The sequence below is a fragment of the Mesocricetus auratus genome, unplaced genomic scaffold, assembly GCF_017639785.1.
Source record: "Mesocricetus auratus isolate SY011 unplaced genomic scaffold, BCM_Maur_2.0 Super-Scaffold_100007, whole genome shotgun sequence".
In the NCBI taxonomy this organism is placed as follows: Eukaryota; Metazoa; Chordata; class Mammalia; order Rodentia; family Cricetidae; genus Mesocricetus; species Mesocricetus auratus.
The window spans coordinates 800,448-937,032 of NW_024429191.1; the positions used below are offsets into that span (position 1 = coordinate 800,448).

Here is a 136,585-nt window from a genome sequence, read left to right on the forward strand (position 1 = left end):
TGAAAAATTCCTCAACCACATGAATACCATGGCACACATGCATCCACACAAGTACATACACACTCACACAAAAGAAATAGAAATCTAATTAAAAATTTTTTAGGTCCTGTGCACTGGCTGAGTCTGTAGCTCTTAGCCTTCATCAAAGAAGCTTTATTTCAGAACTGGAAAGATGGCTTAGTGGTTGAGAGCACTGGCTGTTCTTCCAGAGGACCTGGGTTCAATTCCCAGCACCTACATGGTAGCTCACAGCCATCTATAATTCATGTTGCAGTGGATCTGACATCTTCATGCAGACATGCATGCTAAATACCAATGCACACAAAGTAAAAAAATGATAATCTTTAAAAATTAGTTTTAGACGGGCGTTGGTGGCTCACGCCTTTAATCCCAGCACTTGGGAGGCAGAGGCAGGCGGATCTCTGTGAGTTCGAGGCCAGCCTGGTCTACAAAGTGAGTTCCAGGACAGCCTCCAAAACAATACAGAGAAACCCTGTCTCGAAAAACCAAAAAAAATAAAAAAATAAAAATAAAAATTAGTTTTAAAACGAAGTTTTTATTTCACAACAGATAAAGGCTATTGCTAAGATTCCTAACTGGCCAAAACACAGAGAATAAGGAACTATGGGGGTGCCCAAGTACAAATAATAAATCTGTAATACAACCCCTACACCTAGGTAAGGCCCAGGGAAAATCATGGGAGAGGGGATGAAGGCCTAGAACACGTGATGCTAGATGGAGTACCCTAGGTATGAAATGTACACATGAAATGCCTCTCCTGCCTCTCCTGCCCTCGCTGGGAGTTGATCTCAGGACCTCTGGAAGAGCAGCTAGTGCTCGTAACCACTGAGCTATCTCTCCAGCACCTGTCTCTTTGCTTCTTAAGACAGGGTCTTAAATAGCCAGGTGTTAATCCTAGCACTTGGGAGGCAGAGGCAGGTGGATCTCTTTGAGTTTGAGGTCAGCCTACTCTACAGAGGGAGTTCCAGGACAGCCAGGACTGTTACACAGAAAAACTTTGTCTTGAAAAAAAAAAAAGAAAGTAAAAGAAAGTCTGGAATTGTGCAACTGTGAATAGGTAATGATTTAGTGCCAGATGCATATTTGACAGGCTTTCCTGTGAAGCAGGATTTTTGAAGAACTGTCCTGTCTTGTCTTGGCATGACATGGCAGTCACTCTCTTTTGTGTCCTGCTTGTCCAATTTGGACAGCATGCTGTCAGCAGTCGAGGAAAGGGCACTTCTTGCCCAGTGGCTTACTTTTGCCACAAAGTAAGTAAACTCCATGTGGCAACAGCCTGGCCTTGCTTTTCTTTTCCTAGGGGGTCCTGGGTAGGGGTATTTCGCTTTTTCTTTTTCTTTTCTCTCTCTCTCTTTTTTTTTTTTTTTTTGGTTTTTCAAGACAGGGTTTCTCTGTATTGTTTTGGAAGCTGTCCTGAAACTAGCTCTCATAGACCTGGCTGGCTTCTATATTTTTGGTTGTGAGCTTAGGCTTTAATGGCTGAGCCATCTCTCTAGCCCCTGGCTGGCTTCTAATTCACCACCACCACCACCACCACCACCACCACCCAGCCTGGTACTAATAACTTTCAAGGACTAGAAATTTGCATTACATTGTTAAATGAGCTGTATAGGTACAATACCTCAAATAAGATCATAAATGTATGTGTAATATATTTTAACAGAATTAATCTCAAATTTGTATTAATATACAAAAAATTTTTGTGTTTTTGTTTGTTTTTGAGACAGGGTTTCTCTGTATTGTTTTGGAGGCTGCCCTAGAACTAGCTCTGCAGACCAGGCTGGCCTCGAATGCCGTGCCCGCTGTGCAGCCTGTATCCGAGAATGTGGCGAGGGTGTCGGGATTGATGACACAGAGACCAGTCGGTGGTGTAAAGAAAACTTTATGCTCCCCAAGAAGGCTCAAGACTTCCCAAGAAAAACTCCCCTCCAGAAAAGCTTCTACCCCCTTTCCCTCCCCTTGGCTGGTTATATGTCCCTGACACCAGAGTGGTGGTGGTGGTGGTGGTGGTGGGGGAGCGAACTTATTGCTCAGGTAAACATTTCTTAGGGCACTAGATTGTTTTCAGTAAACATTATCTCACAGCTGCCTGCTCCCAGGCTGATGGGGAAGTGGGCCTCTGGCCAAGGTCTGTTGTTCCACACTCGAACTCACAGAGATCCACCTGCCTCTGCCTCCAGAGTACTGGGATTAAAGGCATGACAGCCTCCAAAACAATATAGAGAAACCCTGACTCATAAAAAAAAAAAAAGGCATGCACATGTAATATACAAAAGTCCAATCTAACATAAAATATTTAAAACTAGTAGTTACTTTTTAGAAGTCAATTCAATAAGGCCGGGCGTTGGTGGCTCACGCCTTTAATCCCAGCACTTGGGAGGCAGAGGCAGGCGGATCTCTGTGAGTTCGAGGCCAGCCTGGACGACAGAGCGAGTTCCAGGACAGCCTCCAAAGCCACAGAGAAACCCTGTCTCGAAAAACCAAAAAAAAAAAAGTCAATTCAATAATCTACTGTTTAATCTCATCATATCTATATCTTCCCTTTTTTCATTTCAGAGTAGATTCAATAATCTACCCCTTTATCCTATCTGTATCCCCCTTTTTTCTTTTCAAAACAAGAATCCTGAATGTATCTCCTTTGTTTTGCTTTTTTCCTGACCATTACCAATAACAACTTGTAAACAAGCCCCTTAAACAATGACAAATATCCATAATCTGTTGAATGACCAAAACCACCCACCATACCTCTTAGGAATGTAGACATTGTGTTCTTTTTTTTTTTTTTTTTCAAGACAGGGTTTCTCTGTAGCTTTGGAGGCTGTCCTGGAACTCACTTTGTAGAACAGGCTGGCCTCGAACTCACAGAGATCCGCCTGCCTCTGCCTCCCGAGTGCTGGGATTAAAGGCATGTGCCACCACCGCCCGGCTTGGAGAGAAACTTTTGAAGAGAACTTTAGGGGAAAGAACTTTTTTTGAAAAATAAAGAGACACTATGAGAATGACATGTGTATGAGTTAATTCCTTCTCACTCAGATCTTTTTATCTAGCCTTACCTGGCTGATATAAGCCTGGACCCCGAGACTGGAACTCGGATGCTCTCCTTATTCTAAGGTGATTGACAGGATACCAGGCTGCCTGTCTCTCCAAGTCAGGCAATATGGGCTGCAATTTCCCCTTTTGTTTCCAGGATCATTGGGTATTGTTTAATCTGGATGGGGTAGCTGAACTAGCTAGCTGAACAATTACAGGAATTTAGTGTTGCACCAGTCTCGGGGGATTAGTTTCTGTCCATCCTCCTGGGAATCTTTGTTGTAAATCTGAGAGGTAGTCCAATTGTATCTTTTGATTAGAGGCAGAACTTTCAGCTAAGAGATATTCTTCTGACAGAGGGTAAGACACCAAAATCTTGCTGGGTATCTGTAGGTCTGTGTCTCACCATCAGAGATGGTAACAGTGGCTTACAGATTATGCAAAAGGCCTTGTCCCAATCAGTTCTTTGTTGTTAAACACATTTGAGCCCCAAAAAGGTTCAAGAAAACTTCCTAAGAAAAGCTCCCACCAGAGAAGCTTCTGCTCTCTCCTCTACCCTGACTGGTTCTGCTCTGACACCAAAAACTGATCCGGGCGTGTCAGAAGAGGCAGTTAGTCTTTGGACGAGGTCGAGGTCAGGGCGGTTTCTGTGGGCAGGCCTTTTCCAGGAACTTATTGCCCCTGGGCATTGTATTGTTTTTAGTAAACATTGTCTTACAGCTGCCTACTCCCAGGCAGAAGGGGAAGTGGGTCTCTGCTCAAGGTCTGGTGTTCCCACACACAGACACACAGACACACAGACACACAGACACAGACACACAAACACACACACACACACACACACACACGTGCGCGCGCGCTCGTGGAGTAAAGACACTCTGGGAGCCACCAAACATTCATACATTCATACACTTGACAGACAGGGGAAATCCAGTGACATCTCCCATTGTCACTGATCACTGGTTTCCTCCCACCTCTCCTATGTGTCCAAACAGAAGACAACTTAACCAGACTTACTTCTGGAGTAGACGGACAAGGCAACTTTCTAATTTGTTCCATTTTGGGGTGGAAGTGTCAGACTTCTCTGAAGCCTTGGGCAGTGATTGATCAAAGGGAGTCCTGGAGACCTGTAATTCAGGTTGTGCACCCCCTAGGAGTCTCCTGACCACTACACTCTACCCTGAAAGACCCCGGCCCAGCCTACACAGGCAAGCTGAGGCTCATGGAAAATTCCGTTTCCCCCACAGCTCAGCTGAATAGTCATTTCTTTATCAGAAGGGAACTCTGCCCAGGGACACAGGTGTCTATAGCCAGCCCAGCAAGACTGGGCAAGCACAGAGACCTCCTATTGTTCCTCAGATAGGGCCAAGGCCGAGACTTGAGTTCTGAGAGAAACCTCAATAGCCCTCATTCTGTGAGCCCCGGCCTCATTGTCCAATCAGGGTCCTGTAACTAGGCTTCTTGCTTCTGTACTCCGCTTTTTGCTATAAAAGGACCCCTGAGTCCCCAGCTCGGGGCTCTCAGTCCCGAGACTGAGATGCCCCGGGTACCCGTGTATCATCAATAAAGCCTCTTGCTGTTGCATCCAAGCTCGTGGTCTCGGTGTTCCTTGGGTTCGGGTCTCCCTCCCGTGAAAGTCCCCCGCTTGGGGTCTTTCAACCCAACTCAGGGGTTCTGAGATCCCTGATGTCTCAAGGTGTGGTCTTTGGGAATCTCATTGGGGCCTCCAGAAATGTGGGGTTCCCACTAGAGAAGACTGCTTGGACATGGGTTTAAGCCAATAGAAACTTTTTGTTAGCTGGATGGAGACTACACTGGATGTTGGGAATCCCATGGTAACTCTGAGCCTTTCTCAAAGTGAGCTTTTAAGCACAAAAACCATATTCTGGGTTTACATAATTCAGGTAACAATAACAGCCAGAAGCGAAACTACAGAAGCCAAATACATTTAGAAACTTACTCAGAGCTGTGAACTTTGATGGATTAGATCTCTGTTTTCATTTTGGTAGGTAACATCTACATGGTGAGTTTTACAGCCTGAATGGTACTTTCATCATGGAGTCAATTGTGCTAAGGTCTGGGGCCCTGTTACAACTATCATGAGAAGAGTAAAAGCCAGGCTCTTGGGCATACAACATGACAAACAGTGTGTTAGTGATTTAGAACACATGAACCCTGCTTTCTGCAGAATGAATTTCTGATGAGTCACCTGGCTTCTTCTGTGCTCTGTATTACTGGGCTTTACATGCAAAAAAAGGGTGCAGCAATAGTCATTTCCAGCACACACAACAGCTATTTTCAATGTAATCAATGAGCTGATTCTACCTGGTGATGTACTACTTAGACATCTTTTTTTTTTTTTTTGGTTTTTCGAGACAGGGTTTCTCTATGGCTTTGGAGGCTGTCCTGGAACTAGCTCTCGTAGACCAGGCTGGCCTTGAACTCACAGAGATCCACCTGCCTCTGCCTCCCAAGTGCTGGGATTAAAGGCGTGAGCCACCAACGACTGGCTTACTTAGATATCTTTTAAGAGTTCATTTATGCTGATACAGGGTCAGAGCTGTCCAAGGTTCTGGGTGCTCTCTCCTTCAGAGCCACCATCCTCTGAAATACCAGAGACTCCAAGGAGAAGGGCTTGTTAACACTGCCTGTATTTCAGCCCCAGAAGACAAGGTGGCTCTTCATACAGAAAGGAGGTATGCTAACTGAGGGGAAAGGGTGGTTGTGGGAAGCCTTTCTGATCCCTGGAGAAACCAGAACAACAGGTTTTTGTAGGAGTTCATTGAAAAGGTGGCTCACCCACTGTGATTCCTATCCTGGCATTACACATTCCAACAGTAGTAGCACCTGATACCAATCCACTTTCCTTACACTTTTTTTTTAAAGATTTATTTATTTATTATGTATACAGTGTTCTGCCTGCATGTATCCCTGCAGGGACAGAATAGGGCACCAGATCTCATTACAGATGGTTGTGAGCCACCATGTGGTTTCTGGGAAACGAACTCAGGACCTCTGGAAGAGCTGCGAGTGCTCTTAACCTCTGAGCCATCTCTCCAGATCCTCCTTACACTTTTTATTAATCTTGAACCCAGTACGGTTTTCTCATTGATGATTTGTGAGTTTAGTGATTTATTTCCTCATAGATATGGGGCAGGAACCAAACAGATCATTTTCTGTAAACCTGGCTGTTCTGGTACCCACTATGCAGCCCCAACTTAACCTGCACTTGAAGAAATCTACCTGCTTTAGCCTCCTGAATGTTAAGATCACAGGTTTGAGCTGCACTTGGCTCCTTATGATTCATTTTCTCCTCTACTTTCCTGCCTGCCATTCATACTAGCAAACTATATACCCTATGATACAGATTACAAAAACACCCACAGTGGGACTGGGATTTGGTGATGCTCAGATAACTGTGACCTTGTTAAGAACAGTCACTGACTTGACTGAAGAGGTGAACTGTATAGCATATGGACAACAGCCATACAAAGATGTAAACACCCAGCACTCGGGAGGCAGAGGCAGGCGGATCTCTGTGAGTTCGAGGCCATCCTGGTCTACAAAGCGAGTTCCAGGAAAAGCCCCCAAAACAATACAGAGAAACCCTGCCTCGAAAAACCAAAAAAAAAAAAAAAGATGTAAACAACCACCCATATAAAACCTCAAAGTTAAATCAAATACTGGAACAATTTATCACAGTATTTGTTTCCTACAGTGGCAAAAAGCTTGCTGTGTTAAGAAATTAAGTAGCAAACACAGACTCCTCTGTTCATTCTGAGCCATCTGGTTCTAGAGCTTTTGGGGATTCTCCAGTCTCCAATCCCATGGAAAACACATGGGATTACAGACTAAGACACAAGTCTGGTTTTTAGGTTGCTTTTGGGAATTTGGACTCAGATCCTCATGCTCAGACTCAATGCTTTCTGCACTGGGTCATCTCTCCAGACCCCAGATTTCTATGAATTGTTCAGAGTAGACTATTAAAACTTGACAGGGGCGGCCGGGCAGTGGTGGCGCATGCCTTTAATCCCAGCACTCGGGAGGCAGAGGCAGGCCGATCTCTGTGAGTTCGAGGCCAGGCTGGACCGACAGCCTCCAAAACAATACAGAGAAACTGGAGATGGTGGAACATGCCTGTACCAAGTCCTAGGGAGGTGGAAATAGAGGATCTGCTGAAGGCCATGTTCTGCTATGTAGCAAGTTTGAAGCTAGCTAGCTTGGGCTACATGAGACCCCATTGTCAGGGGATGGGGTCAGCATAATGCCTGGATACCAACAACACCTATTCCAAAAGGCCACACCTCCTAAAGACTGTCAGGTAGTGACATTCCCTAATGACCAGGTATTCAAATATATGAGCCTATGGGGACCATTCCTACTCAAACCGCCTGTCTCAGTTAGTGTTCTATTGCTGTAGAGACACCATGACCTCAGCAATTATTTTTTTGTTTTGTTTTGTTTTTGAGACAAGGTTTCTCTGTGTAGCAGCCCTGACTGTCCTGGAACTTGCTCTGTAGACCAGGCTGGCCTCAAACTCACAGAGATCCGCCTATCTCTGTATCCCAAGTGCTGGGATTAAAGGCAGCACCACCACCACCATTTGGCTACCTCAGCAACTCTTACAGAGGGAAACATTTAATTGGGGCTGGCTTACTGTTCAAAGGTTTAGCCCATTATTGTCATAGTGAAAGCAAGGTGGGCATGCAGGCAGACATGGTACTGTGAGAAGAGCTGAGAGTTCTGCAAACTGCATTGGCAGCAGGAGGAAGAGAACTGGCTTGAGCTTCTGAGACCTCAAAGCCCACCCCCTAGTGACACACTTCCTCTAGCAAGGCCACTCCCTATGGACAAAGCATTCAAGCACATTAGCAATTGGGGCCATGCCTATCATACCACCATATTACCACACCAGATGAAAAAGTTAGATATGAGGCTGGAGATATGGCTCAGTGGATAAGAGTATTGCCTGCTCTCCTAGAGGTCTGGGGTTCAATTCCCAGCACCTATATGATGACTCACAACATCTGTAACTCCAGTTCCAACACCCTCTTCTGCCCTCTGTGAACACTGGGCATGCACAAATATACATGTGCTCACACACACATTAAAAAAACAAACAAATATGCAGGCTGGTGGTGGCGCATGCCTTTAATCCCAGCACTCGGGAGGCAGAGGCAGGCGGATCTCTGTGAGTTCGAGGCTGGGCTGCACCGATAGCCTCCAAAACAATACAGGGAAACCCTGTCTCGAAAAATCAAAAACAAACAAACAAACAAATATGATGATGTGAATCTGTAATCCCAGCCTTCCTACATTAAGGCAACAGGCACTGAAAAATGGCACAATTTTCCAGACAGCTAGTGTAGAAGTGCAAAGCATGGCAGAAACAAGAAAGACTCTGTCTCACAAGATGAAAGGTGAGAAGAACTCCAAAAGTTATCCTCTGACCTCCACGTATGTGTTGTAATTCTCGAGCGCGAGTGCGCGCACGCACACACTCCAATAAATAAAGTTATTAGTTTGTACATCAAAATTCCTGAATGCTTATAAATGCAGCACCATCACTCTACACTTCTTTTTTTTTTTTTTTTTTTTTTGGTTTTTCGAGACAGGGTTTCTCTGTGGCTTTGGAGGCTGTCCTGGAACTAGCTCTTGTAGACCAGGCTGGCCTCGAACTCACAGAAATCCGCCTGCCTCTGCCTCCCAAGTGCTGGGATTAAAGGCGTGCGCCACACTCTACACTTCTTATGTGCATTTTATTTGTCTAACTTTATACTAGGTGGTGGGAACAAAGATAACAGACCCCGTCCCCAAGTTGCTCACTTTTGGCTCAGTGGTATTTGTTAACAAGCATTTCTCTTCCCTGCTGGAGCTCAGTCTGGTAAAGCAATGCCTTTGAAAACTAAAGGAAAGTCAGCATATAGCACATGTCTACAGTACAAACACTGGGGATACAGACATCTATCTCAGGTTAAATAGTAGTTGCTCTTGAATTTACAGGGACCCTCCTGCCTAGGCCCTCGTTGCTACTGGGTTTACAGTATTGAACTAACACTCTGGGCTCAACAACTGCTTTTCCAAACAACAGTTTGGAATTTTTGACACTTCAAAGAAACTGTTAATTCAATTGGTTGTTAACAGCGAACATTATCACACTGTGGTTGGAAGACTGTGGAGTTACTCCAGTCAGCAGCAAGCAGATGTTGACATTTTCTCTGGAGTGGACTGAAGAATGCAAATCTTGAGTGTGAAATGGATTTATTAGAGACACAGACTAAAAGATTAAAACAGTGGTGCTGTACAGTTTCCAGTGGTTTAGAGCAGAAGATCTTGAGTTCAAGTCAGCCTGGGCCATACAGCCAGATCGTGTCTTAAAACACACAAGAAAAAAAAAGTCATCTAGAAAACACTAATTAAAGCTGAGTGTGGTGGTGCACTTGCAAACAATTACAGCACTGGAAAGTGGAGATAGAAGAGTTAAGAGTTCAAGGCCAGCCCCGGCTTCATCTGTCCCTGCTTCAGACAAACAAATTCAACCCATCCTAAAAGAAAAAAAAATCCCAGTTTGAGGGCTTGCTTTAAAAAGTAACTGAGAGTGACTGAAGAGATGGCTCAGAGGTTAAGAGTTCTTGAGTTCAATTCCCAGCAACCACATGTGGCTAATAACTATCCATAATGAGATCCAGTTCCCCCTGCTGGCATGCAAGCATATATGCAAGCAAAACATTGTATACATTTTTTTTTTTTTTTTTTTTTTTTGGTTTTTCGAGACAGGGTTTCTCTGTATTGTTTTGGAGGCTGTCCTGGAACTCGCTTTGTAGACCAGGCTGGCCTCGAACTCACAGAGATCCACCTGCCTCTGCCTCCCAAGTGCTGCATTTTTTTTTTTTAAAGTTACTTAATGAAAGGTTTAAGCATTACTCTGGCCTTGCCCTGCTACCTGGCAGGACTCATTCAGGCAGTTCTCTGGCCTGCCCAGAGTTCCATGAGAACCAGTCAGCTCGCAGGTACAAAGGACCCCTTTAAAGGTCAGACCCTCCCCACTTACACTCTCTCTCATCTCTTTTTTTTTTTTTTTTTTTTTTTGGTTTTTCGAGACAGGGTTTCTCTGTGGCTTTGGAGGCTGTCCTGAACTCGCTCTGTAGACCAGGCTGGCCTCGAACTCACAGAGATCCGCCTGCCTCTGCCTCCCGAGTGCTGGGATTAAAGGCGTGCGCCACCAGCGCCCGGCTCTCTCTCATCTCTTAACTCTTCTTACCTTACTCTCTTTCTCATGTCTGTCTTACCCCTTTCGGTTTCGCTATAATAAACTATAGTTAACGTGCTCTCCATGGCTTGTGCTCCGTCCATCCTGGTTCCATACCGCACTCGTGTTCCTTCCTCCACCCTTTCAAATTTCTAATTTCTAACTTTAAACTAATTAACAACACTGAGGGCTTTGTGTTTAGCTCTCTCTTTAGGCCAAAATCTCACTTAGCTCCTTCAAAATACAGATGTTTAAAGTCAGCATTCCAACTTAGATCTAGATTTTAAAAAATAACCTAAAGTCCTTAAAACATTTTTTACACGTTATTACATAATTCCCAAGCAGGTTAGTTGCATTCTGTCTAGACTCTTTTCAGAGGAAGTGAAATTAACAACAGTGTGTTTTTCTCTGTCTTGGTCTCCATAGGTGAATTGCAGGAGAATTTAAAGGTACTTAGAACCTTTTTCCTACTTCCTGCAGTAATGACTAAAGGTGAACTGTATTTCTCCTTGCTTGTTACTTTCCCCACATTTACTAAAACGCACCCTGCAAGTGTGATATGTAGTTATTATTAAAGTGCTGTGAGTCAAGTCCACAAATCCGGCCATTCAAAAGGAAACTGCTTCACCTAATGGCGGATAAGGAACTGGAAGCATCAAGATAGCCCTATTAGGTACTGGTGGGTACACTATGAAAAATGACAATCATTATGAATTTGTAAATCTCCTGGCAGAGAGGAGTGGATGGGGAAAAGTTTAAGTGAGGGTTTTTAATAACTAGTCAAACATAACGTGAGTCATTAAAAACTTCCAGTCAACAATCCTTTCTTCCGACACTCTGGGCCCATTCCTTTATGAGCCACACTGTAGTTTAAGCTCTAAGGTCTCACGGTTGGTTTTACTGCCTCTTCACAAATAAATACATAAAAGGAAAGACGCTCCCCGCCGGCTTTGAAATGTGGGGCAAACTGGTTGGGGGTGGCGAGAAAAAGAACAAGGCAGAGACTGAGAGGCAGAGAAGGCAAAAAGGGTGTTCAAAGTGGGGAAGAAAAAAATGTTTTTCCCTAGGTTAGGCCTACAGTCGGTGTCCTCACAGGCTGGGGTGTGGATCCTCGCCGCGTGTTGAAGGTCCCGGCCCACCGCCCTGCCACACCAAAGCAGGGCCTGCCCCCGCCCCCGCCCCTGCCCCCACCCTGGGACAGATGGGGCAGCCGATCGGCCACCAGACCTCTGCCTCCTCGCGTTGCTTGCCGGGAGCTCCAGCCGCTTCCGGTGACGCTCGATCGCTAAACTCCGACTCCCGTCAGTCCCCGGGAAAACCGCAGCAGGTCTTCGCGGGTGCTTTCGGAACTTGTAGTTTAGCTATCGGCCGAGCTTCGTAGGCGGGAACGGGGGCTAACATAGCCGAGAACTACCGAGGCGAAGGTACGGGTAGTAGCAAGAGGTCAATCCACGCCAAGCGTGGGGTTGGCGGTGAGGCCGGCGGCGGTAGTTGGAGTTGGGTGGGAGGAGATCTTTCGCACACACGAGGAGGGTTGAGCCGCTGTCGCTGCGGTCGCGAGTGCCCAGTCCGGACAGCTGCTGCCGCCCAAGACGCCGAGAAGTGAGTCTTTGGCCGCTGGCCCCTCTGTCTTGTCGTCCTCTCTGGGTCAGCGCGGCCTGCTCCTCCCCGGTCGGCCGCCCCCGCCTCCATTTCCCGCCCTCTGTTCACCACACACACGGCCCCCCCGATCATGGATCCCGGCAGCGGCGGTGGCGGCGGAGGCGGTGGTGGCGGGAGCGGCAGCAGCAGCGACTCTGCGCCCGACTGCTGGGACCAGACGGATATGGAGGCCCCCGGGCCGGGGCCTTGCGGCGGCGGATCCATGGCCGCGGTGGCCGAGGCCCAGCGTGAGAACCTCAGCGCGGCCTTCAGCCGGCAACTCAACGTCAACGCCAAGCCCTTCGTCCCCAACGTCCACGCCGCAGAATTCGTGCCGTCCTTCCTGCGGGGACCGGCCCAGCCGCCGCCATCCCCAGCTGGCGCGGCCGGCGGCGACCACGGAGCGAGCAGCAGCGCGGGAGACCCTCCGGGTAAAGGGCCGGAATGGGTATTCCCGGGGCATGGGTGGCTGGCTGGGGCCGGAGTTCGGCGGTGGCGTGGGTGGCCCGGCCGGCCGGCCGGCCGGCACGTGGGGCGCTGACAGCGGCGCCGGCTGGTCTGGGTGGGGCGCCTCTAGTCCCGGAGCTGCATGGCTTGGGGCACCCGGGCTGGGAGGGGTAGAGACCCGAAGACCCGGCGAGGCTCGCCCCTCCGCTGAAGGCCGCGGTTCACCGCAGACAGAAACCGTATGGGACCGGGCAGGCCCTCGATCAGTCACTGCCACGAGGCCCCAAAGTGGGGACTGATGGGGCCTCAATTCCCGCAGGTGGGCGGTATGAGAGCCTAGGAGTTAGGGGCAAGACCTGGCTCCTCGCCTGACGCAGAGAGCCGCTCCTGCTGCAGTTTCTACTATTGGAACTATAATTGCGTTTTAAATATCTGTGGCACCGGCCGACCTGAAGGAATCCCAAGATGCATTGCAGCCTTGTGATCCGCCAGAAACTGTTGGGTGTCAATACAAAGACCTTTTTTCACTCTTAACATTTTGAAACGTAAAAAGTTCAAAAAACATCAGATAGATTCCTTAGTAGTAGTATGTGGTAGGAAACTTCATTGGCTTTTGTGAGGTTTTTAAGTGGGATTTAAGGCCATCCTTCTGAGTGGCATGTTTAGACTTTAATTGCTTTATAAATGTTGACCTTATACTGCTGCTTGCTATTAAAAGCCTAGTTTGTGTTCGTGTATTGGTAATGTAGTCTGTTACTTGAGACATTTGGATATTTCTGATAACTTAATAGTTGTCCCACGCAGGAACTACTAGATATAGTTTATGTCGTTTCTAGTTTCAGTCTTTAAACATCTATTTCCAGGCTGGCTGTGTGGTTGGTAGCCTGCTTTCAGGTACGGATTTTGTACCAATGTACCATGAGTGAACTTAAAAGTATTGCCTTCGCGCTGGTGCTTATTTGAGTAAATACGGTCTTGTTTTAAGGAGAAAAAGGAAAGGGAAGGAAAAAGGCTGATTTAATAATTTAGAGGGCTGTTGGTGTGTCACATCGTTTGAGCTCATTGCAAGTGCATGGTGATGCCTATAGTTCCAGAACTCTGGAGGCAGAGGCAGAAGGATGCCTGGGGAAGGCTTAGAAAACAAATTCAGTATCACCTAGCCTCCTCTTTCCCAGATGTGGTGGTCCTTGTCACTAACCTTGGGACTCAGAAGGCTCAGGCAGGGATATCTTTAGATGAAGGCTACTGGAACTGTCTGGCAAAATCCTCAAAACAAACAAACAAATAAATAAATAAACCAAAAGTTCTCTTCGAAATGAGTTCCTTGGGAAACTTGCTTCAGTTTGCTCTCCAGAAGTGAAAGGGTGTTTAGGGAAATGATTTTGTGAGGAACATACATATGCAGTTTAGATTAGACTTTTTGGGTGGGGGGGTGCACAGTGAACTTTGGATCAATATTATGCCAGAGGGATTTAACACACTTATCTGCCCTTCCCTGACCCTGGGGATTTGACTGTTTTATTGACTGGCATTTCTTTTATTTGTATGTAGTTGATATTTTCCCTTTCAAACAAGGAAACTAAACTTTTATTTTTCAAGACAGGAGTTTCTCTGTCCTTGACTGGCCTGGAACTCTATGATCTGTAGATCAGGCTGGCCTTGAACTCACAGAGATCCGTCTGCCTCTGCTTCTCAAGTGCTGGGATTAAAGGTAATGCCTGGTTGAAAATTCTTTTAATTCTTATGACTGGTGGGAGACTGAGTTCCAGAACAGCTAGGCCTGTTACACAGAGAAACTCTGTCTCAAAAAAAAAAAAAAAGAAAGAAACTTTATACTAATAATACTAAATAAAACTGCTACAAAGGTTTGTTCCCAGTCAAAGTTTCTAAGTTTAAACAGCCACTCAACCTAACACTAGGTAATATTCCCTAAACCCTCAAACTTAAGCTGTCCATATTCGTGAAAACATGAGTCAAGAACCAAAATCTAACCCCCATCACTGTGACGTTCTAGGAACAATACTTACCACTAGTTTCTTCCTGCCATCCTCTACATGATCTTCCAGTGAGGCCTACCAATGTCTTTACATCAACAAAACCCAAATCAAAAACATAGGTTGGGAGGCTGGGCAGATGGCTCAGTGTGTTAGAGAACTTGCTATATAAGAGCTGAGTTTAAATCCCTAGCAATCACTTTAAAAGGGCAGCCTAGTAGTGTAGGCACAGATGCTTATAATCCCAGTGCTGTGGGGATCAGAGTATCAAACAGAGACAGGAACATCAATGGGGTTTAACTGACTGCCAGCCTGGCTCCTGGTTCATAACAGGTCTATCTCAAAGGAGTTATGGCAGAGAGGCTGAGGCAGGAAGACTGAGAAGATAGCCTGGGCTGTATAGTGAGACCTGCCTTTAAAAAGAAGTCTAGACTAGAGAGATAGCTCAGGGCTTAAGAGCACTGGCTGCTCTTCCAAAGGTCCTGAGTTCAGTTCCCAGCAACTACATGGTTGCTTATAACCATCTGTAATGTGATCTGGTGCCCTTCTCTGTCATGCATGCATGCAGACAGAACACTATATATAAATAAAAAATCTTCAATAAAATAAAACAAGAAGAGAAAGGATAGGGCCCAGTTGTTAAGGGTGTATGCCTAGCATGCACAGATACCTAGGTCTGAGCCTAGTTACATGTACACCATGTAACTTGCATGCAGTGTGACAAGCCTATAATCTTAGCACTTGGGAGGTGGAGGCAGGAAGGAGAATCAGAAAAGTCCAAGGTCATTCTTGGCTATGAAGCAATGGGGAGAACAGCCTAGGCAATATACCTTGTCTTAAAAAACAAAATCATTAAATGATAATGGTTGCTTAACTTTGAGAATATATTAAAACTTAAGTAAAGAATTTCCAGTCATTTTTAAGACCTATATTTTTATTGATAGTCACTAGCCCAATTTATTGGGCTCTGCAGAAAATTGGACTTAAATGGATTATGCTTAATAACACTTAAAATAATTCCACTTAATCATTGTTAGGAATTTACTGTTTTTACATTTTCAGAGAGAACAAGGTCAACAATGGGTCCCCAGTTCTGACTCTGGATGGTTGAAGATGGGCTTATCTAACAGCCTTTCCAGGAACATGTGAAAACTCTTGGCACCAAAGCCCCTTCCTCTACTGCTTGCTTTAGGCAGCACTGCATTTCCAAGGGAAACAAAAAAGACAAATCCTGTTTCCAGGAGAATGGAGAGATAGTTGTCATTAGCAGGCACACCCTAAAAGTTATTCTATAGTCCCACTTTCCATAGCCCTTTGACAGTTCTAGTAGAAACACCAACCACAGACTGGTTTGATAACAAAGGAAACAGGCTACTTACCTTCTGGACCATTTCCTCACCATCAAAAACATTTGGGTTCCCCTTAGAGAGTTACAGGCTAGGTGCTACTGCCATTTTGTTCTTTCTGCTTTCCCCAAGCAAAATTCACTGATGGCAGCATTTTATGAACCCAAAATCCCCACTCATATTCAGACTCATACCCGGAATTCATGGAAATTTCCTACCTCAGTATTTTAAGTGTTGCAATCACACAACAATTTAAAAAAAGTGTTTTTGTTTTTGAGACAGGGTTTCTCTGTAGTACCATCTGCCCTAGAACTAGCTCATGTAGAACAGGTTGGCCTTGAACTCACAGAGATACACCTTCCTCTGTCTCCTGAGTACTGGGATTAAAAGCATGTACCACTGCCTGGCCATTGTAATATTTTTTTATATTTTACCTCTTTGAAATTGTACAATATGGACAGGTCAGGCAAGATGGCTTAATAGGCTTAAAAAAATTTGCCAAGAAAGCCTGATGACCTGAGCTTGATTCCTGGAACCCACATAGATAAGTGGAACAGAGAGAAACAGCTCCACAGAGTTGTCTTCACACATAAGCATGCACACACACAATAGTAGTAGTAGTAAACAAATTTTGAAAGTAAAATTATTAGGGCAGGTGGGGCATAGCTCAGTGGTAGAGCACTTGCCTAGTAATCAAAAGGCCGCAAGTTAGATCTAGATCCTTGGCACTGTAAGGAAATAATACCAAATTCTCAAGACAAGTTAGGGAAATATTGCAGATTTGCTTGCTTTTGTTTGCCAGGGAAGAAATATATTAAAAGTGTTAAAAATAGAATTATCTTTATGGCTAAGGAGAAAGAAATGAGAAAGACAGTCAACTTTTGGGGCGAGTTCACATAGTAGAATGGAATTTTTTGAAGTGGAATTTTTTTGCACAGATATCATTCCAGCATTGAACAAACATTTGCCCTGTCTACTGAATGTAGGATGCTGTGCAAGGCATCGAAAGGAGGCGCTGGTAGGAACACCAACATAATGAATTATGGTCTTTGAAAGGGTCTAGGAAGAAGCCAAGTGAGTTTACTGTAGTGGAAGAGTGCAGAGGATGTGGCGGCAAGAGATTGGTGAAGATTTGGGATCCCTCAGTAAATGGTTTCAGCCTTGTTATCCTAATTATAATGCCTTGGTTATTTGTTTTGTTTTTGTTTTTTGTTTTGAGGCAGGATCCTACTGTGTTTCCCAGGCTGGACCAGAGCTCACCTGTCCTTGCCTCAGCCTTCCAAGTGCTGGGATTACTTTTAAGTTTTTCAAGAATTTGGCAAATTTAGCCGGACGGTGGTGATGCACACCTTTAATCCCAGCACTCGGGAGGCAGAGGCAGGCGGATCTCTGTGAGCTCGAGGCCGGGCTGGACCGACAGCCTCCAAAACAATACAGAGAAACCCTGTCTCGTAAAAACCAAAAAAAAAAAAAAAAAAAAAAAAAGAATTTGGCAAACTAGAACATTACATGTCGTATTTGATTTTTTTTCTTACCAGAGAGCAGTGGGTTTGGTTACCTAAAAGTTTGTCCTTGTTTTCAGTAGATTTTAACTAAATAGCTTGACAGTAGATAGTTTTATTCATAAATAGCTTTTTTTTTGTTTCCTACTGTAATTCTTATTTCAAGAGGAAAAAAACAGTAAGAATTTCCTAAGCATCTTCCATTACTATAGTTTATTTCCAAAATAGGTTCCAACTAAGTGATTGAATGTCATTTCACTTGAAGAAAAAATGCATATTACTGAGCAATCTATATCCATCTTTGGGTACGTGATTTTGGTAGCAGGATAATGTTTTCTACTTTTGTACCTTACTGACGCTATCTGAAATGGTTCTAGTTTATGTATTTTAATTATTTTTGAAGTAGATGAGACATACATTGTTAATAAGACCTTTTCAGGATTACTTGAAAAATAAAAATGTGTTTTTTTATGACACAGAAAGTCATATCAGGTTGATATGTGGCATTCCTTTAATGGTATAATAAATAGGTTCTTTGAACATTAGGGCTGAAAATGACTCCAGCAGAAATACAATCTCAGTTTTGAAAAAAGAAATTGTGTGCTAAGTGGTTGTCTGAAGTCACTCCCAGAGTTAGTGACACAATTGAATCTGGTATCCTGATTTCCAGCTGCTAGTGTAGGGCTCTTTCTGCCCTACCATGCTGTTTAATAGTGAAGAAGGGACTGCCCATAGCCAGTTTTTATAACCAGCTTGGATTTTCTGAAAGACTTCCTGGAATTTGCCTTTCTAATGTTTTCATTCTTAAAGCATTTTGTAATAAGTGCAGGACTCTGAAATGCTTGTTGTGAATTTATGGAGCAGTTACTGCAGCTTACCACTTAGACTTGACAAAACACAGTACTTGGATAGTGCCCGCCCATTTTATAGGTGTAGAAATTACAGGTTAAAAAAGTTAAACATCTTAGTTAAGATTATACCCGTGAATAAATGGAGGAGCAGGCTCTGGTTTCAAAGCTTATTTTAGTATTAGTAACTACTAATTACAAGGAAAGGTCTTTGTAACATTCTCAACCTTTTATCCCAACACCAGTGAGGCAGAGGCAGGTGGATCTGTGCTATTTTGAGGCCAGCCTGGTCTGCAGAGTGAGTTCTAGGACAGCCAGAGCTACATACAAACAAACAAAAAAATTAATCTCTTTGAGACCCTCTTTCAAAACCATCTTCTGTCTCACTGCTGTAGTTTCAAGTAATATAACTGCCTCTTCCTGCATTCAAGAAATAGTCACACAGCCGGGCGTTGGTGGTGCACGCCTTTAATCCCAGTACTTGGGAGGCAGAGGCAGGCGGATCTCTGAGTTCAAGGCCAGCCTGGTCTACAGAACAAGTTCCAGGACAGTCTCCAAAACAATACAGAGAAACCCTGTCTTGAAAAACCAAAAAAAGAAAGAAAGAAAAAAAAAGAAACAGTCTTTGAATAGGTTTCTTTACCTTTGTACCTGTGTTCTTCCCCTCTCTTCCTTTCTCCCTCCCCAACTCCTTCCTTTCTTCACTTTGACTCTGTTCATGATGCCCAGGCTAGCCTTGAACTCTTGAACTCGCATGATCCTCCTGCTTTTACATTCTGAGTACCTGGGATTTCATGTCTTATTGCTTTACTTTGCATTTGTTTACAGGGTCTTGCTGGCTGTGAAGTTATCTGTGAATCCCAGTCTGGCCTCAAATTCAATGACCCTCCTTTCTCACCCTCCTGAGTGACAGTATGGGCTTGCTACAATATCTAGCTACTTTTCCATGTTTAGGATGTTTGAGAATTAAGACAAACCATGGTGTTTTTTATGTGTTCAGCAGACTTTGTTCTGTTGTTTCCTTTCACTGTTTTCCAGTATTGCCTATAGGAGAAAGATAATCTCCACTTGCAGTTTTAGTGAGATTGATCTCCTGAGTGGTGGAGATGTTTAGTTCCTTATTTAAGTAATACTTCAACCTCCTGAGTAAGGCATTTCCATAACCCTCTGTTAGATAGCTGGCACATCCATAATGGTTTTTACTGTCTTTGATCTTAGTAAAAATTCAAGACAAGTGGTGGTGGTGGTGATGCGTACCAGTGCTTGAGAGGGGGGTGCAGACAGAGGTCTAGGCCAACATGGTCTATATAGTGAGTTCTAGGACAGCCAGGGTTACAAAGAGAAATCCTGTCTTGGGAAACAAAACAAAAAACCCAGAAGTGGACCAGGGAGATCTCGACTCAATAGCAGGTAAAAATAAAGCAAAGGACTTGCTATATAAGCCTATCAACCTGAATTTGATCCCCAGAATCCATGTTGGAAAGCCAGATTTTGTGGTGTGTGTCTGTAACCCCAACATCACTATTGCAAAATGAGAAACAAAGACAAGAGAATCACTCCAAAGCTGGGCCAAGCTAACTTGGAACACATAGTCCAGCAGATACAAGAGAGATCCTTCCTCCCCTCAGTAATGTATAATGAAAGAACCAATTCTTAACCATTGTTTTGACCTGCATGCATTTTTATATTGCCACTGTAGTATCTGCTTGTACACACACACACACACACACACACACACACACACACACACACACACACACACACACACACACACACACACACTATCAACCAGTCAGTACATACATGCATATCCACCCTGGCATGGTGGCTTGATCTTGGAATCCCAACATTTGGAAGGCAGAATCAAGCAGATAGATCTCTGTGAGTTCAAGGCCAGGTAGAACTGCCAAAGTTGACTAATTAAAAGTTAAATATTCGCCGGGCGGTGGTGGCGCACACCTTTAATCCCAGCACTCAGGAGGCAGAGGCAGGCGGATCTCTGTGAGTTCGAGGCTGGGCTGGACCGATAGCCTCCAAAACAATACAGAGAAACCCTGTCTCGAAAAACCAAAAAAAAAAAAAGTTAAATATTCGCCGGGCGGTGGTGGCGCACGCCTTTAATCCCAGCACTCGGGAGGCAGAGGCAGGCGATCTCTGTAAGTTCGAGGCCAGGCTGGACCAATAGCCTCAAACAATACAGAGGAATACTGTCTCGTAAAAACCAAAAAAAAAAAAAAAAAAAAAAAGGTTAAATGTTCGATGGGCGATGGTGGCACGCGCCTTTAATCCCAGCATTCGAGAGGCAGAGTCTGGTGGATCTCTGAGTTCAAGGCCAGCCTGGTCTACAGAACCAGTTCCAGGACATCCTCGAAAGCAATACAGAGAAACCCTGTCTCAAAAAAAAGTAAAAAAAAAAAAAAAAAAGAGTACTTATTGCTCTTCCAAAGGACCAGATTCAATTCCTGGCAGTTCACAGATGTGTGTAATTCCAGTTCCATGGGATTCAACACCCTCACTTAGACATATATGCAGACAAAACACCAATACACATAAAATAAAAATAATTTTAAAAAATTTAAGCATTCTAGCTGGGCAGTGGTGGTACACACCTTTAATCCCAGTGCTCTGGAGGCAGAGGCAGGCACATCTCTTGAGTTGGAGGCCAGCCTGGTCTTTAAAGCAAGTTCCAGGTCAGCCAAGGCTATTAAACCCTACCCCCCCCAAAAAAAAGGTTTATTTTACTGTATGTGTATAGATGTTTTGCCTGTATGCATGTTTGTGAACCACATTTGTGACTGTTAGACCCCCTGGAACAGGTTTGGTGATGGTTTGGTGTTTGGGTGACTGTCCAGCAGATAGTTGTGAGCCATCGTGATTGTTAGGAATTGAACCTGGTCCCTCTACAGGAGCAAAAAGTACTTTTAACCACTGAGCATCTCTCCAGCCTCTTTCTCTGAATTTTTGAGACAGGGTCTTACACTGAACCCAGGGCCCATTGATTAGATTAAACTGGCTAAGCCAGCAAGCCTATGGTCTGCCATTCCCATGGTTGGGATTATAGGATGTCCACTACACTGGGCTTTTCATGTGTCCACTGGGATTGATCTTAGGTCCTCATACTTGAGCAACAAGTGCTTTTCAGACTCAGCCCCAGCCCTAGGAGAATCATTTTAACTTGGGGACACAGTTGCTCTACCACTGAACTGCACGTCAAGCAAACAAACTCCAGTCACCAGGCTTGTATGCTAAGTCCTTTCCTGATGGGCCATTTGCCAGCCTTTCCTTTTTGCTTTTCTTTTTCAAGGCTGAGACTGACCTTGAGCTTTCAGTCCTGCTGCAGCCTCTGGTGTGGCTGGAGTTACTGATGTGTACTCCCACACCTGGCCTTGCTGTTCTGTCTTGGGAAGGAGGTAGTCACAAAGCAATGGTAGGACCCTAAAACTGAGCTGAATTTCTGGATCAAAAAATTTTTAAGTTATTTATTATGTATACAGCATTTGCATGTATTCCTGCACACCAGAAGAGGGCACCAGATCTCATTAAAGATGGTTGTAAACCACCACGTGGTTGCTGGGAGTTGAACTCAGGACCTCTGGAAGAGTAGCCAGTGCTCTGAACCTCTGAACCATCTCTCCAGCCCCCTGGGTTGAAATTTTACTGGCTTTTTAAACTACTGGTTATAAGGTATAGTTATTCACTAGAGTATTGAAAAGATAGGCATACTGAGAGGATTGAATGAGATACTGGCACCTAATTGATAATTCAACAGATGTTACTTTTCACTGTCAATGGAAATTACCTGCAGCTCAATTCTATCAATTAACATTTACCAAGTATCTATTATGGGCAGGCAGGGACTCAAATCCATAAAATTTTGGATTGGGAGTAGTAGTAATTTACTCTAATGTCAACTATTTTGTTGTTGTTGTTGTTGGGTGTGTTTTTTTCCTCAGTTAGATCAGGCTGGCCTGGAACTGAGCATTTCAAAATCAAGCAGTACCTTGCGCTTGACCACTTAGGTCCTAGTACTAACTATTTACACTTAGACTATGTGTCTGAGACTGTAGGGGACTACTTAGGAGAAGAAAGTATGTCTTGAGACTGCCTCCATGGCTGAATAATACAGCATAACACCAATCCTTACATGGTTTTATTTCTCAAGCTATTCTACAGTTTATGACATTTACCATCATGACGTTTACAGAGGGCAAGAAAGCATTGTCTTTATTCTGTGCATCATTGCTGTGAAGAGACACAATGAGCATGGCAACTCTTATAAAGGAAAACACTGGGGGCTGGCTTACAGTTCAGAGGTATAGTCTATTATCATTATGGCGGGACATAGAGGCAGATAGGCAGGCAGACATGGCACTAGAAGAGCTGAGAGTTCTATAACTGAATATGCAGACAGCAGGAAAAGAATAAATCACACATCCTCCAACAAGGCCACACCTCTTAAGAGTCCCACTCCCTATGAACCTATGGGGGTCATTTCCTTTCAAACCAACATAAGCATCAAGTGTCAGAATTAGTGTAGTATTTAATATGCATGAAATGATGGGATTAAAGGACTCCAATGTAAGTTGCCATAGCTTCCCACAGTTATCCATGAAACTTTCAGACCTTTGATCACAAAAGCCTAATGGCAAGGGGTGGTTAAATGTTTTTGGAATAAATCATAAAATGTTCTTTAAACATATTTATACCCAGTTGTCCCAAATGTGCAATAAATCTTGGATCACTCATACTACTCTGGTATTATTCATACTGTATATGATATAGAAAGTCTACTGGCTACTAATAAGCTTGAACTTAATTTTTCTAGATTCAGAGTCCATTTGTTGGTTCATGGTTACACAAGCACTGGGGTTTACTTTCCTGAATCCTGCATTGTTTAGATCTGCTCCTGAAAGCAGCTAGAGAGCATTCTAAGGAATGAAGTTAAGGCTTCAAGTTTTCCAGTAATATCTCCATTTTCAGAAACACACCTTTTTGTTTTATTTTTCAAGGCAGGGTTCCTCTGTGCAGCCCTGGATGTTCTAGAACTTGCTCTATGGACCAGGCTGGCCTCAAATCAGAAACACACTTTTATGAAGTATTTTCAAATGGACTGATTCTGTCTGGGGAGTAACTGAGTCAGTTTGCTTTGTTGCCCCAAGTTCAGCCCTCCAGAAACCACATAAAAATGCCGGGCATGGTGAGATGTGCAGCCCCAGCTCTGGGGAGGTGTTGACAGGAAGAGCCTTGGGGCTCACTAGATAGCTCCAAGCCAATGAGACACCACCTCAAAGGAGGTGGATGACATTCCTGAGAATGACACCTGAGGTTTTCCTCCAACTTTTACACTCACCCTGTGCATACCTGTGTGTCTACTCACATACATCTAGAAACGTACTTGCATTTACTTGAAAGATGAAATAATTCTATGTGGGGGAAGTTGTTGTACATATAACAGTTGTGTCCCAAATTAAAATGATTCTCCTGGAGCTGAGTCTAAAAGCACCTGCTGCTCAAGTATGAGGACCCAAGATCAACCCCAGTGGACACATGAAAAGCCCAGTGTAGTCCATCCTGTAATCCCAACCATGGGAATGGCAGAGAATGGGCTTGCTGGTTTAGCCAGTCTAGTCTAATCAGTGGGCCCCGGGTTCAGTGACAGACCCTGTTGCTCTTGCACAGGGCCCAGGTTCAATTCCCAGCAGCCAGCCACATGGTGACTATAACCCTTGTTCCAGGGGAATCCCACAGTCAGGCATGTGCTGCACATGCATGCATGCTGGCAAAACATTCATACACATAAGCACCTAGCAAGCACTAGGTCTTGGGTTTGATCTCTAGTGCTGACAGACAACAATAGTTGTAGTCATAGTGATAGTAAACTTGACTACCCTTTATCAGGGACAGGAACTTTTGATGGCATTAAAGGTAGGGTGTTTGTTTTTCCCAAGCACAATCTCCTGTAACCCAGGCTAGCTTTAGATTTGCTTATTAACTGAACTGATCCTCCTGCTTCTATCTCCCAAATTCTGGGATTAGAGGCATGTGCTACCACATGCATTTTACTGTATTCATTCTGTATTTGTTAATGCATTCTGGGCAATAGTTTTAAAGATGCGATTTGTAGGTTACAATTTCACTATTAATGTTGTATGTCGTATGACTTTAAGTCCTTTGGTGTTTCCACATCTTGAAAAATCTTTAGCAGTATCATTTGTACTGTTCAGGGATAAAGATCTCTTGATCAGACTTGCATATTTGGGTAACAGCATATAAATTTCTCCTATAGCTCTACAGGGATGCCATAGAACTGTTGCTTGATCTTAGAAATCTAAGAAGAATGACTTCATCAGAATCACTTTAAAAAAAAAAGCCAGATAGTGGTAGCACTGGGAGACAGAGACAGACAGATCTCTGTGAGTTCCAGGCCAGCCTGGTCTACAGAGTGAGTTCCAGGACAGACTTGAAACTACAGAGAAACCCTGTCTTGGAAAACCAAAAATAAATAACAAGCAAATACATAATAATTTTGGTCAGGCGTGGTAGCACACACCTTTTTTCTTTTTAAGTTTACATATTGATCACAGCTTTCTTTCACCCCCTCTTCCCATTGCCATCCCCCCATCCACTCCTCTACTTCTGCCCAGAACGGGGCAGGCCTCCCATGGGTGTCAGCAAAGCGTGACATGTCAAGTTGAGGTAGGACTAAGCTCCTCCTTTTGTACTAAGGCTCCCTAGCTGTTGGTTCAGAGTTTGTGAAATCCTATGAGCCCATGGGTAGCACACACCTTTAATCCCAGCACTTGGGAGACAGAGGCCAACTGGGTCTATAGAGTGAATTCCATGACAGTCTGTCTTGCAACAAACAAAATAATAGTTTTTCTTTTTTTTTCCGGTTTTTACAAGACAGGGTTTCTCTATTGTTTTGGAGGCTATCGGTCCAGCCCGGCCCTGAACTCACAGAGATTGCCTGCCTCTGCCTCCCGAGTGCTGGGATTAAAGGCGTGTGCCACCACCACCTGGCACAAAATAATAATTTTGAGACATGGTTTCTCCATGTAGCTCTGTCTGTACCAGAACTACAGAACTAGTGATGTAGACAAGGGTGGACTTGAACCCAGAGATCCTGAGTGCTGGGATCACATTGGGCAAAAGTCACCATTTCTGAATATGTTTATGTATTCCAGAGGCTTCACATGATTGCCATTTATCTTGTTTTGTTTTATTCAAATTAGAAACAAGCTTGCTTTACATGTCAATCCCAGCTCCCTCCCCCCACCCCCCCAACTCCACCAACCCCCATCCCCACCCCCTCCTCCGCTCTGATTCCCAGAGATATTTCCCCTCCATGGCGGATATGCAAAGTCTGTCATATCATCCGGGTCAGGGCCTAGGCCCTCCCCGGTGTATTCAGGCTGAGAGAGCATCCCTCCATGTGGAAGCCATTTTTCTTAGTATCAAATTACTTGGGGGATTTGATAACATTGCAGTCTCAGCTTTCTTGGGTTGGAGGATTATCAGAAGAGAAGTAAAGAAGAGGCATAGTGAATAAATACATTTGTTCTAGATTTTGTGTTATATTTATAATATCTGTGGAGTAAAGATTTGGAAAGTAGGGCTAACATTTTTAATACATTTCCACATGGAAGTTGACTGCTGTCTGTAGAGTTTTTAAATTACCATTTTGTGTAAATGTAGGTGTGAATATGCTGTGATACACTTGTGGAGGCCAGAGGACTGCTTTGTGGAATTGGGTTTCTCCTCCCATCTTTATTGAGCTCAAGGGATTGAACTCAGTTGCCAGGTTTGAGTAGTGAGCTCTTTGCCTGCTGAACCACCTTGCTGGTGCCTGGATTTTTTTTTTTTTTTTAGTTGTCTGCAATTGGTATAGTTTTTAAAAGTAGGCTAAACAGACATCTGATTTAAAAACCCAAGTTAGCTGGGCGTTGGTGGCGCACGCCTTTAATCCTAGCGCTGGGAAGGCAGAGGCAGGCGGATCTCTGTGAGTTCGAGGCCAGCCTAGTCTACAGAGTGAGTTCCCGGGCAGCCTCCAAAACAATACAAAGAAACTGTGTCTCAAAAAAAAAAAAAAAAAAAAAAAAAAAGAATAGAAAAGAAAACCCAAGTTAGCTATCATTGTTCTGAGTTTCTGGGGTTTGTGATATGTTTATTGAACTTCTACTCTTACTTTATTGTATGTTAAAAAATAAGATAGAGCTTAATTTCTAATAGAACTTACTTTTCTTAACCAGTGCCTGTGGAGTCCTCTCAAGAACAGTCATTGTGTGAAGGTAATTTTTTAATGTCTAACCAAGAAAACATTACATTGTCTATGCTATGTAAAGTTACTGTTTTATGAATATGTATTGTGTTTCAATTTTTTATAGGTTCAAATTCAGCTGTTAGCATGGAACTTTCAGAACCTGTAGGTAAGAATTTCTGACTATTAATATAGTAATAGGAAACTGCAGATTTAAAGTGCAGATGTACATGTTTTGATGACTGAAATGTCTATGTTTATGCTTTGTTGATATTAGAATTTTAACAGACTAGACGAAGTAGTGACTGCAGGTGGAATGGAGCAGAGGAATGCTAGCTAATTTACCACAGTGCTTGTTCCTTTGACTTTGTTTCTTGAGACTGAATCTGTAGCCTTGAACGACTTGTTCTATTGCCTCTACTTTCAGAGTGCTGGGGTTACAGGCATATTCCATCATGCCTAGCCTAACAATAAAAATTTCCATCCTTTTAAAAATAACTTTATTACTCTTAAATTTTTCCTATTTCCAAGGTGACTATTAAAATTAATGCCGAAAGTTATTATTTCCTTAGAAAATTTATCTCCTAAATTCTTTCACCCTCATTCTGGTTTTTTGTTTTATTTTTTGGGGGTTTTTGAGACAGAGTTTCTCTGTGGAATTCACAGAGATCTACTTGCCTCTGCCTCCCAAGTGCTGGGATTAAATGTATTCACCACCACTGCCCAGCTCGTTCTGGTTTTTATACTTCCCTTTCTCCCCTCCACTGTCTGGACTTTTTTTTTTTTTTTTTTTTTGGTTTTGGTTTTTTCGAGACAGGGTTTCTCTGTGGCATTGGAGGCTGTCCTGGAACTCACTCTGTAGACCAGGCTGGCCTCGAACTCACAGAGATCCGCCTGCCTCTGCCTCCCGAGTGCTGGGATTAAAGGCGTGCGCCACCACCGCCCGGCTCACTGTCAGGACATCTTAATACTGAAATAGGTGGTGCTGGAAATAGTGGCTCTCTTGCATACATGTAGTCTGCCCTTGGAAAATGACACCATGCTTGTGTAGCTGTGTGTTATGGAATAGGCTCTGACTCTCTGCTATCAGCAATGAGGCCCGTGTCATGGCTGTCAGAAGAGAAACCCAAGTACTTGTGTTTGCTGCTTTAAAAGACTGTTTAAAGTACAAACAGGTCTTTTTCAAGATACTAAATTAAAATATCTTTCTTCAGTAGAAAATGGAGAGACAGAAATGTCCCCAGAAGAATCATGGGAGCACAAAGAAGAAATAAGTGAAGCAGAGCCAGAGGGTGGTTCCTCAGGAGATGGAAGGCCACCAGAGGAAAATACCCAAGAAATGATGGAGGAGGAAGAAGAAATACCAAAACCTAAGTCGGTGGTGGCACCGCCAGGTGCTCCTAAGAAAGAACATGTAAATGTAGTATTCATTGGGCATGTTGGTAAGTTGTCCTCATAGATGTCATAAACAATAACCAGAGTTATTGGAGACATCAAAGTGTAGAGCATCTTGTTTAGTGCCTTGGAGTTGTTGAGTAAAACTGAATCAGAATCTTGAAGTATCTAAAATGCTCTGTACACATGTACACACTGAGAGTCGGCTGCAGGGTCACATATAAAGTGCTTTCATTGCTTGCTTGTTTCGAGACAGGGCTTCTTGATGCAGCACTGGCTGTTGGAACTCTTTTTGTAGATCAGGCTGGCCACAAACTCAGTGAGTTCCAGGACAGCCAGAGTTACACAGAGAAACCATGTCTCAAAAAGCAAAACAAAGCAATAAAATTATGCCTTCTTTATCAGGAAAGTATTTCTCAGTCATCATTGCCCTGTGGGGAATCTTAGCCTTATTCATTATATATGGGAGAGGGTCCCTAGAATTTAATCCTGAAATTCCCAATACAGTTCATTTGCTTTTGTGAGACTTGATTGTACATGCTAAAAAAAAAATCCTTGTAGTTATATTGTATATACTGGTTGTTTTTAACCTATGTTTCCATATTTTTATTGTTCCTTTTAGATGCGGGAAAGTCAACCATTGGAGGACAAATAATGTAAGTCTCTTTTATCTAATGGTAGAGTTAATCTGATTGGATAAATTTCATGCATTATAAGTGTTCGTGTTGCCATACAAGGAAGATAAAAATTAGTCACCACCTCAAGTTAGAAACTTTAGCAATAAATCACCTGTAGGGAAGGCAGTGGTGAAGTAATTGTTGTGGTGTGATCATTAGTTTTTAGATACTGTCAGACTCATGGAACACTGTGTTTCTGAAAGCTAGCTTTAAGAAACAGCATGGGCTGGGTGGTGGTGGTGCACACCTTTAATCCTGGCAGAGGCAGGTGGATCTCTGTGAGTTTGAAGCCAGTCTGGTCTACAGAGCTAGTTTCAGGAGAGCTGGGGCTGTTACTCAGAGAAACCCTGTCTCGGAAAACCAAAATAAATAAGAAACAAAACATGATATTTATATGTACTTGTGTGTGGATGTTGGTGGTAGTGGTATCTATACATGAGATATTCAGCACATTAATTTTAAGTGGGGTTTGTGTCACTTGATTTTGCCCTACAGTGAGCTAATAGAAGTATTCTGAGTGTTTAAGGGAGGTTAGGCTAAGCAATGGTATTAGATTTTTGATGAATATGCATCCCAGGATGGTCTAAAACTCAAGTCTAGGATGACTCAGAATTCCTGATCCTTCTCCTCTACTTTCATAATGCCCCATAAAATTGTTTTTTTGGGGGGGGGTAGTGTCTTAACTGGATGGTCTTTAACTTGTCTTCCTGCCTTTGCCTCCCAAGTGTAGGGATTAAACACCACAGTGTCTGACCGAAAGGTATTTTTGACTGGTGATGGAGCAAGAGAGAGCCATGGCAGGTTGAGGTGTATCTATAATTTTCTTGGAGTAATGAAAGCTAGCTTTCTGGTTCTGTTTTTTAAGATGTATTTTTATTTTATATGCATTGGTGTTTACATAATATATATGTGTACCCTGTGCATGCCTCATGTCTTCAGAGGCCAGAAGAGGCAGTCCCATCAACCAGGCAATGGTGGTGTATGCTTTTAATCCCAGGCAGAGACAGGCAGGTCTCTGTGAGTTCAAGTCTGCCCTAGTCTACAGATTGAGTTCCACGACAGCCTGGGCTGTTACACAGAGAAACACTGTCTCAAAAAAACAAAGAAGAGAGTCATATCACCTGGAGCTAGTTACACATGGTTATAAGCCACCATGTGGGTACCTGGAAATAAACCTGGGTCCTCTTCAAGAATAACAAGCATTCTTAACCACTGAGCTGTCCCTCGCCTACTGTTTTCATTTGCTGCTGGTGCTGGTCTAGGATCTGAGAATACTAAACAAGAGCTCTGTCACTGGGCTACAGTCCCAAACCAAAAGTTTGATTTTGACTCATGAACAAACTGTTCTTTCGTGCCTGAAATTTATGTGGATTTAATCAAAGGCAATAGTCTAATCATCATTCAAGGATTTTTTTTTTAAATCAAAGAGGGGAAGAGGTGATGTGAGAGTGTGTATATGCTGAATAGCTCACTAGTAATGTCTGCTTGTTTTTATTCAATCCAAATAAAATTACCTACATAATCACCTACAATATGCTGTTCTTCACAGTCTGTCTGAATGTGTGCCTGTGTGTTGATCTGCATGTATGTTTGCTTACATGCAGAGACCTAAGATTGAGGGTCTTATTCATTGAGACAGGGTCTCAGTCACACCCAGAGCTCCCTGATTTGGCTAATTTCACTGTTTATCTTACTCTGGGATTCTGTTTCTGCCTGTGAGACTGGACTAACAGGCAGGGCAGACCTGCCTCTCCCACTTGACATTCATGTGGGTTCTGGGGATCTGAACCCCAGTTCTCATGTTTGTGTGACAAGTGCTATAACCATCGAGCTATTACCCCACCCCCAATTTTTACCATTTGATACAAACTACCTACTTGCAAAGACATTGAATGACTTCTAGTAATTTATTGTGGTAATGATAATTTTGTAAAAAAAATTGCGTGTGTGCATGTGTGCGTACGTGTGGGTGTGTGTTGGGGGTAGCACATGCATGCCATAGTGTAAGTATGCAGGACAAAGGAAGTCCTCAGTCTTTACCTTTCTCCTTGTTTGAGATAGCGTCTCTTGTTGGTTGCTGTGGATGTTAGGCTGGCTAGCATAATTCCCAGCTTCCCGCTCCCTCTAAAAGGATGAAGATTACATACATTTGTGCTACTTGTCTGGGGTCCAGAGATCTGAAGGCTTGTGCAATAAATTACCTACTGAACTACCTTCCCAATTTGATACATCTTTGTAATTAATTAACAGGTCCTAAAATTGTGATTTCTTCTCAAAATATGGACCTTTCCAAACTTGATTATCGGGGGAGCTAAGGACATGCTGTTGTGTAATCCTTAGTGGTAATCCTTCTGTTGTTACTCCTGAAACTATCCTTAAAACAAACATCTTTAGCTAGCTAATGAGGTTCTGTGGTTGTAGGTATTAAACCTATTTGATGGTATTATAGACAGTTTGTTTTTTGTTGATGGGTTGTAGTTAGGGTGGCCTTCTCACTTTTGTTTTTACATTCAGACTGGGAAGAACATCATACTGTAGGTGATTATGTAGGTAATTTGATTGGATTGAATAAAAACGAGCAGACATTACTAGTAAGCTATTCAGAAATAGTTTCACATTGACAAAAATGATCTCACTTTGAGAAGTCATTTGACAAAGAGGATATATATTTACTGATCTTTAATATGTACTAAAGAATCTTTAATATGAAAATGTTTTGTCTTACATGTTCACATACATGTGAGTACATATGTGTTGGTCTTACAGAAAGCAGAAACAATAGAGTTCTCATAGTCCTTTCATTCAGTTTAACTTAATGTTAAATTATACATAAACTATGATACAGTGATCAAAATTGGAAAACTAGGGCTGAAGATATAAGTCAGTGTCAAGAGCCCTAACTTACCAACCATACATAAGGTCTTGGGTTGAGTTCTCAGCACTGTTTGCAAAAGAAAAAAGAAAAAGCCAGGCAATGGTGGCACATGCCTTTAGTGCCAGCACTCAAGCAGAGGCAGGTGGATGTCTTGGTTCATTAGTTGGTCAGTTTTCTTTCTTTTTTATATATATATATCTATAAAAACAAAATATTTGTATTTGTGTGTATGTGTTCATGTGCCTCCTTGTATTATATATGTATTATGCATGTGCATGTACCTGAGCAGGCTAAGAGATAGTGCTAGATCTCCTGGAATTGTACTTACAGGCAGTTATGAGCTCCCTTGTGGGTGCTGGCAACCAAATGTGGGTCCTCTGTAAGAGCAGCAGGTGCTCTTAACTACTGAGCCATCTCTCCAGCCCCCTTCCATTTTTAAACATGTATGTGTGTGGGAGTGCCCCAGGAGACCAGAGAAGACTGTTGGCTCTCCTGGAGTTGGCAATATGGGTGATTGTGAGCTGCCTGGACTCAATCCCTGGGACCCTCATGGTGGAAGAGGAAGACTGGCCGCTGCAAACTGTCCTCTGACTTGCACATAATAAAATGGATGTAATTCTTTTTTAAATAGGTGTTTTCTGTCGTTCAGGTTACTTTGAAGTACTTGAGTAATTAAAGTGTGTACTTTTTTGTCTTTAACTGTTTTCAGGTATTTGACTGGAATGGTCGACAAAAGGACACTTGAGAAATATGAACGAGAAGCTAAAGAAAAAAACAGAGAAACTTGGTATAGTAAACTTTTATGATACTATAAGTTACTTTTTTTTTTAAAGACTTATTTATTTATCATGTATACAGTGTTCTGCCTGCATCCACGCCTGCATGCCGGAAGAGGGCATCAGATCTCATTGCAGAGAGTTGTGAGCCACCATGTGGTTGCTGGGAATTGAACTCAGGACCTATGGAAGAGCAGCCAGTGCTCTTAACCTCTGAGCCATCTCTCCAGCCCTATAGGTTACTTTTTAAAAGAAATTATTTTTATTTTATGTGCATTAGTATTCTGCCTACACATATTGTCTGTGTGAGGGTGTTGAGTCCCTTGGAACTGGAGTTATAGACAGTTGTGAACTGCCATGTAGGTGCTAGGAATTGAACCCTGATCCACTGGAAGAGAAGTCAGTGCTCTTAACCACTGAACCATCTCTCCAGCTTCCTATAAGTTACTTTTCAGGAAACACGATAACCTTAATATTTTTGTAGTCTATTCAAATATATATTTTCAGCCAGACCCAGTACTACATGCCTATCAACCTAGTACTCTGGATGCTTGAAGCCAGGAGTTTGAGGCCAGCCTGGGCAACATAGTAAGGCCCTGTCTCAAAATGACTTAAAATTTTTTTTTTGCTATCTAAAATACTGTATGCTAAAGGCAAAGATTTCTTTTTCTCACATCATACATAGAGACCTGCTCCTGATGACTTCCTGACTTACACAGAAGAAATTTGGGAGTCATCTAAACATCCTGTAGCAAGAGTTACTTAATAAATTTTAAGCCATCCATTTAATTGAGCAATTGTGTAACCATTCAAAGATTATATTTATATTGCCAGGCATTGGTGGTACCTACCTTTAATCTTAGCACTCAGAGGCAGAGGCAGAGGCAGGTGGACAGAGGCCATCCTAGTCAACAGAGTGAGTTCCAGGACAGCCAGGACCACACAGAGAAACTCTTGTCTCGAAAAATCAAAGGGAGGAAAAAAAGATTATATTCATGAAATTTATAATGAACGGTAATAGAACTTAACCTTGCAATGGCATTTAGAGAGAAAAGAATTACAATTGTACATAGGATATGTGATCATAATGTAAATAAGTACTGGAAGGAAAAAGAAGAAATTTTTCGATGATAAAAGACTGTATGCACACCCATGAGCGTGTAGCAATTTGTGACCTTATTTTGGGTTTCTCTGTAGCTTTAGAGCCTGTCCTGGAACTCGCTCTGTAGACCAGGGCTGACTTCGAACTCACAGAGATCCGCCTGCCTCTGCCTCTTAAGTGCTGGGATTAAAGGTGTGCGCCACTAACACCCGGCCCTTGTTTTGTTTTCTAAAAATGTGGACATGAGGGAGTGTAGGTGAGTAGAAGAGTAAATGCTTAGCTTGGGTTAAGTCCCCTGCACTTGAAAGAAGTTTGCAGCCCTTACCTCACGGGGACACTACTCCTTTTCAAAAAGGACCACATTCTGTGTTCTGGTGGTGGTCTGGTTTGGCCTAGAACTCACTATGTAGACCAGACTGGGTTCAAATTCAGAAATCACCTGCCTCTGTTTCTCAAGTGCTAGGATGTTTTGAATTAATTTATATAGAATTATATAATTCTCACACAATGAAGTAATATCAGAATTTTTTTCCTTTTTTGTTTTTTTTTTGAGTGGGGGTTAGTTTTTTGAAACAAGGTTTCCCTGTGTAACAGCCCTGGCTGTCCTGGAACTCTCTGCAGACCAGGGCTGACTTCAAACTCACAGAAATCCGCCTGCCTCTCCTTCTCGAGTGCTGGGATTAAAGGTGTGAACCACCAACACCCGGCAATATCCTGTTTTTTTTTTTTTTTTTTTTGTAATGAGTGTATTCTGTCATATAATTAGAAAAGTAAAATAAGGATTGATGGCATCACTCTGCGATACTGGAATTATTTGTACTAGTTATATAGAACAGAGAATTATTTGGGCTTGTAGTTCCATCATGGCTGGAAGGCATGGCAGCAGTCATTCATGGTCTCTGGAATAAGCAAGCTAATATCAAACCTGAAGTGTAAGGCTTTGAATTCTCCAAACCAACCTTTAATGACATACCTCTTCCAACAAGGCCACACCTTGTAAGCCTCCCCAAACACAACTACCAGATGGGGGCCACATAGCCCATGCCCAAGACTTCAGGAGATATTTCATTCAAACCACAATGTTAATATTATGACTCATCTTTTTTTTTTTCCTCTCTGTCACCTCTTCTTTCTTACAGAATTTTTGGTATACAGCTCAGGATAGTCTTGAACATTCACTATCCTCCTACCTCAGTCTCCCCAATACTGGAATTACAGATGTGTAATACCACACCCAGCACTTCAGTAGTCTTTCTCCCTATGTCGTCAGTTTACTTTTATGAATAACGTTTGCTTATAGACTCTGTATAGGCTCTGTTTGAATCATAACAATACATATTTAATTTTCTTGTTTTTATTTTGCTAGTCTTATGATACAGATGAATAGTGGAGATGAAACTGGATGTCACGTTTAGTTCCATGCTTATTGGTAGAGGAATATTTTTAATATATTTTTTTTAATACTTCCAGGTACTTGTCTTGGGCCTTAGACACAAATCAGGAAGAACGAGACAAGGGTAAAACAGTAGAAGTGGGTCGTGCTTATTTTGAAACCGAAAAGAAGCATTTTACAATTCTAGATGCTCCTGGCCATAAGAGCTTTGTCCCAAATATGATTGGTGGTGCCTCTCAAGCTGACTTGGCTGTACTGGTAAGAAAGACATTTCTTGTTTTTCTGTTTGGTTTTTTGAGACAGGGTTTCTCTGTGGCTTTGGAGGCTGTCCTGGAACTAGCTCTTGTAGACCAGGCTGGTCTTGAACTCACAGAGATCTGCCTGTCTCTGCCTACTGAGTGCTGGGATTAAAGGTGTGCGCCACCAAGCACGGCTAAGAAAGACATTTCTATTCTGGGCTTTTTTCTTTTCCTCTGGTCTGATCTGGTCTAGACATACTTATCAGCAGCCCACATGTATCTTGTCTTTCCCATTGGTAGGCTTGAACCCATGACCTTTGCATATTGCTGTGCGTGTGCTCTACCACTGTTACAGGGTTTCACCGTGGAGCTCTGGCTAGCCTGGAATTCTATATGTAGACCAGCCTGGCCTGAACTCAGATTTACTTGCCTCTTATTTAAGGTGTGTTCCACAACCTAACTTTAATATTCTATTTCACTCTTAAAAAGTTGTAGTGCATTATAACACTATAGATATAGTATTCATTTTTGTCACTTATCTGCCCACGAACTCTTTGTAATTTACTTATAAAAATACATTAAACATTTTCTTGTTGTTATCTGTGTGTCCGAATTTAGTGGATTTTGTTTGTTTAAATGCTATACCCACAAAGATTGAAGCCCTGTTTCTCCCGTTCCACTTCTTGTTTGACAGTACATTCTATCCTCAAACTTATCCCCTTGTCTCAGACTCTTTTTTGTTAGTTACTTTGTTTGTTTGATTGGTTTTCATGACAGGCTTTCTCTGTGAATTAGTCCTGACTGTCCTGGAACTCACTCTGGATCAGGCTAGCCTTGAATCACAGAGATCCATCTGCCTCTGCCTCACAAGTGCTGGGATCAAAGGCGGGCGCACCACCACCTGCCCTGACTAAGAGTCTAAATGCTATGATTACAAGTATGCATCAACATACACTCACTTTGATTGTAGTACTAGAGACTAAACCCAGTGGGGGCTGCAGAGATAGCTCAGTGTTTGCAGAGGACCTGGGGTGATTGTCAGCATCCCTGGTTGGGGGCTCACACTCCTGTAACTCTGGTTTGATGGGGATCTGATGCTTCTGGGTTAGCAGGCTCCTAAACTCATAAGCATGCACACACTCGAGATTGAACCTGGGGTCCTGAGATTGCTAAATATGTATTTCCTCACATCCTTAACCTGAAAAGAAAGCATTTGGAATGTGTGGACTATATGCATATTTAGATTGAGGGAAGGTGGAGAGAAAACATGTTTGTGTTGATACTTGGCACAGCACATGGAAATAACTCTACCAAGGAGACGTGCCTTCTCGACTCCAAACCCTCAGATTTCTAAACTGTTTGGACACCATGTGATTGGACATGTCCATTGTTGCACATGTGCTCCCATTTCCTTGGGAAACTTTCTTACAGAAGTTAAAGTATATCTGTTTTGCTGCTAGATTTAGTGGACAGGGGTTAGATCTGAATGTCTAAGAATAAATTATTTGATTTCTTGGAACAGGTAATCTCTGCCAGGAAAGGAGAGTTTGAAACCGGATTTGAAAAAGGTGGACAGACAAGAGAGCATGCAATGTTGGCAAAGACAGCAGGTGTCAAACACTTAATTGTGCTTATTAATAAGATGGATGATCCAACGGTAAACTGGAGCAATGAGAGGTAAGCTCCCAATGCTCTGTTGGCTTTTTACAGGCATGTCAGTGAAGAAAAGGATTTCTGTTATTTTGCATTTTCTTCCAGTTTTTCTAAGCTTTGATATGTTCACTGATGAAACTAGTGTTCAGTTGGCATAATTGTGTTATTTCTAAATATTCATAGATATGAAGAATGTAAAGAGAAACTAGTACCATTTTTGAAAAAAGTTGGCTTCAATCCCAAAAAGGACATTCATTTTATGCCCTGCTCAGGACTGACAGGAGCAAATCTCAAAGAGCAATCAGATTTCTGTCCTTGGTACATGTGAGTAACCTTTTATTATTATTTTTTTAAAGGTGGAGGGCCATATTTAAATAGTATTGAAATTTTGCCTATAGTCTTGGTTTTAAAAACTACCATACTTTTGCCTTTTTAAAGTGTGTGGTGTGTTGTGTGCTCATGTATGTCATGTGTAGGGGGATGTGTTATGTGTGTTGTATACTTCTGTGGGTAATATGCAGGGGAATGTGATGTATGCTATATGTGTAATATGAAGATGTGCTTTGTCCATGTTTATATGTGTGTACAGGTCAGAGGTTAACATCACTTATTTTTTAGAGCTTTTCACTGTACCTGAAACTACCTGGTTTGACTGGAATGACTGGCTAGTGAACCCTGGAACCAATTGTTTTCTCCCTAGTGCTAGGATTACAGATGCATACCACCCCAGCTTTTACAGTGGTGTTGGGGTCCAGACTCATGTCCTTGTGCTTGCATAGCAGGCAATTTACTCACTGAGCCATCTTCCCAGTCCTGTGTGTTCTTTTTTGAGTCATTGAGTTCTTTCTTTATTATTATTTTGTTTGCTCTGTTTTTCTTTTTCTTTTTCTTTTTGGTTTTTCGAGACAGGGTTTCTCTGTGGTTTTTGGAGGCTGTCCTGGAACTAGCTCTTGTAGACCAGGCTGGCCTCGAACTCACAGAGATCCGCCTGCCTCTGGCTCCCAAGTGCTGGGATTAAAGGTGTGCACCACCAACGCCCGGCTTGCTCTTTGTTTTTCAAGACAGGATTTCTCTGTGTAACAGCCCTGGAACTCACTCTGTAGACCAGGCTGGCCTCAAAGTCACAGAGATTCTCCTGCCTCTGCCCCTCAAGTGCTGGGATTAAAGGCGAGCACCACAACCACCTGATTTCTTTATGGGGCTTTGGCCTATAACTCAAGTCAGTAGATTGCTTGCCTTATAAGTATGAAGACCCTGAATTCAATTTCTCAGCCACACTCACTCAAACACACAAGTCCCTTACTAGGTAATTAACCAGTATTTTTTCCATTCTATATTAAGTACATTCTTACCTTCCCTTTCTTTCTTTCCTACTTGTTTATGTTGGATAGAATCCAGAGCCCTGCCCGTATTGAGCATGTTCTGTATCACTGAACTGTTCTCAACCCTCTGCTCCTCTTTTTCATGGTGTGTATGAGTGTAGGTGCCCATGTGCTATGGTGCCTAGATGGAGGTAAGAAGACAGCATTAGAGGTTGGTCCTTTCCCTCCTTGCTTAGATAGGGCCTCTCCTTTCTTCTGTTCACTCCACTCCTGCTGGCTCATGATCTTCCACGTGGCTCTTCTATGTCTGCCTCCCGTCTTCTCCTAGCAGTCCTAGAATATAGATGTGAGTCACCAAATCTGTGTTTTGTTTTGTAAACTGTAGCTAGTGATATGGCTCATCATATTATTGTGCCTGCTGCCAAGCCTGGTGACCTGAGTTTACTCCCTGAAACCCACGTGGTAGGAAGAGAAAACAAACTTCTGCAAGTCTTCTGAGCTCTATATGTACTCCATGGCACCATGAGTACACAGTCAATAAATACATTGGCTGATCCATGGTCACAAAAGATTTAGCCCTACAGAAGATGAGGTCAGTTTAGTTTCTAGAGTAATTAAGGTTTGCGGGGCAGGAGATGGTTCATCAGTTAAGAGCACTTGTTGCTCTTACAGAGGACCTGGAAATTAGTTCCCTGCACACACATGATTGCTCAAGTCATTGCCCAACTTCAATTCCAGGGGATCTGATGCTCTCTTCTCAACCTCCTTGGACAGTAGGCATGCACACATGCACATACAGAAAACACTTAATACAAATAAGAAAAAACAAATCTAAACTTTAAATTTAAGAAAACGTTTTTCTTTTTTATATTTTTAGCTTTTAGTTCATTCTTGGGTAAGATTTATGGTCTTTACCTAGCTAGGTTCATTGGCTTTGTTAAATGGGTATCACATTATTCTGATATGATTTCTCTGTTGCATTATCATCCTCATTAAAAATCAAATGGCCATAAATGTTATTTGCTTGTTTGTTTTTCCCCTCATTTCTCTTCTGTTTTACTGTTAGTCTTAAGACTGTGCAGTCTTACTGTAGAACTTTGAAATTGGCCTTCTTTCTGTTTTGGCTATTGTGAATCTCTTGAACTTCCACACAAATGTTAGAATCAGTTTATAAAATTAGTGCAAAACAAGCAGCCTCTCTAGACAGTGGTGCCTCACAGTCAGAGTAAAGGGGAAATTGTATTATGGAACCCAGATTTGATATGAATTAAATTTCATAGTCCGTAAAATTAGGAAGTGGAGAGTTGGACATTGTGGTACATGTCTATAATCCCAGCACTTGAGAACTGAGGCAAGAGGATTGAGTTTGAGGCAAGTCTAGACCACATAGCAAGTCTTTGTGTAGTTAATAGCATGGGTCAGCAGGTCAATGTGCTTGCTGCCAAGCCTCATGGCTTGAGATCTTTCTCCAGAGCCCCGATCATTAAAGGAGAGACCTGTCCTGCAGATTGTACTCTGACTTCTGTATGCACAAGCGTACACATATAGACAGTTAATAAACATCAGTGTGTTTTGTAGGTTTGTTTGTTTGTTTGTTTCGTTGTGTGCTGTTTTGGGACAAGAATCTCATATGTAGTCTCAATTATGGAACTTCCTAACCTCTTGTCTGAACCTCCCAAGTGCTGGGATTACAGGGTTGTGTCACCATATCTGGCCTAGGGAGCTTTTTAAAAGTTAAGGCATTTTTGTCTTAGTTTTCTGGGGTATAAGTTTCATTAAATGGAAATATATAAATGAAAAAATGTACTTTGGAAAGATAAACTGTTATAATATATGATCATTTATTGTTTAAGTTGCAATAATACATCTTCTTAGATTTTAAAAAACTGTGTTAACTTTATTTAATGGATATTGTTCTGTTCTCAGTGGCTTACCATTTATTCCATATCTGGATAATTTGCCAAACTTCAATAGATCAGTTGATGGACCAATCAGGCTGCCAATTGTCGATAAGTACAAGGTACTTCAAATATTAAGGTTACTGGATTTCAGGGGAGTTGAAATCATTGTGTTTTGTTATGTCATAAAAAATAAATTACTAATAATGTTTATTATCCTTTTGAGTGTTTGCTTATAGAAGGCCATGATTTACTCAGCAAGCTTAGCTTGGATATTTTCAGTAAGCTAATCTTTTTCTTTTTTAAGCTGAAGTATTAATACAATGAAAAGGCTGTTCTGAAAGATTTTTCACATTAAAAGTTGTGTTGATAAGTAGCCTGGCATGAACTATGCACTAAGTTATAATAGTACCAACAAAACATGAAAGCTTATGTTGTCAGTGTGCACTTCATTGGGTGTGGTGGTGCATACTTTTAATCTCAGCAATTGTGAGGTAGAGACAGGTGGCTCTTTTTTAACTCAGGGCCAGCCTGGTGTACATAGCAAATTCTAGTCTAGCCAGAGCTACATAGTGAGAACTTGTCTCCAAAAAATAATGATAATTCCTCACATCTCAAACCCCTATAAAAAAAAAAAAAAGAAAGAAAGAAAGAAATACTTCATTGGTTTCAACTGGATTTCCAGCTTATTTTTTAGGTAATTTGTTTTTCAATACAGTGGATTAAAACTCCATCCATAGGCCTTGTGCATATTAGGCAAGCTGTCTACCACTGAGATATATCCCAAGCCCTCAATTTAATCTTTAAACTCTGACAATAGCAAGTCATGTAATGTTTTACATACTTTTAACTTGAGTTAGCTCCACTCTAATGTTTACAAACAAATAAGTTTATAAATTTGTACAAACAATTCAGATCTTCCAACATAAAATTCTTGACTGTTTTCTGCATGAAGCTTTCTTTTTGAACCTTAGGCATTCTATTTAATATAATTGTATTGAGGCCTAAGATCTATATTATTATGGACTACTTATCACCTCCTCTGTGTTAAGAATAATCATAAGGGGCTTGCAAGATGGCTCGGTTAAACGCACTGGCTGCTCTTCCAAAGGATCCAGGTTCAGTTCTCAGCACCCACATGGCAGTTTTCACAACTGCATAACTCCAGGATCCAACACCATACAGACATACATGCAGGGAACACATGAATGCACATTAAATAAAAATAAGTTGTATAAGAAAAAAATTAGACTTTAAAAAATAATAATTATAAGCATTCTATCATTCATTAAGCTAAAGACTTTCCTTGATAGATTAATCCTATAGAATTTCACTTGGATCTATTCACCTAATATAATATAAAAGACTGAAAGTTTTTAATTTTTTATTCTTAATTTGAATAGGATATGGGGACTGTGGTCCTGGGAAAGCTGGAATCTGGATCTATTTGTAAAGGCCAGCAGCTTGTAATGATGCCAAACAAGGTAAGAGTTTAGTATGCATTTTCTCAAGTTCAAAAACTTAGGAACTTCTACCAAATTTTATGAGTAATAATTATTTTTATTAATGCTCAGTGAAATATAAGAACAAATGAGTTTTTATGACGGTTAAAGGGTCAGCTGGTCTTCAAGCATGTTAGTGTTAGAAGGTGCAACATGAAAGTTTGAAACTATTGAAACTATCAACCTGTCCCATTATCAATAAGAGCAAACAAAGTTTGGAATGGTTGGGTAACTGCTTTAAAGGTTCACAAAATAAATTACTAAAAAAGCCATGGAAGAAAACTCTGCTTTATTTCTAGTGTGTTTCTGTGTCTGTAGTCTTTTAATATTTTGGGGTTTTGTTTTGTTTGTTTTGTTCCTGTTGTTGTTAAACACTCCATCTCCATGCTAAGGACCTTGGCTCTAGCTAGGCAGACACTTCGGGGTTTTTTTTTGTTTTGTTTTGTTTTTGTTTCTTTTTGGTGGTTTGCCTGTATGTATGTCTGTGTGAGGGTGTCAGATCCCCTGAAACTAGAGTTACAGTTGTGAGTTTCCATGTGGGTGCTGGGAATTGAAGTTGAACCTGGGTCCTTTGGAAGGGCAGTCAGTACTCTTAACCACTAAGCCATCTCTCCAGCCATAGACAGGCACTTTTATCATTAAGCTAAAGCCTCCAATCCCCCCAGCTCATTTATACTAGGTTATGTAGGGGTTTGAGGCCAGTTTGGATAACTTTCTAAAAAAATTTATTTTTGTTGGGTGTGGTGGCACATGATTTTTTAATCCCAGTCCTTGGGAGGCAGAGATAGGCTGATCTCAGAGTTTGAGGTCAGCTTGGTCCACAAAGGAGTTCTTAGAACAGCCAGGGCTATACAAAGAAGCTATCTTTAAAAACCAATAAAAAGAAAAAAATATTCAAGGACTGGCAGAGTGGCTCAGTGGGTAAAAAGGTTTGGTCCTTGCTACCTAAAACCCATGTTAAGGTGAATGGAGAGAAAATTGTCCTCTCTCCCTGCCTCTCCCTCCCTCCCTCCCTCCCTCCCTCCCTCCCTCCCTCCCTCCCTCCCTCCCTCCCTCCCTCCCTCCCTCCCTCCCTCCCTCTCACACTCTCATACACACACACACACACACACACACACACACACACACACACACACACACACACTGGAAAACAATCTTTTAGTGGGGTTTAAGTTAGATTTGGTGATTTCTACTTTGAGGTATATAAAATGATTCCAAGATACATGTTGATATTTTTAGTACTTTCTAGGAAAATGCCTTTGGTTTGGTTGACTCTTGCTTTTATACAAACAATTATGTTCTCCTGGGGTTCCAGTGCCTGTGTCATTCCTCTGTCTTTCCCATGCAAGCCTGTAGAATTACATGGGTAAAACAAAGGAAAAAGTGATGTAAGAGACAACTTCACCAATGACATTTAGTACATTAACAATACTACCATGCTGATCATTGCAGCATGTGACTGTTTAGTTCCTTTCCCACTAGGAAATCTTGCACTCATTTAACAATATGCTTTTAAAAAGAATGTTTGGTGTGCTTCTGTGCATTATGTATACCTGGTGCCCCCAGCAGCCAGCAGAGAGCATTGGTTTTTCTGTAACTGGAGTTATGTACAGATAGTTGTGAGCCACCAGTTGGTGCTGGGAATTCATTGTTCGTGGGTCCTCTGTAAGAACAGCAAGTGCTCTTAACTGTACCATCTTTCCAGCCCCAACAATATGCTTTTAAATTTCACTTGTTAATAACTTTGAGGAACACATGCTTATCTCAGGATTGACCTGCTGGGGAAATAAAGTTTCTGGTTTTTTTGTTTTGTTTTTTTGGTTTTTCGAGATAGGGTTTCTCTGTATTGTTTTGGAGGCTATCCTGGAACTCGCTGACCAGGCTGGCCTCGAACCCTCAAACTCACAGAGATCTGCCTGCCTCTGCTTCCCGAGTGCTGGGATTAAAGACGTGAGCCACCAGTGCCCAGCTGGGAAATAGTTTTTATTTTGAAATTTATATTGAGTTTGGTATTTTTCTTAGTTTCCTGTGGCAGCTCAAGGGAGGGGCTGGGGAGGTGACTCAGCACTTTGAAGAGAGTACTTGCTCCACCCACATAAAGCTGCTCAAAATGGCCTCTTACTCCAGCTATGCCCTCTTCTGGCCTTCACACACATTGCATGTGCGGTATTCTACACACAGACACAAGCATGCACCTCAACGTAAATAAACATAAATTATTTTTTAGCAAATGAAGGGGGCTAGAGAAATGGCTCAATGGTTAAAAGCACTTGTTGCAGAGGACCTGTGTTCAGTTCCCAGCCATCCACACAGTGGTTGCCAACAAAACATAAGTCTGGTTCCAGAGAATCTGTCACTCCTGACCTTTGAGGGCACCAGTGGAGCACATACATATATGCAAGCAAAGCACTCAAACGTAAAAGTTTGTTGTTTTTCATTTGTTTTTGTTTGGTGAGTGAAGCCCAGTGAAGATGGGTCTTCCCACCCACATCAGTTAACTTATGGTAATTCTGTGCCAGCATGGTCAGGGACTAACTAAGCCCTCACAGGTGTGCCTGAGCATTTGCCTTGAGTGATTCCAGATGTTGTCAGGTTGTTGGAATTTGATATTAAAAAAATAACAAGTTGGGGCTGGAGAGATGGCTCAGAGGTTAAGAGCACTGGCTGCTCTTCCACAGGTCCTGAGTTCAATTCCCAGCAACCACATGGTGGCTCACAACCATCTATAATGAGATCTCACACCCTCTTCTGGCATGCATACGCATAATAAATAAATTAAAAATAAATAAATAACAAGTTGGGACTTTGTAGAGAGTGATAGAACACAAGTCCCTGGGATTAAGCCCCTTTTCTTTCCCTCTAAATATTTTGACTTGTGAATTTGTAGCTTCTTAACACATGAACATTGAGATCATTTTACGTCCTATAATTCAGTGCATGTGTCAGAAAACCTTCAACTTTCTTTTTAAGCACAACGTGGAAGTTCTTGGAATACTTTCTGATGATGTAGAAACAGATTCTGTAGCTCCAGGTGAGAACCTCAAAATCCGACTGAAAGGAATTGAAGAAGAGGAGATTCTGCCAGGATTCATCCTTTGTGATCTTAATAATCTTTGTCATTCTGGACGCACATTTGATGCCCAGGTAAACAAGTTCATTCATCTTCGTTGTTGTTAGAACCTAAGTGGTTAGAATTTCAGTGCCTTTTGTCTTGAGTTTGTGATGTGCCACATAACTGTTGCAGAGGAACTGAAATAGACTCATTTGTACATCACAACAGTATTATCTCAACAATTTCAAGATAAGAATTTATTAGGTGGTATTTTTGTAAATTCCATTTTATTTTTTATAATAAAATTCACTTTGTAAAGGCAGATGGTGATATAGCACCAGTAAATATTTAGTTTAAAATTGATTTTTGACTACAGCATATTTGTTTCCTATTCCAGAGACAGTATGTTTTTAGACTTGGGTCACATTTATTTTTAATCTGACCTTTTTGGGAGAGTGGCAGCAAAACACTAATACCATAACAGAACTCTTTGAGTGCTGTTAAACTGGGGCTGGAGAAATGGCTCAGGCATTAAGAATTCTTGCTGTTCTCCCAGAGGACCTGAGTTCAATTCCAAGTACCTGTAAGTTACAACTGCCTTGTAGCGCCAGTTCCAGGAGACCCAATACCCTTTTCTTGCCTCCTCAATGCATGTATGTGGACAAAACACTCATGCACATAAATAACTCTTAACCATTTCCCAGGAAAAGTATGGCTACGGTTTCTTGTTTTAGTTTTGTATTTTTGTTGTTGTTTTGTTTTGCTTATTTTTTTAATGCCAAGTACATTGAATTGTTTACTAACTGGACCTTGGCTATTGAAAAATGTATGAGCTATGGGACGATCCCATTTGGGTAATTTGTGGGAGATAATTTGTCACATTAATTCCATGGTTACTATATAGTGACGACTTCTTAGACTGCCTGTTGAACTGAGATAAACCAGGCATCTACCAATTTCTATACAGTGGAATGTTTAAGGGTGAGCTTTGGTTGAGCAACTTGAGCTATCCTGTCAACAAATGGCACATACTCAAAAGTTAGTGATTTCTGTTGCTTCTTGGAATATTATATCTTTAGAACATTGAAGTTAAAGTTGAGGGGTTTTTGTTTTGTTTTTAATTTGACAGATAGTGATTATAGAGCACAAATCCATCATCTGCCCAGGGTATAATGCGGTGCTGCATATTCATACCTGTATCGAGGAAGTCGAAATAACAGTGAGTTTGGTTTTAGGGTAACTGGTTTGTTTGCTTAATTTTTAAGAATATTGCATCTTGATAATTCCTGATCAATAGTATAGATACATTTATACTTATTTTTATTTTTTCGGGGAGAGGGGTGAGTATGTCATGGTACATGTGTAGAAGTCAGAGGAAAACTTTCTGAAGTTAGCTCTCTCATCTTCTGCTAAGGAATCAAAATCGGGTTGAGAGACTTATGTGGCAAGAATCTTTGCCTGAAAAGCTATCTTGTTGTCTGTCCTTTGTTTTGGTTTGGGTTTTTTTGGTTTTTACGAGACAGGGTTTCTCTGTATTGTTTTGGAGGCTGTCGGTCCAGCCCAGCCTCGAACTCACAGAGATCCGCCTGCCTCTGCCTCCCGAGTGCTGGGATTAAAGGTGTGGGTCACCACCGCCCGGCTCTTTGTTTTTGTTTTAACGCAGGGTCTCACAGTGTAGTTTAGGCTGGCTTGGAACTCATGATCCTCCTGCCTCCTGCTTCTCAAGTATTAGGATTCAATACTATGTTCAGGTTACATTTTATTCTTAGAGCTACTTATGTTTAACATTAAATTTTTTTTCTTATCCTCTTTTATTGGTTAGGCCTTAATCTGCTTGGTAGACAAAAAATCAGGAGAAAAAAGTAAGACTCGACCCCGTTTTGTGAAACAAGATCAAGTATGCATTGCACGTTTGAGGACAGCAGGGACCATCTGTTTGGAGACCTTTAAAGACTTCCCTCAGATGGGACGCTTTACCTTGCGAGATGAGGGTAAGAGGTTTTCACTTGTCTCTGGTGTCGGGCTGTCCTGTCCATATTACAGCAGGAAGGTTCAAAGGAAATCCATGTATATATTAAATAACAAATGGAATTACCATACAGTACCAATAAGGCTCTATGTAGACTTAGTGCATAGGATTTTATAATAGTGCACTAGGAAAAAATTGAATTTACTAAAAACATTTCTATAGTATGTAGTATAGTACAGACTTTAACATTTTTTTAATTATTTAACTTTTATATGCATTGGTGTGAAGGTATCAGATCCCCCTGGAACTAGAGTTACAGACAGTTGTGAGCTGTTATGTGGGTGCTGGGACAACAGTTAGTTCTCTTAACCGCTGAGCCATCTCTCCAGCTCCTAGTATAGACTTCTTATAGTAAGAATGCAAGACTTAATTTTTTGTTTGTTTGTTTGTTTAATATGCACTTCACATCGTTGAGGGCATCCATTTCTGCCTAATTTTGATACAGAGTAGTTGTAAATTTTCCTCTAACAGTCTAAAAAATTCCATGGTATGAAAATAAATGATTATAGGGAACATTTTTTTTTAAGTTTTGTTTTTTTTAAATGAAGTCTCATGTAGTCCAAGGTATCCTCAAACTTAGTATGTGGCTTATGATGATCTGATGTTCCTGAACTTGTGGTCCTCCTGCCTCTGTTTCCCCAAGGGCTAGGAATCAAAGTCAGCACTTCATGCATTTGAGGCAGCACTCTACAGACGAAACTGTATCCCCAGCACCATGTGTTGTTTGAGCCTAGGTCCCATATTGGAGCCTAAGTTGGCCTCCAACTCATTATAGTTCTACTGCTTTGGCTTCCTGAGTGCCGTATCTGGCAACTAGAAAACTACATAAAACTTTGTGGTTCAACAGAAATATAGATTATGGTAGTGTCCAATATTATTAAGCCATAGTAGAGAATACAATATAAAAACTGTTGATTGTACTTTCCCCCCAAAGTTTGACTGAGTCATGGTTTCATTTTAAATACCTTATCTTCCAAATTTGTTGATAGTGACATTTGTTATATCTAATAGTTTAATGAGATTTTTTTTCTTGAGGCATTATTTCTATGTAAGACCCAACTAGCCTTGAACTCAAGATCCCAAGGGCTAGGATTACAGTCATTTGTATTGTGCCCAGCTCTAAGTAATTTGTTACCTATTAAAGCCTGATAAAATCAAGCAGATAGAAAAAAGAAATGAATGTAACATAACTTTTAGTCTCCTTCAGTCCACAGACATGCTCCTAGAAGAATCTTTTCACTGAATTGTATGCGCCCCCCCCTTTTCAGTGCTTGGAGACAGGGTTAGTTTTTTAGTAGCTATACAGATGTGTGAGGACAATTTTGTTTCATGTAGCAGATTTTTAAAGTTTAGCCATGCTGTTGGATGATACTTCATTAATTTTTTATTATTAATTGGTGTTCTGTTGTACACATAAGCCATTTCTCAGTAAGACTCACTTAAAATTACCTAAGCAGATACTATGGCTTGGGTGAATAGAGTTGTTACATTGGGAATTTGCATAATGACAAAATTTTCTTTTAGATGTGAGGCTTAATACATTACATAAACTTGTTGTTAACTACTGAAAGGTGTTATTTTTTTTTTTCAAAATTTCATTTCTAGGTAAGACTATTGCAATTGGAAAAGTTCTGAAACTGGTTCCAGAGAAAGACTAAGCATTTTCTTGATGACCCTGCACAATACTGTGAGGAATATTGACTGCAAAAGCCTACTTCACACCGCCTTCTCTTATTTTCTGCCCATTGACAAACCTCTCCCCATATTTTGCAAAGAAAATTCACAGCAAAAGTCCACATTATGTCAGCTTTCTCATATTGAGAGCTCTGCTATGCCACTGTTGAATTTTCCCCCAAGATTTTGCCCCCCTTTTCAAACTTCGCTTTCTTGGACAGATTTGGCAATAGCTTTGTAAGTGATGTGGACATAATTGCCTACAATAATGAAAACCTACAGGAATTTTTTTTTATTTTTCATTTTCCCCTTAGACATAGTTAGTCTTTTTTCCCCAGGCAGATCATTCTGAGTGTGCGAGTGTGTGTGCACATGTTAAGAAGACAACTACCATGTTAATAAAATATTCAATTTGAAACCCTTTTCGGTATTTGAATTGCTTTTGAATACTGTTTTTTATCTCAATGTAACATTGTTGCATTAGCTTTTTAACTGCCAAGTAATTGAATACATTTTATTACTTGGATTTTTCTAAACTCTCCCTACCCACTCACTTTAAATGGGGCATTTACAAACACTGCTCAAGTTTGTAGTAAAGGAATGAATTTGTTGTTTGATCCCTTATTTTGATGATTAATGCATACATAAACACCTTTATGCAACTGTGACACTGCTTTACTAACTAGGTTTATTGGTTATTTTCTCCCAATTTATATTTTAATGATTTCTTAAACACAGTAAGTTGTTTTGAAATGAACAAACAGCATTACTGTCATCTTTATAAGTACAAACTTAATGAAACCATACCCCTACAGACAATTCCATTAGCTTGTTACATTAATGGAATTCACAGTAAAGAAAGCAAGTTGAGACTCACGAATGCCCTTTAGTTTATCTAAGAGCTGCATGCATCTAATATGAAACCCTTTCAATTACACATGCTAGTTCACAAGTTACTCACTTTGTTGGTAACTTTAAAGGGTGGAAGAGCCTTGCTTCTTCATGCCAATTCTCAATACATTGACTAAAGGAACACAGAATTGTCACAAACTTCTCACACTAAAATGAACAGTGACAAATAGAAGCAAGCACAGAATAGGTTTTAGCTCAATTTAGTTTTCTTAAAATATAAGCTGTAATTTGCTAACCACAGGGCAGCATTGTGGTGTGGTGGTTTTAGTTCAAAGGGTGACTTTCTACTACAGCTATCATGCCTGAAATTTTTAGTGAGAATAAATGGGAAGTAGAAAAGACAGTTTCTGGGTTTATCAGATGCCTCCGTGTTGAATGTATGCTTCCATTTATGAGATTTGGCCTTTTACATTGTGATTCCTAAGATACTTTTTTTAACTGTGTGTTTATTGGTGTGGCCCATCCCTGTAATCTTGCTCCCCAGAAAATAAAAAAAGCCTAGACAACTGTATTTCCAGTTATAAAACAAAACACAAAAGTGTATTCTTATCAATGTAATGCCAATTACAGAAATGAATGAGTTGCTGTCTTATGGACAAAGCTATGTAGAGCCCTCCAGTTTCTTTGAACTACACATAACGTTCATTAAATTGCATGAAATTTAAATTTTATGGTGTCTACAAATATCTGGGCTTTTATTTTTCTGTGACATTTGGGAGCTCTAATGAGAACAAATTTTTTTTAATATTTCCATACTAATAAAATACTAGCAAATGCAATAACAAAATGAACTTAATGAATCTTTAGAACCTTGGAGTTACTGAAATTATTTCCAAGGATTTCCCTTTTGAAATTAAACATTTTTAAAAACAAGTTATGTCTACATTTAAAACACTTACACTCTTAAGAATGTTATGTGCTTGTTGCCAAGATTCTTAAGTGAAATGACTTGGACGTCACTTGTGAAAGGCCTACCTCTACAAGGTACAAATGGGATCATAAAAATTTCATTGGAATTATATCACATAAACAGAATTAATCAACACCATATATCTAGGGACTTCGAAGTTTGAAAGAAGTATCTCTATTTATACTTGACGTATAAAATAGTGGTTATGTATCAGATTGTCATTTGAATAAGGAGATAAAATATCTGACGTAAGCTTGGAATGTGTGCAGATGTTAGATTTTTAAAGAGCAATACAGTTGTGTGCTATCATTCTGTCTTTTGCAAGTGTAAACTTTTTATGTGGATGACAATGCAAAATAGGATAACGTTACACATTCTGGATATTAAAGAACTTGGCATTTTTTTCAGCTGTATTTAACATAGGCATGTAGCATCGTTTTGGTTTTCCTCATTTTACATTATACAACTTGTATGCTAGGTCATATACTTTAATCTTTTAGGTGAATATACAGAATTTTGGAGGTGATGGTGCTTAAGACATCTTAACCGTCATCTTTTTCTGTGGAAGAGGAAATACAACATTTTTTCTTTATATAAAAATCTCTATAAATTCAAACCACAAGAAGTTGGGCTGAGTGTATACTGCCTAGAAATTAAATGACAAAGTAACTGTAAATGATTAAACACATTTTTTCTCCTTGTTTTTAATTAAAAATCTTGGAAATACATGGTAATTACATGTAAAAACTTTGTATGAAGTACATGCGATGCACTGTAACAAGGTAATTGATTTATCATGTTATGAAAACCACTTAGATCTACTTTACAATGTGGGACTTTGAAAGTTATTTGGTTGAACACTTCCTATCATCAATTAAAGTGCTGCAAATATTTTGGCTTATACTTGGAGCCAGAAGCAGTTCTATAACTTCAGAATCCAAAATGAACATGGGGGGGTGTAAAAAAAATCAGCTCTAAACCCTTGGTCATCTCCAGGAACACTAGTCATTACTTCATGATCTTGGGTAACTGTTTACACATAACAGCACTCTAGCACCTTTGCTTACTGGCATGTTCTTGCTCACTGACTGCTGCTTTATGAATGATAACTTCATTGCTTTGGGTATAGATTTAGGTAGTCAAGGGACAAAGCTAAAGCTGTAGCTTTCAATGTTAGGAACTTCCAATCTTTAAACCATCTGTGAAAATTCTGGTTACAGTACTATAGCTCTGACTGTAGGATGAGTAGATTTTATATTCATTGTTGGCCTACCTTATTAGAATAAACTGTGCAATTAATCCTCTCACAGATCTATATGTAGAGTAGATAGATAACAGTCAACTGGATTTTGGGGAGTATTACCTCCAAATACTGTATTTATTTCTTCCAACTTATTTTTCAGTGATTCTAACACTAATTATTCACAATCTTGTTTGTTTAGAAATCTTGCCACGGCAGCAACTTGCTAGATACATATAATTACATATGCAAACTCATGACTTAACAGGTTTAAATTTAGCAGTTGGTTAAATTAGATTTCATAGTATGTGGAATAGAAGGTGTTATTTTCCAGTAGTAATTCAGTCGATTGCATTTGAACCAATATATTGCCAGAATTCAGCTAGGGTAGATTTGATACTTGATGGTTTTGGTTCTGGGATATTCTTAATTTTTAGAATCCTAGAACTTAATGAGTCTTCCCTTCTATAAATACACTTCTCACATACCTCTAATCCTATGCTTCCTTGAAACAATAATATACTAGCCAAGTTGTTTACTAAGGATTATTATGAGGGCGTGGAGGTATGGGGGGTGCAAGGGAAAAGTACATAAGCACTAAGCCTGATAGGCAGAAAACACGATTTCTTAAGCAGCCCCAGAACAGTATTGGTTTTTTTTCTGCCTTGTCACACATGCCACTGTGCCCTTTAAATGTTGACATGGGAACCTCAGGTTTCTAGACTGCACAGGTAGATGGCATTTTGTGCTTCCTGAGGCTTCCCTCTTGTAGGCACATTAGCTTAGTGCTTCAGATGTCAGCCTGAGTCCTTGCTACCTCCTTTCCTGCTGCCCGGGGAAGAGTGTCTGTGCTGGAGCTGGAGCTCTGGCCCTCCTCAGGTGATGGCCTTCGCCTCCATTTCTCCCACATGTGTTAGCTGAAACTGAGGTTTGAGCCCTACTCTTGAAGGGACATGCTGGGCTCTCAGAAATGTACACACTTAAGTTTCTTCAGTTTGTTTTAAAGGAAATGTGGATCTCTCAGGCCAGGATTTAGTGACTAATTTTTACTGAACTGGTTAATACCTAGAGCCCATTTTAAAAGAAAACAAGATTAATGAGAACTGGTTAGGTTTGATGAGTTTAGCCTAATTCCAAAGCATGAATGAGTGTTCTAAGTAGGAAAGAAACCCTTTTCTTATGATTTGTAGCTACCTACTGTGCCTGACTTGGTGCCTGTGTGAGGATTAAGCCCTTAGTCTGCTCTTGCAATTACTCAAATGACTGAAGTTTAAACATTTTGTTTTGTAATAATAAAAATTGTCATCTTCCCTTTTGATGTCCTGTCTGTTTATAATCACCTGTGCTGTACTCTGTGCTACTTTATAATATTTTTGTATCAATTATTGGACATATCTAACACACTTATTGGATGGATCTAACAGGCTGTTATCTCAGAATTTAAGAACATGTTTGTTTGGTGTGTGAGGCTTTTGTATGGTTATATGACAACCTTATAGAACAAAAACAGCCCTCCAGAAGGGTTATAGAGGTATCTGATAACATCACATTGTGTGGTTTTATGTGAACAATAGAATTGGAGAAACATCAATGATTATTCTGTCCAAGCTATGAACCGCTACAAATTCAGGATTTTTAATAAAGATCAAGAGACCAAACGGCAGCATGTGCCCTTCTTTATTGTGCAAGGGTAACTTAGCAGAACTGGTATTCATAGTGGCTAACTGAATAACGGCAATGTTTGTACACTCATCTTTGGTGAGGGAAAGATGGGACAGGAACTCACTAGGTAGAATAAGCTAGCCTCAACTTGTAGTGACCTTCCAGCTTCTGCCTGCTAATTGGTGGGATTACAGGTGTGTACCACAACAGGCCAGCTCATACACATATTTCATAAGACACAGTGAGTTCCTGGTCTACCAATTGAGTTCCAGGACAGCCTCCAAAACAATAGAGAGAAACCCTGTCTCGAAAAACCAAAAAAAAACAAAAAAACAAAAAAAGCTGCAGAGGTTTTCTGGATTGGTCATTCATTGAAGGCCTAGGAGTGGGTAATGAGGGGTAATTTACTGTGACAGTGAAGAGGTTTAAAGTCTTCATGATGTGTTTTTAGTTGCACAGTGACTGGACCCTTATGTTCAGATGGCCTTATCCGTAAATTCCCCAGTGGAAAAGGAAAAGGAGAGGTGCTTGGACAGAGTGAAGGAACATACAGTTGTAAGTAAAAGTCCTACTTGTTGGAGAGTCTTAGCTTTAAGGAGCCTGGTTCCTGGCATGGCAGTCCATCTTTGCTTCTGATCTGGGACAGGATTAACACAAAAATAGTGGATTCAGGCAGGAATCTCCTCTTCAATGTAGTCAGATGACAGCAGGTCTTTACCATATAGAAGTTAAGCCTTCCTTTGGAAATGTTTAATAATTTTTTATTTTATGTGCATTGTTGTTTTGCCTGCATGTGTCTGTGTGAAGATGCTAGATCTCCTGGAACTGCAGTTACAGACAGTTGTGAACTGACATGGGGTGCTGGAAATTGAACCCGGGTCCTCTGGAAGAGCAGCTAGTGCTCCCAATTGCTGAACCATCTATCTCTCCAGCCCCCCTTTTGGAACTTTTTGATGTATACCAGAAGTGAATAGCAGCAGGGTACTGAGAAGGGAGCTGGAAGGGTGTCTTGAATCTTTTTTTTTTTTTTTTTTTTTTTTTTTGGTTTTTCGAGACAGGGTTTCTCTGTGGCTTTGGAGGCTGTCCTGAAACTAGCTCTTGTAGACCAGGCTGGCCTCGAACTCACAGAGATCCGCCTGCCTCTGCCTCCCGAGTGCTGGGAATAAAGGCGTGCGCCATCAACGCCCGGCTGGGTGTCTTGAATCTTAAGAGTGGACTGCAGCCTGAACCTGCTGAAGAGACAAGACTAAAGATTCTTTAGAAGAGACTGGTTAGTAATTTCCCCAATGATGGGGTCCCTCAAGTTGGGAAACAGAAGAGGTGGCCTCCCAAACATAATCTCAAATGGGGTAAACCCTGCTTTATGAGAGACATCTTGGCCTGGGGAAGTCGAGGGGCAGGAAGTTGGGTCAGTTTCCCCTGGGTTTCAAAGATGAAACGGTGGAATGGCTTAATGATATCTGGTAAAGCCAAGGCTTGGAACTTAAGGCCACCACCTTAAATCTTGGAAAGCCCATTCCTCTACCTTTGTCTAACTGAAGAGTTGGTACCCACAACTTAATAGAGGAGCCGGGTATTTTAGCAAATCCTGGAATCTACAGCTGGCAGTAGCCTGCTGTTCTCAAGAATTCACATACCTGTTTCTTGGCCTGAGATGTGGAGATCCAGAGGACAGTCTCCTGGGAAACAATGAAGGTTTTGACTTTGGGTAGGTTCATATCCCAGATATGACACCTCCGTTTTACAAAGTTAAGGCTTTCTCTTTGGGAGATAGTATCCCAGTACCTAGAGTAACTAGAGTAACCTTGGTATCTTTCAAGCAGCTGGTGGAGTCAGAGGCCAGCAGGTCATCCACATATAGGAACAAGGTTGAGGTGGGGTAATATGCCTAGAAACCTGTTAAAGACTTTTTTAAAAACTCTGTTTTAGCTGGGCGTTGGTGGCATACGCCTTTAATCCCAGCACTCGGGAGGCAGAGGCAGGCAGATCTCTGAGATTGAGGCCAACCTGGTCTACAGAGCAAGTTCCAGGACAGCCTCCAAAACAATACAGAGAAACCCTGTCTCGAAAAACAAAACAAACAAACAAAAAAAACCAAAACAAACAAACAAAAAAACCCAACAAAACAAAACCAAAAAACCCTGTTTTGAAACCTATTCTCAACCCATGGGTCAAATGACCCTTTAATGGGTGTCACATATCAGATATTTATGATTCATAGCAATAGCAAAATCACAGTTATAAAATAGCAACAAAAATAATTTTATGGTTGGGGTCACCATAACATTAACTGTATTAAAGGGTCAAAGCATTAGGAAAGTTGAGAACCACTGTGTTAAGTCATTTTAGAAGGCTTCCTAGCTGGGTGGTGGTGGCACACACCTTTAGTCCCAGTACTTGGGAGGGAGAAGCAGGCAATTTTAGTGAGTTAGAGGCCAGCTTGGTCTACAAAGTGAGTTCCAGGACACCCAGAACTGTTACATAAACCCTGTCTCAAAAAAACAATAAACAAGGAGGGTGGGGGAGGGGGATATGCTCACTGTAGCTGAACAAGTCAGTACACCTCTAATCCCAGCATGTGTAAGAGGCTGAGGTAAAGGATGGTTTGTTGAAACAAGTTCTCTGTAGCTTGGGCTAGCCTCAGCCTCCGAAATACCCCGAAATACACATACCATCACCACAGCTCCTCCAAATCAGCCCTAATTGTAATCATTTCTTCCCAAAATATTTTATAGCCTGTACTGTTCAGTGCAGACTAGGCACTACCAAGACTTGAGGGTGTTCTACCTGACTTTACATTCAAGTCCCTGTATTTTTTTTAAAAGTAATTCATGTATTTCACAAGTATGAAACCTGAGTTCAGATGCCAGGCATCTATATAACTGAGCATGGGGCTACAGAGATGGACCAGAGGTTAATAGCATTGGCTGTTCTTCCAGAGGTTCCGAGTTCAATCGCAACCACAAGGTGTCCCACAACCATCAGTAATGAGATCTGGTGCTCTCTTCTGGCCTGCAGGCATATATGCAGGCAGAACACTGTGTACATAATAAATAAATCCTTAAAAAATAAGCACTGAGCATGCACCTTTATTTTTACTATCTATAAAATTCTTTTTGTTTTTCAAGACAGGGTTTCTCTGTGTAGTCCTGGCTATCCTGGAACTCACTTTGTGACCAGGCTGGTCTTGAAATCACAAGAGATCTACCTGCAATTAAAAGTGTGCAACAATACTATCTGGCTATAGCATTCTTTTTTGTTGTTATTATTGTTATAATTATTTAATTCCATGCACTTTAAATTATTAACTAATTCTAGTACAGGTTTACTTCATGGAAAATTAATATATCTGAAAATGTACTTTGTCTCTTAAGAGAGGAGTATTAAGAAGGTGTCCCAGTTTCCCACACAATAGGTAGAGGGTTAACAGAACTGTGAAGAAGAAGGAGTAGTGACATTACCAATCCAAATTGAACTGAAACTAAAATAGGAGAAAGAATTTTATTTAGAAATGTAGTTTGCAATTCAGAGCATACAGCCAAATAGCAGTCTCGTCAGAGTGGTTGTCCTGAAGCTATTGTGCTGATCAACCACTATAATAAGTATTATTAAAATTTATTAAAAATGTCTAATTTGAAGCCGGGCGTTGGTGGCGCACGCCTTTAATCCCAGCACTTGGGAGGCAGAGGCAGGTGGATCTCTGTGAGTTCGAGGCCAGCCTGGTCTACAAGAGTTAGTTCCAGGACAGTCTCCAAAGCCACAGAGAAACCCTGTCTCAAAAAACCAAAAAAAAAAAAAAAAAAAAAAGTCTAATTTGGAACTCAATTACTATTTTAGTTTTAAAACTTCATTATTTTCTTTTTAAATTAGTTTTATAAAAGGAGGTATGGGGTGCAGAGCAAGTTGGTACACACCTGCTGCTTGGCTGCACTGCTGCCACAGCAAGGCTCAGTGGAGACCAACCAGAAAATCGACCTCAAGTTTCAGTTTACCCTGGGGCAACACCTGACTCCAGGAGAGACCACAAGCTGGGATCATGGGTGGGGAGAGTACCAAATGATCCAAAGGAAATTCCTAAAGCTCCCACCATTATAGATAGGATCATCTGATGTCCCTTAAACACACACCCATCCCCTTTCATCAAGCACCCCTAGACAAATGTTAGAAAATCTCCTCTACCATGACAAAAAACCCTACCCTCCTGAGCTGGGCACTCTCTCTGCTCTCAGCTGTTGCTTGGAGAGTCCAAGCTCTTGCTTTGACATACGAGTGCAGACTCTGTGGTGGTTTCTGGGGGATCCCGAGACCTTGGCATAACAGAAGTTGATAAACTTGTCATGGCACAAATGTGGAGGTCAGAGGACAACTTGCTGATGAGTCAGTTTTCTCCTCCCACTATGTGGGACCCAGGCATTGAACTCAAGCTATCAGAAAAGGTAGTGAGTGGCTGCACTTACCCATAGTGCTATATCATTGGTCCAAACTTATTTCTTTTCTTTTTCTTTTTTTTTTGAGACAGAGTTTCTCTGTGTAATAGCCCTGGCTGTCCTCAAACTCCTTCCGTAAACTAGGCTGGCCTTGACCTCACACAAATTAACCTGCCTCTACCTCCCAAGTGTTGGGATTAAAGGCATGCATCACCACCGCCTGGCTCCAAACTTAATTATTTTCAATAGTACAAATAATACCATATTGTATGGATAAAGAGTTCGTGTAGATATTAATCTTGTGTATGCTCAAATAGTACCTTGTGCTTGATAGTTTGTTTTCATTTTGGTTTCTTGAGCTTACAATGTAGCTGTGGAACTCACTATATAAACCAGGCTGGACTTGAACTCACAGACCTACTTGCCTCTGCCTTCTGAGTGCTGGAATTAACCACATGTGTCACCATGTAAATGAACATTTCCTGCCCCAACCACCTGCTCTCCAAGCTGGCAGCTGCTTCCAAATTACCACACAGAGGCTTAATATTACTTATAAATGCTTGACCAATAGCTCAGGCTTATTACTAACTAGTTCTTACATTTTAAGTTAGCTCATATTCCCTATTTACATTCTGCCAAGTGGCAGTACTTTTTCTCAGTATGGCATGCCCAACTTGCTTGCTCCACATATGGCTTGTGTCTCCTGTGACTCTGCCCTTCTCCTTCCCATTATTCTTAGTTTGGTCACCCTGCCTATACCTCCTGCCTGACTACTAAATCATGGTTTTAGTAAACCAATCCAAGTGACAAATTTTTACAGTGTACAAGAGGATTATTCCACAGCACCACCACATCCAGCTACATTTTGGATTTTGGAGGCAAAGTGTTACATTTTACTTGCTTACATAGTAATCCTCCTGCTTCCACCTAAAAGTACTGAAACTAAATGAAAACTTCTGAAAGAAAAGGTAGAATCAACATCAATTTAAGAAAATTTTATAGTTGGCTATGGTGCCACAAGACTTTAATCCGAGGCACTCAGAGGCAGGCAAATCTCTGAGTTTGAGGCCAACCTTGTCTACAGAGTGAGTTCCAGGCCAGCTAGGGCTACATAGTAAGGCACTGTCTTGGGAGAAGGTAGGAGTAAGAGGGGTCGGAGGAAGAGGGGAGAGGGAGGAAGGAAGAGAAGGAGAGCCGGGCGTTGGTGGCGCATGCCTTTAATCCCAGCACTCGGGAGGCAGAGGCAGGCGGATCTCTGTGAGTTCGAGACCAGCCTGGACTACCAAGGGAGTTCCAGGACAGCTTCCAAAGCCACAGAGAAACCCTGTCTCAAAAACAAAAAAAAAAAAGAAAGAAAGAAAGAAAGAAAAAAAAAGAGAAGGAGAAAAGGAGGGAGGGGGAGAATGAGAATGAATTTTAGGGCTGTAGCCGTGATGTGGACATCTAAGGCCTGACTCAGAATTAACCACCCCACTCCACCCTCCACCTCTCCAATTATGTTCCCTTTCCCATGGTAAAGTTTCTTAGAAAATTAACCAACCTCGCCCCAGGACTTGAGGTCAAGATGCACCAGTTAACTACAGCTTTTTGCTTCTATTAAACTGCTTGCTTGCTCTACATCTGCAGCTGACAGCCAGGGTATACATTTTTTTGCCTTTGAAAGCTCCCTGCAAGCCGGGTGTTGGTGGCGCACGCCTTTAATCCCAGCACTTGGGAAGCAGAAGCAGGCGGATCTCTGTAAGTTTGAGACCAGCCTGGACTACCAAGCGAGTTCCAGGACAGCCTCCAAAGCCACATAGAAACCCTGTCTCGGAAAAAAAAAAAAAAAAAGCTCCCTGCAGAGGTCAGGCATGGTGGTTCACGCCTTTAATCACAGCACTCAGGAGACAAAGGCAGGAAGATCTCTGTGAGTTTGAGGCCAATCTGGTCTACAGAATGAGCTCCAGTACAGCCAGGACTACACAGAGAAACCCTATCTGGAAAACAATAACAACAACAACAAAACCTTGCAGATTATTGCCCAGATTTAAAATTAATTCTCCCAGGGCTGGAGAGATGGCTCAACAGTTAAGAGCACTGGCTGCTCTTCCAGAGGTCATGAGTTCAATTCTCATTACCCACATTGGTGGCTCACAGTCATCTCTAGTGGGATCTGATGCCCTCTTCTGGCATAAAGTCATACACGAAAATAGGATACTCATATGCATAAAATATATAAATAAATCTTTAAAAAAGAGAAAGAAAGAAAACTAGTTCTCTGGTGGTGGTGCACACCTTTGGTCCAAAAACTCAGTAGGCAGAGGCAGGCAGATCTCAGAGTAAATTTCAGGACAGCCAGGGCTATACAGAGAAACAGTCTCAAAAAACAAAACTACCACTATCACAACAAAACTCACTAGTCCTTCTAACAGACATAGAAATGTAAGGGATTAAAAATTCCTTGGGAGCTGGGCGCTCCCAGCATTCAGGAGGCAGAGGCAGGTGGATCTCTGTGAATTCTGAGGCCAGTCTGGTCTACAAGAGCTAGTTCCAGGGCAGCCTCCAAAGTCACAGAGAAACCCTGTCTCGAAAAACCAAAAAAAAAAAAAAAAAAAGACCAAAAGTTTAAAACTGTTGCCACACAAGAATTAAGACCTAAGAGTTCAGGCTGAGCTGTTACAGAGTTCAAGACTACTAGGAAAGGACCACAGACTCGATCCAGATTATAGTTACATGAATTTATTAAAATTGCTAGCAGAGCCGGGCGTTGGTGGCTCTTGCTTTTAATCCCAGCACTCGGGAGGCGGAGGCAGAGGCAGGCAGATCTCTGTGAGTTCGAGGCCAGCCTGGTCTACAGAGCGAGTTCCAGGACAGTCTCCAAAACAATACAGAGAAACCCTGTCTCGAAAAACCAAAAAAAATTTTAAAAATGCTAGCAGAGTGACAGCCTTAAAGCCAAATAAAGCCAAAAGAGGTTGAGGGAAGGGTTCTTAAAGGCAAAACAACAATTTTTCTGTGAATTTGCAGCTCTGTGAGAAACTGCCTCACTCCCCTAGCATACTTCAGTAAGTGAATTACAAAATCCAGAGCAAGCAGCTAATCATTTCACAACAATTACACCATTTTGGAAAGGGAGCAAGATGCCAGGGAACTTATCTTTCAGGAATTTAACTCAGAAGAAAAAGCCTACTAAAATGGGTACCTAGTACAAAATGGAGTTTGCTTAGTCATCACATTTCCTACTGGCTCTAGATCACATGAGTCAAATCAATTCATGCTGATGTACAGGTTGATATTGAGCCTGTAGGGCTTATAGGTAACAACAGACCTGATTCTACTTTTAATGTTAGTAACTGACTTAAAATGCAAGGGCCAATTGTGATGCCAAGAAGTAATAAAAGAATGGGCCCAGCTATGGCCATTAAAAGGATGGTTAAGTCATGGGGATCAAGAGAAACAGAGACTGTACCAATTAGAAGCCTCAGTTCATTCCTTTGCCTTTGTATCTAAGTTTTTCTGAACTATATCTAATGTTTCCCATATAGCTCCTGAGTTATAGGCATAGAAATATTTTTCATTTAAGATTACACAAAAACGTACTTCCTCAAGAGTTAACAAATCCAGCCCTCAATGGTTTTGTAAAACCATTTCTGCTAGGGAAACTACTTGTTTTTCAAGCTGTCCAATAGAGCCCTTAGATGCTGTATGTTTTGGTCTACTTTATTATTTCGTGTTTTAAAACTCTGATCTTCAATAACTAGGGCTGATGCTCCCTGTGATTATTGCTTCATAGTTGCAATTGCTATTCTCTTTTTTTCTAACAGGAATGTCCTTTATATGCAGGCAAAAGTTTTCTACCCTCCTTTCTGGTATATATATGTCTACTTGGAAATAACCATGTTCTTAAAGGGCATGGGAAGTGCATTCTAATAAGTTCAGACTAGATGGTGTGTACAAGTGAGTATTACAGGCTTGTCTATAAGTGGAAGAGATTAACCAAGTACCTATTCCTAGGAAATCTCCCAGGGTGAGTTTATTTTCTTCCAGTTTACAATTTAAATTTTCTGGTAGGGTAGTAGTTGACATAATAGAGATTTACCCCTACCCCACATAAAAGGGAGGCCTGGCACTTAGACAATGCCAACAATCTCTTCCCAGGCTGGGGTGTATATAATTTATCCAGTTATGCAGGAACTTCAAGGTCTTGAGCCCAGGTGCATCATCCAGGAATAAAACTTTTTTTTTTTTTTTTGGTTTTTACGAGACAGGGTTTCTCTGTATTGTTTCGGAGGCTATCGGTCCAGCCTGGCCTCGAACTCACAGAGATCCGCCTGCCTCTGCCTCCCAAGTGCTGGGATTAAAGGCGTGCGCCACCACCGCCCAGCCAGGAATAAAACTTTTAAGTCCATTCTGCAGTGGGGTTGAGGCTGAGTTTTGTCACTGTAGCCCCTTGATTTTGAATATAGATCAATTTACTGCCATGGGTGGAGTGGCCTGAGAATGGAGAACAGAGAAAGGAGACACCCTAATCCCTGGTTGAGGCAGCCAGTTCCTTCCAGGACCTACAGGATTGCTTAGGTGGGATGGTACCCTTTTCCGTATAGTGAATTCTACACGGGACTGTTCCCATAATTCTTAAATTTAAGCACAAATCCCCAGGTCCGGCCTGCAAGCCAGTATTTGGAACTCAATTCATTCCAGGCTATGATCTTTAAAGTGAAAGGGTTGCAGGTCCTAGGTTTGCAATCCTGATAAGGATATACCTGTTGAATGGAGATGAATGGGTCTTTATGTCTGCTCTGGTCAGACTCAGTCTTGCAGCCTGGGTGGAACAATGATAATCTCTTTTCCACTTATGACAATGAGTAGGCCCATTGGCTGGGCATGCATAAAATGGTAAAGACCAAAAGGATATTTTCTTCATTTTTGTTCCACACCCATAACTTTCCCATTCAGCCATAAATTCATTGTTATTAAAGAAATTGCATAGGTCAAATCCAAACACAGGTTGGGAGGTGGCATTCTGGAAAATGCCTATTATTTTCCTATCTGCAGTTCAAGACAGTTCTCAGTCCCAGACTTCAACACTTTCAGTCGGTCATATGTGGGAGTTACCTACCAACATTCCCAATATTAGTGTCAGTCTGAGTTCAGGGTGCAGGTGAGCCGCACCTTTAGAGGGCACTGGGGGTTTTGCATTCCCCTCCATTTGTCACCTTTCTCCTGGCTGGCTGTGTCCACCCTTAGACAGGAATGGTGGATCCAAACTGCAGTCCCCACTACCTTGACGGCCCTTGGCGTTGTCAGTATCATAGGATATGGTCAGTTCCTTCCATGTAGGTTCAAGAGTCTTGCTGGGTAAGCGGAGGACCCACACTAAGTCCCCAGGTTGGAACCTGGATGCTGGTTCAGTCAAGGGTGATGCAGGCAGTTGGTGTGATAGATGACTCTGGATGTCTCTAGCTGTCTGCTGTGGTGCCTGTAAGGACTTGAGGAAGGAACGATTAGACAGTTCAATAATCTGTGGCCTTACCTTGACAGGAATAATTGGAGGTGATTGGCCAAAAATATCAAATGGTTTCAGCTTGTCCTGGTAGGGGGAGCACCTGATCCTAAAAAGAACAGTAGAGAGAAATTCTGTCCACCCTTTTGCCAGTTTCTGTCCACAATTTAATTGTTTAATAGTTGTTTTTTCTTTCTACATGTCTTAAACTCTGACCTATAGGCACAGTACAATTTCCATGGATTCCTACAGTTTTAGCTACTTACTGAGACACTTTGGGCATGAAGATCAAGCCTTTAACAGACTCCAAAAGGAGGGAAAGTCTGAATCGGAGAATGATCCCCAATAGTAACTACACTAGCTGGTGGGAAAGGCTTCTTACCCATCCTGAAAAAGTGTGTATAAAAACTAGCAAATACTAGTAGCCAAACCTCATCACAGCAACTTTCGTAAAGTCCAATTTCCAATGCTGACGGAGTTAAGTCCCCTTTTATACACATCCATAGTGTTGGTTTTCCTTCTCTCAGACTCACCTGGGTGCAAACAGCAAAGTGGCAGGTGATTTGCTCAACCCTTTCATCTATGTGCTATAGAAAATACCTGTCCCTGATAAACTTTTAATTTGGTCCATCCCAGATGTGTATTCTGATGTATTTGTGAGAATGGATCATCCCAGGGCTTCTGTCAGGATAGAGCATCCACCTAAAAGAATCCACCAGTCCTCTGTCTTAGTGGACCCCTGTTGTCTGATCCAATTTGCTTCCTTGACATTATACATAGGATATTCTAACAGGTTTGGCTCAGGCAGTAGGGTGAGAATTGAGGGACGGCCTAATATTTGCAGTGGCCCCACTGGCTGTGGTCACTCCTTTTGACATGGCATCAGCAAATATGTTGCCTCATCCTTCAACAGAGTCCCTTTCTGGTGTACTGGACAATGGATAATAGCAAGCCTTTCTGGCAACCAAATAACTCCTAGAAGAGCTGAGATTTCCTCTTTGGTTTTGACCTCCTTTTCCTCAGGGTTAGTAGGCCTCATCCTGGTACAACGTAGCATGGATATGTGCAATGGCAAGGGCATACGAGCTATCGATATAGATGTTGACAGTGTGGCTATTTCCCCAACTTAGTGCCAGAGTCAAGGATATTAGTTCTGCCTTTTGGGCTGATATCCCTTGAGGCAGAGACTGGGACCAGGTTACTTCAATGTGTGTCACTGGAGCTCTACCTACACACCTGGCCTCTGGCTACTTTCATTAGTGAACAGGGTTGCACCTGCCTTTCTAAGGCTGGTGTGGGAGGTCTAGTCATCCATTTGGCAGATGGTCAATAGCCCAGACTTGGTCATGGACTAGCTATTCTTCAGGCTAGGCAAAAGGGATGCTGGGCTTAAGCATTGTAGAAGGTGAGAATTTGATGCTGGGTGCATCTAAAAAGAGAGCATGAGAATGGGTAGGCATATGTTTGACATCTAGTGCTCAGAGGCTCCCCGAAGGAACATTTCAATGGAGTGCTATCAACCAACTCCTTCCTATAGTCCATTTATCAGTTTCCTTTATCAATAATGTGGTGATAGCAATGGCTTGGATACAAGCTGGTCATCATGCTGCAACTGGGTCTAGGTGTTTACACAAATTGGTTCCAAAGCCAATACACCTACACCTTTCACCTCCCAATTCCATTTATCCACAAACAAATGTCAGAGGGGCATTTCCTCCTGGTCTCTAGTATAATGGTTTTATAATTTCTGCAAAGTTAGGTATCCTTTATCTACAACCAGAAATTCTCAACTGCCTTTTATCCTGTTGCTCATGAATATTCACAATAGCATGGATCCTGCTATAGGACTGGGTCCTACTACCTCCCTCCAAGCAATAACCCCCCAGATAAGTTACCTTATTGGAGCAAAATTGGACCTTTTTTGTCAGACACTCAGTAGGCCAGCAGCTGAAGTACTTCAAGTAATTCCTCATTAGTTTGTTGGCACTCTTTCAGGTGTGTGCAACAATGAGATCATTCATATACCACAAGAAGGTGATGTTCAGATACTCTTGGTGGTATTCAAGGAGGTCCGCACTAAGAGCCTCATCAGACAAAGTGTGGAGTGTTGAGACAGGGTTTCTTTTTATAACAGCTCTAGCTGTCCTGGGACTAGCTCTGTAGACCAGGCTAGCCTCGAACGCACAGAAATCCACCTGCCTCTGCCCCCAGTGCTGGGATCAAAGGTGTGTGCCACCACACCTAGCTTTGGAATGCGGTGGTTCTTAAACCTCTGCAGTAGTTGAGTCCACGTCATTAAACCACTGAACCCTGATTTGGGGTCTGTCCATTCAAAAGCAAATATATATAGATTGGTTCACATGCTCCAGAAGCAGAGAGAAAAGGGCATCCTTTAAGTCTAAGACAGTGTATACAGTTTTTCCTGGAGCCAATAGGATGAGTAAAGTATACGGATTGGGCACTTTAGAAGTTTCTACTCTCTTATTTACTTCTCTTAAGTCTTGGTAGTCTTGGGTGCCTGGCTTTACATCAGGGAGTAGTGGAATACTCCAAGGTGAATTGCAGGGAACCAAAATTCTTACATCTCTAAAGCAGTTGATATGTTTTCTAATGCCTGCTTTGGCTTCTTTTGAGACTGGGTATTCAACCTTTACAAGTAAGGCTGAGTTCAAGAGTTGAATAATTGGTGGCCACTGTGAGTCCAGTGTGGGAGAATTGATCTCTACCCATACTGCAGAACACTTTAGCATTAATTTTATTAGGAATAATTCATCAGCTCCTAATTTTCAATCATCATTTCTGTCATTTTATATTCTTCTGATAAGGGGCAATTTATCAAAATTGCTGAGTATGGACTCTCCAGGTCCAGAGTGATTTTGTGATGGTGGCACCAATTTTTCTCAACAAATCTCTACAAATCAGGGGAAATGGGCAATCTGGGATAACAAGAAAAGAATGAGTCACAATACCTTGTCCAAGGTTCACTTCTTTTTTTTTTAATATTTTGTTTATTTACTATGTATACAGCCTTCTGCCTGCATGCTAGAAGAGGGCACCAGATCTCATTCAAGGTGGTTGTGAGCCACCATGTGGTTGTTGGGAATTGACCTCAGGACCTCTGGAAGAACAGTCGGTGCTCTTAACCACTGAGCCATCTCTCCAGCCCCAAGGTTCACTTCTTAATTGGTGGTCCAGGAGTAGATGACAGTTTCCTGTGGTCCATTGGACGGTGGTTCTATCGTCAGTGATGGGGCCCAGGGGCTGGGTCAGCACTGAATGGACCGTATTTACGCTTACCCAGGAACCAGAGAGTTTTGCCCTCTATTTTCCTGTGACCATGGGGTCCAAAGGGCTCATTGGTATGGTGCCCTGGCCCCATCAATCTGATCCGGTTGAAGATCAATTCTCTTTTTCATGTCTACGAACTTTTGGGCACTTGTTTTTCCAGTGTCTTTTTTTCCTCTACAATAGGCACACTGGTTCTTTTGAGTTCCTGTGCTGACAGTGACATGGATGTGTAGGTCAAATAAACCTCTTTCTCCCCTGGTTGATTTGGTCATGGTGTTTCATCAAGGTAACAGTAACCTTGACTAAACAGTTTGTTCACCTTATTTCATCCTAAGTTCAGCTAAAGTCCAGCCTATTCTACATAATGAGTTCCAGAACAGCCAAGGCTATGAAAGAGAGACTCTGTATCCAAAGCAAAAACAAAAAAAAACAAAAACTAATCCAATAAATGCTACATATAGGACTTAGTGAATGTAATGCTTGCTAGTACACATGTAAAAAAGTCAGGCATGGCAGTGCTTGTTTTTAACTCCAGAGCTGGGGGACTGAGACAGGTAGATCCCCAGGGCCTTGCTGGCTAGTCAGTCTAGATGAAATAGCAAACACCAGGTTAGTTAGAGACTGCCTCAAAAATAATGTGGAGAAGCAATTGAAGATGATATCTGTCTTTATTTTCTACTGCTATGATAAAACACTGACCAAAAAGAATTAGGGGAGCAGAGCTAATTTCATATTACCCCTCTTAGGACATACTCCATCACTGAGGTAAATCAGGGCAAGAACTCAAGGCAGGAGGCAGAAACTGAAGCAGAGACCATGGAGGAATGCTGCTTATTGGCTTGTTCCTCATGACTTTTTATAAAAACCTAGACCCGCCAGGCGGTGGTGGCGCACGCCTTTAATCCCAGCACTCGGGAGGCAGAGGCAGGCGGATCTCTGTGAGTTCGGAAGCCAGCCTGGTCTACAGAGCTAGTTCCAGGACAACCTCCAAAGCAATCAGAGAAACCCTGTCTCGAAGGAAAAATAAAAACAAAAACAAACAAAAAAAAGCCTAGGCCCACCTGCCCAAGGGTGACATGACCTATAGTGGGCTGAGTCCACTCGTATCATTAATCAAGAAAATGCCCGCAGACTTCCCTACAGGTCAATTTGATTGGTGGAGGTATTTATTTCAATTGAGATTTCCTCTTCCCAGATGACTCTAGCTTGTATCAAGTTGAAAATTAGGAAACTGTCTTAGTCAATGTGCTATTGCTGTAAAGGGACACCATGACTATAGCAACATTTTACTGGAGCTGGCTTACGGTTCAGAGGTTAGTCCACTGTCAGCATGGCAGGAAGATGGTAGCATACAGGCAGATATGGTGCATGAAAAGTAGCTGAGAGTTCTAAATCCAGATCCACAGGCACAGGGGTGACCCTGGGCCTGGCTTGAGCTTTTGAAACCTCAAAGCCCACCCCCCAACCCCCCCACCCTCATGACACACTTGCTCCGATAAGGCCATACTTCTCAATCCTTTCAAAGAGTGCCACTCCCTGATACCCAATCACTCAAATCTATAAGGGTCATTCTCATTCAAACTACCATACTAACCAGCACGACATCCAATGTCAGCCTCCTCAAATATCTCCTCACATTTGGAACATGACACATTCTTTTTTGTTTATTTGTTTGGTTTTTTGAGACAGGGTTTCTCTGTGTAACAGTCCTGGCTGTCCTAGAACTCGATTTGTAGACCAGGCTGGGTTTGAAATCAGAGACTAAAGGCATGTGCTACCACCACCTGGCTATTTTCAAACATTTCTGCTTCTTGGCTCTTTTTCCTCTTAATCCACAATTAAAGACTTCTTTATGGCTGTTTTTGCTCTGTACTACTTGCAATCTCATCTATTTTCAGAGCTGTCACCATCCCTATGAAGATGACTTCTAAGTGTCTTTTGTTTTCTCAGAAATGTTTTCTCCACATCCCAGAATTACTTAGATATAGCACTGGAACTTTAAACTTGAAATATTGAAAAAGAATATTTTAAAAATTACCTTTATTGCATTTTCTTATGTGTATGCATTCATGTGGGCACACCTGTGCCATGACTCCTGTGCCAGAGCTCACATGTGGCAATCAGGACAATGTGCGGGAATCTGGTTTCTTCTTTCATGATGTGAATTCTTTGGGTCAAACTCAGGTTGCCAGGCTTGATGGCAGAGATCTGTACCTGCTGAGTCATCTCATCAGCCCAAAAGAATCCATTCCGATAGCTTCCAAATCTGTTCCTTTTTTTTTTTTCATTTTCAAATTTTATTAATACCACCCAATTGTCTATAATTCAGGCTTAGGAATTTGGGGATAATCTAGGTTTCCATGTATCTCCACAGTTTTATTGTCTTTTGTTTTGTGACAGGGTTTTGTGTAGCCTTAAACATTCCAGGTAGATGAGGCTTACCATGAAATTCCTAATTCTGTAATTCCAAGTAATGGTATTAGGAGCGTGAGCCACCAAATCCACTATCCATCACATTTAGGGATGAAGAGAAAAGAGCTAAAAATAATTTTCCTATTTGTCTTAGCAGTACCCATACTAAGAAGTAAATACAAGAGAAGCAGGTTAAGGGGGTAATGAGTTCATGGTAAGACTTGGTGAATGTGAGATGAAGAAATCCAAAGTTACATAGTTGAATATGTGAGTGGGTTTAAAACCAAGAGGACTATAAATTTCTATCAAATATCTATTGATGGAGAACAAATCAGCCTAGTCTGATAGCTGAAATTAGCAAAAGCTTAGTTTTTGTGAGAAAGCTGGAAACAGCACAGCTGGATGGTTCTGGCTTGTAATCTCTCATGTGTCTGCAAAGGAGGCTCTACTTCCAACCTCATGCCTGTGGTTAGTAGCTGTTTGCCAAAGCAGCCTCAAAACACGGCATCTGGCTTCCCTCTCCTTATGGCTGCCTTACACACGAATGGCCTAGAATTTATTTAGTGCAATTCTCCTGCCTCAGGCCTCTAAGGACTGGACTAACAAGTACCACGCCAGGCTTGACACCCTATCACCTTTTCAATACTGCACTACAAAGAACCAAGTCTCTAAATCAGCCTGCATTGAAATGAAAGTGTGTGTGTGTGTGTTTGTGTGTGTGTGTTGATGTTCCATTATTTGGGAGTAGGAATATCATTTCAGCTTTGCTTCGCTATTAATATTCTTATGATTTCTTTCATAACCATAGTTACTTTGTCCGTTTTTAAAGCCTCATACCCCATCCCTCCATTTTGCAACTCTCTGGCTTTAGTCACGTACTGTTTTCAACCACCTCCACAACTTATCATCCGAATTCATGTCATTTCCTTGGCCCGAAGATCTGGTGCTTGGGGCTGGAGCAATGGCTAAGCAGTTAAGAACATTTGTTGTGCTTCCAGAAGAACTGGGTTTGAGTCCCAGAATACACATGGCGGTTTACAACCATCTGTAATTCCAGTTCTAAGAGGACCTAACACCCTTTCCTGCCTCCCTCCAGCACTGCACACATGTGATGCACAGATATACATGCAAGCAAAACACCCACACACACAAAGTAAAAGTAAACAAATCTTAAAAAAAAAAAAAAGCCTGGTTCTTAAACTTGAATTCAGGGAAGGGAACACCTTACACCACCACCAAATGCTCTTTGGAGTGGATTAGGAAGCCTGGATAGCTCAAGTCCAATGTAACAATTCACTGTAATGTGCTAAAAGTCCATCTTATACTAGATTCTAAAATAGACTGACAGAAGTAGGTTCCAATGACTTTCTTCAACATGTCTTCTACAAGTTGCTTAAGACAAGATCCTTATCAGACACTAGGGAAGGGCTTTATTCTTTCATAGAAGAAGCACTTTTGGAAAACAACTGACAATGGAGAACATACTACTCCCACTTCTTGGAGTCCCCCCCAAATTCACATAGCTAGCTGCAAAAAGACTGTCACTATCCTTAATATCTGCCCAACAGCTCCTACGTAAATTATGGAGCTGTGATGGTAAGGTGGTGTGGGGAACTCGCTCTTGTAGTCCCGGCATGTGGGACGCAGAGGAGGAGGGTTTCATCAAGTTTCAGGACAAGCTGGGATAAATGCTAGAAAGATCTTGACTAAAAATGCAGTAAGTGGAGAGTATTGGTGCACGCCTTTGACCTCAGCACTGGGGAGGCTGAGGCAGGAGGATCTCTGTAAGTTCAAGGCCAGCCTGGTAGAGAAAGAGATCCAGGACATCCAGAACTGCATAACAGAGACCCGATCTCATAAGTCAAAACAAAATAAAATAAAAACGCATGGTACCATTCAGAGCTTCCAGTACTGATTGAGAACAACCTCGAAGGCACCGGCAACTACTCTTACTTTAAACAGAAAGCTTAATTGTATCTATTTTTAAGGAGGGGAAAAAACAAAGTATGCTTCTAACAGTCCTGGAAATTTCTAGGAGAAGGTGTGCTCTGCAGAAGGGAGAGAAGCAGGAAGGAGACATCCTGGAGTTTTCCCCTACACGTAATCCCGCCTTTACACTTAGCTGAGCCCGACGCTTCTGAGAGACCAACTCACCTTTTCGTTTCTCACGCAGCTTCTTGCGCCTAGCATCGGCGGTTCCTTATTATTTTATCGGAACGCCACCAATTTGGGAAAAGCGACACCCGAAGCCACAACAGGGTGGAGGAGCCACGGCTTCCCGCTCTTCAGAGGACCGACCGCACGGGGCTGAGGACAGGGTTCTAGCTTCTCCTCAGGACGCTCTCCTGCTGTCCTCCGTGGAGGAGCGACAGGGCTTGCCAGGCCTAGCGACTTAGGAAATGCCGGACGCAAGATATGCCGGCTCAGCGATGATCCCAGCCACAGCCGGCATCTCACCAGCAACAACTACTCAAGAGGAAAGCCTCAGACTCGAATTCCGCGCCCACCCGGAAATGACGCATGAGGTCCCCGGTGGGATCCTACCCTCTGCTTTCCGGTTCCGGACCTCGGGCCTGCGCGTGCGCAGTTATTCCTAGGTCTGCACGAGGCGAAGAATCATGGAGGACTCAGCGTCCGCGTCTCTCTCGACTTCAGCCGACACAGCGACCGCGATGAAAGCGGCCCCGGCCGCTTTGGAACATCTGGACCGAGAGCAGGCGAGTGATTTGAAAGACAGCGATTCGCAAGCGTGGTAGTTAGGGCCCGCGAGAGGCGCGGGGTGTGGAGCGAGAGGCCTGGAAATTCAGCGGGCCCGAGTGGGCGCCCCGGAACACGAAGGAGGTCGCTGAAACGCACCCCTGCGGGTTCGCTTCCCTCAGGCCTATAGCCTGTTTGCCTCCTGTTGGGAGTGGGCTTTTCTGCGCTCCATTCTTCAGGATTCCAAGACATTTGCACGTGCGAAAAGTACTGTACTCGGGGCCGGGCACATAAAGCTCAGTGACTGCTCCCAGAACTAAGCGCCTTTCCTGATTGTTCCCTCGCTAATGGAGGGTAGGAGAAGGTTCGGTATAGCCTGCTCTCGTAAGTAGAAAGGACACCTTGTAAGCAAATCCCGTAAGCAAGCAGTTACTTGGATTTTTGATGGAATCTTAAATTGCAAATTGCACTGGGCACAAATTCTAAAACACCAATATGCTGATTGAAATTTGCCCCCCCAAAAAGAAAGAGGAGCAAAGGAAACAAGTATGTTTGTGTATATGTATATGGGAGCAACAATTTACCTAAATTGAGAGAATTAACTTATTTCTATGTCTCCTCAGATTAAAAAGGCCGTAGAAGTTCTGTTTGCACACTCCAAGTCAAAGAAAAAAAATGAGTTACTTTTGAATGGAAATAAGAATTTATTTTTAATGGTGATATTATGGAAAATTCCAGCGAAAGAACTGCGTGTCCAAGTGTAAGTTTTTTAAGTTCTAATTTATCTGTTCAGGTTTCGTTCTTTTTTTTTTTTTTTTTCCAGACAGGGTTTCTCTGTATTGTTTTGGAGACTGTCTGGAACTTGCTCTGTAGACCAAGCTAGCCTCGAACTCACAGAGATCCGCCTGCCTCTGACTCCCGAGTGCTGGATTTAAAGGCGTGCACCACCAACACCCAGCCCCCATGTTCTTTTTTTTTTTTTTTTTTTTTTTTTTTGGTTTTTCGAGACAGGGTTTCTCTGTATTGTTTTGGAGACTGTCCTGGAACTAGCTCTGTAGACCAGGCTGGCCTCGAACTCACAGAAATCCGCCTGCCTCTACCTCCCAAGTGCTGGGATTAAAGGCGTGTGCCACCAACGCCCGGCCCCCATGTTCTTTTTATAAGTTATTTTAGAGCCAGCTGTGGCAGAGGCAGGCAGATCTCTGAGTTCAAAGCCATTCTCATCTACAGAGCTAGTACAGCCAGTGCTATACAGAAACAATGTCTTGAAATTAAATTAGTTTATTGTAGGTTTCATTTATATGTGTGTGTATGGAAGTTAGATGCTCACGTGTGAAGGTCAGAGAATAAATACAATTTCTCTTCTACCAGCTGGGTGTTGCTGACTCTAGCCTTTAATCCCAGCACTCTAGAGGGAGGCAGGCAGGTCTCCGAGTTTAAGGCCAGATCTACAGAGCGAGTTCCAAGGGCAACCTCCAAAGCAATACCGAGAAACCCTGTCTTGAAAAAGGAAAAAAACTATTTCTCTCCTCCCATGTTGGTCTTGGAGTAGAGTTGTGGTTGTCATGCTTGGCATTAAGCATGTGTCTTTACCCACTGATTCATCCAGCCTGCCTTTGAGTATTTATATTCTTGTTAGCTATCTTGGATGAGATTCCTCTGATGTACAGCTGGTAGGTTTGGGGGTGGAGGGAATAATCATATTGGTGTAAGTTGGTCCTGTGCAAGATTGGAGAACCTCTTAATCTGAGAAAAAATTATTTGTTTGATGAATCTTACATGTTGTGTGATAAGCTGCTTACTGTGCTTATCAAACCAGTATGTGTTTTCCCCAAAAATGAGGACTCCGGGAGGTTTAAAGAGGAAAAACACTTGATTTCCATATTTTTGTGTGTACAGAAGCCTGTGGGATACAAAAAAAAATCAGAATTCCTGGAAATAAAATGACAGATGGTTATAAACTGCAATGTATATAACTTGGATCCTCTGTGAGTTCAAGACCAGCCTGGTCTACGAGAGCTAGTTCCAGGACAGCCTCCAAAGCCACAGAGAAACCCTGTCTCAAAAAACCAAAAAACAAACAAACAAACAAACTTGGGTCCTCTGAAAGAGCATCCAGTGCTCTTAAATGCTGGACTACCCCTTGAGCCTGGTTCGGGGGATGAACATGGATCACTGTACAGTGAATGCTTGAAGGTCTGTTCCTGGGCCATGAAACCTGGGTCTTTCTTGTGCTAGGCAACTGCTCTACACTCCTAGCCCTCTGTTTGCATTTTTCTCCACAAGACAGGGTTTCTCTTTGTAGCCCTGGCTGTCCTGTAACTCACTCTGAAGAACAGGCTGGCCTCAAACTCACAGAGATCCACCTGCCTCTGCCTCCCAAGTGCTGGGATTAAAGGGCATGCATAAATCAGTGTGGCTGGTTGGGGCCAACAGGGTGGTTCCTGCTTGGTACACATAAAAGGAGAGAACCAGGTCCGCAAAGTTGTTCTCTGGACCCACGTATGCACAATGGGACACATATCCCCAGATTTTTTTTTTGTTTTTTGTTTTTGTTTTTTTTGTTTTTGTTTTTGGAGACAGGATTTCTCTGTGGCTTTGGAAGCTGTCCTGGAACTCACTTTGTAGACCAGGCTGGCCTCGAACTCACAGAGATCCGCCTGCCTCTGCCTCCCGAGTGCTGGGATTAAAGGCGTGCGCCACCAACGCCTGGCCCCTAGATTATTTTAAATGGGAGTAAATGTGTTTTGGACAATACACATTGTCTAGAATAATGGTTTGCTCCTTGTCTTTTGTCATGTTTTACAGGTCTTTGCCTCATAGTATCCTATTAGATTCCTCAGAAGTCTGTCTGTTTACCAAAGATGACTGTGAATCACCTGAAAAAACAGAATGTTTCTATAAAAAACTTTTGAAAAAGCATGGAGTTAACAACATCTCTCGGGTAGGAATCATGTTACTACTTTGAAGTCCTTTCAGAGATCTAATTGAAATGAAATATGATATATATGTATATATATATATACATTGCTTTTTAGGTCTATTTTCTCTTTAGTTTATTTTTTCATGGATATGTTTTGCTTATATTCCTAAGTACCATGTGAATGCAGGTGTCCTTGGAGGCCAAAAGAGGGAGGCTATCAAATGCCCTGGAGCTAGAGTTACAAGTGTTTGTCAGCTGCCTGGTAGATGCTGAGAAATAAAACCCAGGTCCTTCAAAAGAGAGCAGCAAGTACCCTTAACTGCTGAGCCATCTCTGGCCCCTGTTTTTCTTGTTTTAATCTAATTATTGTGGCTTTTGGTTGGCTGTATTCCATTTTGCTTGTGATGAAGGTGCTATTCTGATTTGTGGCTGAAAAGCTAAATGCATGTCAGATTTTATATCTTAATTTTAATTGTCTAGAGTACAGTACCTAAGAGGAGGCTGGAGGGCATGGGATTCCCTGCAAATGGAATTGCAGGTTGTTTCCATAGGTGCTAGAAATTGGATTCATTTCCAATTTCTCTGAACCACTGAGCCATCTATAGCCATTGCAGATTATTTAGAAACTTAATGTTTGTGTCAGTCCCTCTGTACTTGGAGAGCATTCTATGTCTGCCTCTGCTTTGTGATTGTTTGTTTTATTATTTGATTGTTTTTACTTCTCCTGGTAATAGGAATTGAATCCAGAACCTTACACATGTTAGGCTAATGCTCTGCCACAAACTTGCAGTGTAGATCAGGCTAGCCTCCTACTTAGATATCCTCCTTCATTAGGGGGATTAAATAATCCCAGGTTGGGATAAACGTTGTACCACATACTGCCTCCCCACCTCCATCTCCAATACATTTGCTTTTTTAAAATGTGTCTGAGTGTTTTATCTGTGAGTGTCTGTGCACCTGGTATGTGCCCATGAAGGCCAGAACAGTCTTGGATGCCCTGCAGCTGGAGAGAGGTACACATAGCTGTTAGCCACTATGTGGGTACTGAGAATCAAACACAGGTCTTATGTAAGAGGAGTCAGTGCTCTTGACCACTAAGCTATCTCTGAAGCCACTGTTTTACTTTTGTTTTGAGATACCATCTTGCTCAATTGCCTGGGCTAGCCTCAAAGTTAGTTAACACTCTCTAACCTGAGGATCCTAAGAAACAGATTTATTGTAATCTATTTTGGGCCCTGGCCTACATACTGGGTTTTTGTCCTGGGTCCTTAATGATAGTCCTCTCAGTGTCCCCAGCATTTTGCAGTGTCTGGCACATTTTAGATGTTTAGGAATTCATTAAACTGAGAGGGGTGTGGCTCTAGGATTGACCTGAATAGGAAGTAGTCCGTATTTTTTTGTTTTGTTTTTCAAGACAGGGTTTCTCTGTATTGTTTTGGAGGCTGTCCTGGAACTCACTCTGTAGACCAGGCTTGGTCTGGAACTCAGAGATCCATCTGCCTCTGCTGGGATTAAAGTCATGGGCCACCACCGTCCGGCTGTATTCCATATTTCTTGTTTCAGGTTCTTAAGGTTTTGTTCTTGTTTTTGTTCTATTTTCTAGATTATCCCTTTTAAAACTTTAAAAACAGAATATAAAGCCTATGAAGCCAAGCTCCGCCTCCTGGGTAGCTTTGACATTTTCATTACTGATGAAAGAATTCGACGGCATTTGCCCACACACATAGGAAGGCATTTCTATCAGAGGAAGAAGTGAGTTTATTTGCAGTGACTGAACTTTGGTGGTATGGGGTTTTGTGTGTGTGTGGTGTTCTGATATCTGTGTGTTTTCATAGAGTTCCTGTATGTGTGAACCTTCTGGCCAAGAACCTGTCCAAAGAGATTGACCGATGTATCACAGGGACCGTCTTAAACATCTCCAAACATGGTTCCTGCAGGTAACAATAAAAACATCTATGTGTATCTTTTTAAACTTTATGTGGCATGGTGATTGAATCCATTTTTTTTTCTTTAAAGGGTAGTGTTAATGAAACCAGGTCCTTCTATAAAAACCCTTAGAAATGCCAAATGGTGGTGGTACATGCCTTTACGTGGATCTCTTGAGTTCAAGGTCAGCCTGGTGTACAAAGTGGGTTCCAGGACAGCCAAGACCACACAGAGAAACCTTTCTCAAAAAAGGGACTTCTAGGAATATAATAATTTTAATCCCCATTAACAATTTCTTTGTCATTGTTGTCTGATTTTCCTGGAGAGATGTGAACAAATGTGTATTCATCCCAGGTATGAATGCTTCTACAGGTCTGTCTTTGAATAACTTACAGCTTCACAGATATTACTTACAGAAATGTGTGACATAAGCAGCTGTACCACTTGAGTTCTCTTCTGCGCAAAGTGTCTGCTGCTTACATAGATTCAGGAAAGAACCTCTTCGGTCTTGTACCTGTTCAAACCTGCTGCCGTCCCTGTTCTGAGGCATGTTTCTGCTGGGAGGAAGTACTTTTCCCTTCGATTCATTTTCACCCAGGCTCCTAAACTAGGTACAACATTACATCTAGGCTAAGGGAAAGACCTTTGGAGTTGACAAGGTTCCAATTTAAGGCACCTGGCCACCAACCATAGCACTGTGTTTTTGATCCCCAGGACTCACATGGCAGAAGGAGAGAACTACTATCTGCATGTTGTCTTCTAACCTCCACATACTGTGACACTCCAGCACTCACACAAAGCACACATAAGATAAAGACTCAACCGGCATTGGTGGCGCACACCTTTAATCCCAGCACTCTGGAGGCAGAGGCAGGGGGATCTCTGAGTTTGAGACCAGCCTGGTCTACAGAGTGAGTTCCAGGACAGCCTCCAAAACAATACAGAGAAACCGTCTGGAAAAACAAAAAGACTCAAGTACAGTCCCCAGCGCCCATGTTAGATGTGGCTTACAACCACCTGTAATTCTATGTCTAGGGCATTCAATGCCTCTGGGCTAAAAGTTCACATCCACTGTAACTTTTTGGTTTTACGAGACAGGGTTTCTCTGTATTGTTTTGGAGGCTATCGGTCCAGCCCGGCCTCAAACTCACAGAGATCCACCTGCCTCTGCCTCCCGAGTGCTGAGATTAAAGGCGTGCGCCACCACCGCCCGGCACCTGTTTTTAAACATAGGGTCTCACTATATAATTCTGGCTAGCCTGGGACTCATAGAGATCTTCTGGGCCTCTGCAGTGAATGTTGGGATGCAAGTGAGAGAGCTGCCTCCCCCAGCAAAAAAGGGGGGGGCATGTGTGCCACTATACCCAGTTTTTTGTTTGTTTGGTTTTTGGTTTGTTTGTTTGGTTTTGGTTTTTACGAGACAGGGTTTCTCTGTATTGTTTTGGAGGCTATCAGTCCAGCCCGGCCTCAAACTCACAGAGATCCGAGTGCTGGGATTAAAGACGTGCGCCACCACCGCCCGGCTACCCAGTTTTTTTTTAAAAAATGAATAAAAGTGTAATGATTGCTTTCATGCCTGCAAGAGGAAAACCCCTTGATTGGTTTCAGTTAAGTAACTAAGAAGAGTTGTCATTAGACCTGGCCTCCTGCTCCTACCTTGGTTATAGGCTGATGTCACAAAGAAGGTTGAAATACCAAGTATCATGACCCACATGATCCTACCAGAGGAGATGCTTGAGACAAAAGGCTTGTGCTTTGAGGGTAGTCTGTGTTACATAGTGAGTTGAGTTTCTCCCATTATTTATGTTCCCTTTGCCTGACAGAGTAGCTTCCTGTCTTCATTTTTTCCCTTCCTTTTCTTTGCCTACACAAACAGCTCTGTGCACATATACACATACAGAGTAGACAGAGCCAGCCAGTGACTGACTGTAGAAAAAGAGAGCCAGGAAAGAGCTACTATCCAGTTGACACTCCACAGACTGCCACCACAGTAAACCTGCTGTCCCTTAGCTGCAGGGATGGTCTTGATCTCTGATAGATAAAGTATGTTATCCATGAGACTCGGGTATTCTTTACTTGAGAAGGACTCTTCTAAGAGATGAGAATTGTGAGTTAGCAGTGACATTTTGGGGTGATTTTGCTCAGAAAAGCTTCAGGGGTCACCATTTTGGGTGGGAGTGTGGACAATTTCTGGGGTCAGTTCTGTTTTTACACTGAGTTCACTGTGATTGAACTCCTATCCTCAGGCTCCATGGCTTGAGCTCAAGGTTGTCAGGTTTGTGTGACTAGTTCCTTTACCAGCTGAGCCATCTTGTGGTTCAGCCTGTGTTTCTTTTGGCATGGTAGTATTTTACTTCAGGCAATAGAGTTCTGAAATTCAAAAGTTAAGAATCTTATTCATTAAATTCTAGTACTGTGCGTATTGGCCACACTGGAATGGAGACTCAGCACATCGTTGAAAATATCCTGGCTGTTGCAGAAGTGCTTTCAGAAAAACTACCAGAGGTACTGTATGGCAAGTGCATGAGTCTTTAGTGTTTAAAAGAAGCAGCAGCGGTATATGTATACATGGCATTATTTCTTTGTTTCAGAAATGGCCAAGTGTGAAACTCTTGTTCCTGAAAACTGACAAGTCCGTTTCCCTTCCCATCTTTTCCTCGTTTGTCACGTGTCAGGATGAAAACACCTCATCCTTCCGTAGCATGAGGAGAAAGGTTAGTATAAGTTAAAATATTAAGTGTGAGCCGGGTGTTGTGAGGCATGCTTTTAATGCCAGCACTTAGGAGGGAGAGGTAGACAGATCTCTCTGACATCAAGGCTAGCCTATCTACTATGTTAATTCCAGGACAGCCAGGGCTACACAGAATCCCTGTCTCAAAATATAATCATCAAAATGTAGCCAAGGGACAGATCATAGGAAGTTCAGAGTGTTCTGAACTTAGCAAGTTGTTCTGGTCACAGCAAGTTCAGTTGTGCTATATTATAAGGCCCTGTTTTAATTACATTTAAGTTTTTTGTTGTTGTTTTTGTTTGTTTCTTTTTGTTTTCCAGACAGGATTTCTCTGTGACTTTTGGAGGCTGTCCTGGAAGTAGCTCTTGTAGACCAGGATGGTTTCAAACTTACAGAGATCCACCTGCTTCTGCCTCCTGAGAGCTGGGGTTAAAGATGTGCGCTAACACTGCCCAGCTTAACTAAATAAAATCAACTTTGGCTCAGGAGGCCAAGTTAGCAACTAGTTGACAGAGTCATAGGTTGTCTGTGAAACAATAGACACACACAGGAAAGTAGTAGGGAGGGGCTTAGTGGAGTGTGGGTTCTTTTGGTAAAGTGGAAGTACACTTTTAAGAGATGCTGCCAGCAAAGAGCTACTCCACCTCTCTGAGCTATCAGGTTTTTACCCCAGCCTTTGACTCCCAAAGCTATATTTGGTGGCAGCAACATTAACTCCTGCAGGCCTAGACTTTGTAACTGCAGAGCTGCATTTGCTGGTTAAAACTGCAACAAGTTAAGTGAAGCCTCTGTATTGACAGAAAAACACTAAGTTCTGAGTATTCTATACCATGTCTGTGTGGAAGTCCCTGGAATTATTCTCCGATGAGTTATTGTGAGCCACCATGTTGATTCTGGGAATCAAACCAAGTCTCAAGAACAAATGCTCTTGGGGGTTGGAAAGATGGCTCAGAGGTTAAGCGCACTGACTGCTCTACCAGAGGTCCTGAGTTCAATTCCCAGCAACCACATGGTGGCTCACAACCATCTATAATTCAATCTGGTGCCCTCTTCTGGCATGTATATGTAATAAATAAATAAATCTTTAAAAAAAAAAAGAACAAATGCTCTTTAGCCACTGAGCCATCTCTTGGTTCTCTCTCTCTCTCTCTCTCTCTCTCTGTGTGTGTATATGTGCGTGCGCGCGCCTGTTTGTGTTATGTATACAGTGCTGTCTGCATGATCCTTGCAGTTCAGAAGAGGGCACCAGATGTTATTACTGGGTGGTTGCTTGGAAATTGAACTCGACCTCTGAGTAAAACCAGCTAGTTTTCTTAACCACTGAGCCATCACTCCAGCCTCATAGGCTTTTTTTGGGGGGGGGGTGTTTTGGTGTTTTGAGGCAGGGTTTCTCCGTAGCAGTCCTAGCTGAACTGGAACTCACTTTGTAGACCAGGCTGGCCTCGAACTCACTGAAATCCACCTACCTCTGCATCCCAGGTGCTGGGATTAAAAGCCTTTTTTTTTCTTTCTTTCTTTTTCTTTTGAGACAGTCTCACTATGTAGACCAGATTGACCTTAAACTCACAGAAGCCGGGCGTTGGTGGCGCACGCCTTTAATCCCAGCACTCGGGAGGCAGAGGCAGGCGGATCTCTGTGAGTTCGAGGCCAGCCTGGTCTACAAAATGAGTTCCAGGACAGCCTCCAAAGCCACAGAGAAACCCTGTCTCGAAAAAACCAAAAAAAAAAAAAAAAAAAAAAAAAAACCTCACAGAAATCTGTCTGCCTATGGTAGCACTGGGATCAAAGGTGTTCATCACCATGCCTGGGTCTTCATCTAGTGGTCTTTAATTCTTTAAAACTTGTAAGCACAGTCTAACAATATAAAGGGCAAGCCTTATGATACTGCAGGTGGTTGTCTCTACCCATAATCAGCTAATACTGAAATATTAACAAATTATCTCACATTTAGCTTGGGTCACTCTGCATCATTCCTTAGTACTCCCAATCTGGTGACTGAAACCTGTAGAGTTTGAGAGCAACAACTGGGTGAAACAGCTCTGCAAATGACCTTTCTTCCTCCTCCTGACATACATGCTCTGTATTGTCTGGGCTGCAACTAGAATGTGCTGCCTAAATTTAGGGTGGGTCTTCCCATATCCATTAAAGGAATCAAGACACTTTATCAGTTGAGAGTCCCTGTTTAGGTGACTCAAACTGTCGGTTGAAACATCCCAGTTCTTTATCACTGTAGATAGCCAGTTGTGATAGAGCATGTCAGTAATTTCATTGTGTAGCAGATAGGTAGAAGAGATTCAAGTTCAAGGCCCACCAGCTTGGGCTACACATTGAAACACCTGTCACCCCAAACAAGTAGAACTGATGTTTAAGTGGTTAGAAATGGGGCATTCTGTTTGCATGGGTCAAGGATATTTTAGGGAGCTTTTGAATAATAAGAGCTGCACCTCTCAATCTGTTTTCTGTGACTGTTTTTCCTGCTAAACTTTTATCTGGTATTTTGGTAGGAACTAAAGAAAAAAATGAAGCATGAAAAAGAAAAGTTGAAGAAAAGCAAAGGGTTAAGGAAAATGTCCAATAAGGATGCATCTCTTCAAACTCAAGGTGACTTAGCAAGTGAAACCAGCAATTCTCCAGTCAAGACCCCAAGACCCCAGAAGAAAAAGACCAGCAAAGTAAAAGCACAACCTGAAGGGACAGATGAGTGTGAAGAAGCAATTCCGCAACTGGTACCAATAGGAGAAATACCAAATAAAGAAAACATGAAGGTATTTTATTAGTGTTAGTAGCTGGTATGTATGGGGCAAAAAGTGCCAAGTGACAAAAGCTTTAGAGTTAGCTCTGGGAATCAGGAAGGCAGGCACTGACTTACTTACTTTATCCTAGAACACCTTGAGTAATGTAAAAGGCCTGTTATTTTATAGCAGGGTATCTTCTAGAAGGATGTCTCGCATATTGGGTATTCATTGTAGCAAGTACTTCAAGCAGTTGGTCCATTTGGCCTCTTGGTGCACAGGATGTGTCTGCTGCCAGCACAGTACAACATATTAGTGTAATGTTTTTGTTTTAGAGACAGGGTCTTGCTGTGTTAGCCCTGGATTCCCTCTAAAGTATTAGGATTATATATTTGTGTCACCATACCAGGCAACCTTTAAAAAATATATTTATATATAGAAGTAGGGGTATATTCTAAAACAAAAACTGGCTGGGCAGTGATGGAGCACACTTTAATCCCAAAGACTAATGTATGTTCCTATAATCCCAGGCTAAAGCAGAAGCTGAACCCAGCCTGAATTACATAATAAATTCCAGCCAGGTGAGCGCTGTCTCAAAAAGATGACAAAAAACAAATGTCTGACAGTAGAAAGGGCCGTTCCTCATTTCACCATCCCAAGGTTACAATTATAGGGTTATAATCAAAATTATGGCTCCTTAAATTTGATTGTGAAATCTTGCTCTTTGTTATTCTAGACTTCATCTTTTCTTTTCTTTTTTTAGATGCAAGAAAATGTCACAGGGGGGAAATCTCCAAAAAAGAAACCTGATCCAAATACACCTCAGGGCAAGAAAAGGAAGGCCTTACCAGCTACAGAGATCCCAGGAGCTTTAGAGCCTGTGACCTCAGGGAAGAAACAAAAAAAAAATGTGCAGGAAGTCAGAAAGTCGGGAGCCAAATTCTTTACTCCCAGGAAAGCTTCCAACACACCCAAAAACAAAAAGCCCCAAGTGTCCCACTCAAACTAAAATCAGGTTCCTCAGCCTGAAGGAACTATAAGAGCTTTTCAAGAATACTTAGGCAGGTTGTGGTTGCACACACTGTGGGACATATATAGGCAGATTTGTGTGGGTTTGAGGCCAGCCAGACTACATAGTGAGATGTTGTCTTGGTGACAGACAAACTTGACCAAGATTGGTTGTGCACACCTACATTCCTAACACTCAAGAAGCCAAGACCAGGGAGTCATGAACTTCAGCAAGAATCTGTCGCTAAAGGCTTGGCCTCAGTACCCAGAACTTTGAAAAATACCACACACCTGCATATAAAACAAAAGGTACTTGGGTACCTACCCTACTACAGCCCTTTTCAGCAGTAAGTCCTATACTTAAATGTTTTTGTGAAGTTTCCAGGGGTGATTCTCAATTTTTCTATTTGTAAAAATCAGTGGTTTGAGGCAAAAAAAATAAAAATTAAAAATATTTTTTTGTTCAGTGTATTTGTTGATAAGAGTGCCTCTGTATGTTTGTGGTTTTTTAAACTAAAGTATAACATCTGCTACTGGCAAATGGCATTGTACTGTGGTGTTTCACATCTCACCTGACTAATTTGAAGACATGTAGCAGCAGCATTCTGTCTACATGGGAAAATTTAGTCACTTGCACTGTTAAACTAGCTGGTGCAAACATTCTAAGTAGCCAGAAAGGGGATTGACACATAAGGATCAGCTACAGCAGGCCTTAGATGATAGCTCAGGTTAGGAACACTGGCTACTCTCCAGAGAACCCAAAGTTCACTTCCCAGCAGCCTCACGATGGCTCACAAGTGTAACTCCAGGGATCCAAGGCCTTTTGGTCTCAGGCACCAGCACAGAAATGTGCACAGTGGATGTATAAACTTGGAAAACAAAATGATTTGGTTAGTTAGCACATACTTCAAAGGGAGTACCTCTGTGTAGTACCTCATTTGTTTAATCTTGGGAGTCAGGGAACCAGCCTTGCTTCATAGGAGATGCTGTCAGAAGAATATTGATGCACTTACAAGGGCACTAAATGAGTTCTGTGATTGGAACTTTTTTTGGGGGGGTTTCGAGACAGGGTTTCTCTGTGGCTTTGGAGGCTGTCCTGGAACTAGCTCTGTAGACCAGGCTGGCCTCGAACTCACAGAGATCCGCCTGCCTCTGCCTCCCAAGTGCTGGGATTAAAGGCGTGCGCCACCAACGCCCGGCTAAGAAATTATATATCTTAAGCCTTCCTGTTCTCACCCATTTAAAGCATGTGCCATCATCATCTGGCAGAATAGTTTTAATTTAAATGGTTCTGTTGAGCCAGGCACACCTTTTAATCCCAGCACTCACAAGGCAGAAGCAGGCGGATCTCTGAGTTAAAGGCTAACGTGGTCAACAGGTCTTCAGGGACAGCCCAAGCTACATCATAAAGCTGTTTCAAAAAGTGGGGGTGGGGAGTGGTAGGGTTAAGGCATGAGCCACCACCAACCGATCAAGTATGGAATTTTTAAGAGTTGAAACTCAATTTTTTTTTTTTTTTTTTTTTTTGGTTTTTACGAGACAGGGTTTCTCTGTATTGTTTCGGAGGCTATCAGTCCAGCCCAGCCTGGAACTCACAGAGATCCACCTGCCTCTGCCTCCCGAGTGCTGGGATTAAAGGCGTGCGCCACCACCGCCCGGCAAAACTCAATTTTTGATGTCTGTTCTAAAAGGTTTAAAATATTTACCGTTTGATAAAATTTCTAGTTAATAGTAACAAAATTGTGGTTGAATAATTAGCATACACAACACCTTGTTTAGAAATGGCCTTTAGAGCCGGGTGTTGGTGGCACACGCCTTTAATCCCAGCACTTGGGACACAGAGGCAGGCGGATCTCTGTGAGTTTGAGGCCAGCCTCGTCTACAAAGCGAGTTCCAGGACAGCCTCCAAAACAATACAGAGAAACCCTGTCTCAAAAAACCAAAAGAAAAAAGAAATGGTCTTTAGTTACACATCCTTCCATGATGACACACACCTGTAATCCCAGCAACAGCCTGGCAGAGTTGGGAGCTGCCCGATTACTCCTATGCTCAGATATGGGAAATGATGAAGTTGTGTGTTAGCTACAAATCACCTATGCTTGTTAATAACATCCTGGGCTGGGAATCATGATGCAGGCATTTAATTCCAGCACTCAGGAAGTAGAGGAAGGAAGATTTCTTGAACTCCAGGATAGCAAGTTCCAAGAGTTCCAGGACAGCCAGGGCTACAGAGACACTATCTTTATAAAAATATTTTTTTAGCCGGGCGTTGGTGGCGCATGCCTTTAATCCCAGCACTCGGGAGGCAGAGGCAGGCGGATCTCTGTGAGTTTGAGACCAGCCTGGACTACCAAGCGAGTTCCAGAACAGCCTCCAAAGCCACAGAGAAACCCTGTCTCGAAAAACCAAAAAAAAAAAAAAAAGTTTTAAAAAGCCAGGCAAGGTGTGCCTTTAGCCTTTAGTCCCAGCCTGGAGGCAAAGGCAGGTGATCTTTGTAAGTTTGAGGCTACAGAGTGAAACCCTGTCTGGAAAAAACTAAAAATCAAAATTAACAACATCTTTACCAAATTCTCAGCAGGTGAAAACAAGCATAAAAGCCATCAGTGTGCTGGTCGTTGGTGGCGCACGCCTTTAATCCCAGCACTCGCGAGGCAGAGGCAGGTGGATCTCTGTGAGTTCGAGGCCAGCCTGGTCTACAGAGCGAGTTCCAGGACAGCCTCCAAAGCCACAGAGAAACCCTGTCTCGAGAGAAAAAAAAAAAAAAAGCCATCAGTGTAAAACCTCTTCCAATTTTAGATTACCTTTTACATGAGGGCCCTATGTGTTTACTCCTTGTTAGGATTTTGTTCAGAACAGTTGAGGCATTCATATTAGTTTAATAACTCTGTTGCATGGATCCCCCTCCCCCCTCGAGAGTCCATGTTGCTTCAATTCTGCAATCAAGGGCCTAATACATAAAAACGAGGTACAGCCATGCTGACTCTCCACTGAAGGATGCTTCCTCTTGAAAGTCCTTGCTGCTTTGGAAGAAACAATTTCTGGCCTTTGTTGACTTATTTAAAAGCTACCGTTGTACCAGGTGAGAAAAGTCATTTCTTTCATAAAATTATATGTACTCTGCTGGCATTGCCTGAAGGTGCTTTGAAGATAACCTGCTAAACTCACAGTTTTATGCATTTATTCATATTAAGTTACAACTGGCACTTCTGGTGGGAAGTAGTGTTCTTATCCATATCCCTGGGCTATTTTTCTGAAGATACTAAGATTCTGAATTTCAGGGACGGAAGAGATGGCTCAATGGTTAGGAACATTTGTTCTTTTAGAGGACCCTGGTTCTATTCCCAGCATCCACATGGCTGCTCACAACACAACCTTCCATAACTCCTATTCTAGGGGATCTGATGCCCTCTTCTGGACTCTGAAGGCACCAAGCATGCATGCATGCAGTGTTACAAAATGCATGCAAACAACAAAACACTCACACAGAAAATAAGTATACCTTAAAAAAAACAAAACTGGATTGTTTCCTTTTTTTTTTTTTTCTTTTGGTTTTGGTTTTTGAGACAGGATCTCACCAAGAAGCCCTGGCTATCCTGGAACTGGATCTGTATACCAGGCTGGTTTTGAACTCAGAAACCTGCCTGCCTCTGCCTCCCAACCACCTAGGTTGTTTTTCTGTGTGGTTTTTTTTTCTTCTTCTTTTTTTTTGTGTGTGTGTGTGTGTGTTTAGAGGGCTTTTGTTTTTGCTTTTTTTATTGATTTTATTTGTTTGAGAAATGTTTTACCATGTACTGCGTTTAGCCTGGAATTCAAACGTCTCCTGCCTCAGCTTTCAAATTCTGGGATTACAGACTCACACCATCACTTCAATCTAGTCTACATTCATCTTTGAATTTCACTTCTTGTATGAAGCATAACAAAAACACTTCAGGGAGAAACAGAACCTGCTTATTTCAGTGCCCTGAGTCTTGTATTCTGTTCTTAGTAGCCTTTCCAGATGTCTTGAAATGACATGGTAACACCTATAAACAATATCTTTTTGTTTTTTCAACGAGACAGGATCTCACCAGGTAACTCTAGCTGTTCTAGAACTCTATATTAGTTCAGGCTGCCCTCACAGAAGTTCACCTCTCTTTGCCTCAGGAGTACAGGGATGAAAGGCGTGTGCCGACACACCTGGATACATGGTACCTTTTATTACCACTGAGAATCACTGTGGGTGTGGCTCTGGAGTAGAGGGCTTTCCTACATGTGTGAAGCCATTAGTTTCCTTCCTACCCCACCCCTACCACCCAACCCTCCTCACTATAAGAAGTATTCAAGTCTGACCTTCTTAGAAGGAACTATCTTTGAGACAGGGTCTCTACATAGCCTTGGCTATCCTGGTTCTCACTATGTAGACCAGGCTAGGAGTGAACTCACAGAGACCTTCGTGTCTCTGTCTTCCAGACTCTGGGATTAAAGGTGTACTCCACTATGCCTAGCCTAAAATACTATTTTTTAAGATTCACTTATGTTTGCCGGGCAGTGGTGGCGCACGCCTTTAATCCCAGCACTCGGGAGGCAGAGGCAGGCGGATCTCTGTGAGTTTGAGGCCGGGCTGGACCGATAGCTTCCAAAACAATACAGAGAGACCCTGTCTCATAAAAACCAAAAAAAAAAAAAGATTCACTTATGTTTTTGTGTAAGTGTTTTGTGTATAAGTGTTTTGCCTGCATGTATTGAATCATCTGTGTGCCTGGTGACCTTGGATAGAGGGAATTAAATCTACTGAGACTGGAGTTACAGAGGATTATGAGTCACAGTGGGTGTGCTGAGAATTGAACCTGGTTCCCTGTGAGTGCAACAAGTGCTCTTAACCACTGAGCCATCTCTCCAGTCCCCTTAAAAGACGCTCTTAGTGACTTGTGTAGATCATCCTTAAAGTCCATCCTCACAGAATAAGCCTTGGCCCTGAGTTCACTATGAACTTGCTGGGAATTCTGGATCTTCCTGCCTCAGCCTCAAGTACTGGGTTACAAGCATACCCAACCACACAGTTCTCCATAAACTTCACTGTTACTGACCTGTAATCTTTTCCCCCTTAATCACTGCAGGAAAATAAGCACAATGTACCAAGATCTTCAAATGGATGTTGCTAGCAGCCTCCTACGAAGGGAGAAGACTGTTTGCTGTCTATCCTTCTCAGAATGTTACTGGTGGCATGCACTGATCTCCATCATGGGAGTGCTGGTTCTGACTCTAGGACTCATTCTCATTATCTACAACTCCTACCACCAAGTAGCTTTCTCTGTTGGAATATGCATGACAGTTGCAAGCCTTATTTTTGTTGTCCTGAGTCGTGTGCAAGTTGTGTCTAACAGCAATGAGAACTCGACAGAAGGAACAGAAGCAGGGTCAGAGAATTCCTTATATACTTCCCAGACTTCGATATTGGCCAGTACCAGACTGTGACTCTACACTGAACTTGATATCCTAGATCCCCGGAACTTTTAAATCTGAACATTATAAAAATACAAATAAAAATTACCTCTTAATAGCTTGTTTCCTAATAAAGCCCAAAAGCAAGAATATCCACATGTAAGAGCCTTTCATCTGATTTTGTTCCTGTTCTCTGTGGCACAATAGACTCCCTCTGAAGAAGCAGTGATTTCCTCAAGTTGATGTCAGGGGCTCAAATCTTTTTTTTTTTTTTTTCTTTTTGGTTTTTCAAGACATGGTTTCTCTGTGGCTTTGGAGGCTGTCCTGGAACTCACTTGGTAGTCCAGGCTGGTCTCGAACTTACAGAGATCCACCTGCCTCTGCCTCCCGAGTAGTGCTGGGATTAAAGGCTTGCGCCACCAACGCCCAGCGGGGCCCAAATCTTTAGCAGCTTTCTTCCTCTCTCTCTTTCTCTTTCTCTCTCTCTCTGTCTCTCTCTCTGTCTCTCTCTCTCTCTCTGTCTCTCTGTCTCTCTCTCTGTCTCCCTCTCTCTGTCTCTCTGTCTCTCTCTCTGTCTCCCTCTCTCTGTCTCTCTGCTCTCTCTCTCTCTCTCTCTCTCTCTCTCTCTCTCTCTCTCTCTCTCTCTCTCTCTCTCATTAGTTTTTGACACAGAGTTTCTTTGTGTTGCTCTGGTTGACCTGGAACTCTCTGCTCTGGTTGACCTGGAACTCTCTGTAGATCAGGCTGGCTTGAAACTAAGACTGCCTGCCTCTGCCTCCTGGGTCTTGGGATCAAAGGGGTGAGCCACCACCACCACCACTGGCCTATTACTCTTATTTTTTTCAACTTTTAAATTTTATTTTACATACTACATTTCCTCTCCCTCCTCTCCTCCCATTCTCCCATTCTCTCCTCCCACCTCCTTTCTAGCCTGCTTCCCCCATCCACTCCTCCGCCATCTCCATTCAGAAAGGGTAAGGCCTCCCATGGGAGTCAACAAAGCATGGCACATCAAGTTGATGTAGTATCAAGCTCCTCCCCCTTGCATCAAGGCAGAACAAGGCATCCCACCATAGGGAATAGGTTCCAAAGAGCCAGTTCATGGATCAGGGATAGGTCCTGGTCCCACTGCTAGGGCTCCACAAAAGACCAACTTATACAACTGTCACCCACGTTCAGAGAGCCTAGATCAGTCCCATGCCATCTCCCTACCTGTCAGTCCAGAGACCATGAGCTCCCACAAGCTCAGGTCAGCTGTCTCTGTGGGTTTCTGTGACTTGATTTTTTTTTTTTTTTTTTTTTTTGGTTTTACGAGACAGGGTTTCTCTGTATTGTTTTGGAGGCTGTCGGTCTAGCCTGGCCTCGAACTCACAGAGATCCGCCTGCCTCAGCCTTCCGAGTGCTGGGATTAAAGGCGTGTGCCACCACCACCCGGCCTGTGACTTGATTTTGAACTTCCCCTGGCTCATATAAAAACTCCTCCCTCGCCTCCAAAACAATACAGAGAAACCCTGTCTTGAAAAAAAAAAAACCAAAAAAAAAAAAAAAACCACCTCCCTCTCTTCAACTGGACTCCTGGAGCTCAGCCCAGTGCTCGACTGTGGATCTCTGCATCTGCTTCTATCAGTTACTGGATGAAGGCTCTGTGATAACAATTAGGGTAGTCACCAACCTGATTACAGGGTGCCAATTCAGGCACCCTCTCCACTATTGCTAGGAGTCTTAGCTGGGGTCATCCTTGTAGGTTTCTGGAGTTTCCCTGGCACTAGGTTTCTCCCAAACCCCATAATGACCCCCTCTATCAAGATATCTCTTTTGCTGGGCGTTGGTGGCGCATGCCTTTAATCCCAGCACTTGGAAGGCAGAGGCAGAGGCAGGCAGATCTCTGTGAGTTCGAGGCCAGCCTGGTCTACAGAGTGAGTTCCAGGACAGCCTCCAAAACAATACAGAGAAATCCTGTCTTGAATCCCCCCTCTTAAAAAGACATCTCTTTCATTACTCTCCCACTCTGTCTGGCCCCTAACTGGATCATCCTGATCTCTCATGTTCCCATTCCTCCATTCCCTCTCCCTCTATCCCCCTTCCCCAGTTTACCCAGGACACCTCATCTCTTTCCTCTTCCCAGGGAGATCCATGCATCCCTTTTAAGGTCCTCTTTGTTACCAGGCTTCTCTGGAGTTGAGGATTGTAGTCTGGTTATCCTTTGATTTACATCTAATACCACTTATGAGTGAGTAGGGTTACCTCACTTAGGATGATTTTTTTTCTAGTTCTATCCATTTGCCTGCAAATTTCATGATGTCATTGTTTTCTACCACTGAGTAATACTCCATTGTGTAGTTATATCACATTTTCTTTATCAATTATACAGTTAAGGGCATCTAGGTTATTTCCAGGTTCCGGCAATTATGAATAATGCTGTTATGAACATAGTTGAGCAAGTGTCCTTGTAGTATGCTAGAACATCCTTTGGGTATATGCCCAAAGGTAGTATCACTGAGTCTTGAGGTTGATTACAAATATTCTTAGAAACTGCTATACTGATTTCCAAAGTATCGGTATAAGTTTGCACTCCCACCAGAGGTGGAGGAATGTTCCCCTTACTACACAACCTCTCCAACACAGGCTGTCATTAGTGGGTTTTTTTTTAAGCCATTCTTTTTTTTTTAATTATTTATTTATTATGTATACAGTGTTCTGCCTGGGCCAGAAGAGGGCACCAGGCCGCATTACAGATGGTTGTGAGCCACCATGTGGTTGCTAGGAATTGAACTCACGACCTCTGGAAGAGCAAACAGTGCTCTTAACTTCTGAGCCATCTCTCCAGCCCTTTTTAAGCCATTCTGACAGGTATAAGCTGGTATCTCAGAGTCATTTTGGTTTGCATTTCTCTGATAGCTAAGGATGATAAACAATTCCTTAATGTCTTTTGGCCATTTGAGATTCTTCTTTTGACAGTTCTCTGTTTAGATCTGTACCCATTTTTTTTTTCTGAAACAAGGTTTCTCTGTGAAGCTTTGTAGACCAGACTGGCCTTGAACTCACAGAGATCCTCTTGCCTCTGCCTCCCAAGTGCTGGAATTAAAGGTGTGCACCACTACTGCCTGGCCTGTACCCCATTTTTAATGGGAATATTTGGTTTTTTGAAGTCTAGTTTCTTGAGTTCTTTATATATTTTGGGCATCAGTCCTCTGTCAGATGTGGGGTTGGTGAAGATCTTTTCCCATTATACAGGTTGCAGTTTTGTCTTATTGACAGTGTCCTTCAACTTACAGAAGCTTCTCAGTTACAGGAGGTTCCACTTATTAATTGTTGCTCACAGTGTCAGTGCTACTGGTATTCTATTTAGGAAGTGGTCTCCTGTACCTATGTGTTCAATAAGGTTCAGTGTGGATGGATTTATATTGAGGTCTTTGATCCACTTGGACTTGAGTTTTGGGCAGAACAATAGATATGGATCTATTTACTTTCTTCTACATGCAGACATCCAGTTATGCCAGCACTATTTGTTGAAGATGTTTTCTTTCTTTCATTGTGTATTTTTTTGCTTGTCAAAAATCAGGTGTTCATAGTGTGTGGATTTATGTCAGGGTCTTCAATTTGATTCCATTGGTCTACATGTCAGTTTTTATGCCAATACTAAGCTGTTTTTATTACTGTGGCTCTATACTAGAGCTTGAAGTCAGGGATGGTGATACCTCCAGAAGTTCCTTTATTGTACAGGATTATTTTAGCTATCCTGGGTTTTTGTTTTTCCATTGGAAGCTGAGTATTGTTCTTTCGAAGTCTGTAAAGAATTGTGTTGGGATTTAGATGGGGACTGCATTGAATCTGTAGATTGCTTTTGGTAAGATTGTCATTTTTACTATTTTTTTTTTTTGGTTTTTCGAGACAGGGTTTCTCTATGGCTTTGGAGACTGTCCTGGAACTAGCTCTTGTAGACCAGGCTGGCCTCGAACTCACAGAGATCCGCCTGCCTCTGCCTCCCAAGTGCTGGGATTAAAGGCGTGCGCCACCAATGCCCGGCTCATTTTTACTATGTTAATCCTACTGATCCATGAACATGGATGGGAGATCTTTCCATTTTCTGATGTCTTCCCCAATTTCTTTCTACAAAGACTTCAATTTCTTGTCATATAGGCCTTTCACTTACTTGGTTAGAGTTACCCCCAAGATATTTTATATAATTTGTGGCTTTGTAAAGGGTGTTGTTCTCCTATTTTCTTTCTCGGCCCATTTATCACTTGTATATAAAAGGGCTTCTGATTTTTTTTTAGTTAATCTTGTATCCTGCCACTTTGTTGAAGGTGTTTATCAACTGTAGGAGTTTCCTGGTAGAATTTTTGGGGTCACTTATGTATACTATCATATCATCTGCAAATAGTGAAAGCTTGACTTTTTCTTTTTCAATTTGTATCCCCTTGGTCTCCTTTTGTTGTCTTATTGCTCTAGCTAGAACTTTAATAAGTACTATATTGAATAGATATGAAAGAGTAGACAGCCTTGTTTTGTTCCTGATTTTAATGGAATCACTTTGAGTGTCTCTCCATTTAATTTGATATTGGCTGTTATCATATTATGAAGGGGTGTAGGATTTTGTCAAAGGTTTTTTCAGCATCGAGAATGAGATGATCAAGCCGGGCGTTGGTGGCGCACGCCTTTAATCCCAGCACTTGGGAGGCAGAGGCAGGCGGATCTCTGTGAGTTGGAGGGCAGCCTGGACTACAAGAGCTCCAGGACAGCTGTTCCAGGACAGCCTCCAAAGCCACAGAGAAACCCTGTCTCGAAAAACCAAAAAAAAAAAAAAAAAAAAAAAAAAAAGAATGAGATGATCATTTTTTTTCTTTCAATTTGTTTATATGGTGGATTACATTGACAGGCTTTCCTATGTTGAACTATACATCTCTAGTATGACACCTACTTGATCATGGTGTATGATTTTTTTGATGTGTTCTTGGATTTGGTTTGCCAGTATTTTATTGAGTAATTTTGCCTCAATGTTCATGAAGGAGATTGGCCTGTAATTCTTTTTCTTTTCTTTCTTTTTTTTTTTTTTTCATTTCTTTGGTTTTGGTATCAGGGTAATTGTGGCCTCATAAAAAGAATTTGACAATATTTCTTCTGTTTGTATTGTGCAGAACAATTTGAGGAGTATTGGTTTTTAGCTCTTTGAAATTCTGGTAGAACTCAGCGCTGAAACCATCTGCTTCTGGGCTTTTTTTGAGGGGGGGACTTTTAATGACTCTTTCTGTTTCCTTAAGGGTTATAGGTCTATTTTAATTGTTTGTCTGGTCTTGGTTCAATTTTGGTATGTGGTACCTATGAAGAAAGTTGTCCACTTCTTTTAGATTTCCACTTTTCAGAGTACAAGTTTTTGAAGTATGACCTAATGACTCTTTGTATTTCTGTGGAGCCTGTTACATCCAGCTTTGTGTTTCTCATCTTGTTAATTTGGATATTCTCTTTCTGCCTTTGGTTAGTTTGGATAAGGTTTTGTCTATCTTATTTTCTTAAAGAACAAACTCTGTTTCATTGATTCTTTGTATTGTTCTCTTTGTTTCAATTTTATCGATTTCAGCCCTGAGTTTGATTGCTGTCTACTCATCCTAGGTGAGTTTGCTTTTTTTTGTTCCAGAGCTTTTAGGTGTGCTGTTAAGTCATTCCCGTGAGATTTCTCCAAATTTTTTAAAATTTTTTAAAAATTTAAATTACAATCTTATTTTACACATCAATCCCACTTCTTTTCTCCTCCTGAAACTCCTGAATCCCCCTCCTCACCCAGCTGCTGATATTACAAGGGTATGCTACCACACCTGGGTTCTTTGGTGCTGGGAATCAAACCCAAAGCTTTGTGCATGCTAGGCGAGCATTCTGTCTTCTGAGCTCCATCTTCAGCCCTTTTCACTTTCCTGCAGGTAGGTCCCTTTTGTGTATCATGTGCACAGGAGTTTAAGAAACTTACACCCTGGAATTCCCATCACACTCACACCCTGTTCCTCAGCTACCCAAGTCCTGCTTCTGGATCTTTGCTCCCTCCTACTTTGAATGGGCATCACTTCTCAGAATCCTTCCCAGATTCTTTAAAGAGTGCTCTCGGACTCCCTGCTTTAGTTTTTTTTTTTTTTGGGGGGGGGGGCGAGATCCACACTCCCATTCCGCATCCCCTGTTAAAGCGATCGGCCTTACACAATGCTGTACTAGGGCACAATGCAGGCCCCTTTGGGCATTTGACCACTGAAACACATGTGAATAGAGGACATCTAAATTGAGGCCTGAAGGCCAGGGAGAACGAGACTTGACTATGGAACCAGCGTTGTCTCCGAGATCCATCTTGTTTTCCAAGATACAAATGGTGACTGCGTGTAGGGTAGAACTCAACTGATGACAAGAGGTTCTGAGGAGAGTCACACTCCAGCGCCTGAATGAGTTTAGATTACCTTCCAGGGTCCCTATGCCTGCCATTCATTTGAAGAAACATGCCATATGGTTGTTTTCAAGGTGATGCCAACTGTGACGCAGCGCAGAGCAGGACACACGGGATAAGTTACTCCAGGGAACAGATTGCGGGGAGAGTGACATCCTGGTGTCCAGATGAATCTAGGTCGCCTCCCAGTCCCACTCTGGTCCCCCCAAGCCACGAGGGAGAGGCGGGAGACATTGCGCTCGCGGCTACCGCGGGCGCTCACCCTCTTCCTTGTAGCCGCCCGGGCATCCGCCCATCGCAGCCGCTTCCGCAGCCCCGAGGCCCCGACGTGGCGCCTCCGTCCCCGTCTGACGCTAGCGGCGCAGCCAATGGCGATGTTTGCGGGGCGGCGCGCGAGGCCTCCCGCCGCCAGATGGCGCCGCCCCGAGCGTCGCGGGCTGGCAGCCGTCTTGGGTCGCCCAGGGAAGCTGCGAGACAGTGAGAACGAACGAGGGCGAGCGCCCCTCCGGCTGTCGCCTCCGAGCCCCGCGCAGTTCGTGTCCCGGGTGCTGCCCCGCAGGTGAGGAAAGGGGACACGCGGGCACCGCGGGGAGGGTCGCACTCTCCTAGTCGCGCGCGCCGCCGCCTCGTGCTCACGCGCGGCCGTTAACGGACTCCAGGCGGGGGAGGGGCGCAGGCCCCGGAAGCCGGCTGCACCGGGATCTCGGGGGGTCGCTAGCGGGGGGCGTGCGGCGGCCCCTGACACCCGGATAGCTTGACCCACATCCGCGCAGTCGCTTTTGGTGGTTTCACATTTCGTTATTTTCGGGTGCTAGGTGGTCGTGGGGGATCCTGGTTAATAAGTGTCTCGGTTTGGGAGCGCGCACTATGCCTGCCGAGCGCACGCCCTCCGGTGTCGGGTTCGTCCCTGCGGGTTTTGCGCGTGGTGCACCCTACATATGGGTGGCGACCGGTTTCCGGTGTTCAGCAAAGGTGCGGGGACTGCACGGGGGTTCTCGTCTTTTTCTTTCCCCACCCCTAAAGAATGGAGATCTGTCAGTTCCCATTAGCGGGAATTTCCGGTTAGGGATGGTCAGCGCAGGGGTGTGGTCAGGCTGGAAGGTCCTGGCTGGGCCCAAGGGGTGGTGCCTGTGCTCTGATTGGGTGAGTTTATTCCGGTATTCGGCGTTTTCGGGTCCCCTGATGGAAAAGGATCAAAGAGGGTAAAGGTGTGGGGGTATTTAAGACCCAAGGAGTCTGGTGACATTAGACTTGCGTTGTCCACTAAAGCGGTCACTGATGTTGTGGGGCCGTTGAGCACTCGAGTATGGTTAAGACTTAATTGAGTTACACTTCTGGTTTCTTTTTCTGTGTTTCTCTGTGTACCCCTGACTGCCTTGAAACTCACTGCATAGACCAGGCTGGACTTGAGCTCAGAGATCACTAGCCTCTGCCTCCCGAGTGCTGGGATTAAAGGTGTGCGCCATCACCGCCTGGCTCTGGTTTCAATTTTAAAGTCTGATTTGGGAGGAAAAAAACAACGAAAAAGATCTTGGCAAGCTCTTGTACTTAAATCAGTATGTGTTTAGTAGTGTGTTAACGTAGTTAATTGAGGTGATAACTGTTGTGGCCGTGTTATAATAAAAATAATCTGGCCGTTTTTTTTTTTTTTTTACTTTCTTTTAGTATGGCCACTTGGTAATTTAAAATGGCTTGTGTGGTAGCATCGTATTTTGATTGGACAGCGCTCAATAGGCGCGTCGGAGTGGGGGAAGGGCTGGGAGACCCTGCCATAGGCTCTTCCTGCGTTTCTCGAAGTAGCTGACTTTCCTGGAGCTCCTCAAGGAATTGAAAGTTCTTTTCGCTCTCAGTTGAACTAAGCAGGGCTGCTCTGTGTGTGTGTGTGTGTGTGTGTGTGTGTGTGTGTGTGTGTGTGTGTGTGTGTGTGTCTGTGTTGGGGTGGTATTCTTCATCTGTGAACTAAATCAAGGGCTTGGACAGTTTTCTCTATGGAAAATTTTGCCTTTCTGCTGTTGGAACAGCAGGATGAGCCTTAGGTGGGAATCAGATTGAGGTTGAATATTGTCAATATTTGCAGAGGGGTGTTGTGCAAAGAGCCAGTTGATTTAGTGTCCTCCAGATGAACTGGAACACTCCTTCCCTGCTCTGTGTTCTTGTGACTTTGGGTTGGGGGTTCTGTTCTGACCTACACCCTCTTCCCTTGTCATTCCCAGATCTGTCAGTTACAATGTTCCTTTGTCAGCTGTAAGGCTGACAAAGTTAATAGTGACTGATTTTGAAACCTGCTGATTTGGCTGTGTTAAATGTGGTCAGATTTTGTTTATGCTATGACAAAGCTTCCCTGAAGTTCAGAGTGCAGAGCTAAGCCACTGGTTAGCTGTAGAGGCCAGGCAGGCAGTGGTGGCACACATCTTTAGGAGACAGAGGCAGACAGATATCTGTGAGTTCAAGGCCACCTTGGGCTACACGAGATTGAATCTATCTAAAAGAGAAACAGAGCTTACAAAAAGGTGATCCCAGCACTTGGGACCACATGCCTTTAATCCCAGCACTAGGGAGGTGGAGACAGACGTGATGTGACTGGGTAGAGAGAGGAGCTCTTGGAGTTTGGTTGACGAGCACTGAAGTCTGAGGACAGGATCGCACCTTTGGTCTGAGCACTGATAGAGAGAGGCAAGAACTCTCTAGTGACTGGTTTCTCTGCTTCTCTGATCCTTCAGCTTTCATCCACTGATAGCGACTCCAAGTTTTTATTATTAAGACCAATTAGAATTCGTGCTACAGCTGGGCGTTGGTGGCGCACGCCTTTAATCCCAGCACTCGGGAGGCAGAGGCAGGCGGATCTCTGTGAGTTCGAGATCAGCCTGGACTACCAAGCGAATTCCAGGACAGCCTCCAAAGCCACAGAGAAACCCTGTCTCGAAAAACAAAACAAAACAAAACAAAAAAAAAACAAAAGCAAAACAAAACAAAAAAAAGAATTCGTGCTACAGTTAAATCCATGTGTAAGTGAAGAAATCAATTGTTAACAGTTAACGGTGGAAATAGTTTGAATAGGTAGTTAAAAAAGAGATAGAAATAAAAACATGTTTCTGCTCTATTATCACAAATACTTTAGAATGAATTTTGTAGACAGAATACCATATGAGGAAGCTTTTGTCTTCTAGATAATACCTGGGTGTGTTTGTCGCAGCAAACACACATTTTCTCATAATCTTCTGATGTGTGGTGTCAGGCAGGTGCTATAGTCTCAGCCACTTGTCATAATTAAGTGGGAGGCCTTTGAGTCCAGGAGTCCCAGACCAGCCTGGGCAGCAGAGTGAGGTCTCATCTCAAACAGTAAACAACAAATCCATACAAAGTTGTTCGTTCTCTCTGTCTCTCTTTCTCTTTCTCTGTGTCTCTCTCCACACACACACACTTTTTTTTTTTTTTTTTTTTTTTTTGGGACAGGGTTTCTCTGTGGCTTTGGAGGCTGTCCTGGAACTAGCTCTGGTAGACCAGGCTGGTCTCCAACTCATGGAGAGCCACCTGCCTCTGCCTCACGAGGGCTGGGACTAAAGACGTGCGCCACCACACACACATTTTTTAAAACACCATCATGTCAGCTGGGCATCAAACTGGGTTGACTAGCAACTTTACATGCTGAGCTGTCTTGCCACCCTCTCATGCCTTTTTTTTTGTTTGTTTGTTTTTGTTTTTTTCTTTGAGACAGGGTTTCTCTGTATTGTTTTGTCCAGGAACTTGCTCCGTAGACCAGGCTAGCCTTGAATTTACAGAGATCCACCTGCCTCTGCCTCCCCCGAGTGCTGGGGTTAAAGGTGTGCGCCACCAATGTCTGGCTCTCTCATGACTTTCTAAATGATTTCATTGATGTTAATTTAAAAAAAAAATGAGGTGCTCAACCTTGCCAGGTTTTGCCCCAACAAGAAATTTGTAAATTTGCTTTTTAATTCTACAATTTAGCAGTGTGTGGTCTAGTTAACTTGGTGATACCCTGAAGCTTCTGAGTTGTGGACTCACTGGTGAGAGGGAATCGTTCTGTTTCCCATGGAAGAAAGGACGTGATTTTGGAGCAGGGGGTTGCTAGGACATGTTTGGTGAAGGGCGAGAAATGTCAGTCCTTGGGCAGGAGGGCCTCCTGAGAGTCTGAGGCACATCACAACTTCAGTGACTCAGGCAGATTATCTCAATGAAATACTTTACTTTTGAAGATGCCTTGCTCCCTCTGAGCTGCCCTCCTTGGAGGCTGCCTCCCAAGTTTATAGACTCTGTAATTTTGGCAGTTCCAATAGGGGAAGGGAAGACTAGCTGAAATAAGGAGTTACCTTCCCAGTGCTGTTTGACCTAGCCTCTTCCAGCTTTTAGTAAGGGAAAAGCTGTCTTGGGAAAGGAGAAGCTTTTCAGGAAGAGAGAAGCTGTCTCAGGAAAGGGAGAAGCCTTTTCAGGAAGGGAAGAAGCTGTTCAGCAGGGTTTCTGTACTTGAATTGCAGCAGGCAGGGTGTGGCATTTTGCCCTTTTGCCCAGGGCTGGATAAGTGTTTCTAGAATCAGTGTTCAAAAGGGTTCACAGTAACATTACTTTAACCATTTGGTAGTTTTTTTTTTTTTTTTTTTTTTTTTTGTCTCCCAAGACAGGGTTTCTCTGTAGCCTTGGCTGTCCTAAAACTTGTTCTGTAGACATGGCTGGCCTAGACCTCAAAGAGATCTGCCTGTCTCAGCTTCCCAAGTGATGGGATTAAAGGTGTGTGCCACTGCCATCAGATTTTTTTAAAGGCAAAATATAATAATATTGGATCACTTTTTCTTGCACCCCTTAAAAATATCATTTATTTATTTTGTTTTTTTAAGACAGGGTTTCTCTGTGGCTTTGGAGGCTGTCCTGGAACTAGCTCTTGTAGATCAGGCTGGTCTCAAAACTTGCAGAGATCTGCCTACCTCTGCCTCCAGAGTGCTGGGATTAAAGGTGTGGGACCACACTACTCTTTTATTTATATTTTGACAATGTCATATAAATATATCTTGCATCTTGATTGTATCCACACCCCCAATTCTTTGCCAATTCCATAATGGTAGTTGAACCAGGGTCAGCTGGTGGTCCATCTGTGTGTGTGGGGGGAGGTATCTTGGAAAGAAGGTTGTATCACATGAAGGTTTGTTTTGTGTGTGTGTGTTTTTTTTAGATTTACTTTGTGTATACGGTGTTCTATCTGCATGTACACCTGCATGCTAGAAGAGGACATCATATCCCATTCTAGATGGCTGTGAGTCACCATGTGGTTGCTGGAAATTGAACTCAGGTCCTCTGGAAGAGCTGCTATTGCTCTTAACCACTAAGCCATCTCTAGCCCCTCACATGAAGAATGTATGTCTAAGTATGTTCTGGCCAAGCCTAGTCCAAGGAGGTTTTCTTGGGCATGCTTTCTGGCTCCTCAGCTCGAATGAAGCTGCTTTCAATAATTCCCATTTGTCTGTCTGTGTACACATGCACAAGCATGTTTATTCCATTCCTCTTGAGTGACCTTGAAGTGTCCACCTGTGTCTGAGCCCAGGCCACCTGAGACAGACATGTGCTCCTCCTCAAGGAGCCTGGGGCACTTGGTTTTGCAGAATAGTGAGTTTCACAGACATCAGGCTGGCTTTGGAATCTAGTTCTGCAGTTTGCATCCAGTTCTCTATCCAGGGTCACATCTTTGTACATACACACCCCTCCCTCACCCCCTACTCCCACCCCTGCACCTGTCTTAGTTCATCGGGATCAGGTGACTTACTACAGGTGAAGCTCTCAGAACAGCCATTGGCACCAGAGGGTGGCAGCTGCTGGTTCTGTCTCAGTATGTTATAGTAACATCTCACTTCTTGGGATCTGCTCTGGGAGCTTGTGTCTCCCCATGCTGTGAAAGAGTGAAAGGCCATGAATTTCACCATGCTGGCTCTGTCCTAACAGACAGTCACTGAACAGGGATTTAGAATGATTCAGGGTGCTTTCTCCCTCCTCACGGAACTCCAGGGCAATAACACATTTTAAAACAGCTGATCTCTGAAAGAGGTTATTGTAGCTTATAAAAGTTTAGTTAAGGAAATTAATTCCTACTTAACTCGAGTTTCCTGTTTGGATGTGTACTGCTAAAAAACCCTCTCTCAAATTTCTTGTAACCAAGGAGAAGTTTTGATGTAGGAAGTTTGATGCATTGTGATACTCCTTGATGTGTCCCTTATGTTTTTTTTTTCCCGAGACACGGTTTCTCGGTGGCTTTGGAGGCTGTCCTGGAACTCACTCTGTAGACCAGGCTGGCCTCGAACTCACAGAGATCCACCTGCCTCTGCCTCCTGAGTGCTGGGATTAAAGGCGTGCGCCACCAACGCCCGGCTGTCCCTTATGGTTTTAGGTTCTTGGTGGCTGTCTGTATTTTTCTCTTGCTCTAGTGCTTTAATTCCTATTTTGCTTCTTCAGTGTATTTTCACCAGTCATTTCCTGTTTGGACTCTCCCTTCCTTTCTTTCTGAAACGGGGTTTCTCTGTGTAGCTGTCCTGGAACTCACTCTGTAGAGCAGGCTGGCCTTAGACTTACAGAGATCCGCCTGCTTCTGCCTCCCAAGTGCTGGGACTAAAGGTGTGTACCACCGCTGCCCAGCTGCATCCCTTTTTATGTTGCTGCATTCGATTGCTGATTGCTTGTTTTGAGACAGGGTCTCCTTCTGTAGCCCAAACTAGCCTGGAACTCTCGTCGTTCTACCTGCCTCCTAGGTGCGGGGCTCAGGTGTGCCACCCTGTCAGCTCATTGTCGTTTGTTTTGTGAGCAGTTCTGCAGAGTTTAGCTGATCTCTGGACTTTTCATTAAAGTCTCTTTACACTTGACTCATTTGTTTCATCTTCCATCCGACTGTTTCGTCAACTAGTTCCATATGTTGTCAGGACCAAGAGACAAGGTCCCTATTTAAGTGACCCATAGAGGTTGAGAGGAACACATGGCAATTTAAGGTGATAAGGGAAGGTCCCAAAATGTGTCATTTAAGCAAAGACTGAATGGAAAGGAGTTTTTGCTCTGAGTGAGAGAAGTGACTAGATTTTCTTTAAAGAATTTCCATGCTCTGTAGCAGGGGAAATACTATGATGGAAGGTGGTTTTCCAGCAATGCTCATCCGCTGCACTTTTTTTTTAAATTTCCCCGAACGCAGGAAACACAACTGAATAATTTGTGGTAGTGGGGTTTGCATTTGTGCTCTAATCTATAAAGAAAAAATACTCTCAGTTGGACATGGTAGTGCACACCTCTAATCCCAGTCTTCCGGAGGCAGAGGCAGTTGGGTTTCTGAGTTCTAGGTCAGCCTGGTCTATAGAGTGAGTTCCAGGATAGCCAGGGCTACACAGAGAAACCTGTGACAAACCAAAAACCAACCAACCCCCCCCCCAAAAAAAACCAAACCAACAGATTTGACAGATTGACGAGCAAAGTGAGCTGGGTGTGGTGGGCAGGCAGTTGCCACCATGCTGACTAATAATATTCAGGGACTTTGGGGTTTAGTCCCCAGTACTGCAGATAAATAAGGGACAAGCCGGGCGGTGGTGGCGCACGCCTTTAATCCCAGCACTCGGGAGGCAGAGGCAGGCGGATCTCTGTGAGTTTGAGACCAAGCCTGGTCTAACAATCGAGTTCCAGGACAGCCTCCAAAACAATACAGAGAAACCCTGTCTCGAAAAAAATCAAAAAAAAAAAAAAAAAAAAAAAAAAAAAGAGGGACAAGGGTTGGAGAGATGGCTCAGCGGTTAAGAACACTGACTGTTCCTCCAGAGGTCCTGAGTTCAATTTCTGCCAACCACATGGTGGCTCACAGCCACTTGAATGAGATCTGGTATCCTCTGCTGGCATAAATGCAGAAGACTATATACACAATAAATAAAATAAGAAAAAAAGGGACAAACTAAAATAGTTTTCTTTCTTTAAAAATGGAGGTGGGAAGCCTCCAAAACAATACAGAGAAACCCTGTCTCGTAAGAAAAAAAAATGGAGGTGGGGTCATTTTCTATGTAAAGTTAAGTGTGTGGTAGAACAGTATTTACATGGATGGGGCAGGATTGGCATTAGCTTGGTTGGGAAGGGCCTAAAGCTGGTAGTCTGTGTCTTTACAAGGAACTCACAGAGATCCGCCTGCCTCTGCCTCCTGAGTGCTGGGATTAAAGGCGTGTGCCATTATGTCTGACTATCTACACATAGTAGGTTCCAGGCCTTCTTGGGCTACACAGTGAGACTCTCAAAGAAAAGGGGTGGGAGGGAGATAAAGGGGTGCTGCCGAAGTGCTTAGGAATGAACTGTAATTTGTCATGCCACCTGGTGTGTGTGTGTCCAGGGGACACCTTGTAGGAATGGTTCTTTCCTATCATAGCTTTCTGGGATCAAACTCAGATTGTTATTGGTGATGGCAATTTTCTTTGCCCACCGAGCCACCCTTTGTCCCTGTGAATTACTTTAAATTTGTCATATAAACTGAGTTGGTGTTTAGATAGTAAAGGCAGGTTTCTAAAGATAGACAGATGTGATAAATTGAAAAGTATTTGTAGAATCTAGGTAGTATACATGGTCTTCATTGTAAAAATTATAGTATATTTGGAATTTTTGTTTATTTTTTTGCTTTTTGGTTTTTTTGAGAAAGGGTTTCTCTGTAGCTTTGGAACCTGCCCTGGAACTGGATCTGTAGACCAGGCTGGCCTCAAGGAATCCTTTACTAAGGATTTGAGAAAAACTTAAAAATTACTGAAATTGAAATGTGATTGCACTGTTGTTTACATTTATTTATTTTATGTGCATGAATATTTTTCCGTCATGTCTGTCTGTTACCATGTGACTGCCTGGTGCCCATGGAGGTCGGAAGAGGGTGTCAGATTCCCTGGCACTGGAGTTAGACAGTTGTGAGCTGCCATGTGGGTTTACTTAACCACGGAGCCATCTCTCTAGCCCTTCACACTGTGTTTAAATACTGCCTGCTGTACTAAAACTGTGGGCATTTGGGATGGGGGATGTAGCTCAGTGGTGGAGAATGACTGCCATGCCTGCCACATGTATGTGAGGTCCTTGGTTCAGTTCCCCAGCATGACAGACAAACAACAGCGTTTTGAGCGGGGCATAAATTCCAGCATTTAGGAAGTGGAGGCAGTCGGATGAAGAGCTCAAGGCCAGCCTGAGCTACATCTGGAGTTTCAATCCACTTAGGGCTACAAGAGTTTTAAAGAGGGGTTTTTGTTTGTTTGTTTTTTCTTTTTTGTTTTTCAAGACAGGGTTTTTCTGGAACTCACTCTATAGACCAGACTTGCCTCAAACTCACAAAGATCTACCTGCCTCCGCCTCTTGTGGACTGGAATTAAAGGTGTGCACCACCATGTCCACCTTATTTCCTTGAATTTTTAGCTCTTTGCCCTGTGCCCTTTTGTAAGAGGTCAGAGTTCAAGGTGTTTCAGCATTTTCTAGGAAAATAGTCCTAAGGCTATTAACCTGGCTAATTATCATTAACTAGGAACCCTCACTTCCCATCCTATCCCCAAGAGACAGAGTCTCTCTGTAGCCCTGGCTGTCCTTGAACTCGCTCTGTAGACCAGGCTGCCCTCACAGAGCTCCACCTGCCTCTGCCTCCCAAGTGCTAGGATTAAAGGTGGGCATAACCACTGTCTTGCCTGCTTCTTGACTAAACTGTTATAAAAGCTGTTTAAAAGTGTCAAAACTATTTTATGTGTATGGGTATTTTGCCTGCCCACATGTATATGCAATACTTACCTGCCTGGTTTCAGAAGTGGGGGTAAGATACCTTGGGACAGGAGTTATAGACAGTTGTGAGCCACTATGTGGGTGTTGCAACTTGAGCCTTGGTCCTTTGGAAGAGCAGCCAGTGCTCTTAACCACTGAGCCATCTTTCCAGCCTCCAGTGTTATGACTTAAAAAAAAAAACTCTTTCTGGAAATTTCAAAGACATGAAAGTGAATTCTTTTACTTACCACCCACAGTTAATCACACATTCTGCCTTTTCATCCTGAGTCTCCGCTTATAAGTTGGGGGGAATATTTGATTTTTATTTATTTTTAGTTTTTTGAGACAGGGTGTAGCCTGGATGTCCTGAAACTCCTCTTGTGATTAAAGGTGTATGTTTGAGAGCAAGCGGTAGATGTCTTTTCTGAGTGTCACCTTTACAGTATCAAATACAAATTCTTACCACTTGACAGTGTTAGAAAAACCAAAAAGAAGATGCATGCCAGTTAGCCTCTGGACATCCAGTCTTGTGTATCTTAAAATGACACTTACCCTGGCAATCAGTAGTGAAACTAGAACATTTCAGCTGCCTGCTTGAGGTTGGGGTTGGATTTCCCCACTGTCTGCAGGTCGGAACACATGAGTTATGTGCTAAGATGCCTTGTTCATTGTAGGCCTCAGTTCTCAGTCCAGGATGACTGGATGCCCCTTCTCCTGCCAGCCCCCCAGGAATGTTTGGCACTATCTGGAGATACATTTGTTTGACACACTTGGTAGTTATAGTGACTGCCAGTCTCTAGCAGTGGAGGATACTCCACAAATGACCAGATGCTGAGGCTGGGAATCTAGCACGAGGATGAGGGAATCCATATTTTAAAATGGTCTGTGTGGTGTTTTGCCCATGTATGTCTGTGTACCACATGCATGCAGTACCTGCGAGGGGCTAGAAAAAGGTGTCAGGTTCCTTGGAACAGGAGTCTACATGGTTGGGAACTGTTTGTGTGTGTGCTGGGAACTGAAGAGTCCTGGAAGAGCCACCAGTGCTCTTACCCACTGGGCCATGTCACCAGCCTCTGGAAATCCGTCCTTTATTTCAGTCCCTTCTCAGGGGGTCTATTTAACTTGCTGGGAACTGCTCGGTGAAGGTTGGTTGGGGGATGGACAGCAGTGGCATGAAGTCTCTGTGAAGCTCTGGCTCTGCTTACTAGTATGTCAAGTTCCCTCCGAGGCAGGCGGAGGTAAAGTTTTCACTTCTGGAGATCTTCCAGAAGCTAAACAAGGCTGAGATTGTTCTAGTTACAGCTCATGCATGTGGGTTGACAGAGAAGAAACAAAACCTGTGTGAGGAAGGGAGATGCCTTTGAATGGAGACTATTTAGGAGGCATACTGGATTGGCTCTGCACCCTAAACAGTCTGAGAACAGCATGCTGTGGACACAAGACCACAGGGACCCCAAAGGAAGGCCTAATGGACTCCTCAGTGTTCAGGACCTGTGGAGATGTGTTCTGGACTGAGTGACAGTCATGGATTTGTTTCTTATTTTTTGAGACAGGGTTTCTCTGTGTAGTCTTGGCTGTCCTAGAACTCCTTTGTAGATCAGGCTGACCTCCAACTCAGAGATCTGCCTGCCTCTGCTTCCTGAGTGTTTAGAGTTATGGATGTTAATGGGGAATTGCTGGCAGGTGCAGTAATCTTGTGCCTTGTTTCTTTGCAGATTACTCAGTTAGCAAGTGGATGTGCGGGGTAACATGTCCAGTGTGTCCGAGGAGAGAAGAAAAAGGCAGCACCACATTAAGGAAGGTCTACAGTTCATCCAGTAAGAACCTGCCCCTTCATGGCCACCAGTGTGCTTGTCCCACGGCCTCCCCTGTATTATGTATGGAGGGTTTTTCAAGGCTTGTGCTGTTCTGTTTTGAAATAGAATCTCACACTGTAGCCCAAGAAAACCTCAAACTCCTAGCAATCCTCTTGCTTCAGCCTCACAAGAACCAGATTAGAAGCATGTACCACCATACCTATCAAGACTGAAAACTGTCATAGTATTCAGGTTGGGTTAGAAATGACATCTTCATTTGAGCACTTTTTTTTCCTTTTTGGATATTCTTTTTGTTGTTTTTCAAGACAAGGTTTCTCTGTAGCCCTGGCTGTCCTGGAACTCACTCTGTAGACCAGACTTGCTTTTGAAGTGCTGAGATTAAAGGCATGCACCTTTTGGATATTCTTACATTTTTTTTTTTTTTGAGACAGGGTTTATCTGTATTGTTTTGGAGGCTGTCCTGGAACTAGCTCTTGTAGACCAGACTGGTCTCGAACTCACAGAGATCCACCTGTCTCTGCCTCCAGAGTGCTGGGATTAAAGATGTATGCCACCAGTGCCCAGTTCTTTTTTTTTTTTTTTTTTTTTTTTTTTTTGTTTTATCCTTTTCTGGTTTGTTTTTATTTTATCTTTATTTTTTTTCTTAGATGTGATCGCCTGTATTTTGGTTTTTCGAGACAGGGATTCTCTGTGGCTTTGGAGGCTGTCCTGGAACTCGCTTGGTAGTCCAGGCTGGTCTCGAACTCACAGAGATCCGCCTGCCTCTGCCTCCCGAGTGCTGGGATTAAAGGCAGTGCGCCACCAACGCCCGGCTCGCCTGTATTATTTTTAAGATTTATTTATTTTATATATAGTGTTCTGCATCCATGTATGCCTACAGGCCAGAAGAGGGCACTCATGTTGTGAGCCACCGTGTGATTGTTGGGAATTGAACTCAGGACCTCTGGAAGAGCAGTCAGTGCTCTTAACCTCTGAGCCGTCTCTCCAGGTCCCTATGACATTCTTCTTATTTCTTGTTTTTAGGGCTAAAGCCCTGATGTTGCAGCCTCTTTCTGCAAATTAGACTCGGAATGTGTTCCTATAAGAAGCATTCTTGAGAGTTAAATGTCTGGAATGAACATCTGCAGCACAGAATGCTTTTCCTGTTGGGCTTGGCCGTTAGGAACAGTACCAGTGACAGATGGCTTTTGCATGGGGACATGTCCAGGCAGAAGGGTCTCTTTGTTCCTTCTGGGGAGGAGACATTGATCTGTAATAAATCGGAGCAGAAAGTATCAATTTGGTATTTGAAGAATTAGGTCATTTTTGAAAAGGAGTAGATTTGAAGAAGTATTGCACTCAGAAGCCAGAGAGAGTGTTAGGTCTTTGAGCTGCCATGTGGGTATTGAGAACTGAATCAGGGTCCTCTGCAGAGCAGCAACTCCTTTTAACCACTGAGCCATCTCTGCACCTCCTAAAAAGTGGCTTAAGATAACTTTTGGCTGAATAATGCTGATAGGGAGCCTGTTGGGCTCCCTTCGTGTAATCCCAACACATGGGCTGATCTCAGTGAGTTCCATGTCAATCAGGGATGCTGTCTCAGAACAAAGGAACAAAATTAGTAGATCTTGGTGATTACAATAGATTTATTTCTTCTTCTCAGGTCTCCACTGTCATATCCAGGGACCCAGGAACAATATGCGGTAATGACTTTGGGAAGGGCTGTGGGTAGTCACAAGAACTATAATCAGCAGCAGGATCTGGCAGACTGGCCTTGTGTGTCATACCTGACCTGACCAGCTGCCCTCTTTCACAAATAAAGCTTTATCAGAGTACTGTTACTGCAGTCACTTGTTTATGTATTCTCTGTGGCGCTTCTGTGACACAGGACAGAACTTAAATGTCACTTGGTGCTTTAAATACTCACTTCTTGGCATTTATAGAAAAAGCTTGCCAACCTTTTCTATATAGGACAGCCTTTGGTGCTTTTCTGAACAGTTGTCCTTTATTTTCTATGTTAGTGCAGTCTGAATTAGTATGGATTTTGAGCCCTCTGCCAATTACTCTTTTATCAAAGATAAGAGGGGTGGAATTGAACAGAGAATGTGGGCATCATCATTTTCATCTTTGATAAGTCCTGACAGCACTGAAGGAGGTTGTCTAGAGAGCAGGAGGAAGAGCTGGGATCACCTGGCCAGACACAGGGAGAAGAAGGCCACTCCTTGGGCCTCGGACCACAGGACTGTGGCTTTGAATCTCTGAGAGTGTTTCCAAGTGTCCACATTCCTCTTCCCCTGTGTTGAGTCTCTCCTCATCCCCTCCTCTCTGAGGGGAGTCTTTTTTTTTTTTTTTTTTTTTTTTTGGTTTTTTGAGACAGGGTTTCTCTGTATTGTCCTGGAACTAGCTCTGTAGACCAGGCTGGCCTCGAACTCACAGAGATCCACCTGCCTCTGCCTCCTGAGTGCTGGGATTAAAGGCGTGGGCCACCAATGTCCAGCTCTGAAGGGAGTGTTTGAACTGAAACACCTGGAAAAACCTTTGTTTTTTCCACATGTGGAACTGGGGCCCACAGAGGTTAAGCGGAATATCACAATAATGCCTTGGTTTGTTCTTTTTTTTTTTTTTATAAGAGTTTTTTATTATGCATACCAGTGTTCTGCTTGCATGTATGCCTGCAGGCCAGAAGAGGGCACCAGATCTCATTATAGATGGTTGTGAGCCACCATGTGGTAGCTGGGAATTGAACTCAGGACCTCTGGAAGAGCAGGCAGTGCTCTTAACCTGCTGAGCCAGATCTCCAGCCCGCCTGGTTTCTTCTTAATAATCTGGTCAATTTAAATGTGTGTGTATTAGGACCAAAAAAGTTATCTGGTTTTGTGGTAGAAAAGGTCTTTTAAACTATCAAGGCATTTTTTGTACATATCAAAAAGGATATAATTACTCAATAAGCAAATTATTTAGCCTCATCTCCTTCCCCTAAAGTCAGGAAATGATCTAAGCAAATAACTTATAAAAGAACTACAGAACCAGAAAGATGACTCAGCATATAGAGTCCCCAGGCTCCAAGCCTAATGACCTGAATTTCTTCCATATGTCCCACATGGTAGAAGGAGACATCTGACTCCCCCAAATTCTTTGACCCCCATACATGCACAGGGCCATGCATAAAAGCACTCTTCCGAGTCCTCCACAAATAACAGAATGTTTTTAAATAAGAAATGTAAATGGTTTGTAAAACTGTGGAGAGGTTTGGCCATACTGGTAAAGACATGCCCATACTAAAGGGCACTGTGCATGTGTGTGCATACCTACATGCTCATGCTCCTTAGTGTGCTGCCTGATCAGAAATACAAGTCAAAGGCTTAACCTGAATTTGGTGTAGTAGCTCATGCCTGTAACCTCAGCTTATGAGAAGCAGAGGCAGGAGGATTGCAGTACATTTGAAGCGATAAGTGTAAAATATACTCTCTTGACTGAGGATGTGGCACCAAGTGTCTTTTACCTGCACAGAATCAGAGGCACACACATGCACCTACAAAGTGCTTTGGACCTTTTTTTCTCGTAAGTAGAGTGTCTTCTCTTGCAGAAGTTGGCAAGATGAACGTCCTAGCAAGGCAGCTTTGCTAGGCTTTCTTACAGCAGTCTGCCCTGTGGTCAGCAATATTCTCTGACGTTTTAGGCATAAACATGATATTTATTTCTGTTTTACCTTATTCTGACTTCAAGAGGTAATTTTCTCTTTTTAGGTATATTTGCATGCTCTCGTGAGAAATCTTTTTAATGAAGGAAATGATACTTATCGGGAATGTGATTGGAGTAGCTCTCTAAGTCAGTACTCAGAAGCATTGAGTATAGCTGATTATGCAAAGTCTGAAGAAATTTTAATGCCTCAAGAAATCATTGAAAAACTTCATATAAATCGTATTGCTTGCTATTCTAATATGGTGAGTTGGATTTTTAAAATTAATTCTAGAGCATTTTCTTCAGTAATGTAGTACATTAATAAAAAGTCATTTTCTTAAGATTTGCCCTGGACCAGGTGTGGAACCTAGCACCTGTGCCTTCCAGGCCCTGGCATGATACTGGGGCGCCTACACTGAGCTGCGCCTTGGCTCTCTGGTGCTGTTCATGTGTACTCTTGGATGGCTGCTACGGCTTTCTGTAATGTGTTCCTGATTAATAAACTATTACATTACATTTTACTTTTAAGATTGACATATCAGATTGGAGATTTGTGGGATACCATGTGATGTTTAGTGATGTGTGTGTATGTACACTATACAGTGTTGAAATCAGGGCAAGAGCATTTGTTTGTAGTAAGAACATGAATAATCCCTTCTTTTTCTATTTTTTAATTTTCTTTTTACAAAGAACAGTTATAACGTTATAGTCTTGGAGGGCTTTCAGGTGCCAACTAAGAGCAATCTCTTGCAAGATTGGGTCTGCAGTATTTCTGTTGTTTTAATATTTTATTTCTCACAGGGCTGAGGATGGAATCTAGGGCCTGCACATGCTAGGCAAGCATTCCATCCCTGACCTCCCCAGCCCCTTTCTAAGCTTGCTTTAAATATATAGCACACTGCCAGGTGGCGGTGGCGCACACCTCTAGTCTCAGCACTTGGGAGGCAGGAACAGGTGAATCTCTGTGAGTTTGAGGCCAGTCTGGTCTACAGAGTGAGCTCCAGGACAGCCAGGGCTACACAGTAAATCCCTGTCTCAAAAAACCTAAAACCAAAAACAACAACAAAATATATGTGTGTGTGTGTACATATACATATTTTATATATATGTATATATGATACTACCATTACTGTAGTTACCCACTTGGCATTTAAAATTTATCTATCTATCTATCTATCTATCTATCTATCTATCTATCTATCTATCTATCTGAGGGCAGAAAGAATGAGAGCATAACAGTCTGAGGGCAACTTTTGGTTCTTTCCTTCCACTGTGGATCATCAGGGTTACACAGCAAATGCTGTGATCTAGTGAGCCATCTCACTGACCCCTGTTTGACTTTAAAAATATATTTTTTAGATTTATATAGTTTGCTTTACATGTTAACATGTATGTATGTGCACCATGTGTATGCAGTATGTTTGAGTGTTTGTGTGTGTGTGTGTGTGTGCTACCATGTTTCCCTGGTGCCTGTACAGCCAGAAGAGGATGTCAGATCCCCTGGGATTGGAATTATAGGCAATTGTGAGCCTCCATATGGATGCTGGGAATTGAACCTAGGTCTTGTGGAAGAGTGGCTAGTGCTATTAACTGCTGATCTGTCTCCCTGTCCTCCACATTTGACACACTTAATGGATTGAAAAGCAGTAATGACAATGAGGAGGAAAATAGGCTAGAATATGACACTGGGGCACTAGCTGTGTCCCAGAAACTTCTTCCTTGGAGATATAGGGCTCTGTGGCCAAGTACTCATATTTGTCTGATACAGGATAAGGGAATATATAGATATATTCATGGTAATTTTTCTACTTTTATTTATGGGGAATAGCCTAACAAAGTCACTCAAATGAAAGGTAATTATTGTGAACTCCAAGTTTGAGAGTCATAGAATGGGGTCACACATTTGCTTTCATGTATGAAACAGGCATCAGACTGAGATACTAATGGTGCGATTCTGGCTTTTTCCTTTGGCCTTTCCCACCAGGGTTTCCATGATAAAGTTTTAGAAGATTGTAATGCTGTCCTCAGTATCAATGCCAGTAACTGCAAGGCTCTCTATCGGAAGTCTAAGGCTTTGAGTGACTTAGGGCGCTACAAAGAGGCCTACGATGCTGTAGCAAAGTGCTCCTTAGCAGTGCCTCAGGTATGGAATGGGTACTTTAGTTCACTTGTTTCATCATAATATTTTATTGCTGTCATGAGGAAAATGGCATGTGAAAGAATCAAGTTTTCTGGCAGCCTTCAACCTGCTTCAGTTCAGTGTAACAGCTAATAAATCAAGTGTCTATGGGAAATACCACAGCACTGTTTGCTTGTTTCACTGCAGATGTATTCATGAATGTTGCCTTTTTTTAGGATGAACATGTAATAAAACTAACTCAAGAATTAGCTCAGAAATTGGGATTTAAAATAAGGAAAGCATATGTTAGAGCTGAGGTAAGTCAAACTTCTCTCAGGGTCTTTTCATTTTGTTTTATAATCTTGAGTCAGTTCTGTTTTAAAATTGCATTTTCATTTTATTTCAGCTCTCACTGAAACCAGTTCCTGGAGCTGGGGTTACCAAGGTAGGGTTATTACTGTGCAAGAACCATGCTTCTGAGAAAAGGAGGGTTGCAATCTTAGCAGCTGTACTTTTTGTAGTTTTAGTGTGTGTCTCTTTGATGCCTTAGACACGAAACTGGCCCTGGCTTCCTGTCACTTTACAGAACAAAAACAATTCAAGTACTGTACTTTATTTAGTCTTGGCCAGCTTTTCCTGGCACTAGAGCATGTAACAGGATGTGAACAGATGCTCAGTTTTCTTTGAAAATCATGGATCGAGGCCAGATAACTAATTTTGAGAGACATTGGGGTTTAAAAAAAAAAGGCTGGGGAAATGGCTCAGCAGTTAAGAGCACTTGTTGTTCTTGCAGAGGACCAGCACCCAGCACCTGTTCATAACCATCCATAACTCCAGTTACAGGGGATCTGATGCTAGCTTGTAACATTCCAGGGCACCAAGCACACATGTGGTATACATACAGAGACACAAGCAAAAACATAGATAATATGAAATGAATAGATCTAATTTTTAAAATAAAAGAAATTTTGTCAGGAATGGCAGATTTGTTAGTCTCAGGTCTCAGAAGGCAGAGGCAGGAGGATCTCTGTGAGTTCAAGACCAACCTAGTCTACATAGAATTCCAGACTAACCAGGATTACATAGTAAAACCCTAGTGCATGTTCTCCCTCTCCTCCCTCTTCCTCCCCTTCCCCTCTCCCTCCCCCTCCCCTCTCCCTCCCTCTTCCCCCCTCTCCCCTTCTCCCCTTCCCCTTCTCCCCTTCTCCCCTTCCCCCTTCTCCCCTTCTCCCCACTCCCCTTCTCTCCTCCCCCTCCCAAGTCTTGTGGTTGTTGGGATGGCACTAGCCATTGTGAGGGGCTGGTGGAGAGTGGCCAGCTTAGTCCCTGTTCCTCTCTAAATATCCTTTGAGAAATGTGTGTCTATAAGAAGTACATAGTGTTTCCCAGTATGGCCATGCATGCCTGTGATCCCAGGAATGTGAGGCAAGCAAGGACAACACAGATCTGTCTTTAAGAGAATGTAAAAAAGTCAGGTTTGATGATGCAGCAGAGGCAGGCAGATCTCTGTGAGTTCCAGGCAAGACGGGGCTATATAAAAAGATCCTGTCTCAAGACAACAAACAAAAAGAGTAGGAGATAAGTGGTTTGAATGTTGTTTTGATTTCTTGTATCTTAGTCAAATGTCTTTGCAAATCTACATCACTCTTTTGAATTTTACAGAGTGCTTTAGTATTTAGAATCCTGAAAACATGATCACTATTGGTTTAATTTCCAGGCTGTGAACTATTCTGTGGAAGATATTGAGCCAGGTATGTTTTTACTTGTCATCTTAACCCTCTGAAATATGCCTGCTAGTTTACCAGTTTTAAATTGTATTTTATATAGAATTGTCAAACAAGATTACTGTGTGATGAAAGTGAGACCGACTGCTTTCATATTTTCACCTAGCCCTCACACCCTCTGTTATTGACCATTAACACCCCTATTTTGTAAATACAGTGGCTTGGAGTGAATAAATTTCTATGTATGTTACAGATTTATTAACCCCAAGGCAAGAAGCACTTCCGGTTGTCTCCCTTAGTATATCCAATTTTTCTCATGACATTGGGAGTGAGCTGACCTCAATTTCTGGTATGCCTGTAACTTCTGCTTTGCAACTACAAGTGGATGAGAGCCCACTGCCATCCACAATGTTTGCAAATGGAGGGAAGAGCGCCTTTATGCTGCCAGATGCCTTTGTGGATGATGGAGACATTGTCCTTGGGGATGACATAGATGATCTCCTTGATTCCGCACCAGAAACAAATGATGCTGTCATGGTGAGTTTTACTTTTTAGTTTCCCTTTTAAAGACATTGGTGGTGCTGGTGTGTGTGTGTGTGTGTGTGTGTGTGTGTGAGAGAGAGAGAGAGAGAGAGAGACAGAGAGAGAGAGAGAGAGAGAGAGACAGAGAGACAGAGAGACAGAGAGACAGAGAGAGAGTGTGTGGAGGCCCGAAGAGGGTATTATTAGATCCTGTGGAGCTGGAGTTACAGGTAGTTGTGAGCCACCCCATATGGGTGCCGGAAAAAGAACTCAGGTCTTTTAGAAGAGAAGTGGTCTTAACTGCTGAGCTATCTCTCCTGTTCAGTTTAGTTTCTCCTCTCTCTTTTAAAATTTTTGTTTTTATACTTTCAATAAAGGTTCCAGGGTTTGAACTCATGTCCTCATGCTTACAAGGCAAGCCATCTCTCCTGCCCTACTTTGTCTTCTCAAGGACGTAGTTACCTCCTGTTTAAAGTATAATGTAACGCAGTAGATAACTTGTATTGCTTCTAGGATTCACTTTCACCTTTCACTTTCTTGGTTTTTTTTTTTTTTGGATTTTCAAGACAAGGTTTCTCTGTGTAGTGATGGGGGATATCCTTCTGTATATTTGTCGGGACCTGGCAGGAAACAAGAAATTCCAGCAACAGTGTAGTCCTGGCTGTCCTGGAACTCCCTCTGTAGACCAGCCTGGCCTTGAATTCATTGAGATCCTCTTGCCTCTATCTTCCAAGTGCTGGGTTTAAAGGTGTGTGCCACCACCAACTGACCACTTATGCTTTCTTACCTTGACATTGTCTTTGCTTCTTCGGAGGAGATAACAGATATCTGGAGAACATGGTCATTGCTGAAATAAAAGAAAGGAGTGTGCTGTCTAGAAGTTGGTTAATGTTTCTGGAATGGAAGGGCTAAGCATAATATTCGGATAGAGAATAGGCAATGAAGGCTGAGGGGATGGCTCAGTTAGTAAAGTGCTTGCTGTAAAAGCATAAGGACCCGCATTTGATCCCAGCACCAGTGTAACAAAGCAGGTGTGGTAGCACCAGCTTGTAGTCTGTAGTCTGTAGTCCCAGAGCTGCAAGGTGGACACTGCAGATTCCTGGGGCTCACTGGCCAGCTAGCATAACCTCATTGGTGAGCCCTAGGTCTCAAAAGACAAGGTGGGGAGTTCCTCAGAAATGACACCTGAGGTTGAACTTTGATTTCTGACTTCATCTATAAATATATTCAGGAAATAAAGCAAAAAAATAAATACGAAAAAAAAAAACCAGATAAATATACTCAGGAACACACACACATGCACACACGCTTTAAAAAATAATTCTTTAGCCAGGCATGGTGGCACATGCCTTTAACCCCAACACCTGTGAGGCAGAAACAGGAAGATCTCTGTGAGTTTCAGGCTAACCTGGTTTATCAGTAGTTTCAGCCCAGCTAGGTCTACATAATGAGACCCTTTCTCGAGACACGGAGCTGGAGAAATGGCTCACAAGTGCCTGTGAGCCACCTGAGTTTATCCTTTTAAAAGGGAAACTAAATAGTAAAACTCACCATGACAGCATCATTTGTTCCTGATGTGGAATCAAGGAGATATCTATGTCATCCCCAAGGACAATGTCTCCATCATCCAGTTCAGAGGATCTGATGATTCTTCTGGCAGGCAAAACATTCACACATATAAATAATTAGATCTCTTTTTAAAAAAATGTTTTTAAATCTTGTTTACTCAGTGAGTAAAGTAGTTGCTGTGCAAGTGGGAGAACCTATGTTGGGATCGCTGGCACCCACATGAGTAGTAGGCATGGTGGTCCCTGTCTGTAACCTGGAGCTAGGGAATGCAGGTTCGAGTGGTTGGCAGGTCCTTGTTGGCCAGCCTGGCTGAAACGACAAGCTCTTACTTCAGAGAAGGTGCCCTGTCTCAGAATAAGGTGAGGCAGTTGAGAACATTCTAATATCAACCTGGCCTCCATACATGCCACACATACATATCCTTTTATATATATTTGTGTATGTGTGTCGGGGAGGTGAGCAGACAGTTTGCAGGAGTCATTCCTTCTCTTCCACCATGCAAGACCTGGAATCAAGCTCATGATTTTGGGTTTGACAGTAAGTGCCTTAACCTCTGAGCCATCTTGCTGCCCCATTCCCCCTTTTAAGCAAATTTAAATAGTTTAAAAATAAATACAAAATAAAAGTGTGAGTTCAGGGCTAAGAATGTAGAAGCCCTAGGTTACATCCTCAGTACTGAATGATGGCACACATCTGTAACCTACCACTTGGGAGGTAGAGGTAGGAAGAGCGGAAGTTCAAGGTCATTAATGGTAAGACATGAGACCCTGTTTTCAGAAAAAAAAAGTCTCAGCCAAGCATGGTGGCACACACCTTTAATCCCAGCATTCAGGAAGCAGGGGCAGGTGAATCTCTTGAGTTTGAGGTCAGCCTTGTCTACAAGCAAGTTCCAGAACAGCCAGGGCTGTTACACAGATAAACCATGTCTCAAAAACCTAGGGAAAAAAAAAGACTTAATCTGTTAGTTGTGAATTGGATTTTAGAGGGTTCAGTTCATCCTAGAAGGGCATGATGTAGCATGGTGGGCAGAGAAACCGACTGCTCTAAGACTGTTGTAGTGGACTTTCATTTGGATGCAAGCCCTCTTGTGCAGCACAGTCCCTCCGGTTGGGGGTCTATTTTGATAGCTGGTGGTAAAAGAAGGAAGCTGAGCCTATGAGAGGTTCATGAGTCTCTTCATTTCTTCTCTTCAGCCCTCCACCCTGGGCAGAGGATCCCTCCCGACAGCCAGTGTGGCTCCTAGCTTGCCTTTCAGGACAACGTCCCTGCTTGGAACCTTGCCCATTGGTGTGGGGTATGCTCCTCCACCCTCCTTTGCAGAGTTGTATCCACCTCTGACCTCAGCCTTGGAAGACTTTTGTTCTTTAAATTCATTTTCAGTGACTGAATCCAAACGAGGTAAGATTTTCTCCTAAATTATAAACAACTACAATCAGTTTTCTAAAAATGAAAATGTAATTGGCAATTTTTGTAAAGCATTTTTAGGTGTTAGTTTCTTGAATTGTTCTCATCGTGACTAAACTTTAAAGAGGGAGCCCAAAGGTTCCCACTTGGCTTGACTTAGCTGACATTCTGAGAGTAAGAAGCAAGGGCATGAGGTAGGCTTGGATGTGGCACTGTTTTTAGATGATGCGGTTGGCTATGCTGGTGTTCACTGTTTCAGGGTAATGTCTTGCGGTGTATTCTGCAGTACAGGTTTGTCCCATCTTAAAGGTTGTGAACTGGCAAAACATTAAAACTAGCTTCACATCTGGGTTTAGTATGTAAATATTTAGATCCGGTTGGGGCTTCATCTGTTGACCTCAGCAAGCATTTTATCATGGAGCACTAAGGTCTTAGTCTGGTCAGTAGTAGGTTGAATACTTGGTTTTGGTTTTTTGTTGTTGTTGTTGTTAGTTACTTTTTGTTTTTCTGGGGTGTTAGAGATGAAATCCAGGGCCTACACATACTATTAAGTAGTGAGAAAAGTCCTCGTATTGTTAAATAGTTAACGGGTAAAAGTAAAGTACCGTTTCTGGGATTTACAGTGAAGAGATTGAAAGTATGTAATACGGAATGGCCGAGGGGAATAACTGAATGGTAGACTAAGATGGGACAGCCCCAGCCTCCTCCACTCATTGTCAGAGAGGAGGCGCCTTTCTCAGCTGGAATGTGGATATTGTTTTGTAGGGTTGTCTTAGTCCCACTCAATAGGCCCTGCCGTAGATAATTTCTCCAGTTATGTATGCCCTTGACTTCTAGAAGGAAGACCCGACAGCCCCCTTTTGTCAGTAGTAAGAGAGCTTACATGACTGGGATGGGAAGCTGTGGGAAGCCATAGGCAGTCAGCTGCAGAGCCTGTGTGTGCTGATTCCATGTAGTGTGAAAAGGTCTGTTGAAGTCTTTTTATTATTTTAGATCTGTCCACCTCAACTGCTAGAGAGGGAACAACGCTTAACAACAATAATTCCTCCCTTTTACTTGTAAGTGTCACTTCCTCTTTTGTGAATAAATACATCACTTAAATTGAACATAGGCCTGTACTTAAATAACTGAATTATGTGAATGAAAATGAAGTCTCCCTTGAATTTTCTGTGTGCTGTGGGGAATAGTATTATAAAACTCATCCAGAACATCCAGAAATAAATGTTTTGAGGGTGTGCCTGGATCTGTCGGAGCAAAATTAACACCATTACAGATAGCGCAAGCTTTAGTGAAGTCTAACAGAGCAAAGAGACATGAGCAGAGCGTGTAAGATGTGTGTCCTGGGGAAGCAGAGCAGTTGTGTGTTAGTGACAGCCCATAGAACATCACCAAAGGGGCCCAGTCCAAAGAGGAAAACACAGAGGCTGGCAGTTTGTCGTAGAGAAGCACACTGGAGAGGAATGGTACCAGCCTCATCCTACTCTCCACAGGAGTCCAGGTCTTTCTTTAGTGATAGTACAATATTTGTTGCCTGTTTTTGTTTTGTTTTGTTTTGTTTTGTTTTTTGTTTTCTTATTCTTTTTGCAGATGAATGGACCAGGTAGTTTGTTTCCCTCTGAAAATTTCCTGGGAATTACAAGTCAGCCTAGAAATGACTTTGGAAACTTATTTGGAAGTGTGATTGCTAAACCATTTTCATCAGGGACTCCTAGGCACCCCCTGGAAGGAACCCATGAGCTGAGACAAGCTTGCCAGATCTGCTTTGTAAAATCAGGTCAGCACCAAATTAGTGGGCTATAGGATGTGAGCGGTGGAGCTTGTGACTAGATGGAAGCAGCCCTGGCCCTGGTGGCTGTCTACTTTGAAATTTTAGGAAGCAATTAGTAAAAGAAGCGGCAATATGGCCAAAAGTGATTCAAACTGTTGGCTACATCTATCTAGTTTATGAGCGATAGAATTCCTGTCCAGATCATTTCCCGAGTAAGGTGCCTTGAAAGGGCTGCTGTTGAGTAGAACACTGTCCTTCCTGACAAAGACACACACTGCCTGCTGTTGAGATTTGGGGTCTGTGGTAATCAGTGTCCACTTGCTCATGACTGCTTATAAACTGCCTGTAAAATTAAAAGATATTTGTTCTGCCTATAAGCAATCTTCTTTATGTTTTTTTCAGGCCCTAAGTTAATGGATTTCACTTACCATGCTAATCTAGATCATAAATGTAAGAAAGATATTTTAATTGGTAGGATAAAAAATGTTGAAGATAAATCATGGAAAAAAATACGTCCAAGACCAACAAAAACAAATTATGAAGGACCATATTATATATGTAAAGGTATTTAATATAATTACTTAATGTATATTATCTGAGTAATCAACTTTTGGAAAGTTTCTGTGCTAATTAATCACCAAGCCTCGTCCTCTGTACCTGTTGGCTGCATTTGTGCCAATACTTCCTCTTGTTAAAAATGCGTAGGCTAGGAGAAAAACAGTATCTTGAACAGCAGTTCATATTCTGCTATTTTTTTCTATTTTTGTTTTGTTTTTTAACAACTTGTGTATATTTTATAGTTTATGGGTTTTAAATGGAGAACTCAGTTTCATCTCCGAAGAATGGAATGAAACTCTGAAATGTGTTTCTGAGAAGACTTGCATTTTCCTTTCCATCTGATTGAGCTTTGAAAGCCACTAAGAAAACCACTAAGATGATTTTATTATTTTTTTGTAGTTTTCATTTTGCTAATTAATTTTATGTATACAAATGTTTTGCCTGAGTCTGTGTACCACATAAGTTTGGGCCCTGCAGAGTTCAGAAGAGCATCCCATTCCCTTGGAACTGCAGTTACCGAAGGGTGTTGGGAATGGAACCTGGGTCCTCTGGAAGAACAGTCAGTGCTCTTAACTGCTGAGCCATCTTCCTAGCCTGATTTTTTTTTTAAATGAGAATATTCATTGTTCAAAATGACATTTTCATACATATATAACATGTGCTTTGGTCTTATTCATGTCCCACTTTCCCCATAAATTTATTTTTTCTTTTTTTGGTTTTTCAAGACAGGGTTTCTCTGTGGCTTTGGAGGCTGTCCTGGAACTAGCTCTTGTAGACCAGGTTGGTCTTGAACTCACAGAGATCAGCCTGCCTCTGCCTCCTGAGTGCTGGGATTAAGGGCATGTGCCACCAAATGCCTGGCCCCATAAATGGTTTTTAACCTTGATGGAACATGTTCAAATATTGAAGCATCTTCTCTCATTGCAGTCAAAAACATTTTGGCTTGAAGACTGAATCCCACCTGTCCTATACTGTCCTTGCTTGAGATGATGTTGTAACTGTGCTTGCCATTTGTTAGCTCTGGAACAGGTGTCTCTGATTCTCCTGTTTTTCCAGATGTTGCTGCAGAGGATGAATGTCGATATTCTGGCCACTGTACATTCGCTTATTGCCAAGAAGAGATAGATGTGTGGACCCTGGAAAGAAAAGGGGCATTCAGTCGAGAAGCTTTCTTTGGTGGCAATGGAAAGATCAGTCTTACCGTGGTCAAACTTCTCCAAGAACATCTTGGAGAGTTCACATTCCTTTGTGAGGTGACTTCTCCATGACTCATTCTGTTGTAAAATTTGCTAATAGTGATGGGAGAGTGTAACTATTTGGAGAGCACTTGTCCAGCATGCATAGAGGTCTCAGCACTGTTTTGTTTTTTTTAAATTGTGATCAGGTGCTGTGGCATATGTCTTTAACCCCAGCACTTGGGAAGCAGAAACAGACCTAGTCTACAGAGTGAGTTCCAGGTCAGCCACGGCTACTTAGTGAGACTCTTGTCTCAACAAAAATCAAAACAAAACAAATTGTGTTCAGGTATGGTGGCACACACCTTTAACCCAGCACTCTTAAATTTTATTTATATTTTATATATGAGTGGTCTGCATGTATGCCTGCAGGCCAGAAGAAGGTATCAAATCCTATTTTAGATGATTGTGAGCCACCATGTGGTTGCTGGGAATTAAACTCAGAATCTCTGGAAGAGCAGCCAGTGCTTTTAACCACTGAGCCACTCCAGCCCTAACCCATCACTTTTGGAAGGCAAAGGCAGGTAGATCTGTATGAATTTTAAGCCAGTCTTGTCTACATAGTAGGGCAGTTAGGGCTACATAGTGAGACCTGTCAAGAAAACAAAAATCACCAGGCGGTGGTAACGTACGCCTTTAGTCTCAGCACCTGGGAGGCAGAGGCAGGCAGATCTCTGTGAGATGAGGTCAACCTGGTCTACAAAGTGAGTTCCAGGATAGCCAGTGCTATTACACAGAGAAGCCCTGTCTTGAGAAACAAAACAAAACAAACAAAAAAAAATGTGTAGAAATTAGTGATTTGTAAACCTCATTGTATAAAGTGCTCAGCAGACCCTATCACATTGTATTCACTCAGCAACCAGTAGCCACTGTACTACTATTTTATGAAAAAAATAGAAGAAATCTAGACCTGGTGGTGCATGCCTGTAATCTCAGTGCTCAGGAGTTTGAGGAGGAGGATCATAAGTTCAAGGCCAGTCTGGGCTATACAGAGCAGAGTGTGGTAGCAAGGTTCCATGCTGAGTATCAATTAACACGAATTACAAATGAATAAATGTATAAAGGTAACATTTTGAAACTAAGGCAATATTGTGGGCACAGAACTCAGATTTGTGTTTGTTTATTTGTGTGATAATCCTTCTTTTCTCTCTGTTTCAGAAATGTTTTGATCATAAACCTAGAATGATAAGTAAAAGAAATAAAGATAATTCCACTGCTTGTTCTCACCCAGTTACAAAGCATGAATTTGAGGACAATAAGTATGTTTGTGATTTCTAATTTTTATAGTGACAAAAAATAGATTTTCTTAGATCCAATAAAGGCAGTAGTAGACTAAGTATATGGTGTACACAGTTAACATAGCAGAGGAGGCAAACACAGGTAAACCTCTGAGCTTCAGGCCAGCTAAGGCTCCACAGTGAGACCATCTGCCTCAAAAAAAAAAAAAAAAGAAAGGAGGAAAAAAGGTAGTAGAAGGCATTCCCCCTGCCCTTCTGTTCTTTTGAGAAGTAATAACTATTTTAAAATGTCTCTTAGCTGGGTGTATGGCACATGCCTGTAATCTCAGCATTCGGGAGACAGAGGCAGGAGGTTCACAAATTTGAGTCTAGCCTGGCCTACATAGCAGGTTAGAACAGCTAGTCCTAATGAGAAACCAACCTCAAAAAGCAAAAACAATGAACCAGTGTGATGGCTCAGCAGGCAAAGGTGCTTTTACCAAGTCTGATGGCCTGAGTTCATCTCCAGGACCCACATAGTAGAAAAAACAGAACTTGTTTCAAGTTGTCCTCTGCCCATAGAGCATGTACGCATGCACACATAAGTAAATGTAATAGATAAGGCAAAATTTAAAAAAAATGCTTTTTTGCCCATTTGTCAAAGAATTAAGTACTGAATTACTTGATTAATAAGAAAAGCACGTTAATTTATAGCTTGTGACATGCATTTAGATTTTTCTTGTTTAAACTGTAATTAAAACACTAACAGTTGCGTGCATATTATTTTTTGCCATTAATTTAAAAAGATGACTTTTTTGACTAGAACTTGACATTGTGTTATATGTATATATGTATAGCTTTTCAAAGTTGGCAGAACAGTACTAAAACACTACTTTTTTTTCTTAGGTGCCTTGTCCACATTTTGAGAGAGACCACAGTAAAATATTCCAAAATACGTTCTTTTCATAGTCAGTGTCAGCTTGATCTATGTCGACATGAGGTCCGTTATGGCTGCTTACGGGAGGATGAGTGCTTCTATGCCCATAGTCTTATTGAATTGAAAGTCTGGATAATGCAGAATGAAAGAGGTGGGTCTGTGTTGGCTGTTACTGTCTCTGTATGAGGAGTCAGGGAGTGACAGGACAGTAGGAAGGAGAGCCACCCTCCTCCCTTCTCAGCCAGATCATTTGATAACAGTGGGCAAAGGCAATTGTTGCCAAGCCTGATAACCTGATTTGGATCCCTGGGTTCCATGTGTTGAAAGAAGAGAGCTGACTCCTGCACCTTGTCCTCTGATCTCCATTTGTGTGCACAGACACAGAGTAAATAGATGACTTGTAATAAAAAGTCTAAGTGTGCTGTTACACAGAGAAACCCTGTCTGGAAAAAACAAGCAAATAAGAAGTAAGCATGAAGTTCCATCCTTCAAGCCCAGTGTTGGGGTTGAACTTAGGGCCATGTGCACTCTAGGCAAGCTTTCTATACAGACCTTCATCTCCAGTCCTCTTTTACTGTTTACCAGGCTAACCTGGAACTCACTCTGTAGCCCAAGCTGACCTTGAGTTTGTAATCCTCCTACCTCAGCTTCCTGAGTAGCTGAGATTATAGGACTGGCTTGGCTACTATGTTTTTTAAGAGTTAACCTATTTTAGATGTGGTTTCATGCAGTTAATTATTGATATGTACATGTAGCATGGATTTTAGGGGGGATTCCTCAGAAGGCAGAAAGAACTGTGCTTGTAAATACTCTATTTTGAAAAATGAGATGCAGTGTACATTTATCCCTGAGAAATTTATTGCCTGAGAACTGGGTAGTTAGGTTTCTTTAGTCTGATTGACACATGTTCTTAAGAGAAACTTGTACACTCCCTAGGTATCTCCCATGATGTTATTGCTCAAGAATCCAAACAATACTGGAGAAGTTTGGAAGCAAGCATGCCTGGAGCTCAGGTATTCTCCCTCATGTCCTTGTGAGTTGGGTGTCTTTCTAGAGTCACCTGGTTGGTGCTGGGTTGACAGTAGGTTCAGGTTTATGCTTGTAGTCCTTTACTTAAGATTCGTTCAATTGGGTGACTCTAATGTGAAAAAAAATTGCAAATTTGTTTGATCACCATAAAAAAGAAAATGACATACTGTAATATCTGCTAATGATGTAGGATACTGTTTTTTTTTTTTTTTTAAAGCTCACTTGAGAAAACAGTGGGACTCGGGCTTTGGCAATTCTTGGATAAACGAAATGGGCTCTGTTTTGGAGTTTTGTGTCCTACTTGGTTTGACTTATTATTCCATCATTCTCCTCAACCTGCCCAAAAGCCATCCACTTCCAAAACTAGCTTTTTTGTTTTTTCTGTTTTTCTTTTTTGTTTTTGAGACAGGATTTCTCTACTGGCTATCCTGGCACTCACTCTGTAGACCAGGCTGGCCTCAAGTTCAGCTCTACCTGCCTCTGCCTGCCAAGTGCTGGAATTAAAGGAGTGAGCCACCAATGCCTGACTTCAAATTAGCTACTTTTTTTTTTTCCGGTCAGTTGTGGTGTGGTGTCTATAATTGATTTTTATCAGATTCTTTTGCAGATATGAGACAGTTTAGATTAATTAGCATATGTTTATTTGTCAAGTCATAGAGCCAGACAACTAAGGTATGATGGTACAGAATGCATGGCAATTTAATATGCTGTTTTTAGAAAAGTAGTTTCTATTATAATTGGTCTTTCATTGTTTAAGGCACTTGGCAATCAGATAATGCCTGGATTACTTAATATGGAGATAAAGTTTGTGTGTGCTCAGTGTCTGAGAAATGGCCAAGTCATTGAACCAGACAAGAACAGGAAGTACTGCAGTGCCAAAGCCCAGCACTCGTAAGTATGTGTGGCTGCCTGTTAGTCCTGCACTCCACAGGGTACTGCCATGTGCGTCAGAAAGGAGGCCGGGACTTGGAAAAGTCAGTAATCAGATGTGATAACAAAGTGAAAGGGAAGAGGCTTTTATGATGTAGTAGCCGATATTTCACAGGTGGTGCTTTCTTTGTTTTTATCACTTTCGTTTAGAATTCATAGTGAATGCTGATAAAGGTCAAGAGAAAGTGAAACCATAGACCCGTAAGGCATCTCTTGTAAGGGTTGAAAAGAAGAAATCTCTGGTCCTTGGGTGCACATGCTGTTCCTATCCTTGTATGTTATGTTTTTTGCCAGAGTGTTGTTTTTTCTGACCTCCATCTTTTTTAGGTGGACCAAAGAACGTCGTGCAATGAGAGCGATGTCTTTTGAACGTAAGAAGTGGATGAACATCCGTCCTCTCCCCACAAAGAAACAAATGCCTTTACAGTTTGATGTACATACGTAATTTTTAAGCCACTTTTTAAAATTAGGCATTTCCAATTATTAGAAAGTAGTGCTAACTCAGATTGAAGCTCAAAGTCCTTTAAGTGCTGCTCATCAGCTGTAATGAAATTGAAGTTGTTTCGTTTTTTTGTTTGCCCTTTGGTGTATGTGTGTGACTCTTAACAATTTTCATATTGATTGGTACTTCATAGGTTACTTGGACAGAGTAAAATGATAACCAGAGTTGAGAAAAAGTTATGGTCAGAATTAATTTTTCAAAGAATTTTCTTTGGGAGGGAATGAGGATTTTCTTTTATATTGTCTCAGTTTGAGGTGAAGCCCAGTGCTTTCTGTTTTTCTTTCTTTTTGGGGGGTGTTCAGACAGGTTTTCTCTGTGTAACTGCCCTGGCTGTACTGGAACTCACTCTGTAGACCAGGCTGGACTTGAATTCATAGAGATCCACCTGCTTCTGTCTCCCGAGTCCTGGGATTAAAGGCGTGTGCCATCATCACCCAGCTCATTTTTCTTATTGTTACCTTGGTTGTTTTCACTGCAACAAGGTATGCAGTGAAGGACACTCAAAGATATAAGACTTCCTAAGATGGCCCAGAAGACACTGTCAGTGCTAGAGATGCACACACATGTTCTCCACACATCTGGGGACAAGAACACCAGACCAGTGTTCTTGTAGTGAGCTGCCCTCCAAATGCCCAAGAAAAGTCGCAGAATTTTGTATCACCTGTGTGCCTTCAAGCTTTGTAAAGTTAGTCATAATGCCAGTCTTTGCAAGGCAGTGATCTGTTTATCTGAAGTGGAATTAGATGGGTTTTATATGAAAAGGAAAAAGATTCATTGGAACCTTGATATCTTGGGCCTTAAAGGATGAGGATGTATGTGTGTGACTCTTAACAGAGACTTGGCTAAAACATGCAACTTGACTAGGTTGTAGCTCTGTGGTAGAGTTCTTGTCTAGCATGTATGAGGTCCTGAGTTCAATCCCCAGTGCAGCCAATACAGATGATGGCTCTTACTGTAATTCTTGAGGCAGCTGCCTAGGACTGTTGATTTTCCTTTGATCTTGAATGTGGTGAGGTCTATTATATAACATTTCAGTAGCTTATTGCCTCTTTTCTCCCCCTGTCACTTTAGATGTTGCTTAGGGGCCCTTTTCCTAGAACAGAGGTGTGTTCGTGTTATAGAGACTGTGGCGAAGTAGAAAATAATTTTAGAAGGCCCTGTGCCCTTTATATGGCTTTATATGGCCACCTGAATAAATTGGGATCATTACGTCATAGAGATAGTAACATCTCATGGGAGTCTTTGAAACCCAGCACAGTGCCTGGTCTTATACTTTGTGTTCCCTGTTCTTTATCTTTGAAAGACTGTGAGTAAGCCAGGAGTGGCAGCTCACATCTCGAACTCCAGCACTCAGAATGCAGAGGCAGGAGAGTGAATGCAGAGGCAGGAGAGTGAATGCAGAGGCAGTGAAGTCATTATAAGTTTAAGGCCAGCCTGGTGTGCATAGCAAGCAAGTTCATGCCAGCCAGGGCTACATAAACAAACCCTGTCTCAAAGTCTTAAGAGGGAAAAAAAATAAATAAAAAGAATGTGCCCTAGCCAGTGATTACACTGACTTATTGAATAGGCTGTTGACCTAATGTAGGTTTTCATGTGGGATTACTGATTTTCATCTCAGGAGAAAATGTAGTATTGGGGGTTTGCAAAAGCAGGTGCTGAGCATTCCCAGTTCTATACAATGAGTAGTGGAAGGGCCAGTTCCTGGTGAAGAGCTAATGTAGCCAAGTTAGCAATTATGGATGTATGCTATATCACAACCAGCCAGCCGGTGAGACTAGGAATGAGCTTTCTTGGTGATGGATGTTTTCCTTGTTTTTGGAGACTAGTGTTTCTTAGGAAAAACTTTTCTGATGATTGCTGTCACTTCATTTTTTTTTACTAGTGTCTACCTATTTCCGTTGCTAATCAAAATTCCACATAACTAGAGGAATGCTATTTGAAAGAAAGCTTCTTAACTCCCTGACCTGGTTAGCATAGCTGTCTTCAAATGCACAGTGTCTAGTGGGTGTGGCTTAGGTTAGCTATCATTGGAGTCATTAGCACTTTGCTGACAGCGTCTAGTAACCTGGAGCAAGTACAGTCTCCTGTTTCCAGTGCTGACTTGGAGGCATCTGGATATTATAGGAAGATAACAATAGGCACCTGGCAGGGAGGACATGGGTGTTCTCTGCAGAAATGAGATCCCCAGTATGTGTCTTTGTAGGAAATCTGTGCTTCATTTTCTTTGGGAAACTCTGAAATAGACATGTTTGCTATCACTATCTCAAGTATATGGGCTTGTGGTCCATTTGAGTGGAATTAACCTTAAAGTTTGTGCTGCTAAGCATTAGTGCTGATAGTAAGACTTACTTTGTTTAAATTTAAAAATTAATTATACTAAGCAATGCCCTGTGTTAAAGTGTATGTGTGTGCATGTGCATGTATATATATATGTGTATGTTTATGCATATATACATATATGTTTATTTTTCACACAGCTATGCAACCATATTGCTTCTGGAAAAAAATGTCAGTATGTTGGCAACTGTTCCTTTGCTCATAGTCCCGAGGAACGAGAAGTGTGGACTTACATGAAGGATAATAGAAGTAAGTTCATGTTCTCTGTGTCCTTTGACTTCTGTGAAGTTCAGTTCCCCATGAGCACAGCAAGCAGCTTTTGTGGTTTTGGCTGCCACTCTAGCTGTGCTGCTGCTGTTGGCCAGAAACATGACCTAAGTCTCCTTGGTGTGGAAGCTGACTTCTGATGTGGGTTTGGTTAGGCCACATCTGGGTGTGAATCTGTAGTTCCTCATCCTCCTTACAAGTGGTACAGGATTGCTCAGTTCCTGTGACTTTTAACAACATCGCTTCAGTGGCCCATCAGCAAGACAGGAGTTTCAGACCATTTGAACCTGAACAGTTTTACTATAGAAATGCATGCCTCCTGTCTCTATTATAAGAATCACTTGGAATTAAGGCTGGCCTGCCATGTGCTTTGTGTGGAGGGGATGCCTTCTTATTGTTCTACTTGAAGTAAGCTTTGCTGAGGCTTTTCCTACTTTGTCAGGGCTCTGCCGTGACTACTGCCATACTCTCCAGGATGAAGAACCTCCAGTTTTTGTTTTGTTTTTTTTTTTTTTCTTCAAACCCTTTTCTACAGGGTTTCTCTGTATTGTTTTGGAGACTGTCCTGGAACTTGCTCTGTAGACCAGGCTGGCCTCGAACTCACAGAGATCCTCCTGCCTCTGCCTCCTGAGTGCTGGGATTAAAGGTGTGTGCGTCCAACGCCCGGCTAGAACCTCCAGTTTTATGCCTCATCTCTCCTTGAGGATTGAATGTTAGAAAACTTCAAGGCCAAATTTAGACTGATCTCACTACCAGAGTTTTTAACACTGATTCTCAATTGGGAACACATTTTGCTGCATACCTTCCTTCTCTGGGAACATGTGGCCTTATCTGGAGACATTGTCATTGTCATGACTAGAGCAGATATGCTACTGATTTCTCACAGGCAGAGACCAAGGATGCAACTGAATATTCTGTAGTGGACTAGAAGTGCATTCATTATCTAGTCAGAAAGGAGCAGAGCTGACTGGAGAAAACCCTGGCCTTAGGCTTGACAGTAATGTAGAATGTACCTGTTCTTACCCAGGAACCAACCTCAACTACTGCCCAGAACCTGGTCATGGTGATATTGTACATTGCACCCCAACATGTTGATGGTCTAGGGCTGTGGCTTGATTGGTGGGCTCCCAGCAGGATCAAGCCTTGCTCTAGTGGGGTTTCCCATCTTTTTCAATGACCAGGATGTGTCTCAGATGCAACCCTTCTCTTCCTGTAAGGCATCGCCTATGGTTACAGCACTGGCACAGTTTGTGTAGCATAGGGTAACATGAAGCAATGCTGAATCCTTTTGTGGATAGCCTTGTGATATTCCTGAGTTGTAAACACTCCCAAAGTGTCTTGCAGATATGGGAAGGAGTTAATAATGAAGCTAATAGTATTCTGCATGAGAGTTTATCTGCTCCTTAGACTGAACTGTTTTTTTTTTTGTTTGTTTGTTTTTTTTGTTTGTTTGTTTTTTCGAGACAGGGTTTCTCTGTATTGTTTTGGAGACTGTTCTGGAACTAGCTCTGTAGACCAGGCTGGCCTCGAACTCACAGAGATCCGCCTGCCTCTGCCTCCCAAGTGCTGGAATTAAAGGCGTGCACCACCAACGCCCGGCTGACTGAACTGTTTTTAATTTTACTTTTTTTTTTTTTTTTGAGACAGAGTTCCTCTGTGTGTAGCACTGGCTATCCTAGAATTTGCCTAGTCTCAAACTCAGAGATCTGCCTGCCTCTGCCTCCCAAGTGCTGGGATTAAAGGCAGGCACCACTATGACATGTCTGATTTGAAAATGTGCTGAGTGGTAGGAAATACACATGCTTGTGTGTGTATTTCAATGGCATTTTGTGGTTGTTGCTAAATACATTCCTTTTTCCTCAGTACATGATATAGAGCAGTTTTATGAACTCTGGCTGAAGAATCAGAAAAGTGAAAAAAGTGATGATGTAGCCAGTCAAATGTGCTGAGTGGTAGGAAATACACATGCTTGTGTGTGTATTTCAATGGCATTTTGTGGTTGTTGCTAAATACATTCCTTTTTCCTCAGTACATGATATAGAGCAGTTTTATGAACTCTGGCTGAAGAATCAGAAAAGTGAAAAAAGTGATGATGTAGCCAGTCACTCTAACAAAGAAAATGGGAAACAGATCCACATGCCAACAGATTATGCTGAAATTACTGTAAGTACCATTGCTAACTCATTTGTGTTTTGGGGCTGCTCCTACAGCCTTCTCCTCTCCCCACATCTTCAAAGCGTGGTCCTGTCACCTGCAGCCTCTCTTCCTCTGGTGTCTTTTTTCTTCTGTGCTTTTTTTCCATTACCTTAGGTCTCCTGTGCTGAAACATTTTTGCTTGAATTGTTAATTTCAAAAACATAAAGAAGCTTGGTTAGGATGTAGCCCCAGGTATAGTCCTTGCCTAACATGCATAATCCCCTGGGTTCAATCCCCAGCACCGCAGAAATGGGTGTGCTGTTACGTGCCTGTAATCCAGGCACTCTTGGGAAGTCGAAGCAGAAGTAGCAGAAGTCCAAAGCCATCTTTGGCTACCTGGCAAATTGGAGGCCATCTGGTCTCCATGAGAACCTGTCTCAAAAACCAAAATTACTACACATGGTTGCACACATCTTTAATCTCAGCACTTGGGAGGCAGGGGCAGGTGATCTTTTGAGTTTAAGGCCAGCCTGCTATATATAGGAAGTTCCAGGTCATCCAGTGCTCCACAGTGAGACCTTTGCAAAAAGTAAAGAAAACATGAATATCTTGAGTCTGCCATTCCAAGTTAACTGATGTTAATACTTTGTGTCTATAAAATAATGAAGATACTAGAGATAAAGCTGGAAGTGTATCTGTTCTTCCCAGAGGAACCAGATCCAGTGGGTGTATTTTTCTATATGTTTATGTATCAGTGATGTGACTTTTTTTTTTTTAATGAAAGGCAGGGGTTCACTCTGTAGCTCAGGCTGACCTTGAACTTGAGCAATGTTCTTGACTGAGTCTCCAGAGTATTGGGATTATAGGAGTGAGCAAACACATCTGGCCATTATTATGCAGCTATTCTTCCTTTTTAGTTGGCCTGGCATGTTTACATGTGGCAAGAGTATGTGCATTCTGCTGTCAACATGTTTTTTGCTTTCTTTGTTGCATCTCACTCATGTCCATCACCACTGCAGGGCTTTGTCTGTCCTGGTCTTTTGTGTGTCTGCTCAGGACACATTGAGTTTGAATCTCTCATAGTACTTAAACCTTTCTGTGTTGTGTTCCTGTGCCCTTGCAAGACCAGCATATTTACTCTCTGGGTGCCTGGTGCAAATCTGGCATAGTTGGGGCTCATGTGTAGAATTGCTGCTGGTCATTCTAGAGCCAGCCCACTCTGACCTTATGCAGCTCCTGCTTTTCCTCAGGATGTAACTTCTTCCCAGAACACTTAACTGCCTCTTGGATGGCTTTGTTTGTACAGCAGCTTCTCTGGCCTCCTTGCCAGAACTAACTAGATAAGCACAGTACCCATCTACTGATCTGCTCCTGTGTGTTGGTTTATGTTCCCATACCGTTTTGGTTCTGTGCTGATACTGTCTCTGATTTTGGGTTATGTCCCTTGCTTGGCTTCCCCAGAGTAGAGCTTGGGCTGAGCTCAGGCAGCATTGGGAGGTGCAGGCTCTCAGGTAGCACATCTTCCTGCACGCTTTAGGTGGACTTCCACTGCTGGATGTGTGGGAAGAACTGTAACAGTGAGAAGCAATGGCAAGGCCATATCTCCTCCGAGAAGCACAAAGAGAAGGTTTTCCACACTGAGGATGACCAGTACTGCTGGCAGCACCGCTTCCCCACCGGGAACTTCAGTATTTGTGAGAGGTATGTAGACCTGTACAGCTTCTCCCTGTGAAAACAGCTGACATCATGGGTCTTCTGTGGACAGTGTGTCTGCAGAGTAGGATGTGGTGGTAAAGTCTCATTATATACTCCGTCCTGGGAGGCCCTGGAATGATATACTGGTGTACCTACAGAGTAAGATGTGGTGGTAGTGTTACAGTGCTCCACCCTGGGAGGATATGCAGGTGTACCTATCCAGACTCATGCTTACCATCTTTAGATTCTCACATCTTTTTGTCCCAGTCGTTGCTCACAAGAAATGGTCATCAAATTAGTGGGGATGGCTCAGCAGTTATGAGCACTTGCTGCTCTTGGAGAGGACCCAGGTCTGCTTCTCAGTACCCACATCAACTGTCTCACAATCACCTGTAACTCCAAGGGATCTGATGTGCTCTTCTGGTCTCTGCAGCGCTTAACATACATATGGTACACATACATACTCAGGCATGTCCACAAACACCTAAAATTAAAAAAAAAAGTATTGAAAGAAAGAAAGTAGGAGCATAACTGTGAATCAGTTTTGTCTTAGAAAAAATTTTAAGTGAAAAGTGGGTATGGGGACTCATGTTGATAATCCTAGCAGCAGGAAGCCATGGCAGGGAAATTGCTGCAAGTTTGAGGCTAGCCTGGACTACAGAATGCCTCAATGAAAAAAATAAAGTGAAAAACTTTGATTTTTTAGTAACTATTTTTTTTAATTACTGTTTGGCAACTGGGTATGGTGGCATACACCTTTAATCCCAGCATTCAGGAAGCAAGAGGCAGGCCCATCTCAGTGAGTTCAGAGCCAGCCTGGTCTACAGAGTATAAGTTCCAGGACAGCCAGAGCTACACAGAGAAACCTTATCTTGGGGGAAAAAAACAACATAAACAAACAAAGATTTTCTTATTTTTATTTTATTTATTCTTTTTTTTTTTTTTTTTTTTGGTTTTTCGAGACAGGGTTTCTCTGTATTGTTTTGGAGGCTATCGGTCCAGCCTGGCCTCGAACTCACAGAGATCTGCCTGCCTCTGCCTCCTGAGTGCTGGGATTAAAGGCGTGCGCCGCCGCCACCACTACCCAGCCTTCCTGATTCCTTTAAATAAGTTTGCAGTACTAATTTCCCTGTTGTGCATATTGTGCCTATACAAGATTTATTTCCCATGTTTAAGCTTCTTAACTGGGATGCAACTCAGTGCTTAGAAGGAACATATACTTAGTAGGTTATTTTACCCCCAACAGCAAAAAAGGGGAAATGATAACTTTTGTGACCGCACAAGGTGTGTGTAGGTAGGTCACACAGCTAGGGAAGTATGTGTTTTCAAGAGTCATGACACTTTTTCTAATTGCCTCATGGATGCTAACCACATTATCTCCTAACAGGTATATGAATGGGTCCTGTACAGAAGGAAGCAGCTGTAAATTTGCACATGGAAGTGCTGAACTTCATGAATGGAAAGAAAGAAGAAAGGCCCTAGAGATGAAACTCAACAAAGCACGAAAAGATCACTTAATTGCCCCAAATGATAATGACTTTGGAAAATATAGTTTTTTGTTTAAAGATTTAAACTAACACGCTGACTTTTATGTAACCCAATCAGAGCACTGACCAGAAAAATTTGAAGTGTTGAAAAGCACGTAGCAGAGGAGCCGCAGACTTTCTGCTTGATTGGCATCTATCGTTCCTCCTGAGCAGCAACCCACAGTAGATAGGAGAATGGCTGTTTGACAGGCCTGGCCAAGCTCTCATGGAGCCACTGGCATCAGATGGCAAAGTAACTTGCTGCCGGTTGCTGTCTATTGGACAGACTTTTGGATGTGGTGTGTGGGGAAGAGTATAAGGTTTACATCTAGGATGACTCTGTGAGTTGGTCCATCAGATAAGAACCAAGACCGTGAGAGAATAAATATACACTGGGATCAGAATATATAATGGATGAAATTCTTTACGTGTTTTAGTGGAACGAATTTATTTAATAAAGTTTGCTACTTGTATGTAGGTTGCTAAAAAGGATTTTAACTCAGATTTTTAAGCCAAATAACCATTTAACACACTAGTAACTTGTTAAATGGGGTATTTTCTGTATTGTATGTTTCACTGTGATAAGGGAACTGATGATCATGTACATCAAACATATTTTGAAAATAATCAATTGACACAAATTTTATTTCTTGGTCTTTTGCTGTTTAAATGATGATTTTTGAAAGATTAAACTTGTACTGTTGGTATTGTGTAGTGTATGGACCGATATTGCCTGTAATAAAATATTTTATATAGAGATGACTTTCATAGTTTTGGTGTGGTCTTTTCTCCATAAAGAATTATTGGAACAGTGTTTTACAGAGGTTTTGTTCTTTTGATGTGTGGTTTGAGCCCAGCACTTTTTTTCCCCCCCGAGATAGTTTTTCTGTGTACCTCTGGCTATCCTGGAGCTCTATAGACTACTGGCCTCGAACTCACAGAGATCCATCTGCCTCTGCTTCCCGAGTGCTGGGATTAAAGGCCTGTGCCACTGGCCAGCTTGTTTGCTTATGTCTTATCTACACTTTTTCCAGGGAGAGTAAGATACACTGAGTTGTCCCTGCTGCTGTTTCATCTTAAAGATGAAAGAATTGTAGCCTGAAGACAGAGCTGTGCAGATGATCACTTGCCTACACATATAGTATAATGTACATCACACACTCACAAAGAGAAAAAATTCATTGAATCTAGACAGGAAACAAAGTTTGAGGTCTCATGCATACCAATGACATTTTTTTTTTGTCCATCAAATTTCATTTTCTGTGTCCCACCTTCTCAGCAGTTTGCATCTTTCCAGACAAGTCTATTTCTGACCAAATCATCCCATTTTGTGCTCTGGTTTGCAGCCACAGCCTGGATATCCATTATCACAACACTAAGATTGATCATGCTGTGGGTAGATCACACCTCATCCTACTGGACAGAAAGTAATTGTGTGTGTGATGATGGCTACCTATAGTCCCCTAATAACAGTTTGGAAAACTAATAATTGGCATGTCTGTTAGGACTTACTTATCTCCATGGGGTTGCTTTTATTTTTAAAGTGATTTTATGTGTGGGGTGTTCCATCTACATTTATGTGTACCACATGCGTACCCATTGCCCATGGAGGTCAGATCCCCTGGGATGCTACAGACCTCGGTAATCCTCATGTGGGTGCTGGGAATAGAACCTGAGTTCTGGAGGAACAGCCAGTGCCCTTAACCACTAAGCCATCTTTCCAGCCCCCAATGAGGTGGTTTTTAAATTCACATTTGAATTTTTTTTTTTTCTAAAAGTCTCACTCTGTAATGCTGGCTGGACTTGCTATGTAGACCAGGCTTGTCTCACTAGATATCTATCCTCCTGCCTCTTGAGGGTACTGGGATTAAAGGTATACACCATCATTCTTGGCAGCATTTGCCTTTTAAGGTTTATTATGTATACAGTGTTCTATATACATTGTCTCCATACCAGAAGAGGGCACCAGATCTCATTACAGATGGTTGTGAGCCACCATGTGATTGCTGGGAATTAAACTCAGGACCTCTGGAAGAGCAGTCAGTGCTCTTAACCTCTGAGCCATCTCTCCAGCCCCCCATTTGCCTTTTTTTAATTAAAAATTTTCAGTATTTGGAATGGAACCAAGGGCCTAAAACATGATAGACTAGTTCCACTTCCCCACCATATTTACAAAAGGGTTTTAATTATATGTAAGTATCTGTGGGTGTGTATGTGTACATTAGTACCCTTAGAGGGCACTGGATGACCTGGAGCTGGAGTTAAAGGTAGTTGTGAACTACCTGTATTGGGAACCAAACTTGGGTTTTCTGCAAGAGCAGTACACTACTGAGCCATGTCTCCAGCATCAACCAGGACCTTTTTTATTTTGAAATAGAGCCTTACTAAAATTTCCAGGTTGGCCTTGAACTCTGTGTAATCCTGGAACATGTGGTGGTCCTCCTGTCTTTTCTCTGGAGTAGTTGGGATCACAGTTGTGTGTCACCAGGCATGGCTTAGAAAATTACTTATACAGCTAAGTGGTGGCGGCGCATGTTTTAGTCCCAGCACTCAGAAGGCAGAGGCAGGCGGATATCTGTGAGTCTGAGACCAGCCTGGTCTACAAGAGCTAGTTTCAGGACAGCCTCCAAAGCCACAGAAACCCTGTCTCGAAAAACCAGGAAAAAAAAGAAAATTACTTATATACTATTCATAATATAAACCTCACTTCCTCACTTATTGGGGAAAAAAAAATAAAGATAATTCACTCTGTAGCCTAGGCTGTCCTCAGCAATTTTAGTGCTGGGATGGTAGGTCTGAGCTAGATACCATGTCCCAATTTTGTAGTATTTTACTTACCTAAGACTCACACCTTTTGCCCAGGATTTCCAAAAACTACTGACCCCCTTTGCCTCTCAAGCTGTAATCACAACCTGCTTTTCGTCTCTGTGAATTTGCCCATCAAAGATATCTCATGGAAGTGAAATCATACTGATGGCTGGGTTCTTTTGCTGAATATAATTATTTTGTCATTTATCTGTAGTTAGGGTTTCTAGTGCTGTGATAAACAACATGAATAAAAGCTGCTTGAGGAGGAAAGGGTTTAATTTGTTTACACTTTCTCATCACAATCCATTATTGAAGGAAGTCAAGGTAGGAGCCTGGAAACAGGAACTGAAGCAAAAGCCAAACAGGAGTGTGGCTTATGGGCTCTGGCCTTGCTTGGTTTGTTTCCTTACAGAGCCCAAGACCACCTGCTTAGGGGTGGCACCACCCCTTTGTGGGTCTTCCCACATCAATCTCTAATCAAGAGAATGCTCCATAGGCATTTTACAGAGACATTTTCTCAATTGAGGATTCTCTAGTTGTGTCAAGCTGACAAAAAAAACTTACCAGAACAGTACTCCATCTCGGTTTGTGGCCAAATAGTATTTTATTGTGCAGACAGGCTACATTTTGTTTATTCATCTACACACTAATGGGCATGTGGCTGTTTCCACTTGCTTGGCTATTGTGCCTGTGCACATTACTTTTGAGCCTCTAGTTTCGTTGGTTGCAGTGGACCTCTCCATCTGTCCTGGAGTAGTCTCAGGTGGTAGCAGGTTGAGTCCCTCCTACCCTTAGGGACTCCCCTTCTGCCCAGTTGCTCCTACCCTGGTTGGCACAGTTCCATTCTCCTCAGTCCTTTTTTTCTCAAGGCTGCTTCTCCTATGGGGACCTATTGCATAACACCCTCACTGTTGAGACTTAGGTCCAGGGATTTCGATCAATTGAAAGGAAAGGGCAATAATCCCCAAGCAAT

At 42.4% G+C, this 136,585-nt stretch overlaps 3 protein-coding genes and 2 long non-coding RNA genes across 9 annotated transcripts; 4 read left to right on the forward strand and 1 right to left on the reverse strand.

Moving 5' to 3' along the window:
• Positions 1-11,629: 11,629 nt before the first annotated feature.
• On the forward strand, positions 11,630-52,642 carry Gspt1 (G1 to S phase transition 1). Of its 2 annotated transcripts, none has more exons than XM_040748083.1 (15): positions 11,630-12,372; positions 26,328-26,366; positions 26,463-26,504; positions 27,553-27,777; positions 28,353-28,386; positions 31,992-32,069; positions 34,631-34,811; positions 36,315-36,469; positions 36,629-36,769; positions 39,694-39,787; positions 41,069-41,149; positions 44,138-44,311; positions 45,349-45,438; positions 46,042-46,210; positions 47,854-52,642. In XM_040748083.1, the coding sequence occupies exons 1-15, from the start codon at positions 12,033-12,035 to the stop codon at positions 47,904-47,906; spliced, it is 1,896 nt and encodes a 631-aa protein (XP_040604017.1). In that variant the 5' UTR covers positions 11,630-12,032; the 3' UTR covers positions 47,907-52,642. The 2 variants fall into 2 exon arrangements, with proteins under 2 accessions (XP_040604017.1, XP_040604016.1); XM_040748082.1 differs by having other exon boundaries at positions 11,633-12,372; positions 27,550-27,777.
• A 7,133-nt stretch (positions 52,643-59,775) lies between these two features.
• Positions 59,776-70,812, reverse strand: LOC121141237. Of its 2 annotated transcripts, none has more exons than XR_005878094.1 (2): positions 70,410-70,812; positions 59,776-62,540 (listed from the first exon to the last, which is right to left on the reverse strand). It is a non-coding gene; the product is annotated as an uncharacterized LOC121141237 (long non-coding RNA). The 2 variants fall into 2 exon arrangements; XR_005878095.1 differs by having other exon boundaries at positions 59,776-62,664.
• Positions 70,813-70,821: 9 nt separating this feature from the next.
• Rsl1d1 (ribosomal L1 domain containing 1) lies at positions 70,822-82,726 on the forward strand. Its single transcript, XM_040748084.1, has 9 exons — positions 70,822-70,972; positions 71,576-71,712; positions 73,761-73,896; positions 75,479-75,627; positions 75,711-75,812; positions 78,213-78,306; positions 78,393-78,515; positions 81,037-81,297; positions 82,028-82,726. Exons 1-9 carry the CDS (start codon positions 70,874-70,876, stop codon positions 82,271-82,273), a joined length of 1,347 nt encoding a protein of 448 aa, XP_040604018.1. The 5' UTR covers positions 70,822-70,873; the 3' UTR covers positions 82,274-82,726.
• Positions 82,727-84,996: 2,270 nt separating this feature from the next.
• LOC121141238 lies at positions 84,997-87,851 on the forward strand. Its single transcript, XR_005878096.1, has 2 exons — positions 84,997-85,351; positions 87,369-87,851. It is a non-coding gene; the product is annotated as an uncharacterized LOC121141238 (long non-coding RNA).
• A 6,690-nt stretch (positions 87,852-94,541) lies between these two features.
• On the forward strand, positions 94,542-133,566 carry Zc3h7a (zinc finger CCCH-type containing 7A). 3 transcript variants are annotated; one of them, XM_005084579.4, is made up of 23 exons: positions 94,542-94,676; positions 105,568-105,669; positions 107,312-107,351; positions 109,395-109,592; positions 111,314-111,472; positions 111,685-111,765; positions 111,855-111,893; positions 113,166-113,199; positions 113,426-113,709; positions 116,457-116,661; positions 117,661-117,725; positions 118,255-118,441; positions 118,838-118,999; positions 120,050-120,246; positions 121,387-121,487; positions 122,352-122,533; positions 123,319-123,395; positions 124,169-124,302; positions 124,669-124,774; positions 127,321-127,429; positions 129,477-129,610; positions 131,121-131,284; positions 132,666-133,566. In XM_005084579.4, exons 2-23 carry the CDS (start codon positions 105,602-105,604, stop codon positions 132,853-132,855), a joined length of 2,916 nt encoding a protein of 971 aa, XP_005084636.1. In that variant the 5' UTR covers positions 94,542-94,676; positions 105,568-105,601; the 3' UTR covers positions 132,856-133,566. The 3 variants fall into 3 exon arrangements, with proteins under 3 accessions (XP_005084636.1, XP_040604019.1, XP_021091278.1); XM_040748085.1 differs by lacking the exons at positions 117,661-117,725; positions 118,255-118,441; XM_021235619.2 differs by lacking the exons at positions 129,477-129,610; positions 131,121-131,284; positions 132,666-133,566 and adding an exon at positions 129,311-129,411.
• The last annotated feature ends 3,019 nt before the right edge of the window (positions 133,567-136,585 follow it).

Bases quoted from the DNA above. Each gene is read 5' to 3' on its own strand.
- Gspt1 (XM_040748082.1), top strand. From the start codon at position 12,033: ATGGATCCCGGCAGCGGCGGTGGCGGCGGAGGCGGTGGTGGCGGGAGC. The intron at 12,373-26,327 runs GTAAAGGGCCGG...TTTCTTAACCAG, and splicing joins CAGCGCGGGAGACCCTCCGG to TGCCTGTGGAGTCCTCTCAA. The intron at 41,150-44,137 runs GTAAGAGTTTAG...TTTCTTTTTAAG, and splicing joins TTGTAATGATGCCAAACAAG to CACAACGTGGAAGTTCTTGG.
- Rsl1d1 (XM_040748084.1), top strand. From the start codon at position 70,874: ATGGAGGACTCAGCGTCCGCGTCTCTCTCGACTTCAGCCGACACAGCG. The intron at 78,307-78,392 runs GTACTGTATGGC...TCTTTGTTTCAG, and splicing joins TTTCAGAAAAACTACCAGAG to AAATGGCCAAGTGTGAAACT. The intron at 81,298-82,027 runs GTATTTTATTAG...TTCTTTTTTTAG, and splicing joins CAAATAAAGAAAACATGAAG to ATGCAAGAAAATGTCACAGG.
- Zc3h7a (XM_005084579.4), top strand. From the start codon at position 105,602: ATGTCCAGTGTGTCCGAGGAGAGAAGAAAAAGGCAGCACCACATTAAG. The intron at 109,593-111,313 runs GTGAGTTGGATT...CTTTCCCACCAG, and splicing joins TTGCTTGCTATTCTAATATG to GGTTTCCATGATAAAGTTTT. The intron at 111,894-113,165 runs GTAGGGTTATTA...TTTAATTTCCAG, and splicing joins CTGGAGCTGGGGTTACCAAG to GCTGTGAACTATTCTGTGGA.